Source organism: Seriola dumerili, unplaced genomic scaffold, assembly GCF_002260705.1.
Source record: "Seriola dumerili isolate Sdu_G_001 unplaced genomic scaffold, Sdu_1.0 BDQW01000435.1, whole genome shotgun sequence".
Lineage (NCBI taxonomy): Eukaryota > Metazoa > Chordata > Actinopteri > Carangiformes > Carangidae > Seriola > Seriola dumerili.
Genome location: NW_019174690.1, coordinates 273,447 through 411,615, shown reverse-complemented (window position 1 = coordinate 411,615; position 138,169 = coordinate 273,447). Strand labels below are relative to the sequence as shown.

Sequence of the window (138,169 nt, the reverse complement as noted above, 5' to 3'; positions counted from 1 at the left end):
ACCACATGATGAGAAACGAGTTTGAGACGTGTGTTTGATCTGTTCATTGATCCTCGATTGGATCTCATCATGTTTCTGATCTCGTATGTATTGATGTCTGGGATGAGGTCAGATACAAACCTGTGGATTTAACATCACTGAAGCTTCACCTGCAGCAGATCAGTGACAGGTAGTAACAGATGTTTCCTCTCCTGGGTTTGATGTTTCCAGATGTTTGTTTTCTGAACCTGAACTTCAGGTAGAAAAATTTCTACTTTTTTCCATTAAGTTTGTTCTGTGACTCTAAATACTACAATTCCCATGAGCCTCAGCAGCTGTTGCTAGGGGAGAGTCTGCAGCTCTCTGATTGGATCACTTTTACAGCTGTTCATATTTTTTTTGTTGGTTGTTTTTTTTTTACAAAAATGACTGTTACAGCATGAGCTCTTAGTTTTTGCCTTGCCCCCCTCACCTGTCACCTGTCGGTCTGCGGCCCTTTGCTCGGGGCGGGCCCGGCTCCTCCCGGTCTCTCCGGTCCTGTGGATCCTGGTCTGTGTGGGTCCTGACTGTGGTCTGTGTAAATAGAAGTGAACTGGTCTGTGTAGGTCTTCGTGGTGTCGTGTTGAGTTGAGACGTGAAGCTGACGGACGCTCGTCCTCAGTGGATTTTATTTTTTTATTCCTGTCTCTGATCGTGTTGCTGTGTCGTGTTTTTGAATAAAAACAACTGAATTCTGTTTCTTCTTCTTCTGTTGTTCATCAATTAACAGCAGCCATTTTGATTAGTTATTGATAATCAATCATTTGGTCTATAACTGTCACGTGTCCAAAACCCAGCGATTCAGTTACAGACAAAACATTTGATTCAGAATCAGTAACAGACACTTAATGATGATGTCATCGTGACATCATGATTTCAGGTGGGAAGATATCAGACACAGAAATGAATGGATTCAGAAACAGGAAGTAGAGAGACAGACAGTAGTTTCCTGTTTATCAATATAATAAAAAACAAAAATAAAAATCAGCTGATGTGAGAACTGAACAGGAAGTGGAACAGAAACTCAGGATCAGCTGATGTTTCTTACAGAGAAAATAATGAGGATCAGCTGATTTATTTTTAACAAAAACACTTCAATATAAATGTATTCGTTGTAGATTAATTTTCTTTCCATTTAAACCAAAGTAAATATAAATTATGTAAAATGACACAGTTTGATCAGTGTTTCCAGGTGCAGTTCCTGTGTGAACCACACGGTGGCGCTGCAGCTCAGCTGATGTTTGATTTTTCCTCTTTTCTTTCAAACCAAACTTGTCTTTTTTTTAAATTGTTGAATATGTGAAAGTTTTGTTTATTTGCAGTAATTTATTTAAATGTAGTTTGATCATATTTCAGAAGTTATTTATTAATTTGACTTTAAACATTTAGTTTTTTTTTAATCAAAAATGTTTTTTATCTTTTGGTTTTTATTTAGTTTGTGTGTAAACGTTTCCACATGTTACGAGATCATTTTTATTATTTTATTTTTATAATTTCTTTAACATTTTAGCAATAATCTCTGTTCTGACCTTTGACCCTGACGATGATGAAGCAGCTTCACTCTTAGGTCAACAGCTCAGAGATCATGTGACTCAGATATTTTATGCTTTAACGTCTGAGTTGAAGTGAATCTGGTAATTGATCAGTGTTTTGAGCTAATCAAACTGATTGATCACAGCTGAAGAGTTGCTGATGTGTTCTGTTCACATGTGATTCATCTCAGCTGTTAATCCAGGTCGTTTAATGATTAAGATTTAATTATTGTGATATTCAACTGAGAGCTGCCGACAAAAATCTGAAACTGAACCTGGTGAATCCCTCTGATCAGTGTGATCAGTGACCCATCAGTGTTATCAGTCTCAATGTCTCTGCTCAAACTCTGCTACAGTCAGCAACACATGTCGCTGATCTGTGCTGTAAATGTACTTTGTTTGTGTGTGTGTGTGTGTGTGTGTGTGTGTGTGTGTGTGTGTGTGTGTGAGAGAGTCAGCATGACACACACTCCTCACCAGCTGCTGTCATTAACACACATGTTCAGGAGGAGTGTGTGTGTGAGGTTTTCTTTTTTCCTTATATGGAAGTACAAGATTGTGAAGGGCGGGGCTTCACTCACACACTCACACAGACACACACACACACACACACACCCTACTGAGGACTAGAGTATTAAACCTCAGTACTGGGTAGTTCTGTAGAAACCCTCAGTGATCACTTTATTAGGAACACCTCACTAACACTGGTTGTTCACTCTGTTCCTAATACAGTGCTCAGTGTCGGTGAAGAGTAAATCACAGCTGCAGGATGAAGCCTCTCTTCTTCATGTAAATATTTTTGTTTTGATTTGACAAACAAATCAGCTGCAGACAAACAAACACAGCTCACTGACACAGGCGCTGAAGCTCCGCCCCCTCTACCTGTCCGTGTTGTGCTCTCTCTCTCTCTTCTCCTGTCCCTCTCTGCAGGTCTCTGGATCTGAGACGAGACCACCTACTGCCCCCTGATCCAGCTCATCACCTGCTGATACTGTTATTATTATTATTATTATCATTACTCCCACTCTCAGTAGTAGAATCTTTATTATTAGGGGTCCAAGTAGCAAAGAAAGTTTTTTTCTTTCTTTCTCTGCTAAAGTTGTTTGTACAGCAAAAACTCCTGGAGAAAAATTCATCAAAACTGTCAGATTGGTTGTAGATTCTACCCACTACTCAGGCACCAAAAATTAAACTAATTGTCTGATAGGTGGTGCTATAATAATGAAATATACGTTGGTGCAATTTTCTCATAACAACTTGAACTACTGCCAAAATTAATTAGTCATTTTGATCTCTGAAATCTTCTGCATCTTCTCTCTTCTGCTCTAAAAACACTTACTCTTTCAGCCATTTTCAAATGATTAAACGTAAACCCAAAACAAACTAGTGCAAGTTCATCTGATGCTCATGGAACTCTGTCTAAATCATCCACTGACAATGCTGATGACAAGTTATTTATCTTATTAATCTGTTTTGAAATAAACTTTTAAAGTAAAGTGTAGAGTAAACATGCAATTAAAGCATGTGGTATTTAAATGCTTGTGAGCTGCTTGGACCCAGATAACTGCTGCCAGCAGCTATAATTGTTATTGTTGTTGTTCTGTTGGAGGTTCTCTGTTTCCCGCCTCCTCAGGCTGCGTCCAGGTGGTTTCCGCAGAGACCTGTGTCCACAGTCCAACGCCTGGATTAGATGACGGCAGGTAAATCTCTCAGTGAACCAGAGACTGAAGCACAGTGACGACGTGTGTGCGTGTGCTTGTCTTAAAGTTTCATGTCTTTGGTAGGAACCAATGAGCTCAGAGCTGAGAGACACAGATGGGGGGACAGTGATGAGAGACGGACCGACTGAAAAGTAGCTGACTGCTCCTTTAACAGAGAAAGGTGAGTGTTTTGTCTGCAGGTGTGAACTGAAAGTGTTGTACACCTCAGCTAAGTGTCAGTTCAGGACTCCTGGTTGCCTAGTAACAACACACACACACACACACACACACACACACACACACACACACAGTGTCTAATTAATGCCTGGTTAATGAGACACTGATCCAGGTTCAGTTTGCAGGTTTTATTTTAGCACATGAACTGATCACCAGCTTCACATCACTACTGGACTACATCTCCCAGCATCCACTCTGGTTTAAGGCTACAGCAGCTGTTCAGTGCCACAGAGAAACAGGAAGACTGAGAATAAAACATTTAAAGAAGCAATCCACCATTTTAAGTCCGGACCGGATCGGTCGGCATCAACGAGACCAGAATCCACAGAACAGATCTGTGATCAGTGGAATAGAAACTCTTTATCTGTGATTTAAAGGAACAGTTCAACATGTAGAGAAAGACTCACATCTGGAGTCAGGGCATGGTTGGCTTATTTTAGCTTAGCCTAGCTTAGCTTAGCATAAAGACTGTACACAGGGGGAACAGTTGAAGAAGAACTCAATCGATCTTGTTTGTGGTTTTGGTCCAGTTCTACAGAGACAGCCGGTCTGGAGCAAGAACCAGACCTGACTCAGTCTGAGTCATTATCACTTTAGATTATTGGTAGAACCCTGCTGTCATGGCAACAACACTTTACTCTGATTGGCTGATTCATGAGCTTCAAGTGAGTTCATACACAGGAACATGATGTGTGAATACATTTAAGAGGTGGGGGGCGGGGTTAGGGGTCTTACACCTGTGCTCCCTCTGTGGTGGTTACAGGTGCTGGTCTGTGGTGGACTGGCTGCGCCTCCTGGACCTGGACATGGACCTGAGGCGGGTTCACACCTGACTGGGAGGAGTCACGCAATGTTGAACTGTTCCTTTAAGACCATGAAGAGTCACAGTCCAACACCTGGACCACAGGTAAATCTCTTCTTCTTCAAACTGCATCACAGCAACATCTGGAGAGGCTGAGAACATCTGTAGGACGTCTGTTGTACACTGTAAAAACATCAGTTACAAAAATACTGTGTGTGTGTGTGTGTGTGTGTCTCTCCTTCATCGACACAGAACAGGAACCAGTTCAGTACAAAAGTCTGGTTTAAAAAAATAAAAGTCTCCTCATTAAAGTCAGTGATTGTAACAAACATCAGTTCATCTCATCCACTCACAGTTTGATCCTCAGGTTTCACTGACTTCAGATCAGATCCTTCAGAACCAGATTCACCCAGAAACAGGAAACACAGCGAAACATGATCAGAGAACTGATGTAGGATCAATAATCAATGATGTTCATCCGTAAGAAGTGAAACCATGACGGTGACACTCGTTCATCAGGACCTGCTGTCACCTGTTCTCAGGTAGACTCGAGTCCAGACCTCAGTGTCTGACAAAACCTTCACACTCACAAAGAAGACCCGGACCCGGACCCAGGAGGACTGGTTCTGCAGGTTTGAGAAGGAAACAGCAGCTGTTTGAATTCATCAGCTCCAAAACCTCGTACCTGAACCAGGTCTGATCTCTGTGCTCAGACCAAAACCTGAATGAAGCCCAGCAGTTAATAGACCCGGCGAACCGGACTCTGCTGACATCACCAGCCTCTGTGCTGCTGGATGTTGTTGCTCAGCGACAGATTGTCACCTGCTGTAAACGAACTGTTGTGTGTGTTTGTATTTACAAACTGGATCTGAGCCTGAGTGGACCCGAGTAGCTGGACCCCCAACTGAACCAGACCTGGACCCAAACAAAACCCACAGACCAAAGGGGCTGGGATCAGAGGAGACCTGATGATGATGTCATCCACGGAGCTCAGATCACTGATGATGACATTGTCGTTTGTGGTTAAACAGAGTCTGAGAGAGACCTTCAAACCCCGCCTACTGTCACACCTCCAGACTGACAGATCCAGATCCAGATCCAGAATCTGAATCTGATCCAGAATCTGAATCTGATCCTGATCAGACAGAGTAAAGGAGGTTCACACGCTGTCAGTCGACCTGATGAGGGGTCTGATGGTCTCTGTGGATCCTGCTGATCACAAACCTGCACAACACCTTTACTCACCAGCTTTTTCCAGAGCGTTCAACCATATCTCACTGTCTTCTTCACTGAATCTTCCTCATGTGTCTTTAGGTAGAGTGCTGCTGTCAGATGCTAACAGGTGATGCTAACTGATGATGAGGAAGGCCTCCATGATCTTCCTCCAGATGGTTCTGGTTCTGGTCTGAGGTCCTGAAACTGAACCCCAGACCAGAAACCAGATGTCGAGGCACCAACCAGGTGAGGCACAAACAAAGCTGGAGTCAACTCATTAATAACAACTGAGCAGGAAGAAGAAGGCCATGAGATAGAGTCAAAAGATCTGGAAAAAGGTAGTAACTGAACTTAAAGGTTTGAATATTTAATCACATTTATTTATTCCCTAATACACACTGCACCCCCGCTCCTGACTCTTATCAGTTCAACTGATCACTTTTATGCCTTTTCAAAATAAGAGACCTGCCACAGTTTTATCCCAGGAATCATCAGCTGATTCAAGACGAACGTGACGTCGTGTACCGTCTCACACAGATCAGTCCTCCTTCATATGAACCTACATCAGTACCGTCAGGTGATCCTTCAGTCCAGCTGCATAAAACATCTGTACACTTCTCTACAGACACAACAACACAGAGATACTGTGAATGTTCCAGAAAAATAAAACGGATCCAGAGAAAAAGAACAGAAACAATCAAGTATTTAAAGATTTCATCCTCTGACTCTCCTTGGCACATTTTCATCCCTCTAATCAGAGACGTCAGAGTTTCTGAGAAGGAACCAAGTGTTTCCTTTGTGCAACTGAAAGAGACGCTACATGAGGGTCCTATAGGGGGCGGAGCTTCAGCTGAAGGTTCCTAGAGGGGCGTGGCTTTAGCTAAACTGGTCCTGGTCCTGGTTCCTCCTGAAAATCTAAACCTGCATTTTTCCAAATAATTTAAAAGTGGTTTGTCAAGTTCTCAGCAGCTTCATGTGAAGTCTGGGACCAGACCATGAACCAGGTCGTACCAGTGAGTCGGGACCTCCAGTCTACATCAGGCTCTTGTGGTCTGGGTTTAGTTTGGTGCTGTTGGAGGGGGTGAGGGAGGAGGAGGAGGAGTGCAGTTGTTGGTACAGCGCCCTTAGCTCCTTCACCTCCTCCAGCACCTCGCGGGCCTGACTCCAGGCCGCCGCCGCCTCCTTCAGGAGTCTCTCCACTTCACCTTGCGCCGCTTCAGCCGCCTCCTTCCGCTTCACCTTCCCCTTCTCCCCGTCAGCCTCCCGCTGCACCTCTGTCAGCAGCTGCTCTGTCTTCTCCAGCTTCTGGCTGATGAGCTCCTGCAGCTGGCTGATGGGGGTTGTGGCCCCGGGCGGTGTCGAGGCAGGAGAACGGGTCAGTGGCGCGTTCTTGTTCTTAGCAGCTTTAGTTTCTGAGTGTGACAAGATCTCGTCCATGGAGGCGCAGCGGTTTTTCTCCGCCGTCGTCAAACCTCTTCCTGGCTGAGGTGTTTGTCCAGGACCCGTTTTCTCCCACACCACCGCCACCTCACGAGGAAGGCTCTGGGATTTCCCAGAAGCCTCAGCGGCCCTGGTAGAAAGAGCACCATCAGTTTTGGACCTGGGACAGTCTGGACTGAGGTGGGACTTGTCCAGGTCGTCCCTAAAACCATTGCAGCTGTTGGCTCCCTGAGACAGAGCATCCTCCTCCTGGATCAGGTCCAGAGTCAGCATCCCGTCTGAGGAGGACGTCGAGGCCTGAACAGAGGAGGAGGAGGAGGAGGGGTCAGTGACATGACTAACAACACGTTCAGACATTTGTATGAAACATGAATTTATCCGTGCTTCAGTTCAGTTTATTTGGTTCTCATGAACAGCTGTTGACTCTCAACTGGCTCTGTTCTGGACTGGCTCTGTTCTGGACTGTTGTTATTCTGGCTGGCTCAATTATTGTCATGATCAGTTTATTATTTTCGTCTCATTTCAGTGGCTGGAGTCAGAGAATATTTTAATTGTTTCAGAATTTTTGATAATTAATGATAATTGATTATAAAACAGTTTAAGTAAATTATTTCTCTGTCAATCAACCTATCAATAAATTGATTAAACTAATGATCCCAGCTCTAGTTACCACTGGGCTCTTTAATTAGATGATTCGATATATGATCATTTTTATGCAGACGACACTATATAAATAAATCTGTATCATATGTCCACAGTTTGCTCGGTTGTCATGGAAACAACTCTCAACCAGGAGGACCAACGCTCCAGAAGAGAGTCAGTAAGTGGACCTTGAGTTGATGTTGTTTCTCTGGTTGAGCGTGAACCGGTGAGTGCTGAATCTACTGATGAAGACCATGTAATGTGGTTTTGCAAATATCTCAAATAAAATTTTGGACATTTTATGATGAAGGAGCTTCCCACCGAGGAAGAGGAAGAAGGAGGTGTTGGAGGAAGAGGAGGTGATGATAAAGAGGAGCATTATACTGACCACGGCCAGCAGATGGCCTCTGGTCGGCAGCCGGCGGTTGTGAGGAATCTTCACTCGATCTCGAGTCAGGTGAGACAGGTGAGAGTCTTCTACTGTCACCTGGAGCATCAGCACAAAGAAAACATGTTCACAACGTGACCTGTGAATGTTAAAGGGCCTGGGACTGACTGCTGAGTGACCTCCGACCTGACCCCTGATGACCTCTGACCTGATTCATCTGCAGTTCCTCTGACGTCCACCAGGTGCTGCTGGGATCAAACTCTGACTTCTTTCTACAGGTACAAAGTCAGTTCTGACAAATAATCTAAACTCATTTACTGTCTTTTCCCTGAGCTTTTAGCTGCATGACATGGTCTTCACCAGTTGTCATGGTGATTATGTCAGCTTGTTGTCAGGCTGTAGCTGCTGCTTCACCTACATATTAATACTGTTTGTTTGATGGTGCTGTCGACATGGAAAACACCACAACATCGATACGACATGAATGTAGCACAGGTTCATGAGAGGCTTCTTTCAGCCTGGAACACTGTGTGAGAGAGAGAGAAACATGATCGATCAGATTATTGATCGGAGTATTGACGGGTGGAAAAGGGGAAGGTTGTTGACTGAATGTTGTGTTAGCAGACGGCAGCCCGCACACACTGAAGTAAACACGACAACACCGCAGTAAGAGGAACTCACACGTTCTAAAAAACAGACATGTAGACAACTGCGACATAACCACGGGTGTTTCAAAACTACAGGAAGTTAGCTGTTGCAGTTTGTTAGCAGTGACAGACTAAAATAGTCTCCAACAAATCCTCTGTTTGTTCGATTAAGACAAACAGGAAGTCATAAAGGGTCGAGAGATGGACAAACACTTTGTGTTACATGAGATTTGTTGACAGTAGAAAACTGTAGAATAACACCTGATCCTTTAAACAGTCAGTCCTCAGACCTGCTGTAATAGACTAATGGATGCCACTTAGAGATGATGATGATGATGATGATGATGAAGATGAGTTTATGTACGTACATCATCCAGGATTCGGTTTTTGGCTCTGGTGATGGCAGCGTTCAGGACATTGATCCAGGACTCCTTCTCCTCCGGACTGACAGCCAGGAAGACCAGGTTAGGAACCTGCAACAAACACATACAGGTGAACCCTCAGCTACACCGCTGTTAGCTTATAGTTTAGCTTTAGCTTGTTGCTTTGTTTACACGTGTTAACTGCCAATAAGTAGTTTTTGTTTACGAGTTTGGTTATAACTTTCTGTCTTTTTGTTTCTTTGTGGTTATTAACAAGTATTTTTGCATGTTATCTAGATAGCTGTTAGCTTGTTTTAGCCTGTTGCTAACTTGTTTTTAGATTGTTTCTCTGTTATTCAGATGTTTAAGCTAATTTTTGATACCTTTTTTTACCTTGTTGTTTTACTGTTTTCATCTTTGAATCATACTTTCTATTGATTCTTAGTATTTAGCTTCTTTTGTTTTAGCTAGTTGTAGCTTATATTGTTTTTTTTGCTGTTGTTGCATGTGTTAGCTCGTGGTTAAGTTGTTATTTGATTGTTGTTAGCTTCTTTAAACATGCCAGCTCCTCGTTAGTTTGTTATAGCATGTTGTTAGATATTTGTAACACTCATTTATCTTGGTGTTAAGATTATTTGTTGTTAGCATCCAATAGTTTGTGTGGTAGTTGTTGACTGATGACACGTTTTTTCTAAAATAATTTCATATTTTTCTTCTCATTTATGACAAAAAAAAAAGGACAAAAAAACTCTTTATCACGTTTCAGGTTTTCACAGATGAACAGTGATTGGATAAAATTGCTGACATCACACATTAGAATACTGGATGACCTATCACAGCCCCCACCGACACTGCAGTTTCTGAAGCCTCAGTGGGAGACACATCACCAGATGGCCGAGAGAGAGTGTGTGCGTGTGTGTGTGTGTGTGTGTGTGTGTGTGTGTGTGTGTGTGTGTGTGTGTGTGTGTGTGTGTGTGGTGTGTGTGTTGGTGTGTGTGTGTGTGTGTGTGTGTGTGTGTGTGTGTGTGTGTGTGTCTTTGTGAGGACTAATCTGAGTTTTAGGTCGACCTTGAAAGGTTTGATTCAGGGTTAGGAAATGCATTATGTCATTGAAGGTCCTCATTAGGACAGAAAGACATTCTGTGTGTGTGTGTGTGTGTGTGTGTGTGTGTGTGTGTGTGTAAACTGCCACCCAGTCTGAAGGACACCCGATCCTCTCCCCCAGGGCATGCTGGGTATTTGAGGGATGGCCTGCAGATATCTATTGTATGTTAATGAAAATGTTTCATTCAGTTCAATGTTGGTCATGTTTTTGAGATAGACATGTGTACAGACAGACAGGTAGACAGACAGGTGTACCGTGTTGCCTGGCGAGCTGCAGCGCTGCAGTCTGAACTTGCTGTGGTTCTTCTTGCTGCGACTCTTGTTCTTGCGGATCTCCTCGCAGCGCTCGTAGTCCGATAGGTCCAGAACCTCGTCAGCCCGACCCAGCTCCTTCACCTGCACCACACACACAGGTAACACAGGTAAAGGGTCAGAGGTCAGCTCACCAGCAGGACAGGTGAGTCAGGTGTCCTGAGAGAGCGAGGAGGCGGAGCATCGTTGAGACATCTCCTGTGAATTTATGTTAATCTGACCTGAGCAGGAAAGCCCCGCCCACTTCCAGGTGAGTTCCTGTTCTTCTATGGATTCTGTCACTCAATGTGCCTTTCCGAAAATATCCATGTTCCTGAGCTTTCTGTCACTATCTAACACATTTCAACATTTAAACAATTCATTGTTTTCATTCAACAGCTCCAGCTCACTAAGACTCATGGGAGATGTAGTTAAAAATGCAACAATCAATGTTTTAATTCATTAAAGGGCAAGTTCAACATTTACATGAATCTTCTTCTTGTCAGATGAAGATGATGATGAAGATATTAGAGATGAAAAGTGATTAAAGAAGAAAAGTAGAACCAGCTCAAGGTTTTAGTTCTTCCTGCTCCTGGTTAGCTTAGCTTAGCATTAAGACTGGAAACATGGGGAAACCGCTAGCTTGTTTTTACACTTAAGATAAAACATGTTAATCAGTGACAGCCAGGCTAATGATTTCCCCCTGTCTCCAGTCTTTATGCTAAGCTAAGCTAAATGTATCCTGAGTGTTGAGACATGAGAACCTTCCTCCTCCTGCTGCAGGTTCTTTAAAGAAACAAACTAAATGTAAATCCAGTCAAATCCAGTAGAAGAACACTCGGACATGGAAACGTCCTTCAGTAGATTTAAATAGAAAAACAACATTCGGCTCATTTTCCTACTGATGCACGTTGATCCGAGTCTGGGACGGACATTCTGGTCCTGGGTCAGTGTGTACGGTGGCCCGGAGAGCTCAACTCACTGTGACTGAAGAACACAACATGCAAACAGACGAAACAATCGTGTCCCGGGTTCAAGGCGTCTGTGGATTTGTTTGTTGTTGTATTTGCAGCTCGTATCGTCAGAGATGTTTTCTGAATTTGTTTGTGTGTTTTTAGTCTCAGTGTTTTGAGCTGTCTGGGCCACCGTACTGTGTCCGTTCAAATACTGTGTGTAGATAGATACACACACACACACACACACACACACACACACACACACACACACACACACACGTAAACAGACACACAAACACACACACACGTAAACAGACAGACACACACACACACACACACACACACACACACACACACACACACACACACACACACACACAGTCTGTCCATTCAAGAAGAAGCTCAACTAAAAAGTTTTTAGTTTGGATTTAAAAGAACAGAGTTGGAGTGTGTGTGTGTGTGTGTGTGTGTGTGTTGTAGAAACAGGGGGTTTGGTTTCAACACATGTCATCTTCAGCTGTCTCTCTCTCTCTCTCTCTCTCTCTCTCTCAGGTTCTGGGCAGTCTCTGTGGACTTTCTGGATCGTGGTCTGGATTCTGGATTCTGGAGGTGTGTGACAGTGAGCGGTGGATCAGCTGGTTGTTCTGGTTCATGTTTCTAGGTCTGAGACACAGATAGGAAGACCAGCAGAGCTGACTGAGAACAGTCACACACACTGACCCAGATGATCCACCTGAAGATTCATCGACAGAAATCTGGAGTTTGCAGGTGAATGGCTCACACACACACACACACACACACACACACACACACACACACACACACACACACACACACAGCAGGTGTTGGTGTGTCTCCTGCAGCAGGTAAACCTCAGCTCATTAATCTCCATGGAAACACCATCCATTATTCACCAGCTTTAAACTGAGACTTCCTGGGAGAGAGGCCACGCCCACCACACAGTGAGGTCAGTCGCCGCCTCGGGCTGTTCCCTCCCCCTGCTGATGTCACTCTGCCTGCATCATCAGTCAGGCGATCAATAATCAATATTCAGTTCAGTCTCAGAGAAGCCTCTTACATAACGAGTCTGTGACCTCTGACCTTTGGACATCAGTCTAATCTGGATTTATCATGTGACTTTACCTGCACTGCTTATTATGGGCTGTAGAGACGTCTCCATGGTAACACACATGCAGACAGATGTATGTACATATCATCATCATGTGTGACACTGATGCTGCTAGAGGATTACTGAGGCTTAACATGGCACACACACACACACACACACACACACACACACACACACACACACACACACACATACTGGATTAGCAGCCTCAGCAGACGGAGGTTAAACTGTGTCTGGCTTCATGTTTCTGATTGGCTGGACCACCTGTCACTCATGTTACATCACCATGTGACACACACAACAGCTGACAGTAAGACAAGGGGATTTTAACCCTTTCACGTCGTGTTCTCATCAGGACCTGGATGGAAGGGGGAGGGGCCTCACTGACGGACTCTTCACGGTGCAGGAGCATCCGGACTGGCAGGTACAGAGAGTTTTTACCCACAAGCCACCTGGTTCCTGAACTACACACCCACAGTGATGAGACTGTCAACTGTTTTATTTATCATATGATTCTTTTATGTCAATACTTTTTATGTTGTTTACACATTTATATTTAAAATGACTATTTAAATACTGTTTTATTCACTTTCTCGTTCTTACTTTTTATTCAACATGTAACGTTGAATTTTCTCTGGGACCAAGAATTTAACAAACAACAAAAAACGAGCGTGACATCATCCGGACACGATGACAAACAAACTGTTGTCTGTGAACGCTCCACACAGATAAAACCCAGTGTTACCTGTGAGGTGATAAAGACGCAGTAGACACACCCGCAGTCCTTTAAGGTGTGTTCACTGACTGACTGAAAGTCTGTGGCTCATTATGGTTTTTATTGATAAAGGATTGTAAACTTTTGCAACTTCAAACAGTTCAGATCAATAAAATCTGTCTCCGTCTCTTCACCTGTCACAATCATACTTCATAGACAAACTCTTTAACACTGATGATGTCATTACCCAGGAAATGAGTCCGAAATTAACACTGATACAACACACACACATCTCCCTGTACTTGTGTCGACCCTCATTGACATAAAGCGCTCCCAGGCCCCAAACTCAGAACCAGAACCAGAACCAGAACCAGAACCAGAACCAGACCCTGCTTCTACCCGGAACCTTAAAACCAAATCTGAACTGTCAAACTGACGTGAGGTGGTGAGGACGGAGACAGTGTCCTCATGGTGAAGAAACGTCTCGGTTTAAAACTGAAGACAACACGAGCTGAAGAAACGAAACCTCGGCTTCGCCTTTAAAGAAACGAATGTTTGATCATGATGGACCAAAAAACTAGAGACAAAAGTGCCCTGAGACAATTCATCAACTAATCAGTTAATTAATGACACAATCAAAAATAAATAATAAACTAAAACTTCTGGTAAAGCCTGAAGAGGAAGAGACTTGAGAAACATCAAACTGTCGACTGTCAGGGGAAGTTTAATTCTGTCAGGAACAACAGACGTGGTCAAGGTGTGTGTGTGTGTGTGTGTGTGTGTGTGTGTGTGTGTGTGTGTGTGTGTGTGTGTGTGTGTGTGTGTGTGTGAGTGTGTGTGTGTGTGTGTGTGTGTGCATGCGTGCGTGTGTGAGTGTGAGTGTGTGAGTGTGTGTGTGTGTGTGTGTGTGTGTGTGTGTGTGTGTGTGTGGTTGTGTGTGTGTGTGGTTTCTCTGGTCTCACACAGAGTTTCTATTCCTGGTCGGCCAGGAAGTGAAGCTGGTGACGCTTCACACGAATCAAACCTTCGCAGAAACAGAAACCTGAGAGGACAAGGACTGAGACGAGTCCGTATTTGGAGTTGAGACAGTTTTCATAGATCTTCGATGGTCATGTGACGCTGAGGTCTGAGTGATGTCAGAGAGCAACTGAAGAAATGAAACAGATCACTTCTTGAAAAAATCTGGATGCTTCGTTTTCCTGCAGCTGAGACGCTCTGAGACGTTCTCTGATGTTCTGTAGTTGATTAAGGTTCTAACAGGATGTTCTGTTTAAGGTTCTAGTAGGAAGTTCTGCATTTGATAAAGGCTCTATCAGCATGTTCTGTGTTTGATAAAGGTTCTATCAGCATGCTGAGTGTTTGATAAAGGTTCTTTCAGCTTGTTCTGTGTTTGATAAAGGTTCTTTCAGTATGCTCTGTGTTTGATAAAGGTTCTATCAGCACGCTGAGTGTTTGATAAAGGTTCTTTCAGCTTGTTCTGTGTTTGATAAAGGTTCTTTCAGTATGTTCTGTATTTGATAAAGGTTCTATCAGCATGTTCTGTGTTTGATAAAGGTTCTTTCAGTATGTTCTGTATTTGATAAAGGTTCTATCAGCATGTTCTGTGTTTGATAAAGGTTCTTTCAGTATGCTCTGTGTTTGATAAAGGTTCTATCAGCACGCTGAGTGTTTGATATAGGTTCTTTCAGCTTGTTCTATGTCTGATAAAGGTTCTTCCAGCATGTTCTGTTTGATAAGGGTTCTTTTAGCTTGTTCTGTGTATGGAAAAGGTTCTATTAGCTTGTTCTATGTTTGATAAAGGTTCTTTCAGCATGTTCTGTGTTTGATAAAGGTTCTTTTAGCTTGCTCTTTGTTTGATAAAGGTTCTATCAGCTTGTTCTGTATTTGATAAAGGTTCAATCAGCTTGTTTTGTAGTTGATAAAGGTTCTATCAGCATGCTCTGTCTATGATAAAGGTTCTGTGAGGACGTTCCGTCCTGTGTTACAGCAGTGAAACCGGAGCTCTCTGTGTGTCTGCAGCTCGGACTGAAACTCGACTCCTGCAGAACGTCGACTGTAGAAAATCGAGGAGAAACTTTCTGTTTCAAGTCAGAACCAAAGCAACTACAGAACATCGAGGAACCCGACAGACACGACAGAGAACTCACTAGAACTCTGACAGTAGGGCTGCACAATAGGCAAAAGAAATCATCTCACATGATGTGGAGCATCACGTGACCACTCGTTACCATGGCGATAATTAAAGCTCTTAACGAGGTGTCAGCAGTCAGTTATCTGCTGCTGATCATCTCCAACAATAAATCAATAATCAGTCAGCTGACAGAGTGGCAGGTGTGAGTCACTTTTAGGCCCCGCCCCTCTGACTTACCTCTTTCTCACAGACGAACAGCTGATCTCCTCTCAGAACCACAAACCGGTTCTTCCAGATCTCTCTGAAGATCCCTTTCCCGCAGAACTTTCTGATCCAGCCCACTTTATCTGGCTGGAGGTTCTGCGACGCCGAGTCCTGTGGACCCTGAACAGGAAAAAGGAAACAGGAAGTAGAGTAAGGACAGGTGAAAAATGTAACCCTTTATTGAAACAGTCTGTAACAGCCGGTGCTTTCAGCTGCTCAGACTCTTGAGCTTCTTCTTCTTCTGTCTTTTTAGTTGAAACGTTTTATCTTCACCAAATTCTTTAGTTTTTTTTACTGAAGAGAAAAGTTTGATGTCAAACAATAATAATAATAATAATAACAATAATGAATTTCCCTTATATATACAAATGAATAAATATACATTGAATAATAAAAAATACTAAATATAAATAATAAATAAATATAAATTCAATGAAAATAAAACAAATACAACATAAAACATAAACATAAACAAACACATTAAACATTAAAAATGATAACAACTCAAAAATAAATCTAATAAAATAAAGTCTGTAAAATATTTTAAGTACTTGAACTTTTAACATGTGATTTATTATCTGTAGATGTTTGTCATCAGTTCCCCCGGAGGATCAATAAAGTTTGATCTTCAAACTGTTCAATAATATTTTACTGTTGTTTCAAAGCATCAGCTGATTGAACTAAACTCACTTTTTAATGTGAAGGAATAAAAACCGATTTAGTTCTAAATATCTGAAACATTTGATGTGACGCTTGTTTTTACACATGAAGCAGATTCTGATCAACAAACTTAAATATTAGAATCACAAACCAGATCAGCTGATACAGTTTGAACCCAATTTTATTGACAAGATCATTAATGACAATGTGAGAGTGAAGACGGCTCCTGCTGAGGAGATATTCCTCTATCCTGATCAAGTTGAGACGTGTGTTTGTTTTGTGTGTTGTTGTGTGTGTGTTGTTGTTGTGAGTCAGAGAGAAGAATAAAGCTCCTCACTCTCATTCACACTCAAACATTTGAGTCTTTTGTCATGGAGATTCATCACATTCCTGCAGCCTCAGCGTCTCCAGCCACCTGACCAACAACACGCTACACAACTACACAACCCTATACACAACTACACATCTACACAACTACACAACTCTGTACACGACTACACAGCCCTATACACAACTACACAACTCTGTACACAACTACACAACTACACAACTACACAACTCTGTACACAACTACACATCTGAGCTTGTCCTGAGTGTGAAACAGTGACGACAGAAAACTGTCAGTTTTTCTGATTTCAATCCTCATCAGTTTTATGAGTTTTTCTCATTTACATTCAGAGGTAAAAAAAAAAAATCTGTTTTTTTTCTGTAGAAAAATCAGTTTACTACACAACTACACAACTCTGTACACAACTACACATCTGAGCTTGTCCTGAGTGTGAAACAGTGACGACAGAAAACTGTCAGTTTTTCTGATTTCAATCCTCATCAGTTTTATGAGTTTTTCTCATTTACATTCAGAGGTAAAAAAAAAAAATCTGTTTTTTTTCTGTAGAAAAATCAGTTTAATGTCAAAACAGAAACTAAAAACACAAACCATCAAATACACAATAAACTGTGTCTGGCCTTCAGACAGGAGTCAAACAATACAACTGCAACTCCTACTCATTATTATTATTATTAATATTATTGTTGTTATTATTATTATTATCATCATCATTAGTAGTAGTAGTATTAATACTCAGCTCAAACTAAATTAGACTGTGACATGTTTTAAATTGAACGTTGTTAAGTCATTTATTTGTTTTATTATTTGTGATATAATCATATTTATTTACTGAGTGGTAACAGCGTCACAACCAGGTCACAACAGTACATTGAGCTAAACTTCAAACTTCAAGTATTATTTTGTATATTTTATCATATATTAAATCTTTAGATTTAAGTTTAGCTTTTTAATAAAATAATACAATTAGATTCAATTTTTTTTAAAGTGATTTCCTAAATGTTTTTATTTCATTTGAAATTCCTTCTGTTCCTGTGCTGCTGTTAAATGTTCAGACAAACAACATGAAACCGTGTTAACTCTTAAAAGGCTCTAATCCCTCTGTTCTCAGAGGTTTTCATCTGTTGTCTGATCGTGTTTGTGTTTGTTGTGTGAGTCCGTTTAACGGCTGTAACGTGAGTTCAGCTGCTCTCCCGGTAACGGAGTGAAACCGGATCTGCTCTGTTTTCTCTTCGGCTCTCAGGATGATTAGATCCTCGGTCAGATTCCCGCCATCTTCTCATCAATCATCTTTGTCCATAATATTTAATCTTTTTCTCACTTTAAACCGTTTAAATCATCAATAACGCTCTTATTCTGAAAAGCGGAAGTGGGGTCTTTAGCCAACTCGCTGCCGCTGTTGCCTTCAAAATAAAGGCGTAGAAGTAATCATAGAGGCTTTTGTTCCTCGAGCTTCGGTTTAACGTTAGAAAACCGACCGTCACGAGCCGCCGGTGGCCCGTGTCGGTTCCGTTAACACTCACCCGTTTCCCCGAGTTGTTCTTCTTCATGCTGGCGGCTGTCAGGCTGCCGGCGGCGGACCGGTGTCGGTACTTCACCCACTTTCACGGTAACTCCGTTATTTCTCCTGAGAGCGCGGCACAGCGGCGGGAGAAGAAGATAAAAGCGGGTTAAAGCGGTAAAAGTCCGGCGGGAGACCGGAGCCTCCGCCGTTCTTCAGCTGTTGATCCTCGGTCTGACTCCGCTCGTCGCCCCGCTGCTCTGTGCTGCTGTCGCCGGGCTCCGCTGCGCACTGACCGGCCAGGAGCCGCTGAGGGAGTCGGTGTCCGGTTACTCCTCCTCCCCCTCCTCCTCCTCCTCCTCCAGACTCCCCGCTGGCTCAGCGGCTCCTCGGTAGCCCCACAGCGTCCCCCACCGGCAGAAACCGACTGCAGCACACAGGGATGATGATGATGATGATGATGATGATGATGATGATGATGATGAATGATGCAGACTGTGTCCCTCATCAGCTGTCTGCTCAGAGTCCTGACCTCAGACCACCCTACGGGGGGGGGGGGGGGGTCAGGAACACACGGCAAAAGCACCAGCAATTAATTAAATGGTTATTGATTAACTAAAACGATTTTAGTTATTAACCGCTGAAGTCTGTTTAAAGTCAAACTGGTTCCATCTTATTATGATCATCATGTTCTTCACTGCTGATCAGTCAAAACCAGGTCCAGAGTCTGGGTCTGGGTCTGGGTCTCAGGGAGAACAAAGTCTTTTCTCTGAGAATTTAAACTAGAACATCTTGAGAGTCCTCTACGAGACCAGAACCTCAGGGTGGAGGATCAAGAGCCTGTTATATGATGGTACAGTATGAAGTGGACCTGCGGGGTTTGGACCCCCGGGCTGTTGTCCACTCCAACCAGTTGGTGATCCAGCTTTGCCATCCAACATGAGCCAGGCCTCATGACCAACATCAGGGCTGGACCAGGACCATCAGGTCTACGGGTCTGTTATGGTTCTGGAACAGACTGGTGTTGGTTTACAGCAGCAGGACCAGGGGGGTGGGGTGAGGTGGTGGGGTGTTGTCCTCGGTCTTCGAGTGGAGGATGAGGTGGATCAGTCTGGAGCTGGTCTGTGATCCTCAGCTCAGATCTGGATCAGTGTAATCCGGTTCAGTGTGGTCTGGATGTTGGCAGATGTTTTGAGGCTGAACTCTGATCTGGAGTCAGTTTCACTCAAACTGGGTCAGACTGAGAGAGAGAGGCTGATCTGGAGATTATCTACTGACACAACAACAACACAACATCTACTGACACGCTTCACTAAAGACACACAGCACGCTGTTTCCTGGACAGAACCACATGATCTGGTTCTGGTTCTGGTTCTGGTTCTGGACAGTGATCAGTTTCTAAACGTCTTTGAGGAGCTGAACATGTGAACGTCTCAGTGTAAATTAATGAACTGAAGTTTAAATGAAGCAGTTTGTCATAGAAATTCAGCTGGAGGTCAATAATCAATAATCATGAACTAATCAATAATAAACTAAAGAAATTAAATAAGTCTCTGTTGATTCTTTCCTGGAAACTTTGAGGAAACAAACCTGTAAATTAGATTCTAACATGAGCCGCTCCCTTTAGATCCAAGTGAATATTTATTGATCATTAATTTATTATGGGGAATTTATTCTTCACATCTTTATGTTGAATTGTGTGTTCACCTTGAGACAGATTTAACATCTGGGATTACCTGTTGGTCAAACACCTGTTTTACCTGCACATCATCATCCTCATCTTGTAATCTGATTTATAATCTGGTTATTAATTCCTCAATCAGTTCCCTTCATGTTTCCTCTCTGTGTTTTGATCCGTCTCGTCCTCGCAGTAAATGTGGCGTGGTGTTTTTCCTCAGGCCTGTGACACAGTGTCTGAGGAGGAACAAGGACTCATGAAACAGAAACATCTGTGGGCTCTCACAGAGTCAGGTCACATGACGCTCACCTTCGTTACCTTGATACAGTGACTCTGCTGCCACCTGCTGACTCATCAGCTCTATTTTCTTCATTAGTAACAGATGTCTGACACCTCACGACGTGGAGTCTAGTTAGCTGAGAGAGAGGAACAGTGAAAAACAGACACTTTTTAATCTATAAACAATTTAAAGGATTAATCAAATATCAGTGTTCTGTTGATTGATTAATCAGATAATTGTTTCAGCTCTATAAAGACTGAAGCTCCTGACATATTCCTACAGGGAGTGACAGCTGAGGTCACATCATTCATTCAGATGAAGGAGCTGTGTGGATGAAAACACGTTCACATCCTGCTGCTGTTCAGTCAGACTCGTCGACCTCACTACGGTCGACAGATGTAAGAATTATAAATATTTTATTGTAGGTGCACGAAAAGGTGAATGAAAATATGATCTGACATGAGAAAGATCTTCAACAATGTAAAATCATTCACAGTGTTTCCTGGTTGATTTTATTTAGTTTGTGGGACCAGGGGGGTCTGTGTGTGTGTGTGTGTGTGTGTGCGTGCGTGCGTGCGTGCGTGCGTGCGTGTGTGTGTGTGCGTGTGTGTGTGTGTAACAGCTGCAGAGAAATCTCCACGACGACTCTGCTGACTGTACAACAGCTGAAACACACACACACCTGTCTGCTGTGTGTACATAATATCACGAGCTAACAGCAGTTAGCCACCATGCTAACCACCTGTCAACAGAACCAGTGCAACCTCTGACATCTGACGGCCCATGTAACCTGTTGGTCTCTACGGTAACCGCTATGATCAGACTTTAAATTCCAACACACACACACACACACACACACACACACACACATACAGACTAGTGTTTGTGGTTTGTGGGGACCAGGTGTTTGTTTGATCACATGTGAAGACTCTTCTCATTGGTCGAACCAGACTGAACTAAACTAAACTTCAATTAAACCTGCAGTCTGACTGTTTTTAAGTGACTTGTGGGGACATTTCCAGTCTTCGATACTTGTGGGGACCACCACCCTCACACATCTTGATTTATAAAACAAACTGAGATACACTTCTGATGTCTGTCTTACTTTATATAGAATTAATCTAACTCTGGTTTGAGTCAATCACTTTTATTTAACTCACATTATTTAACAATCTCATCACAAGATCAACTTATTTCGTTTTTCTAAATCTAAAATCAAGAGAAAGATAAAAGGAAATGATAAAACAGGAAGGAAACACGTTGGTGTTTGAATTTTATTTTGAGAAAGCTGTATCTTCAAAATAAAAGAACATTCATTCCGACCTGCACACAGGTCAAAGGTCACAGTAAAACACTCTCCAGTCAGACACCATGTTCTCAGTCCAGTCACTCGATGACTCTATTTTCAATAACATCACTATGAATTTCTATTTTCTTTAAATAACAATAAATTTACCTTCACAGCTGTTTAATAAAGTTTTAGTTCCATGTTTTTATGGAAAATAAATTGACAGAAAAAACAAATTCTTCAAACAATAACACACAACTCTGACACACTCACTAATAATGATTTACTAATGCAAAGAAATAAAGCTGTATTGATTATTAATATTAATATTAGTGGTATTGCTCAGATCCTGAACTCTGTTGCAGGCTGCCTCTGATTGGCTCTCGTCGTTGTCAATCACAGTGAACATTTTACTGATGCTTGTTGTCGTCTCTTCTTCTGTCCGATCTGATGGGGGTGCTATCATCTGAAGATCCTTCCCTTCCTCTTTTTCTACTGCGCGCAGACATCGGGGTCAGAGGTCAGAGGTCAGCATGTGTCCTTTAATCCAACCAATCGGGAGCTCTCCTCCCACAGCTTCCTCGCCATCACATCATCCTGTCCCTCTGGCGCTACTTCCTTCTCTGCACAGTCACTGAAGACAAACACAAATAAACCCGTCTCTGTGACTTATGAGGACATCACATTGATGAATGAGTGAGTTATTTACACAAACAAATACACAAACATCCCTGCAGGTGTGCTTTTGTATTTCCAGTCTCCTCCCCCTAATGCCTACCTGAAGTATCGTCCAGACCGTTCCTCCAGACCCGGCGTCACGGCGCAGTAAACCGTGGTCTGGGAGCCCTGAGTGGGTGTTTTCATGAGCAGCAGGGAGGGGAGGCTCAGCAGCGCCCCCAGCAGGGGGAACCAGCCCTGAACATGACGACCCAGCTCGGTCCGGATCACACCCGGATGGAGACAGAACGACGACACTCCAGAACCTGAAGGACAAGGATGATCTGAGGTCAGTGTCAACTCACTGCAATGTATGTAAAAGTTCAATGTTTGAACAGTTATAATGGGAGAACCTGCTGAATTACTGTGAATTACTGTGAATTAATTCCTTTAGTGCAAAAATAGTCAAATTTTAAGTTATTCTATCTGATTGTGATGAGCAATGTTTCTGGTGTTTAGTGTTTGCGGGGACCTCTGAGTCGTCGGGCGAGTTCTCTGGAGAACAGGACGTTGGCCAGTTTGCTCTGTCGGTAGCTCTCCAGAGAACTGTACGTCCTCCTGCTGAAGAACAGGTCGTCGAGGTCAATACGACCTGAAGAAACAACGACAAATAACAACTGTAAAAACATTATTACAGATATTATAAACAAACATCAGAGGTCAGAGGTCGTACCCCCCCGGTGGGCGATGGACGACACATTGACCACTCGGCTGGGGGCGGAGCTTTTCAGCTTTGGCAGCAGCAGATTGGTCAGCAGGAAGTGACCCAGATGATTGACAGCAAGTTGAGTCTCAAAGCCGTCTTCTGTCAACCATTTTGGACACATCATCACGCCTACAGACAGGTGGAGACACAAAGACAGGTAAACAGCCAGGTGAACATACAGACAGGTGTAGAGACGGACAGGTGGACTCACCTGCATTGTTGATGAGAATGTCCAGTCTGTCTTCACTGTCCAGGAAGTCTTTAGCGAACTGTCTGACGGAGTAAACCGAAGCGAGGTCCAGGTGTCTGATCACCACGTTACCGTTTCCTGTTGTCCGTCGGATCTCCTCCGCCGCCCGCTCTGCCCGGGTCAGATCCCTGCACGCCATCACCACCCGGGCCCCTGGTCAACAAAAGAAACACACCTGGTCACCACACAGAACGACAAATCAAACACACCAGGTCACCTAGCAGATTGTTCCAGGGGTGCGATGGGTGCGTTTGATTCGACACACACAGTCAGTAGTAATCCCTGTAATCAGCTCAGATGGTTTCAGCCTCTGTGAGCGTTACAGTGACCTCTGACCTCTGTGTATGTGTGTGTGTGTGTGTGTGTGTGTGTTGAATGAGTCACATTAACAAAGCATTAGAAACAGAATCCAGTCTGTGACACTGTAAAAACAATCAACTGTGTTGAATGTGTCAAATGAAACTGTTGAAAGGTGAAAACTTAAACATGGAGGTGAAAAGAAAAACATCAACTAATAACTAGAAGCACTCAGAGGGTGCAGACCTCCACTCAGGTTCAAAGGTCAAACAACACACGCCAGATTGCAAAGAGAAAAACTAATTCTGAGTTAATGATCTGGATCTGCCCCTAAATGTAATAGGTTCTGCTCTGGCCCCTCCCCCATCCCTCCACCGAGTTTGGAGAGGGTTCAGGACTGTTTGAGTAATCCTGCACACACACACACACACACACACACACACACACACACACACACACACACACACACACACACACACACACACACACACACACATTCTCTGACCTCTGCGTGCCAGATCTCTGCTCGTCTCTTTGCCAATGCCGGTGTTCGCTCCAGTGATCAGAACCGTCTTTCCGTCCAGACGAACCGAACAACGACAAACTCCACCTGCAATCCACTTCCTCAACACCGCCACACCTGTGTACACACACACACACACACACACACACACACACACACACACACAACACAGGTGTTACCATAGCAACAACAGCAGGACATATTGTATGTAGTGAGTCTGGTTCTGTTGGGGATGTTCACGTCTACGTTGATGATGCTGTTAATTATCTCAAAGACTCACGTCCAGTCAAATTAACTTTTATTAAACCCTCAGATGTTTGACGTGGGAGTCAGTTTAAACTAATCTTTAACTAGAACACATGATCAGTAGAGAACAGACTTCCACAAGGACCAGTGTCAAACAACAAACACCAGACTTCAGAGGAAAAACCTCAAATTCATAGTAAACGATCTGGATCTGACCCAAACGGGTTCTTCTCTGGTTCACCACCCATCCCATTGGTTCAAATCAGAACCAACAGGTACCAGTGATTACATAACTTGTTTCAGACTAGTGGTGGAGGTGGAGTTTGATGTGTCTATTTCACAACATGCAGAACATTATTCTTTTAATTACCATCTGAGTTTCTGACACCGAACAAACATAGATTTTATAAACCTGTTTCACCTCCCAGTCAAAGATTTTAGAACAGCCCAGTTTTTCCAGCTGTTATTTAAATTTACATAATTCAGTGTCTCAGTGTTTTGTAGAATGATTGAATCTTGTTGTTGAACTAAACTGAATCTCAAGCTGCGTTTCAACAAAAAGTACCAGGAACTAAAAGTTCTAGGTACTTTTCTTCAGGAACTAAAAGGTTCCTGTGGCCCATTGTTGTCTGTGTTTCCACCACAGCCAAAAGTCCCAGGAAGATTATGTTAATCAGGACGATGACGTATGGAAAAGCAATGGATGTAAATGCATTACACCTCCAGTCCAGTAGGTGGCGGTAAGAAGAAGACAAAGGCTACAACAATGATGACGCCATAAAAGTGACGGACAGACCGGCATCATCGGTTGTGTGACACTACAGTCAGCCTGTTAACATAGAGGAGATTCAGCTTGTGCTGCTGTTGATTGTGCTTTATTGCATGAACCTTTGGAAAGTACTACCCCCTGACCAGGGACTTTTTGAGGGGTAGATCAATTACCCTGGAACTAAATTTAGACCCTGGTTCCTGCGGTCAAGAAGCGGATAGTTCCTCAAAAGGTTCCTGGTTCCTGGGGAAAGGTCCTGCGTTGGAAACACACCTTCTATGTCTGACTCCTGCAGCAGCTGAACTCTGTCCTCTCTACGACAGAAATCAGACACGTTCAGAAGTTCACACTCGTGTCACTTCCACCTTTGGTCCAGTTCATCCAGCTCCATATGGTTCAGGTCTGGAGACTGTGCTGGTCCTGACCGACCAGTCTGTCTGTCTCCCTCCACTCTGTCAGCAGGACACAGTCCTACTTCCTGCAGTACAGTGTTGTCATGGTGATAATCACAGGGTGTAGTGACACTGTTTGTCATCATCAGTTCACCAGTTTCTTCATCCTGATGATGTTTTCTGTTTTCTGTCACATCTACAGCCGAATTAAGATTATTATTTTTTTTACCACTTTGACCTGTTGAAGATTTTTCACTGAGCTGCTGAAACTTCAATAAAAACAGGAAACATGGGGCTGATGTAAAACTATAGACCGGCAGAATGTGAAGAATCAACCAGGTCCAACCGACCAATAAGAATCAAAGAGGCGGCGACGTCACTCATTCATTAAAGAGCCGAGTCAGCAGGAAGCAGGAATGTGGCGTTAATAACAATCCTCTGATAATCAGCTGCAGCAGCTTTAACTCTGTTTCATGTTTTCATGCTTCACACAGAGTTTGCAGATTTGGCTCATGTCTCATAATGATTACTGTTGAACTATATGTGTGTGTGTGCGTGTGTGTGTGCGCACATGTGACTTCAGTGTCATAAGCAGTGTGGGAACTTTGAGTTTCACTAGTTTTATCTGCACTCAGACCGTCGCAACAGCAGCTTCTTTTCTCTCCGTCTCAGTGTGAGGAGAACGTTAGAGGAATGTTTCAGGCTTGACTTCATCATGGAGCACCAACACAATCAGAACCAGGGATCCATGAGGTCCTGGGTTTACTCATATCAGTTGGTTTTACATCAATTGATAAATCAGATTTGTCAGGTTTGACGAGTCCTCTGTTCTCGTGCAGAGACTCTGTCAGAACCTGGTTTAAAGACCTGAACTGGTTCAGTTTTGATTATTTGTTGTAAAGTTTTCAGTGATGAACAAACAGTTTTCTTCAATAGTCGATTGATTGTTCAGTGAATTTAAAGAAAAGAAATGATGATAAATGATGCTCATCATTATATTCTGTATTATACTTTTAATTATTTTTGTAATCCGATTAATTTGCAATTTTACAGTTTGAAGCCCTTTGTAAATCTGTTTGGTGTTCACTGCTCTATAAATAAAGTTATTAATTATTATTAGAACTGTTTTAATCTAAAAGTAAAACAGAGGTGGATTGTAGATGAGCAGTTAGACAAAAGAGAATAAATCAATAATGTTTGACATTAATCTGAACATGAACAGACACTGCAGGAGGTTAAAGTATAAAAATAAAACTCTCCACAGACCGGAAGTTAATGAACATGAAGTAGAGGTGAGATCTTACAGATCAGAGTGAGTCCCAGCAGAGCTCCACATCTCAGCAGCAGGCCCCCCCGGCCCTCCTCCCCAGGCCCCGGCTCCATCTCTGGGTCCGACTCACTGCCGCTGCCCCCGGGCCACGGCAGCATCAGGAATCCTCCTGGACCCGCTGCTCTCATCCCTGCAGGTCCGAACAGACTGAGGAGAGACGGAGCCGAGCAGAGACGGAGGAGGCGGAGGTAGATTAACAGATTAGAGCAGATTATCCACCACAGAGCTGCTCTGGGATCAGTCAGAAACAGGAAGGATCACTGTCCACTGAAAACCAGGTATCTCCAACATGTTCTCCAGGACACAAGAAAGACTGTGTTTTAGATTGGTGACAAATCTATTGTATATATTTTTTTCTGAGGTTATAACTTCTGTAATAAGGTCGGATGAAAGGTCTGGTACTGACCCAGTCATTATAAAAACTAACAAGGTTTAGGTTTCAGCTAAAACTAAATCTGACACTAATAATTAAACGCCTTTTAACATGTAGTTAGTTTTAGATGTAAAATATATTATTAATATAAATAATATAATATGCAGTACAAATGGAAAAAAAGAGTAGTCTACAATACCCCCCCCCAAAAAAAAAAATTTCTTTTAAAATGAAAATAATTAATTAAATGAATAAAAATTAAGGAGTATAAGAGGGTTATCAAACTAGAAGTAAAAGTACATAAAAATTCTATTCAGTTACAGAACTTTGTTACTGTTTTTATTATTTTCCTATTAGCTGCAAGGTTAGTCGATTAATTGACCAGCTGATTGATTCAAATTAATGGACAACCATATCAATAATTGATTATTCATTTTAAATCTTTTTTTTTTTTTTTGAGTAAAATTCTGAATTCTCTGGTTTTAGTTTCTCTGAGGTGAATATTTTCAGTCTGCAGTCTGAATCTCTGGTTTTTGCTGCAACATATTAAAATCTAATAGTAGAAACGTGAATTAATAAAGTTCTGGTTTCACTCTGTTTTTTTCTTCACTTTAACGCGTTTTTCTTTGTTTTGTTTTTTTGTTCCAGCCTCCGCCTGTGACGTCAGATTCTGTAGCCCCGCCTCGCCACAAAACAACAAAAACAAAATGGCGTCCTGCCGTCAGACTGGTGCGTTGTTTTGGTGCATCTCGGTCTCCGTGTTGACTTGTTGTTGTGTTTGTTAGTTTGTCTGCGGTCGCTGTCGCCGTCAGTCCGGTTCACCGGAGTCACACCGGCCGCTACGGGACGTTTCACCGCCTCCAGCCTGAAAACCCGCAGCAAACCGCACTTCAGTTCCTCCAGAAAAATTTACACCGACCAATGAGAGGCAGCGCTGTAGAAAGGGGAAGTGACGTACAGCCGATGTGGGCCAATCCGCGGCTCTGACACGGAAAGCAGGCGGAAGTCCCGCCCCCGCCTCCCGTCGAACCGGAGCGCGCCTGGAGAAGAACAGTGAGAACCCGTCCGTGCTTCGCTGTCCCGCTCCGCCGCTCCAGCAGCAGGTAAGCTAGCCCCGGTCCGGCCCGGTCCGGTCCGGGTTAACACGCAGACGCGTCCCGAGTGCCTGGCAGGAAGGCTCAGGAAGCGCTCGGTGGTTGAAGCTAGCTGCTGGCGGAGGGGCGGTGCAGACTGGCAGTAAAACAAACGTACCGCGGTGCTCCGTGTGAGCGGCGGTGGGTTGAGCTGGGCTTAGTCCGGGTCCGTGTGTGCTGTGACCCGGGTCCAGCTGCTTCTGGTTTAACTGGTGTCTGTGAGTTTTCTTGACCCGCTCGGACTGGAAGTCTCCTCGCGCCGGGACAGAAACGCTTGACCCGGGTTTAAAGAAACAGAAAGCCCGAGGAGGAGCACCCCCTGCGGCTGCAGCCCGGAACTACACACCTGTCTGAGTCTGTTACACCTGTTTACTGCTGTTATCCAACTTTATACACAACAGCGAGGTTAACAAAACAACTGAGGAGAAACGAAGACGTCAGAGTTCATCCAGATATTTAATTCTAATTACGTTTGTGTTTGTTTTTCATGGCGATTCAGAAACGTGCTGTTTGTTTGTTTATTACAATATTACAAAGACGTTAAAATATTAAAAGTGTAACAGTTTAAAACACATGGTGACGTTCACACAGTGACAGGAGATGTGTTAAGGTGTTAATCATGGTTCAGACTGCATCATCACAACAAAGAGAATCTCCACATCAACATTCATGTGTTATAACAGCTGATGACTGGGAGTGAATCAGTCTGTCGGACTCTGATGTTTAAGTTTGAGGCTGGTCCTGGTCTCCTTCCTGGTCTCAGCTGTAAATGGAGATAAATACAGATAAATAATCCGTGATGTTGAATGAAAGAGGGCTAATTTAGTTTCCTTTAAAAAGCTGTGGACAGTAACGGCAGGTATAAGGCATGTGTGTTGCTGCTGCCACTTTACAAGTCAAGATTTCGGTGGAAATTTACATGAATGAATCACTTGTTATTTGTTTAATAATCTATCTATAGTCTATCCATTAGGTTGCATCAATTAAAAATTTTAATGATAATGAAACTACTAATTATAGTGGCGTTATGATAATTAAATATTCTATTCCAAATCATCCCGGCTGAACCAGCAGTAACCCTGGACCTGTGTCTATTGTTTCCATAGCAACATGGATACAGAGCTGTTTATGGAGTGTGAGGAGGAGGAGCTGGAGCCATGGCAACAGGTGGACGACAGCGTGGAGGAAGACGAGATGGACTTTGACAACTACAGCGAGCCAGGTGACACACACGCATGCGCGCGCACACACACACACACACACACACAACATCCTCTAAAATAATATCTGTCTCTCTCCAGTGGAAGATTCACCATCACCTCTTCCAGCTTTTGAGACTCCGCCCCCCAGGACTCCTCCATCCATCACACCTGCCCCAACAGGTGTGTGTGTGTGCGTGTGTGTGCGTGTGTGTGCGCGTGCGTGTGCGTGTGTGTGCGTGTGTGTGTGTGTGTGTGTGTGTCAGGTGTCCTGGACCATGATATTCAGGTACAGAGTCTCTACGCCTCTTCAGCTCAGGATCATTAATGTCTGTGTTCTTCTTCCTCAGCTTCACCTATTCACATCATCACCACCTCAGTGATGCTTCCTCCTCCTCCTCCTCCTCCCTCCATCACCTCCACCCCCTCCTCTGTCCCACGCCTCCACGCCACCCACTCCACACCTGTTGTCTCAGCCTCACTGATGACTCATGCCCAGCCCCTCATCCTGACACAGACGGCAGGTGGGACGTTTCTCCTCCCAGCAGCCCATGGGACAGGAAACACCCAACCCTTCCTCCTGACCACCCAGGTAAAGAAAACAAACACACCCTCAGTTAGTACCATCAGTAGTGGACAACACGACACGGCGAGTCTCTCTTCACTGTCTGTGATGTCACTGTGATGTCACATGTTTCCTGTACAGGGTTTCCCGATGCAGACGGTGATGAACCGCGGTACCCCCCTGCTCCTTAACCTGCAGCCGGGTCAGACGGTCCAGCCGTTGACCCTGATCCAGTGTAAGACACGCCCACTCCATCGGATAATAATCAGTAAGAAAATCTGATCTGATTATTGATCCCAGCTGATCATTGATGTTTCCTGTCCCCGCAGCCTCATCGTTGGGGCAGTTGGTACGGCCCAGTGTGGGTGTGTCCCCCGTGCTCCCTCAGGGCCAGGCTATCCAGACTAGACCAGGCCCAGACCCCTCGGGAGGCCCCGCCCAGCCTGGCTCCGCCTTCACCGCAATGCAGCTACCGGCCACGCTGACCATCCGCACCAGCACGCCGGGACCCGGTCAGTACACCAGACACACTGGGACAAGGGTCTGATCAGAATTGATAGCATTCATCAATTGATGTACTGATTCATTGATTGATCTTTTTTTTTTTCAGTTAACCTCCAGATGACCCAGGTGTGTGGGGCCAACTCCCTGAAGCTGGCAGGTTCTCCCGCCCTTCCCTCCGGCTCGGCTAATGGAGTCACCAGAGTCACGACGTTCAGCAGCAGCTTGAGTAGGTCAACTATCAATACTGGATCAATACTGAATCTATCATAATACTGGATCAATACTCATTCCATGGACTGTGGTTAGGAGCTGCTGGAAGAACTTTATTGTGAAGGAGCTACAGGAAGTGCTGAGTTTACCTGGTCCCCACCGTCACACTCAGCTGAGTCCATGCAGTGCGACCACATTAACCGTTTCTCTGTGTCACCCGGTCCCGCAGCTCCTGTTCCCGCCCCCTCTGTTGTCACAACGCCCAGCGTGACCGCAGGGCCACTTGCCGACCCCCCCAGGGTGGTGATGAGTGTGGAGGAGTTCTACTATGGGACGTTTGAAGGCGACCTGAGTCTGAGGAAGCCACACCCACTGGGAATCAAAACCACCACCTTTAACTGCCAGATCTGCTCACACCTGGCCGAGAACAACCTGAGGTGACACCCCTGAACATCTGAACACACCTAAGTATCTCAACGCACCTGAGCAAACCTGGACGGTCTGGGGGCAGGTGCAGTGGTGTCTGTGTTAACCTGTGTTTGTGTGTGTGCAGGTTGATGCAGCATATGCTCCAGCACTCAGAGCTGATTGGAGGAGGAGGTGGTGATGAGAGGAAGTGCTGCAGGTTCTGTTACAGACAGTTCTCGTCTCCGGCTCAGCTGCAGACCCACCAGGAGCAGGTGCATGGTTCCACCCTCTCCTCCAGTAAGAACCACACCTGGTCACACACCTGAAAAACAAACAACTGTGAATTTACCTGTCCTAATTTAGACCTGACATGGGACTTACCTGTCTTGACTTGATTTGGGTCTGGACTTGGTACCTGTTGGATTTGAGTTGAGGGGAAACACTGGACCTGATGTGGGACTTACCTGTGTCCCTCTGTCTCAGGTATGTGTCGTATATGTGAATGGGCGTTTGAGAACGAGCCGGCCTTCTTGAACCACATGAAGTCTAACCACAAACCAGGAGAGATGCCCTACATCTGCCAGGTAAGTCTGACCTCTGACCTCTGACCTGTGACCTCCCTCATGTTTGTCCTCAGTCCTCAGTGTTAACTCAGGTGTGATTTGCAGGTGTGTTCGTATCGCTCGTCCTTCTACTCAGACATCCTGCAGCACTTTGCCAGCTTCCACAGAGACTCTCGCTTCCTGCTGTGTGTCTTCTGTCTGAAGGTGACCAGAAACCCCACCAACTACCAGCAGCACCTGCTGAGACACCAGGTAACCACATCCACTCACCAGGTAACCTCATCCACACACAAGATCACCAGACCCACTCACCAGGTAACCACACCCAATCACCAGGTAACCACACCCACACACAAGATAACCACCCCCAATCACCAGGTAACCACACACAAGATACCCCCCCCCAATCACCAGGTAACCACACCTACACACAAGGTAACCACACCCACTCAACAGGTAACCACACCCACACCTGTGTGTTCCTGTGTGTGATGGACGTCGTCCTCTGTGTCTCAGATCAACCAGGCCTTCCACTGTAACAGGTGTCGTCTTCAGTTCGTCTTCCTCAAAGACAAGATGCAGCACAAACTGGAAAACCACCGCAGCTTCCGTCGACCTGCTCAGCTGGAAGGACTGCCGCCGGGGTCAAAGGTCAGCTCCTGACCCCCAGTCTGGTACTGTGATTTTAATTGTCTGTCAGCGTTCAGTCCTTAGTCCTGATCCCCGTGTCTCCAGGTGACCATCAGGACCTATGGGAAACTCAGGTCTCCGATGACATCAGCAGGGGGGCGGCTTCTCCAGACCCCTTCCTCTCTCGTCCAGCCAATCATCATCAAGACAGAGATACAGAAGTGTCCGATCCAGAGAAACCCCGCACTCTCCAAATCCCCCCGGTCCCCCACCAAGAGACCGGTCAGCCGCCGAGTCCACGTCAGCAGGTGAGTCCAGGTGTTCCCCTCTTCTCTCGGTGATTGGTCTGCTGCGGTCTGACTACATGTTGTAAGATAAGCAGAGCTGCACCCGTCTGAGACGTCCAATCAGACACAGGAGACTCTGTCACACGTTCATACGTGTTCCCGCTCGTCTCCTGCAGGACTTCACCGTACGACGGAGACCGCTTCGTGTGTTTGGAGTGTGGAACCGACGCCTCCGACTTCTCCGCCCACTACCCGACCCACGTCCACTGTCTGCTGTGTCCCTACAGCAGCTGCTGCTCCAGAGCCTACGCTGCTCACATGATCCAGTAAGAACAGTACTCACAGTACTGCAGTACTATAATACTCACAATACTGATATACTCACAGAACTATAATACTCACAGTACTGATATACTCACATTCCTATAATACTCACAGTACTATAATACACACAGTACTGTAATACTCACAATACTGCAATACTCACAGTACTCTAATACTCACAGTACTGATATACTCACAGTACTGTAATATTCACAGTACTCTAATACTTACAGTACTGATATACTCACAGTACTATAATACTCATAGTTCTGCAGTACTCACAGTACTGCAGTAATACTCACAGTACTATAATACTCACAATACTGCAGTACTCATAGTACTATAATACTCACAATACTGCAGTACTCACAGTAGGAGTCTGCTGATTGATCACTGTGATTAATTGTTGTTTTTCTTGTTGTGAATTTCAGTCACCACGTGCCGCGCTCCAAAGACAAAGTTCTTCCTCTACACAGACTTCCTCCTCCATGGTGAGACTCATTGATCACTTATTGATCTGATCAGGTTTGAAACTTGTTGTTTCTGCTGCTGCTGAATCAAACACTGAACAGACACCTGAGACCAGGTGACCAGCTGAGACACACAGGCTCATACAGAGTTAGAGAATTCATTCATGTGAGTGGAGTCTCTTCTTCTTCTTCTTCTTTGTTTTCTTCTTCCTCTTTTCTTCTCTTCTTCTTCTTTCTCCTCTTCTTCTTCCTCTTCTTCATCACAGCGTCACATGTTCTCTGAGGCTCGTCTGTGCTGCAGTGACTGAGTCTGACCTGCAGGTGTCGCTCAGTGATAACAGTTAGAGGAGGTGAACATGTTACAGGCACCTCTCTGTTTAACAGTGATGCTCATCATCTGTATTTTGTTTCCGCTCTGATTTTTATTCTGAAAGTCCTGACAGGAAGTTGTGATTCACTGAACTCTGTTATTTTCTTCATGTCACACATAGTTCCACCATGCAACAGAACCTTAAGAACTTCATGTCAGAACTTTTCAGAATAAAAGCTAATAAAGCATTGCTGCAAAAAAAAACAAAAAAACAACAAAAAACAGACTCTCTTGCGCTTTTATTTTCTAGGAAAAATCACTAAAGAGGAAGTGATTCTGCGGGTAACCTGCTGCTCAGACGGAGATCTATTTTAGCAAGATCTATTTATTTTAGATAAAAAAATCATATTATTAAAATAATCCGGCGAGAGAAACCACTGAGGACACTGACTGACTCTCTGATGCTTCTCTGAATTCAATGACCTGAGGAGGAGTTTATAACATATACCCAGTATATATAAAATACATATATATATATATATGATATGGTTTTTATAGAATACTCAGCAATAAAAATTAAAATACATGTGGAACATATTAACAAACAGGCATTTCTACAAAGTAAAATCCCAAAGTTGATCTGGGTGTGATGATGACCACAGAGACTGGGGTGAATAAATAATATATATATATGTGATAACGACGTCTCTGTCTGCTCCATCAGTGTTTTCCTGCTGCAGTGCTCTCACTGTGACTTCAGGCCTCAGACTGCTGATCAGATGGCTGCTCACCTGCTCAGCAACCCGGAGCACCACAGCGCCACCTGTCGCACCAGGAGTAAGACAACACACACACACACACACACACACACACACACAGGAGGAGACAGTGTATTTAGGGTGTGTTCATGTCACCTTTGTTATTTCAATGGTAGAAGAAACTTAATCTCTTAATTGATCATGGGAGTGTTTCAGGCATGACGTGCAATAAACCAATCAGAGTGCGATCTCCCATTCCTTTTTAAAAAGCAGGTATTTAAACAACGTAGACACTGGACGGGAAAATGACGACTGTCAAAGACACGTTCGTGTTGCTCTTTGCCCCCCGGGTGTGAGACAGAGCCCCAACACCGACACTTTATTTGACAGGTGTGTTCAGCTGAGTGAACGACTGTAATCCTTCTGGTCTCCCAGTGTTTCAGTCAGAGCTCAGAACACGTGAAGAGTCAAGTGAGTTTGAACAAAAATGTGGAAATGAACCTGAGCTGATCGAAGCGTCACATCAACAAGTCTGACTGATCAGAGTCTGAGTCACTTACCAGCAGCTGGTCACATGATCACTAATGGATTTAAATATTTCAGTTTGAAGGGGAAGTTTGTTTTGGCCTCTTCAGCCACAAAACCAGACCAGAACTTAAAGACCAGACCAGAACCTAAAGACCAGACCAGAACTTAAAGACCAGACCAGAACTTAAAGACCAGACCAGAACCTAAAGACCAGACTGGTGTGTTCTGTATTTCAGATCTGATCATATAAACTTTACAGTGATGTGTTTTACCTCATTATGACGTGATGAGAACATCAGATAATATTAAACTGCATCACCAGTGATTTGTTGATTCAGTCACGAGTCGACCTCCAGAAAATAAATGAGTGTTTACGTTGTGTTCTGGTCCCAGCGTCTCAAATGTTATGACTTATATAATTTTAAACTGTTTGTTGGACAAAATGAGACATTAGTTAAATCACCTCAGACTCTTTTTACAGACAAAACAATTAAGAAATCTTGCAGTGGCAAGTAGTGTTTTATTTCTTTTTATTTCGTTCTTTGTTTAAACCTGGATTGTTTCTGTCACCACCGTCGTTCTGAATCTGCATTCATCTTTACATATAATACAGTTTTAGTTTATCTGTGCAGCACTTTTCAAACCAGTGTTACAGGGTTTCAGAATCTAACTGATAAAGATGATTTAAAAGAAGAAGAAATAAACATGAAGGACAAAAGAGCGAGTCTCTGCAGAGCTGACAGACGCTGTGAAACATCCACAGATTCCAGTGAAGTGACGTCTCCTCAGATTCTCTCGCTGCTCGTGTAAATAAAAACTCAGCTGCTGCTGCTGAGGTTTTTTCTGCATCGTCCTCTTAAATCAAACGTCTCCCCGGGGAGGGCTAGAGGTTTCCTCAGAGCTGTTTCCCTCCTGTTGCTCCACAGCTCACACAGCGTCCCGCTCCGGCGCCACAAGGAGCCAAAGTAAATAAAACTGACCTGATTCTCCCTCCTCGACAGAGCCGAGGAAACGGAGGACATGTAAACAGCAGAGGGACGGTGTTGGAACAATGGGTTTATACATCAACATGTTTTCCAACGTGATTCCATCTTTGACTTCTAAAATTCAAGACTTTCAGGAGCACGAAGTCCAACATCTGTCTCCTGACTCTCAATCACTGTGAGTCTGAATCTCAGTGGTCCAGAGTCAGAGACAAAATGAACATGTGAAACATCTTTAAAAATGTCTGTCGTCAGTCCTTCAGCTTATTTCACTTCTCCACAGTTCCAATCAATCATCCGTTTATCAATACATCTGTAGATACCCCTCTGACCCTGGTTCTGGCCTAATCACATTTAGGACTGAATTACAAAACCTTTTATTTACTTTAAGGGCTGAACACAGTTTGGCTCCACCGTATCAGTGATCTCAGATACCGGTCCTTCAGCTCTCCTGGTTGTTTACTGCTTAAAGTGCAGGACTCGTGGTGACCCGGCTTCGTTGTGGTTCCTGGTGTGGTTCAGGACCCGGCTGCAGCAGCTGTTTACAAGGTCAAACTCACCAAGTTACAACGTCAGTGTTTGTTCAGTCTGAAGAGATTGTGACACCAACAGTCAGTGAAGTGACTCTTTTTCCGTCCTCTGCGAAGTAGAGCCAGAAATCCCAGTTCTGATGTTTCTAGAAATAATTATTAATTATTAGTTAATTAAACTTCTTAATCGAATGTTAACAAGAGTTATTTTCCCGCTTCTTTTCAGCCTACATTGAACCTGATATCCAGTTCTGCCAAGATGACGAACAACGTTCCCCAGAAGAGAAGGAGGCGGGTCAGAACAAGGACCTGCCTGATCCGTCCTGGAGGTCAGCGGAGGGTTGGAAACAGCCAGCAGAGAGCGACGGCACCATGTCCGCCATCATCCCGTTCATGCAGAGCAGCGGGCCTCGTCACTTCCTGTCCAAGAACAGCGACGCCATCGACTTCTTCAACCTGCTCTTCCCAACGGAGCTGGTGGAGCTGATCACCAACGAGACCAACGCCCACGCCAAGACCTGCCAGTTCCTGGGCTCCTGCCACCCGGACTGGGTCCCCGTCACCACTCACGAGATCAAAGGTTTCATCGGCCTGGTGGTTCTGATGGGGATCCAGAACCTGCCCGACCCGTCACACTACTGGTCCTGGAGTCACTACGACAACAGCTACACCTTCTACCGAGCCATGAGCTTCAAACGCTTCAAGCAGATTGCTGCCAACGTCCGCATGGGCAGTTTCACCACAGATGAGTTTCGCGGCACCAACAACCCCAGTGACTCGCTGCACATCTTCAGGCCGATGCTGGACATCGTGGGTGGAGCTATGTGGAACGCTTACCGGCCAAACTGCTGTCTGACCATTGACAGGGCGCTGCTGCCCAGCCTGGAGGAGGAGAGCTGCCAAACTAAAGGGAACCCAAAGACTCAGCCCCAGGTGTGGCTGCTCTGTGACTCTAAGTCAGGCTACTGCCATCGCTTCTTCATCCAGGTGGGGGAGCAGGTGGGCCAGGAGCCGGGCTTCACTGTGGTCCCAGAGCTGATGAAGGGTCTGGAGGACAAACACCACCAGCTCTACCTGGCCAGCTCGCTTACTTCTGTCCCGCTCATGCAGAAGCTTCTGGACCAGGGCATCTACGCCTCCAGCTCTTTCCCTCCACAAAACCCCATCCTGCCCAGACAGCTGTGGGAGGAGGGCCAGCTGGAGAAACCCGGGGACTTCCTGCAGAGGCAGTTTGGCCCCTTGATGGCCACCCGCTGGAGGGACACCAAGGAGATGGGCTGCCTGTCGACTAATGCGGCTCCGGGTGAAATGGACACTGTTTGGAGGAGGTCTCAGACCAAAGTGGGCGGCCTGGACCCCATCGACCGCCCCATGGCGTTCCGCCTCCTGCAGGAGAACATGCGAGGGGTGGACATCTGCAAACAGCTGCTGGCCTGTAACCCACTGGGAGGAATCCTTCAGGACCGACACTGGCGCAGCGTCTTCTGGTTTCTGGTCAACCTGAGCATCGTCAACGCCTTCATCGTGCTGCGGGAGAGTCGCAAAGAGAACCCACCTGCTTGGGTGCAAGACGGTCTCTTTACTCAGGTCAACTTCCGCAAGCGTCTGGGCAACCAGCTCGCTAAGTGCGCCCAGAAATATTTTGAGACCATGGAGATCGCCAGCTCCCGCGGGATGAGGGTGGAGGTGGCCGATGAACCGGTTAAACAAAGACACAGGATGGCAAAGATCAGCGCCATCTCCAAGAGGTGCAAGAACTGCAACATGAAGAGCATCCGCCATGAGAGCGTGTACGGCTGCATCACCTGTAAAGCCAACCTGTGTAAACAGCCGAGCTGCTTCTGGGAGTATCACGGCCTCTCACCTCTGAACAAAGGTCAGTATCTTATACTTTCAGAAGATCCTGATCAGAAGTTGATTTATCACTGTAAAACTTTATATAATTAAAGATGCATGTCTGATGTTTTTAACAGGACCAACAAAAGTCGGATTTCTCAAGGACAGAATAAGGTAATTCGCTAAATAAAATATGTTCAATTCTGCTTTTTTTTAGTCTTGAGTTTTAAAGGTTTGGCTCTAATGTTTTGAACGATTGATTGATTTTCATCTACTGTGTTGATTCTGTGGTTCTTTGTGCTGCAGTGGGGCGGTCGAGGTGGACGAGGTCGAGGACAACATGGATGAGGCGATGGCCCCCGTGGAGGACTTCTCTGACGACGAGAGGATGGACGATCTGGATGACATTGATGAAGGAAGTGAAGATCTTAAAGACGAATTTATCAAAGAAGTAAAACATCCAACGTCTCACCCGCCATCAACAACAAACAGCCACACTCAGCCGGTAGCCATCTTGCCCGCCTCTAAAGAGCGCGACGATTTCCTCACCGCCCGTCAGCTGAGGATCGCCCTGTTTGCTCTGTGTGACGGACTCCGCCAAGCCTCGAGGGTCTTTTCAACCGAGGCCCAGCTCATCCGGACGTGGCTGAAAGAGGCCAAGAGGCGTTTGAAACGAACTGAACCGGAACATCAGGTCCACGGCGAGGATCGCATGGTGGCCTGGGTGCTGTCCATGCGTGAGCAGCAGCTTCCAATCACAGAGAGCAACCTCTTCCACAAAGCCTCCACGCTGAAGAAGAAGGGAGGTTTCAGCGACTCCTTCCGGATCTCCTACGACTGGGCGGTGAGCTTCATGCTACAGCACCGGCTGGGTGTGCGGAGCATCGGCACGGCAGCCACACTGACTCGCACCCTGCCAGCCTCCCTGGAGGCCAAAGTCAAGTCTTTCAGGGAGTTTACCCAGAAGATCATCCAGGTTCACAAGCTGTCGGAGAACGCTGTGGCCGCGATGGACGAGCTGTGTCTTTTTGTGGATTTGAGGTTAGTTCAGGACAAGTGTCGCCGCTCAGAGGCCCTGGAGCTCACGGGGTCTTTACCTCTGGTCACTGTGTACCTGACAGTACTGGCAGACGGGACCATGCTGCCGTCTTTGGTGCTGGCTAACAGGCAGCTGGCAGAGAAAGTCCTGCCTCAGTTCATCCTGCTGGAGGCCGGACCAGAGAGTCTCTTAGTGGAAGAAGCCTTGGACCTCTGGACTAACAAGGTCTGGCTGCAGCACACGTCCGGTCTAACCCAGCCCAGTAAATCAATGCTGGTCTCAGACCGACACCGGGAACACATGGGAGATCAGTTCCTCACTTCCATCAGTGGGTCGGGCACCCTCCCAGCCGTGATTCCCGGAGGCTGCGCCTTCTGTCTTCAGCCTCTGGAGGTCTGTGTGAAGCCGGCTCTGCAGCGCTTCATTCTGTTGCGTTGGGCGAAGTTCACTGCCAGAAATCCGAAGGAGCTTGAGGAGACGTCACCCCACCGGCTCCAAGCAAACGTGGCCCAGCTGCTGGTTGACTGGGTGGTCGAGGCCCTGACGCACCTGAACAAAGTCCCCCAGCTTTGGAGGAAGTCTTTTAGGCTGTCGGGTCTTCTTCTTAACGAGGAGGTAGAGGAGGAGGAGGCGATGACAAGTGGGAAACCAGAGGAGATCCAGTTGGACCTCCTTAAAACCTTGTCGGAGGCCTTGCTGGGTGCTGAAGCTCTGGAAGCCTTTTCTCTTGATATGTTGGAGCTGGAAGACGAAGACGGCTCCAAGGAGGAACAAGAAGGAGGGCGAGGACAGGAGACATCAGAGGAGACACAGGAGGACAAAGAGGAGACAGAGAAGGAGGTGAAAGAAGACAAGAAGGAGACAGAAGAGAAAGGGAAGAAAACAGAGGAGGAAGGGAGGCAGGAGGACATGGAGCGGGACAAAAAAGATGACGTTAAGACAAGGGAAGAGGACAGCGAGGAGGAAGGAAAGGAGACAGAGGAGGACAATAAGGAGGCTAACAAGGAGAGACGAGAGACTAGGATCGTGATAGGAGAGGAAGTAGGGGACGAGTGGAAAATAAAGAGCAGGACAGAAGGTGTAGAGGCCGACGTAGAGGAGGACGGCAGGATGGACAAAAGCTGAAGAGACGGCGAAGACGTGGATTAAAGTCTGTAAAGGACCATTAGCTCCTGAGTCGTCCCTGAAGAGACTTTTGGGTTTACTGCCGGACTTTGTCTCATCTGAGATTTACTGGACCCTGAAAACCAAATGTGGGTGGTTAGGGGGGGACAACAAGCAGCAACCAGCCCAGCTGAGGGTGTCAATCAAAGAAAACCCGCCCATAAACGCACCTTTTCTTCCCGGTCCAGGTGGAGGGTGGATGTGATAATGTAGATATGATTATGTACCACAATCATGGACGTAGGTCAGACTGTGAAGCGAAAGCATGTGCCCCCTGGTGGACAGTAGAAGAAGCTGCATTAATGTGCTGACTGTGTTCTGGTTCAGCGCAGCAGCATCTAGTGGACACCAGAGGAACTGCAGCTCGACGCACCGACGCTGCGCCGGTCGTTGCTTGTTTGGGAAGTTAATCGTGTGTCACATTGACAGAAACCAGCAGACAGGAGTTGGTGTTGATTTTAAAGATGGAGGCAGAGACCACATGACGTGAAGTCAGCCCCTTGTCCTGATCCAGCCACTGACGGACTTTCAGGAGACGCCGGAGTCAACGGTTTGTCGTGTCATTGATCTTCACAGATGAACAAACTGGAGACGATCGTGTAGCTGGAGCCGGTCACTCTCAGCTGTAACTGTAGTTTTAAAGTTGTAGTTGTGTTGTTTTTTTTCCTGCCTTAATCTTCAAGTCAGGAGAACGTTAAAACCCCGCCTCCAGAGCAGCCAATCAGCGTCCTCGTTCATCCGTCTGACAGACACGTGTTTACACTTGCAGAGGGTTGTGGGAGGTTTCCCAGCATGCCCAGGGTGGTTGGGCTGAGAGTCTGTGATGGTAACAGACAAACATTCAAAGGTCTAGGATATGACTTTAGTTTTAAAGTCAGAAAATGATTCGTCAAATAAATCAGTGATTTGGAAAAAAAAAACGGAGACTGAGTTTGACGTTTTACACCTGCTGGGCCGTTTCTCTCCACCAGCAGTATAATATAATATAATAACAATTATAAGCAACACGTTGACAACATGTCGGACTGTCGGGAGACGAGTTCTTGAAGCTGATTGGCCGGTCTGGAGTTAGTCGGTGCTTCGGTGAGTGAATTCATTTAATAATGAAAACTTAAGTCATGTGACAAGAACTTGGACCTGAACTGACGATGATGATGATGATGATGATGAATGTCGGACCAGACAGGAAGCTGTTTTTATTTCTGTCCAGCTGATGATGATGATGATGATGAAGATGAAGATGTTTGATTTCTACATGTCTGATGCGGTTTGTCAGAAATAAAACACAAACCATCTGCAGGGTTGTTTTTATTGTTTGTTTTCGGGGGGGGGGGGTGTTAAACATCAATACTGTTTAATACATGAAACCTTATGGAGGGGAATAAAAACATAATTCAGATACTTGATGCTTTAATTAAAATAATTAGATGTGAATTTAATGTGACGACAGATTCTTTAATTTGAAATGATATGATGATATAAATCACATGATGATAAATATTCATGTTACATGAAGTAAATCACTGACCTGAGACCAGCTTGATGCAGAAACTGTAACGAGGAAACAAAACGTGTTTTAGTTTGAAAAGCTCATTTTCCACAGTAAAAGCATGACTTCTGAGACAGACGATCCGCTGAGTCTGATTCCTCCATCACATTATTCTCTTATTAAATCTGTTCATTATAATATTGATAATATAAAGAAATTATTATCATAGTTTATTAATATAATTGAATTTTTCATGAGGCTGATGACACCCTCATTCAGTTTTTTATTCTTATTTTCCCTCGACTTCTGGAGGTTAAACCAATCACAACAGCAGAGCATCAGCTGTTTCACACACCTGTAATGTTAGACGTGGATTCTTTAATATAAACATGATATTCACACGTCTCTTCTACATTTTCCTGTTTTCCTATTAAACATAAAACTGAAACAAACAGGAAAAAAACCAACAACTCTACATCCTTCATCATCTGTCAGTACCACCCTCCACCCCCCCACCCCCCCCCGTATACAAGTACTATCTAAATATTAAAAATTTATAATAATTATAATACTGTTAATTAACATATAAACAAAGAATAAAGGAATAATAGTAATAATAGTGTAGTAATAACAATAATAAAATAAAATGTGTTTATCTCACAGTGAACAACTTCCTTTTTGTTCTTTTTTACTCGTGTAAATCCAAGACAAACGGCTTTTATCACCCCCCCCCACACCCCCACACACACACACACACACGCACTTTATGATTCTGATGGACTTTGTATTGTTTTGTTTCCCTACACACACTGAGTTGTCAGGTTGTCACATAAATTTAATTTCACACGCTTTAAACTCCAGCTCTGTGTGTGTGTGTGTGTGTGTGTGTGTGTGTGTGTGTGTGTGTGTGTGTGTGTGTGTGTGTGATCCCTTCAGTGACAGTCCATTAAAATCAGCTCTTCAGATCAAACAACAGAACCACATTCACATTTAACACCATCTTTAGACTGAGGAGTGAGACTCTGTCTGGGCCTCACGGGGTTAACAGTCAGGTTGTACGACCAGCGTGAGAGGCCCACATCTCCTCTCTGATTGGCTGGTGTGAAAACTTCTAAACTCCACCCTCCTGGTTTTTCACAGGATCTGGTCTGAGGGAACCCAGACCGGCTAACAGCAGGACCTGAAGGAGCTGATCAGACCAGCTGCTCAGACATGGGTGAGTTCATTTTTATTTCTTATCTTTAATCATCCCTCCATCACCTGTCACTCATTCATTCACTCATTCATTCACTCATTCCTTCACTCACTTGTTCACCTGCAGCTCCTCTTTGTCTCAGCTGTTTAAACCTCATGTTTTTCCATGGGGTCTGGTTGGAGCAGAGCTGCAGCTCCTGACCTTTGCTCTGTTTCCTGTCATCAGCTCAGAGTGTGAGGAGGGAAACTAAAGGTTCAGTCCGACAGTTTGTCCAGGTGTCTGAGCTTTAAACAGAGTCACTTACACTTTGAAAAAGCACAAACACGAAAGAAACAAGCTCCAGATCCAGAAATGAATAAAAATTAATAAACTGCGATACTCCTTAATTTAGCTCCAGGTTTTGTGGAATTACAGGCGACATGTGATTGGCTGACAGAGTGATGGGGGAGGAGTCAAAAGATTAAACATTTTAACTTTTTACAGATGAGAAATTCTCCAGGTGATAAAGAGGAAACGCAGCAGGTTCGAATCAGGATCAGGTGTTTATTCAGGTTAAAGGGACATGAGTGTGTGTGTGTGTGTGTGTGTGTGTGTGTGTGTGTGTGTGTGTGTGTGTGTGTGTGTTTTATCATTATTATTTTCTCATATTTTACCACACAGAGCAGCAGGATGAAGTATGTTTGTAGTCCACCTGAAGTTAGCTTCACCCTGGTTCCCTCCACAAACAGCCAATAGGATTTCTCCGTTGTCTTTTGGATTATTAGAGAAAATAACAACAGTTTCTGATCCTGAGGTTTAGTTCAGCTTCACTAATGAACATCACTGTTTGATGTTTGAAGCCTCATTACAATCAGAAGTAAAAAGCTAATGTTGGACTATAAACCAACTACACCAGGGTCACATGACGTCAACGTCTCCACCACTAAAGTTCAGCTGGTAGTTTGATTCCTCTCTGACCTCTTCTAAAAAACTGTTTCCTCTGACAGAGTTAGTAATAAAGTATGAACACGAGGCTGTAAAGGTGGACTGGTGAGTTAAAGAGGCTGTAAAAGTGGACTGGTGAGTTAATGAGGCTGTAAAGGGGGACTGGTGAGTTAACAAGGCTGTAAAGGTGGACTGGTGAGTTAACGAGGTTGTAAAGGTGGACCGGTCAGTTAACGAGGCTGTAAAGGTGGACTGGTGAGTTAACGAGTCTGTAAAGGTGGACTGGTGAGTTCACGGGGCTCTAAAGGTGGACTGGTGAGTAGATCGGTGTTTAGCGTTCCAAACAACCTCTGTAGTCTCATTCAGACACTCGTTAGCAACCGAGACGTAAAAGCTTGAGGAATCAGGACTGGAGTATTTACTGATGTGTTTTGTAAAACGTGAAAATGTCTTGAGCTTGTGTAAATCTCTCAAAAACCGATCAGCAGTCATCTGAAGTGACTTTAATCCCGACGTGTCGAGGCAGAACGAGGATTAGAACCTGAGTCGTTAATAACACTGGAACTGGAGCTCAGCCAAACAGAAGCTGTCACATTCAAACTGTCGAGACTCAAAAACAGACAGATGTTCTCACTTTTCCTGTCGTGATGAACTCGATCTGACGGCTGGAATTACCCGAAGCTGAGTTCGACATGCGATGGAGGAATCGCAGCTTTGGCGTCTGTGTGGTTGAGGACCTAAAGGAGAGCAGTGGTCAGACCCCCCCCACCCGACTGCTGAGGTGATAAACTGAGCATGTGTCGGGAATCTGACTGTTGCTGAAAAATAGCAAAACTTAACAAAGTGTGTGTTTTTCATGACGGAGGCGACGCCCTCTCTGACCCTGTGACCTCCCCGTGTGCGGGGACGTTTCCCTCCATGTTTGTTCTGAGTCATGAAGGAGAGAAACTTTTCCTCCTCTCATGATGTCGCTCCAGTTAAACATGGACAGATTTCGAGCTGACATCTGATTCAGAAAGTTTCTATTCCAATGTTGTGAAATATTGTTTTATTTCTACATGACTGTTTTGTTAGTTCACAGTCTCAAATCCCCCCCCCCCCCCCCCCCCCCCCCCCCCCCCCCCAAATGTGTCACGATGTCAACTTGAAGTTCAGTTTGATAAAAAGCAGCTGATGATAAAAAAAACTTTCATTCCTGTAAAACAAGATATTTGAATAAATGCAGCAGCTGATCTCTTCCTGTTGGGGGGAGGGGCTAACCGCACATGTGCAGAATGTCATCACTCTGATTGGAGGCCGCAGCGGCCACCGTAGATCTGTAGTTTCCTGGAAAGTAGTTTATATATAATAAAAATTTCTGAGACAGGAAGTGAGTTTTACTGCAGCTTTATTATCTGATCTGAACTGATGAAGGTTAAAGTTCAGATAAACCTGAACTCAGGTTTAAACTGGAAACGTTCTGTGTTCAAATCATTTACTCTGGTTTGATTTTAACTTCCTTTACTGGACAGTCAGTGTGTGTGTGTGTGTGTGTGTGTGTGTGTGTGAGATTTTACACTTTATTAATTCAACTGATCGATCATCAGAATTGTTTCTTAATTGTCTTTTAGATTAATTGATAAATTGCTGCAGCTGAAACTGAAAATCAGGAATGTGACAATTTAAAGCTGCAGAAAAACAGAGGCCTGTCCCTTTAAATCTGAAGGCAGAGAGAGAGAGAGAGTGTGTGTGTGTGTGTGTGTGTGTGTGTGTGTGTATTATATAATGCTGTGTTCACAGTGGAGGGGACATTAGTTCACATGGATCCTCAGTAGAGAGCAGAGCTGCTGAAGCTTTTTGTCCATCATTTGTTTCCTTAGTCCAAACTCAGGTTCAGGTCCGGCTCACATGATCGACCACGTGTCTTATCAGGAATAACCAATCAGACATATAGATTGACCCGACACCTGCCGCGTTGAACATGCAGTTTTTTCACTGGTTTGTTTTTCTGTAGAATTCATATTTAAATAGATTAATCTACAGAGAACTGATCAACAGGCTGATTTATAATCAATCAATACACAGACACACACACACAAACACACACACACTGACACACTGACACACACACACACACACACTAACACACACTCACACACACACACACATACACACACTGACACACACTGACACACACACATATAATCACTTTATCTTCACACTAAAGTCAAGTTTCACTCTGAGGTCCATGAAATCTGAAGGAGGCTGTGACAGGAAGTGACAAGAGGACACAGACAGACAGACAGACAGACAGACAGGAGGACAGACAGACAGACAGGAGGACACAGACAGACAGGAGGACACAGACACACAGACAGACAGACAGACAGGAGGACACAGTGTGTGTAATTATTCGAGGGGGGGGTTGTTGTTGTTTGTCAGCTGCTGTGCTGTTGTATCTCAGGTGCGTGTCAGTCAGAGCCTCCTCCCTCCCCCTCCTCCTCTGGGTTTCACTGATAATTGAATCACTAATAAAACACCTGTCGAGTTGTGATGAGGTGAGGTGAGGACAGAGACGAGGAGCTGCTGATCCAACTCAGACCACATCGTCCGGCCGCGCGGACACGTCAGCTGTGAGCTGAGGGATTCTGGGAGTTTGAGGACCGAAGCGTGACCTGTGTGGACCCGATGTCTCTGACCTGTTGTTGTGTTTTCTCAGCCAGCTGCTCAGGATGTGGACCGGGATACCGCAGCCCGCTGGACGCCATGAAGGGTGAGACAACTGTCTTTGTTCATGTTATCAGTCATTGTCCAGACCTCCTTCCTGAGACCCCGTGTTCCTCTGAGGCCACACCCACGACCACCATCAGCCTCATCTGACCTCTGATTAATAAAATCAGCAGTGACGGTCTGTGCTATTCCTACAGATACAGCGACTGTGTGTTCATATGAGTTCATGTTTCATCACCATGAACACACACACGTCCTGATGTGGTCTGATCTGCTGCGGGAAGAAAGAATGATGGTCTTGAACAAGAACCAGAACCAGAACCAGATCCTGTTCCTGCTACAGTCCTGTTCTGCAACAGTCTCAGTTTAAAGCTCTATGTTTCTTCTTCTTCTGTGTTTTATTTGAAGTGTTGATCCATCAGAAGATATAAAAACCATCTCAGTGTAGTTTTACATCTCCTCTCTCAGGCTTCTCTCTGGAGCTCTAGTAACAACAGGTCAGTCAGCCAATCAGAAGAGAGGAGGCTCTGAGCCTCTCTTCTGATTGGCTGACTGTTTTCTGAGTGATCCAATAAAAATAAAGCAGATTTCAGGTAAAAACCAAATCCTGTAAAGGTTTGGATGGTGGGTCCAGAGAACCCACTCTTGGTGGGACGTGTCGCGTCGCCGAACTGCATTGTGGTTCTGTTGCTTCGCTTTTCTTGTGGTACAAGTTCAGAAAGATTAAACTCTTCAGCGTCAGCCAATCAAATCACGTTTATTCAGAAGTCCTGAGACCACGTGGTGGGTTCAGGTCCAGAGGTTTTTTATGAACCAGGACACAAACTGAAGCCTGAGGGAGTTGTAGTTCCCTTTAGCATTGGTTGACAGCTAGCATAGCACATTAGCAACCACTGCTACTAAATCAGCATCCATGACGACTCTCAAACGTTAAGCCAGCGTGTACATGTGAGTGCTCTGTGAGACCTGATGGATTCATGGTCATTCAGGTCTTTCAGCTCTGAGTTCAGTTTACTGTGTTTGTGGTTGGAGGTCCTCGGGAGGAGATCGTCTACCTGCCCTGCGTCTACCGCAACACCGACATCCTGAAACCCGACTACCTGGCCACCGTCGATGTCGACCCAAAGTCTGCCACCTACTGCCAGGTAGACCCGGTCATCCTGCTCCTGATGACTGTCTGAACCGTGCTGGGTCCAGTACTACACCTTCTTCTTCTGCTGCAGTTTGTTGTTTTAAAGTCTGAACCAGTGCAGCTCATACTGAACTCTTCATCAGCTTCTTCATCAGCTTCCCCCCGCTGCTGGATCGGCTGTCATTTCTTCACCCTCCTCCTCCTCCTCCTCCTCCTCTTCTTCTTCTTCTTGCTTCAGGTTGTTGTTTCTTTCTCCTCTGAAAACTCTTCAACCTTCAGACTGACTCTTAACTTTCTAAACTAGCCGCTGAAGTAAAATTTAAACCTCTCCCTCTAGTTTGACCTGAGATGACCTTTGACCTCTGCCCTCTCAGGTGATCCACCGGCTGCCGATGCCGAACCTTCGTGACGAGCTGCATCACACCGGCTGGAACGCCTGCAGCAGCTGCTTCGGAGACGCCTCCAAGAAGAGGAACCGTCTGATTCTGCCGTCGCTCGTCTCATCCAGAGTCTACGTGGTGGACGTCGGCACGAATCCCAGAGCGCCGCAGATTCACAAGGTATGAACGACCTGCGGGCAGTTCAGCCAATCAGAACTGATCGTGTTTTGACCTGTGTGAGGTTGAAGTTCTTTGTTATTGATTATTGACAGTGTTATTTATCAGCTCAGGCTGTTTTGTTCTTTATATACAAAATCTACTTCCTGTCCGTCCAGAGTCAAACTCGTGACGTGACCATCAGTCATCAGGCTGTAATCAGCTGTCAGTCCTCACTGGTTTCACTGGTTTCACTGGTCAGTTGTTTAAATTCTCTATGAAAGTAAAATCTATAATCACCTGGACAGCAGCGGCTCACCTGAGATAAACCTGAAGTTTCAAACAGTTCTGATGATTCTGAAGAGAAGAGTAACGACCCGCCTCCTCTGAGGCGTTTAAAGACATTTGGACAAACACAATCTGTCACCATGTTCTCTGACCCGGTCCAGGATCAGAGTCTGGACTCTCAGTAAACCTGAAGCTCGTTTCTGTGGAGGCTGTTTGTTCATCCAGATTCACTTGAGACTGAAACCTGTTGGCACTAACCAAACCTGGATCATCACCTGCCCCGAGGCCCCGGGTCCTCAGGGGCCTGAGAGCTCCACGTTCACTGTGGACCAATTACTTTCTGCTAATTTGATTAATTGCAGATTTGTTTGGTAGCACCAGTGAATCACAACATGAACCAGAGGACAAGCTGCATTGGGGGGGGGGGACACCACAGCTGGTATCTGTCCTGAGGCCCCATAAAGGGTTGACTGGGTCCTGACCATGACGTCTGAAAACAGTAGGAGGAGGAGGAGGAGGAGGAGGGGGAGGAGGTTCATCCTCAGTTCAGGCTGCAGGATAAACTCTGTCCCAGCTGCTCTTTAGAAAACTTAAAATATTTTAAAGACATTTGACTTGATGTTGAATCATTTAATCACCAGCCCTCCTCAGAGACCTCACTGAACCACTGAAGGGTTTATAAACAACAGAGAGGATTCTGGGACAGCTGAGTGAGTCAGCACCTCCCAGTCTGAGGTCGTGGTGCTCTGCTGGAAACCAGTGGATTGACTCACTTTACCGTCTGCCTTTTCTTTTGACTCAGTATAAACATAGTTTAACTAAAAGTGAAAGTCTAGATGAGTCATGTTCTGGTGTCCATTATCATCATCATCATCATCATCAGTGTGAGCTCTACCTGTGACTGTGACAGGTGTGACCTTTACATGTGTTTGGCTCATTCAGCAGCCTCAGTGTTGAGGTGTGTGTGGTGATGATCAGTGTGAGTCTCAGTACAGACCACCGCCAGTGTCTCCCTCTCTGCTGCCTCCTGACACAGCTGCAATAACTCACACTGCGCCAGAGAACAAATCTTATACAATAACAAGACGAGCAACGAGCTGTGGTTCAGGATTGTTTCAGACTCTGACTGTAGTGGTTCAGAGGGAGCAGTGGATCTCTGCTCCAGGTCTCGGCTGCGGTCCAGGTCTGTGGTTTGTGACTAAAAGAATGAGAACCACACAGTTGATATCAGTTTCCTTGGCAGGAGGTCTGAACTCGGCCTCAGAGGAGGATCAGTAAAGATTTCTGCCAGTAAAATAACACTCACAAGGCGCTGGTTACTTCCTGAGCCCCCGACGATACAGTTACAGTAAATTACATTTATGCCATGGAAAAAATGACCTGAAGAAACTTTGACCAAGTGGATCAAAGTGGATCCGTCTCCCAAACTCCACAAAGTTCTTACATTTTGAAAAACTGTGTACGGCAGAGGAAAGTAAAGTATCACTCCCTGTTGTGTGATATGTAATTTAAACTGCTGCCCCAAAATAAAGACTTAAAAAGACTCAAGTCAGTAAAGCGGGGTCTTAGGTTCTGATCCAAGTCAGTGTCCAGTCAGTACCACAGGGTTCTAGCTTGGATGCTTTTATTGTGAAGCAGTTTGTGTCTTTTGTTTTGAAAAGTTCTCTGTTTTCCGTGGTGGAAATGAAACGTTCCAGTTGTGTTCATGTTGTGGTTTGTTGTCTTCAGATGGTCGAACCTGTGGATCTGTACTGGAAGTGTAACCTGGCGAACCCTCACACTTCTCACTGTCTGGGCAACGGTCAGATCATGATCAGCTGTTTGGGAGACCCGTCTGGTAACGGCAAAGGTGAGACCTCCGGCGGACTGGCTCCTAAATCCTCCTCATGTAGACAGGAAGCTGAGCTTAAACACCTCACAGTAAAGGAGTGAAAGGAACCAGCTCTGAACCACAAACCTCTGTTGATTGTTGTCGTGGCGACCTCTAGTGGACAGTCTCAGTGTTACACCTGCTGTCGTCCTCTCAGGTGGTTTCATTCTGCTGGACGGTGAGACGTTCGAGGTGGTCGGTAACTGGGAGCACACCGGCGACGCGGTGCCCTTTGGGTATGACTTCTGGTACCAACCTCGGCACAACGTGATGATCAGCACTGAATGGGGGGCGCCAAAAGCTCTGGCTGACGGTTTTAATCCAGCCCACGTCATGGAGGGTGAGTCAGGAGGAAAACCTCCGTCTCCTTTAGCTGTGATGTCACAGACATGTCATCCAGGCGCCGTCATCCCTGACATTCCGGATCATCGGTCCTGATCCGGAGTTCTGTAAGGATCCTCACTACAATCAGCACCACAGGATTTTAGGTTCCCTTTAGACTCCAGTCAGTACTTGAGGTTCTAGTTCCCTGTTGGTCTCTGGTCAGTAACACAAGGCTGATTGGTTCTGAACCCAGTAACACTCAAGGTTCCAGACTCTGATCCCAGTAAGTCTTTACAGTACTGCAAGGTTCAAGGGTCCGACTCCACTAAGACTCCTTCAGTACATCAGGGCCAAGTCTCCTGTGAGGGTTCAAGGTTCATGTTTCAGTAATCCTCCAGACTGGGTTCTATATCCAGGACTCCAGATAGGACCCAGGACTTAAAGTTCCTATTCCATTAGGACAGTGGTGCAGAGAGACAAACCAGTTGTTTATTTTATGACTAAAGCATGACAGTTTCAGCATTTCATCTACACACCCCAAGGTTTTATTTCAGACATGGAGGCAATTTGCCTCTGACCTCTGGTGACATTGAGAGGTCCAGTTTTTACCCCATTTCCTCCGTTATAAACATGTGTATCTTTGTTCTGATAAAGAAGCTTATTTGCTGCAAAGACCGTGTAACAACATAATTTTTCTTAGAGAAAACTTCCAGGTGTTAACGCAGCTATAGCTTGTTAGAAACATTGACATCTTCTGCTGTTTGTTCTACTGAATCACATGACTAGCTAGCACATTAGCGAAACACTCTAATCAGAAGCTAACATGGTAGTTTTGTTTGCACCACACTCGTTACTCCAGGAGGCTCCGCCCTGTCCCAGAGGTCACATGTCTCCACGTCTGAAAATAAACTTCCTGGTTTATAGAAACATGGAGAAAGTTTCATACTTTAGTCATAAAATGCTCAATAACCTTCATATAACAGCTAATCATCATCATCATCATCATCATCATCATCATCATCATCATCATCATCATCATCATCATCATCATCAACATTCAGTCAGTCAATCAGTCTCCTGTGAGTGACACAGGGTTCTAGGTTCTGGTGGTGGTCTGGTTCTGGTCAGTGATACAGGGATGAAGATGTTTCCTCTCAGCTCTAGAAATGACAGAACCTTCTCATCATTCTTGGCGTCCCAGGTCACTACGGCAGCGCCCTCCATGTTTGGGACTGGACCACCCACAGGAGGCTGCAGACGCTCGACCTGGGTGAAGAGGGAGCTATTCCTCTGGAGGTCCGGTTCCTCCACGACCCCGACGCCACCGAGGGCTACGTGGGCTGTGCTCTGCCCTCAACTGTCTTCAGGTTCTACAAAACACCGGTTAGTACCACAGGATTGTAGATCGCAGTGAGACTCCAGTCAGAACCTTAGGGTTCTAGGTTCTGGTCCCCATCAGGTTTTAAGCAGATTTAACCCTGATTCACCTGAACCGACGATCACAGTAGAACCCTGTTAAAACACTGTGATACATGAACAGTTCCAGAACCAGCTCCAGAGAATGGGCTGCAGCCAAGTCTAAGTCCAGGTCCGGTCTGATCCATGTGCCTGGTTTTGTTTTTGATCAGAAAGGTGACTGGGCTGCAGAGAAGGTGATCAGTGTTCCCAGTAAGAAGGTGGAGGGATGGATGCTGCCTGAGATGCCAGGTGAGTCTGTCTCACCTGTTACCTGTCTGTCTGACCTGTTCCCTGTCTGTCTGACCTGTCACCTGTCTGACCTGTTACCTGTCACCTGTCTGTCTTTGCAGGACTGATCACAGACATCCTGATATCACTGGACGACCGTTTCCTCTACTTCAGTAATTGGCTGCACGGGGACGTCAGACAGTATGACATCACAGACAGGAAGAAGCCCCGTTTGGTCGGCCAGGTGTGATGATGTAAAACCTGTCCAGTGATGAAGGTGAACAGGTAAAATCCTCAGAGTGAGACAGCTGACTCACCTGTCTGTCTGTTCCAGGTGTTTCTGGGAGGAAGTATCGTCAGTGATGGACCAGTCAAAGTCCTGGAGGACCCTGAGAACCAGCCACAGCCCCCCCCACGCATCATCAAGGTAACACAGACAGGAAGCAGAGAGACAGGTGAGGTTGGACCTGTCTGTCTGTCCAACACCCTGTCTAATGTCCTCTACTGGGGTTTATCATTTATTCATTCATCTTTCTGATTGATTGTCCCTGTCCACCCGTCCGTCTCTCACCTGTCTGTCTCTCACCCGTCTGTCTCTCACCTGTCTGTCTCTCACCCGTCTGTGTCTCACCTGTCTGTCTCTCACCCGTCTGTCTCTCACCTGTCTGTTTCTCAGGGGAGGCGTGTCTATGGAGGTCCTCAGATGTTGCAGTTGAGTTTGGACGGTCGGAGACTTTATCTGACGACGTCTCTGTTCAGCAGCTGGGACAAACAGTTCTACCCTGACATGGTCAAGTACGTACAGTACTGACACTGCTGCAGTACTACTGTAATATACTGCAGTACTACTGTAACACTACTGCAGTACTACTGCAGTACTGCTCAATAATACATCTTAATGTTCATTAATTTATTGCTTAAGTAGCCCAATAACATTCCATTAAAAACACCTTGATGACATCACAACAGTACTAAATGGTTTAAGGTAAAAAGTTGAGGGCTCAGTTTCATGGATGGACACTGTCTCATTAGATACTGTAATGTTTGTGTCCACATACTTTTGGCCACATGGCGACCCTTGTGACGAGCTTCATCCTCTCTCCTCTCTGTTCAGGGAGGGGTCGGTGATGATGCAGATCGATGTGAACTCTGTCAGCGGAGGTCTGTCCCTGAACAAGAACTTCCTGGTGGATTTCGGTAAGGAACCCGACGGTCCGGTTCTGGCCCACGAGCTGAGATACCCGGGAGGAGACTGTACGTCTGATATCTGGGTGTAACTGGATCAGACAGGATATTAATAACTCCGTTAACACAGGGAGAGGTTTTTCTCTTTAATGGTCCCATCAAGAAAAAACTATGAAAAAATATTTTTACTAATAGGAATCGTTTGTTTTTAACTCTGAGCCTTAATGAACAGTCCAGACGTCACTTCACAGTAAAAGTTCATTTTCTCATTTCTGTGAAATAAATCATCAAATCAACTTTAATTTGACTTTTCAATGTAACAACAAAACTTAATGGTCACATGTAAAAGTACAAACAGACGCTTTAACATCTGACAGGTATTAAAGTACAATAAACAACAATTAACAAATATTACAATCACTAAAGAATGATAACAAGAGCAGCAACAATAACAATCTTGCAGTTTAATTAATCGCAGAAATAAGACAAAAATCACCCATAATGCAACGGTAGGAGTGTGTGCTGGTGAAATAAAAAAAATTTAAAAAACAGATTATAAAAACATCTAATATCAACATTTCACATAATAATAACAATAATAATAATAATAATAATAATGAGATAAAGAAAAGGAGAAAGTAAATAAATCAAAATTAATTTCCAGCAAAACTTTAATGACACTTCAGTCAAATTTAAACCCAAGAAATAAAAAATATTTTACATTAAACAATCATGAAATATTCTTTAGACAAATAAACAAAAAGATTGTATTGATTGTATTGGTCAGATCACACTGATCAATACTGTAAGTGAACTCTGATTATTCCCAAGATCAGCTGTTTGATCCTGGATTCACCTGATGACTGGATTCACAGTTTGTAACCAGGAAACTTTGACATAATCATGTTCTGTAGGGACTCATTAATATTCAGTGTCATATATTACAGCAGGTGAATATTCATGAGACTTTCTCCTTCACGTCAGCTTTGTTTTCTGTGTCAGTGAAATTAAACTCACCTTTTTGACCTCACCTGGTGTCACCTGGTCACTTCTGTTTCCTGCAGCGCCTCCTGCTGTTCAAACTGTAAACACACGATGTTTCAATAAAGTTCAGTGTCTGATTTAATAATAATTTCTTATTATTTAGTCTCTTTTGTTTCCAGTGACAGACTCAGCAGGTGTTTGGTTCAGTCCTGACTGAGTCTGTGACGTCAGTCTGTGATGTCCAGGTGTGATTTGGCGCCATGCTTAAACTCTTCAGTGCATGATTGTTGTGGTTTTACTGGATGAATTTAAACTACACTGTCTGCATGAACCGCTCCAATATGGCGACGGCACAGCGATACCTCTCCGGTGCAGCAGGTGGCGGTAAAAACAACTGAGTCAAACCGGAAGCAGCGGCAGAAGAAGAAAGGAAAGCCGCCCCCTGCTGTCTGTTAGCAGCGGCTGAGATGAGGAGAGAGAATCAATGGAGAAGAACTGGACATAAAACATCTCTTCAGAGCCACTAAACCGTCACCAGGTAAAACCGACTCACCTGGACACTCTGTGACACGACACTGTACCTGAAAAGCTGACCGGTTAATGTGCCGGACACAGCGTTAGCTTAGCATAAAGCTTTGGAAACAGCTGAGCGGACTTAGCAACAGTTGGCCTGATACATGTCGGGTAATGCTAATGCTAACAGTATTCGTGTTAAAAACAGCAGCGGACCGTTGCTTTAGCATGTAGCTAGTCAGCTGGTGTGTGTTCAGTTTGTGTTGGAAGCTAACGGTGCTAATGTTTAGTTAACGGGTTAACGGTAACTGCGTCTTAACCAGCAGCTCGACAACTAACAACCTGAGTGAGCCGACGTCAACACCGCAGCTGTCGGTTAGCTGTCGGTAAGATGCTAACGGCTGTACCGGAGCTGTTGAAAAGTTTAATTTCTCCTGTTTGAGTTAGCCTTGTGCTAAGCTAACGGTAGGCTAAGCTCACCGACTAGAGGATTTAAACTTTTAAGGTTTTGTTCTGGACTCTGGTGGATCAACACCGACACAGACTGAGACGCGTTCACGGACTCGGATCAAAACAACACGAGTCCAGACTGAAAGAAACCAGTAGAAGATCAGATGATTATCAATGAGGGAAATTAAATCTGAAACTTTATCAATGTTCTGAGTCTCAGCAGATTTTTGTTTCACGTTTATGGAGACAAATAATGGATCAATCATTTACTCTGATGTTATGTTTTAGATCAATAGATAAGTGAATCTCTGAGGAGGAAGGACAGTTACAGTAAAACACTCATCAATCATCAGTGACGTGAAGAATAATAGAATATGTCAGATTATGTACAGATTTAAAGTGTAAGTATCAGCCACAGTAAACAGTGTGACAGCAGCTCTGTTGTAGACTGCACAGTGTTCAGCACCTGAGGGGTTAATAAGATAAAGACAGAATAATGAAGGAATGTGGGATGAAGAGGATAGAGAGATACAAACCCTGTAAAGATGTGTGTCAGTATGACAGTCCAGTCAAAACTACTGGTCCTGGTCCTGGTCCTGGTGCTGGTTGATTCAAACTATGGTCATGGGGAGGAATTATACTTAATATAATTAAAAAATACACTTATGTGATGGTGATATAGCTAAACGGGTCTTAGACAAAAGGCAATTAATGTGTAAACAGTTAGTGGACTAGTTAACTCCAGGTTAACCCGTTCAGATTCTCATAGACTCTACAGTTGTTGAAGATGAACTGAGATGTTTGACTGTCCATCAATGTCTGAATCATGTGATCATCAAACATAGTGACCCAGACAGTCTGCCCCACCCCCCCACTCCCCCATTGGGGGATTGTAATCTGCTGAGTGAGATTACAGCCTGACACACATCAGACACACACACACACACACACACACACACAGATGATAAACAGCTGCTGTCAGTGTTTCTCTGCGGAGCTTCACTGTCTCTAAACATCACACTCATCACATTAGATGTTACTAATATCATCACTGATGACTGGGCAGTCATCTGCAGTGATCAGCTGATCACATCAATGATGTCATTCAACAGTTTGATCACAAAAATATCATCAGTTTTTAATTACCTGAATCACATTAACCCCCCCCCCCAACCCACCTGACCTTTGACCTTTTTTTTGTGTGTGTGTTTCAGTGGAGGAGGGGCGGAGCTTCCCAGCGGCCATGATGGAGGACACAGAGCTGGAGCTTTCCCCCGCCCCCTCTGATCAGAACAGCCCTTCCCCCTCCCTATCCATCTCCTCCTCCCCCTCCCTGTCCCTCCCCTCCACCCCCTCCTCGTCCTGTGGCCCCCCCCAGGCGGTCACCCCCCCTCTGGGTGTGATCAGTGAGGGAGTGGCGGAGCTCAGCCTGGTGATCGATGCGGAGGTGGCTCAACGGGCGTGTCAGGAGGTGCTGCAGAAGGTGAAGCTGCAGCAGGTGGAGGGTGATGTCCCTGACGAACAGAACGGAGCGGAGCCTGACCCCCCCGCACCCTCCGTACCCCCCACACCCCCCGCAGCTCTGACTGTGAAACCAATGAAGATCCGTGAGGAGCATGTCGACCCCGAGGGCCCGGCGCCTGGCTCGGTGAAGAGCGCACGGCGGCGGCAGAGACACAATCCCTCCAAACAGTCGTGGCTGCTCCGCCTATTTGAGTCTAAGCTGTTTGACGTTTCCATGGCGATCTCCTACCTGCACAACTCCAAGGAGCCTGGGGTCCAGGCCTACATCGGGAACCGGCTCTTCAGCTTCCCCCACGAGGAGGTGGACTTCTACCTGCCCCAGCTCCTCAACATGTACATCCACATGGACGAGGACGTCGGGGACGCCATCAAGCCATACGTGGTGGGTGTGGCCCGGACACGGGGGCAGGGCTTAACCTCATGTTATCCAACATGAGTCCAGCTTCCAATGTGTTCATTCAGACTCCTTTAATATCTTTGTTATTTAACCCTGTGTGTCGTCTGCAGGTTCACCGCTGCAGACAGAGCATCTCCTTCAGTCTGACGTGTGCTTGGCTGCTGGGAGCTTACTCCTCTGACATGCACATCTCCACGCAGCGTCACTCTCGAGGAACCAAACTGAGGAAACTCATCCTGTCTGATGAACTCAAACCTGCAGGGCCGCGAGCTCGCAGGGACCCCCTGACTCTGACGCCTTTCTGTCCCATTACGTCCCCCACCGCTGGCCCCGGGCCCCTGGGAGGAGACCACGGCCTGTCGCCCTCCAAACGAACACATCAGCGCTCCAAATCAGACGCCACAGTCAGCATCAGCCTGAGCAGCAACCTGAAGAGAACAGCCAGTAACCCGAAGGTGGAGAGCAGTCAGGACGAGGTAACACAACCAGGACCAGGATGTTTGTGTGCTGGACTCAGGTTCTGGTTCCGGAGTCCAGAAGTCAAGTGTTTCTGATGCAGTTATTTTGATGGTAGATAATAAAAGAGTCGTGAGGTTGAATAAACAGCTGGGACCTCTGCTGCATGTCGTTGCCTCAGGTATTTAGAGTCAGCTGCTCAGAGGGATTTTATCACCTCACACAGACACAAGCGGAGAGATAATTAATAATCAGTTGTTTCCTAAATAGTTTTTAAAAGGTGGAAAATTTGAGATAAATGACTCAGTCACACCTTTTTATTTGTATGAAAGTTATTAACTTCTAATACTAGAAATCATTAGTTTAAGAACCTTCAGTGTATAACAACTCAGTGTCATTAAGTTTAATGTGGTCTCTGTGGTGGGTTCACAGGCACTAGGAGAAATCAGAACTCTTGAGAATTTATTTAGTTTTTGTTATTAACACAAATGAACAGACTTGAATCAAACTGATCTTATTTCTCCATGTGAGTCTGATCCACGTCACTCTAACCCCCCCGCTGTTTTAACCCCTGACCTCTGACCTCCAGGACAGCAGCTCCAGCTTGGACAGTCTGGAGTTTGAGACTGGTCCCGTAAGTTCACCAGCTTCCTCCCTCCGGGGTGCATTGTGGGAAATGAAGTCTGTGGGTTCTGGTTGTAGGTCTGGTTCTGGTTGAGTGTGAGGTGACGTCCCTGTGACTGAACGTCACCCTGTAATTCTCAGTTCTTGTGTTGGATCCAATCAGCTGTCTGGAGGTTATGGGTGAATCAGTGAGGACACAAACTGATCTGTGAACAGTCTCCTCTGATTGACTCTGATTGACTCTGTGTGTGTGTGTGGTGTGTGGTGTGTGGTGTGTGGTGTGTGTGGTGTGTGGTGTGTGGTGTGTGTGTGTGTGTGTGTGTGTGTGTGTGTGTGTGTGTGTCGGGTTTGATGCTGCAGTTGGTCCTCAGACTTCACCGCTCAGATAAAACATGTAAACGTCTGTCTGTCCCAGGTCAAAGGTCACATGTCCACAAACACAGGCAGCATCAAAACCCTGACTACAAACCAACCAATCAGAATAATTGTTGCTAATTGTTACAGCGTCTTTCTTCTTCTTCTTTTGTTCTTCTTCTGTGTCTCTGCCTTAGAGACTGGGGACAAACTGAAAACTGCAGGTTGATTTTTATTGGCTGTGGAGGGAAACGTATCAGTGTACAAACCTGACACACAAACATCGACCTTCACCTGTTCAGGTGTCTCTGTCCCAGATGACACCAGCAGAGACTAACCCCCCTTCTCTCTCTCTCTACCCCCCCTCCCACCTCCAGCCGGTACGGCTCGCTCCTCAGAGGGAGTTCATAAAGTCTCTGATGGGGATCGGGAAGCGTTTGGCGACGCTGCCGACCAAAGAGCAGAAGACGCAGCGGCTGATCTCGGAGCTGTCGCTGCTCAACCACAAACTGCCGGCTCGAGTCTGGCTGCCCACCGCCGCCTTCGACCACCACGTGGTCCGAGTGCCGCACACACAGGCCGTGGTGTTAAACTCCAAAGACAAGGTGAGAGACACACACACACACACACACATGCATTCGTCTTTCCCAACCTGTGAGGACCGAGCGCCTCGTCCCTGAACCGTCAGTCCAGAAACTGCGATGGTTGAAACATCCTTTAATCTGAAGTTAAGTCTTAGTGGTAAAAACAGAGTTACGTCTAAGAAGTATTGAACGTTTTTGTTTGTTGAGTTTGAATAAAGAAGATTCTGAAATGTTAAAATAAGGGACAGAGGAACATGTCAGGTCTCCACCATGATCAGTGTTAATGAGACGCGTTTAAATCATCAGTGTCAGAGTGAAGAAGGTTTTTTTTTTTTTGCGATTCTTTTAGTGGATAGTTGAGAACATTTCACCAGTTACAGAAACACAGTCGTTCTGTCACAGAGAAGTAGAAGTGAACAGCATGACCAAGAAGCCTTCTTTTCTCAACATTAGAATTTCCCAGAACTATTTTACAATATGAAGAAGGGATGTGTATTTAACCCTTGTGTGCATTAACACAACCTCCCAGACAGACGACCAGGGTTTGATCAGCTGTTCACTGTCTCCACCTCCTCTGTGACCCCTCAGGCTCCGTACCTGATCTACGTGGAGGTTCTGGAGTGCGAGAACTTTGAGACGTCCAGCGTTCCGATCCGGATCCCAGAGAACCGGATCAGGAGCACGCGTTCTGTGGAGAACCTGCCGGACTGCGGCATGACGCCGGAGCAGAGGGCCGGCAGCTTCTCCATGGTCCCCAACTACGACAACGACGACGAGGCGTGGTCTGTGGACGACATCGGAGAGCTGCAGGTGGAGGTGAGACGACGCCCAGGTGTGCTCAGACACGACGTGATGTCAGCGTTCTCAGTTTACGTTAAACAGGTTGTAGGTGGAGTCAGGGTCAGTGGAGGTGAAACAGCTGATGTTCAGAGCAGAGTCAGGAATCACCTGGAATGAGTTTCCACAGAGTCGAGGAGGAAACATCGATCAACAGTTAAAAACATCAGCTGAGACGCATTAAGACACGAGACAGACCGAACATGAAGAGGACGTCAGCACAGATCACACATCAGCTGTTCAGGTTTCAGATGACAGTGTCACATGAGATGCAGTAACACACGACTCATAGTGTCACACATACAGGCTGGTAGATGCTGAGTCTGTCCCTCTGTCCCTCCTCCAGCTCCCAGAGATCCACACCAACAGCTGTGACAACATCAGCCAGTTCTCAGTGGACAGCATCACCAGCCTGGAGAGTAAAGAGCCTGTGTTCATCGCTGCCGGAGACATCAGGTCTGTACATATACTGTGTGTGTGTGTGTGTGTGTGTGTGTGTGTGTGTGTGTGTGTGTTAATGTGTGTTTTCTGTATTTGTGTCTCATGTTTCAGGCGTCGTCTGTCAGAGCAGCTGGCTCAGGCCCCCACCACCTTTAAACGGGACCCCGAGGACCCATCGGCCGTGGCCCTGAAGGAGCCCTGGGAGGAGAAGGTCCGGTAGGTGATGCTGCCTTCAGGGACACTTCCTCAGCATGAAAATCTGAGCGTCTGTGATGAAGAATCCACTGATAATTCCCATTGACCTGGAACACACCACAGACCTCATGTTCCTAAATGTTTCTGTGGGTGATAAACACCCTCCATGTTGTTTACCTGTCGGTCTGACTAGTCTGTGTTTCCTGTAGGAGGATCAGAGAAGGATCTCCTTACGGTCACCTTCCTAACTGGAGACTTCTGTCCGTCATTGTTAAATGTGGAGACGACCTGAGACAGGAGCTGCTCGCCTTCCAGGTGCTACAGCAGCTCAAGGTAAGGCTGTGACATCATAAAATCACATGATCGAAACGCAATGACGACCACTGACTCACCTGCCCCACCCTACACCCCCCACCCCCCTGCAGTCTATCTGGGAGCAGGAGCGTGTCCCACTCTGGATTAAGCCCTATAAGATCCTGGTGTTGTCGTCGGACAGCGGGATGATCGAGCCCGTGGTCAACGCTGTGTCGCTCCATCAGGTGAAGAAGCAGAGCCAGCTGTCTCTGCTCGACTACTTCCTGCAGGAACACGGAGCGCCGACCACCGAGGCCTTCCTGTCTGCTCAGAGGAACTTCGTCCAGAGCTGCGCCGGATACAGCCTCATCTGCTACCTGCTGCAGGTCAAAGACAGGTGAGGTCACCTGTTCCTCCCAGCAGGTTTTCAGTGTCTGTAATGGTGTTTTTAACCTAATGAATGCCTTCTAACGTTGTGACCCCTCCTCCTCTGTCCTCTCAGACACAACGGGAACATCCTATTGGACGCTGAAGGTCACATCATCCACATCGACTTCGGCTTCATCCTCTCCAGCTCACCCAAAAACCTCGGCTTTGAAACGTCCGCCTTCAAACTCACCACAGAGTTCGTAGATGTGAGTTTCTTGTGGTCGCTGGTTATTAGCTTTAACTTCACGTTAGCACGCGAGATGTTCCCAACAACATCTTCCTGTTGGTCAGAACTGAGCTCGGTTTAATCAGGATCACAGTGTCTGCAGGTGAACGCTGTCATGTTGGTTTGCTGAGCGTGGCTAACGTTAGCAGAGCTAGCAGCAGTAGCCTTCTCACCGTGCAGGTTAACATGGTTGTATGACAGTTTATTGTGACGCAGCTACAGACGACTGTGTCTTCTTCTCTGGATGTTGGTGTTAGTGTGAAACATATTTACTGGAACTCAGAGGAAGTGTCTCTTTAGAAGAACTGTGTCTTTGTCTCTTTGAGGTGATGGGGGGTCCAGACGGAGACATGTTTAACTACTACAAGATGCTGATGCTTCAGGGTCTGATAGCAGCCAGGAAACACATGGACCGGGTGCTGCAGATAGTGGAGATCATGCAACAAGGTACACACACACACACACACACACACACACACACACACACACACACACACACACACACACACTCTCCTGACAACACTGTCTGCTTTCTACATGACTGTCCTGACCCCCCCCCAGGTTCTCAGCTGCCCTGTTTCCACGGCTCCAGCACCATGCGAGGTCTGAAGGAGCGGTTCCACATGAGTCTGACGGAGGAGCAGCTGCAGCTGCTGATCGATCAGCTGGTGGACGGATCAATGAGATCACTCACTACCAAACTGTACGACGGCTTCCAGTACCTCACCAACGGCATCATGTGACCAGCCCTGTGTGTGTGTTGGTGTGTTTGTGTGGGTGGTGTGTAGTGTGTGTGTGTGTGTGTGTGTGTGTGTGTGTGTGTGTGTGTGTGTGTGTGTGTGTGTGTGTGTGTGTGTGTGTGTGTGTGTGTGTGTGTGAGAGCAGCAGAACAAATGCAGACTGTCTACAGACTGATGAACCTCCAGGTTTTATAACTCGACTGCAGAGACCATGAGCCTCCCTCTGTTCGTCGTCTTTATTTTATTCTTATTCCACTTTCTTCTTCTCTGTCAGTTGAATCTTTTTGTTGTTCGTCTTTTCTGTTTTGAAGAATCGTTTGGTTTCAGCGCTCTTCCTCCTCTTCCTCTTCCTCCTCCTATTCTTCTTTTTCCATATTTGGGCAGATGTCCCTCATTGGTCGGACTCGTAACCAATCAGAGAGCAGCCCAGTTTTAGATTTAAATGTGAACACTCAGCAGGTGGACAGTTTTTACAGGTAGAAGGACTGTCGGTCTTCAGACTGCTGCCGCGGCGCCACCGAGCAGCAGGAAGTGAACCGCAGCCGGTCTGAATCTGACGGAGGAACAAAAACCACACGGACTCTTTAAAGGACCATGCCGCTATTTTTCATGTTTTAGCCCTTTAACTGCAGATTGTGTAAACCTGTTAAATCCCATTAAAACAAACAGTGTCGACCTGCAGCTGCAGTCAGCCTCATTCCATCAAACACCTCCTTCAGTTTCACCTCAGACTTCATTTACAACCTGTCAGCCAATAGCAGAGCTGCAACGATCAGTGGAGTCATCAACAGGTGAATCAACAGGTGAATCGTCTGATTGTTTGTGGCCTGTCAGGTGTGAGGGGACGTCACCTCGAGCTGGACAGTGATCATTTATTCTAAACCTTTTTCTTACAGACTAAATAATAATAAGTCATGCGTGCGGAGGACGGTGGGCGTGGTTCAGTCAAACTGCCGTTCAGAGAATCAGTGACAGAAGAAGATGAGAGAAGGTCTGAAGAAATAAAGGTTTTGTGGCAGGAAAATGTTTTTTAGCTTCCAGGTCTGGATCTGAGGAGATCTGGATCAGGATTCAGTGTTTCTGAGTGTGAGGAGAAGTGAGTTTAAAGCTTTCAGCATCCTCAGACTGAACCTGAGACCAGGACCGGAGCCACCTGACACCAGGTGAGGTGACCTGCAGTGAGTGTACAGGAAGTTACTGAAGCTTAAAACCAGTTGGATCGTTTCACACACAGACCTGAGTTAATGATAAACATGGCTGTGACTCAGACTGACCTTCACACTGAGGGAGGAGTCAGACTCCTCAGGTGACAGGTGAAACAGGAAACAGGTGTGTCACTCAAACTCCCATCATGCACTCTGAACTCCTCAACAGTAACAGGTTCTGAATCTGAATCTGACCTGAAACACGTCTTTGTTCTGACAGAGTCTTTGATGGATCTGATGGATCAGGTGGATCTGATCGATCAGGTGGATCTGGGTGTTCCAGTCTGTCGTTTTTTTGTCTGTTAAACTCAGGATCAGCTCTTCATCCTGAAGAAGCGATGAAGAGGAGTAACTCTTCTTCACCAGACAGAAAATATTTCACTGAAGTTTTAAAGAGACGTAAAGAAACTCAGACGTAGTTGTTGTTGTTTACAGTCCGAGGTGCTGTCACATTTCACTTTGAACAGAGGTCAAAGGTCACAGACATTTCAAACTAAATTTATCTTCAGGTTCATCAAACTGCACAAACTGAACTGACGTGAATAAAGGTGTTCTCAAATAGGAAGTCAGTTTCCACAGCCCCCCCACACACACACACACACACCCCATCAGTTCTTGTGTATCTGAGTAACATCTGTACATTTATATTTTAATAAAGTTTTTACTTTAAAACAACATGAAAACATAATTCTGACACGTGAAGTAAAGTTTTTATGAACAGGTGTTTTAAAAGTAAAAACCTGCTGTGATCCTGTGTCTCACACCAGGGGGCAGCAGAGCTTCAGCTGCTCCTCACTTCATTACCCAGAGTTCCAGTTGCAGGCAGAGGAGGTGGGGCTTTACCTGCCCACACCTGCAGAGAGTTGAGTGGCTGAAGACAGAAGGAAGAAAAACAGACAAGAAAGACAGTGAGAGGAAAATGTTCAGATCTACAGAATCAGTCTGAGTCCACTGAACTGAACCCGTCTGATCCGGACTCCACTGATCCCGGTTCAGAGTGAGTTCACCTGGATCCACCTGAGACCAACACTCAAGATTTCTCAACATTTCCCTGAAGCAGGAAGTCAGGGCGAGAGGAGCAGACATGGTGAGTTCACTCAGTCTGACTTCAAACTTTCCAACTAAAAACTGATCCTGATCCTGGTCCTGATCCTGGTCCTGATCCTGGTCCTGGTCCTGGTCCTGGTCCTGGTCCTGGATCAGATCTGTGCTGCTGTTTGTTTAAATTTAATCACAAAGTTTTTAATCAGAAACAAGAAAAAAAGTCTGAGGAAAAACCAATAAAAGATAAAATTCTTGTTCCTGTAGAAAAGAAAGAATCAGCTGATAAATTATTAGAAATAAATTCATCAAATATAAAATAAAAACTAAATGAAATGTGTGAATTAAAAAATAGAAAAATATATAATTGAATGAATGAAAAAATTCTGAATAAAATAAATAAATCAGACACAGCTGGATTTTTTTAAAACAGACATTTTCCCTCCTGTTACCATGGAAACACGCCAGTTTGACCTCTGTCAGATGTTCATCCTGTGGCCCCGGCGCCCTGAGAGGGGAGTACGGAAAGTGATGAATAATTGAAATTTTAAATCATCAGTCTGTGTAGAAACACTGTTCACACCTGAGCACAGGTTGGGGTGTTACACAGGGGGGCCCCAGATCACCAGGGGCCCCACAACCTCCAGGCTGACTGCAGGTCAGTGTGTCCTGCGCTTCACCTGCTGCATCCTCTTAATGAAGCTGTGTTTATTTAATCTTCTGGAGTGGGGGGGCCACAGGGGCCACACTACACCCTGTTACTCCAGGGGCCTGAAGAGGTGGGGCGTCCTCCTGTCTGACTGTTTTCTTGGTCGCCTGTTGCCGGTGGTGTCGTCCCGTCTTCAGTTTAACGTCACATAAGAGAAAAGCAGAGGTCGCCCCTCCCCCACACACGATCGATCAGTAATCAGCTGTTTGTTTTGTGTTGATCAGTTAATAGATTCATTATTTATTGATCATCTGCAACTTCAAACTGTGAATGTTCCTGTTTCTTCTGAGTAAAAAAAGTCTGCAGCACACACACACACACACACACACACACACCCCCACCCTGTGGCGTGCAGCGTCCTGCAGCTTGGTGTGTCAAGGGGAACGTGTCTGGGCGTCGCCACTCACTCATCCTCAACATGATCCCACAAGACAGAGGAATGCTGGAAATTCAGGAGGGGGGGGGCAGCAGTCCAACCAAACACCACATCTGATAAAACACACACACACACACACACACAGTGAAGTGTTGACCTCCAGCTGTTTCTTCCTCCTGCTGAACAAACACTGACTGTAACTGTTAGACCAGGTCTGACTCTGTCCCCCCTCCTCCTCCCCCTTCTCCTCCCCTAGGGCAGTAAGGAGCGATACCATTGGCAGGCTCAGAATGTGAAGGTGAGCGGCGTGGACGACATGGTGCTGCTGTCCAAGATCAGCGAGGACGCCATCACAGACAACCTGAAGAAGAGATACATGGACGACTACATCTTTGTATCCTCCTGTATCCTCTCACAGAATGAGGGGGGTCCGTCACAGACCTGGTTCTAGACTCAGACCTGGTTCTAGACTCAGACCTGGTTCTAGACTCAGACCTGGTTCTAGACTCAGACCTGGTTCTAAACTCAGACCTGGTTCTAGACTCAGACCTGGTTCTAGACTCAGACCTGGTTCTAAACTCAGACCTGGTTCTAGACCCACATAATGATGAGGGGGGTCAGTCAGAGACCTGGTTCTGGACTCACAGTTCATGGAGTTCATTCACCTCAGACCCAAACTTAAAGTAGGGTTTTCAGCTTTAATATAGTCCTGGTCCTAGTTGCTCAAGTCCTGCTGGTTCTGGTTCTGAGTCTTGTTGTTTCCTTGACCGGCGTCTGTCAGACTTACATCGGTGCAGTTCTGATCTCTGTGAATCCGTTTAAACAGCTTCCATATTTCACAGAGAGAGAGGTGGAGCTGTACCAGGGGGCGGTAAGAGAGACGCACAACATTAACACAACGTTAATACACAACATTAACACAACGTTAACACACAACATTAACACATTAACACACGTTAACACAACGTTAACACACAACATTAACACATTAACACACGCTAACACAACATTAACACCCCCCTCCCTCCACAGGCCCAGTATGAGAACCCCCCTCACATCTACGCGCTGGCTGACAACATGTACAGGAACATGATGATTGACAGCGAGAACCAGTGTGTCATCATCAGGTAGGCGGGGTTTAAACTGTTTACCTGTGAATTTACCAGGTCCAGCAGACAGGTGTGAGACACGATAAATAAACATGAGTCTTTAAAGAGAAGTGTGTTTACATTTACTGCCGTTTGATCATTAAGAAAAGTGAATTATACTGTATAATATTTACTTCTTCCTTCTTTTAATTCTCTTTGAGTCTTTGTTGTTTGAGTCTTTGTTGTTTGAATCTTTGTTGTTTGAATCTTTGTCGTCTCAGTGGTGAGAGCGGAGCTGGAAAAACAGTCGCAGCCAAATACATCATGAGCTACGTGTCCAAAGTGTCCGGAGGAGGAGACAAAGTACAGGTCAGTACACAGAGTACATAGAGTACACGGAGTACTGCTGATGGTACTGGTAATTATGGGTCCTGATTCACTGGATCAGTACCAGTCTGTTATTACTACAGTTATTACTTCTGTTACCATGGTTACTGCTGCTGATGACCACGTGTCTGTGTGTGCAGCATGTTAAAGACATCATCCTGCAGTCCAACCCTCTGCTGGAGGCCTTCGGCAACGCCAAGACCGTCCGCAACAACAACTCCAGCAGATTTGTGAGTATAAATGTATAAATGTATAAATATAAATACAGATTTAATAATTACACAAACAGACCTGACTCACAGACGTGTCTCTCCCGTCAGGGGAAATACTTTGAGATCCAGTTCAGTCGAGGAGGAGCTCCTGATGGAGGGAAAATCTCCAACTTTCTGTTGGAGAAAAGTCGAGTCGTGTCACAGAATCCTGAAGAGAGAAACTTCCACATTTACTACCAGGTACTGCAACATGTACTACAACATGTACTACCAGGTACTGCAACATGTACTAGCAGGTACTGGAGGAGGACTGGAACATGCAGCAGTTTGAGGGTTACTTAACAGTCCCTATGAAGATACAGTTAAAAAAGTCAAACCTGCGACAAATACTATTTACATCATTTATCTAATTTATATAATTTACATCTGAGCCTGAAATGTAGTTTTCTGTAGTTTCTGTCCTGACTGGTTCAGAATCTGTTTCAGAGGAACTGAGTCTGAACGATAAGTGTCCTCCCCCTGGTGTCTTTGTGACCTCTGTGTGACCTTTGTCCTCAGCTGTTGGGGGGTGCAACTGCGGAGCAGAGGGAGAACCTCGGGGTCACGACCCCTGACTACTACAACTACCTCAACCAATCAGGAACCTACACAGTGGAAGACGTCAACGACAAGAAGGAGTTCTCTGATACTATGGTCTGTACCTGTCTCTCCGTCCACCTACCTGTCTGTTCACCTGTCTGTCTGTTAAACTGTCCGTCTGTCTGTCTCTCAGGGGGCGATGTCCGTCGTGGGTCTGTCTGTGGAGGATCAGGACTCGGTTCTTCAGCTGGTGGCAGGAATTCTTCACCTGGGAAACATCAGCTTCAGAGAAGAGAACAACTACGCTGTGGTGGAGAGTCAGGACTGTAAGACCCCGACACACAGGACACTATGAGCTGGACTCAGGGTCAGGTGTTCTTAAAACCCACACACCTGGACCACATGTTGGTCTGGTGAGGATGTCACTATCTCTGATGTCCCTCCAGAATAAAACAGAGGCTGCAGAACTTCATAGAGAATCCTCCTGTTTTTAAGTTTCCTTCTGTGTCACAGTAAAACATCATGATACACTGCAGACAGGAAGTGATCGCAGCTGATTCGGCAGCTGTTACTGGGACAGTCTGACTACATGTGAACGGATACAGGATAAAAATAAAAGCCTCTAGTTGTAGCCACAGAGTCCAACAGTCACAAACAGGAGTTGAATCAGTATTAATAATAAATTTTCATGTTGTGTTTTTGACATTAATGAGGCTCAAACTGTCTCAACATGGTCCTTATATTATAACACTGACTCTGGACATTCACACACCGTACTGTACTACAGATAACCTGTGAGGATAGTTCTAGGTTCTCGGTTCTGTCTCGTGGATCCACTATGTTTTACAAACCAGCACAGATTTTCCTGCTGACGACAGACGTCTGTTGTTTTACCAGGAAGTTGGAGTGTGGAGGATGTGGAGTAGCTGATGCTCAAACTGTCTCTGTCTCCCTCAGTCCTGGCCTTCCCGTCCTACCTGTTGGGGATCCCTCAGGACAGTCTCTGCAGTAAACTGACCAGCAGGATCATGGACAGTAAGTGGGGCGGGAAGACCGAGTCCATCTCCGTCACCCTGAACACGGAGCAGGCCTGTTTCACCAGAGACGCCCTGTCCAAAGCTCTCTACACCCGACTCTTCGACTTCCTCGTCGACGTCAGTTCACCTCCACTCTGCTCCGTTCACGTCTCATTTCATCTTTGATTCGTCTTTTATTCTACGACTTATTTCCTCTGTGTGTGTGTGTGTGTGTGTGTGTGTGTGTGTGTGTGTGTCAGTGTGTAAATAAAGCCATGCAGAAGGACCAGGAGGAGCTCACCATTGGAGTCCTCGACATCTACGGCTTCGAGATCTTCCAGGTATTAACAGCTTTGTGGTTCCATACTGTTGTTCACCTCCAGCTCCCTAGAGTCTCAATCTGAACCTTTTAAGCTATGTGATTGGATGTTTCCTGCTGTGATGCATCTTGGGAATTGTAGTTAACATTCCCCCTGAAAAGTTTCTCTCTTTAGAGATTCCCTGTCGCACATGTTGATCATTTAATTTGATGAAACTGAATGAAGTCTGAGAAGACTCCTCACTGCTGTAGAGACACATTTGATTATTGTGTTGGATTGACACTTTGATTGACATATTGATTGATTGTATCTGATTATTTGTTGAGAGACTTCTGCTTCTTTCTTTCAGCAAAACGGCTTCGAACAGTTCTGCATCAACTTTGTCAACGAGAAGCTGCAGCAGATTTTTATCGAACTCACACTGAAGGCAGAACAGGTGACTTATGACATCATCACATCATCACTTAACATCATCAGGTTCCACCTTCTTTCAGAGTGTGTTTGTTGTTTATTGTTTATTGGTTATAGATTTCCTCCCTGTCTCTTCTCTCTGATGGTGAAACTGAAGCCGACTCTCTGACTCTGTTTTCTGTGTCTGCAGGAGGAATACGTTCAGGAGGGGATCAAGTGGACGCCCATCGAGTATTTCAACAATAAGGTGGTCTGTGACCTCATCGAGTCCAAGCTGGTGAGTCAGCCAATCAGAGAGCAGGACTCAGATTTGATGAAAACAGTCGAGTCTCATCTGAAACCATCCAGACTGTTTGTCGAGCAGCTGTGGTGGCGAATATTGAAACTGTGTAAAGTTCACAACACTTTGAATCTATGGGAACTATGGTAACCATGGTAACAGTGTTTTACTTTGTGATTTATTTTCATTTCTGTTATTCCTTGAGGACTAACTGCTGAGACTGAGTCAGTGTTTAACTGAGTCTATCATTCAGTGTTCGTTCTCACTCTGTGTGAATGAAACTTTACGTGTGACATCTTCAGCAGCTGACTGTGATGGTGACAGAGAGTGATTTAACCCTCTGTCCCTCTGATTATCTCCCAGAATCCTCCTGGGGTCATGAGTATCCTGGACGATGTTTGTGCTACGATGCACGCTAAAGGTGAAGGAGCAGATCAGACTCTGCTGCAGAAGCTTCAGGGACAGATCGGATCACACGAGCACTTCAGCAGCTGGAACAGAGGATTCATCGTCCACCACTACGCCGGGAAGGTACTCAGTACACCTGTATACCTGTTCACCTGTCTGTGAGACAGACATTAACTGTCCTCCTGTCTGTCTACCTGTCCAGGTGTCATATGATGTCAGCGGTTTCTGTGAGAGGAACAGAGATGTGTTGTTTAACGACATCATTGAGCTGATGCAGAGCAGCGAATTGTGAGTACGAGAATTAAACCATCACTGTGAGGACATTTCTGTCTTATGAGGACATTTCTATGTATTCATTCAACCGTGTGTGTGTGTGTGTGTGTGTGTGTGTGTGTGTGTGTGTGTGTGTGTGTGTGTGCGCACATATGACAACCTCATGATGACCTCATGTCTATGTTGTGTTTGTGGTCAGTCCGTTCATCAGAGCTCTGTTCCCTGAGAACCTGGAGGCAGAGAAGAGAGGGCGTCCGTCCACTGCCAGCAGCAAGATCAAGGTGAGAGACTGACTGAAGCCGAGCCGGTTCTTGGTCCCCAACACTGTTGTAAGGTACAACAGGTAACAATGCCAACAGGTAAACCTGCCCCCCCCTCTCTTTTTAGAAACAAGCCAACAGTCTGGTCCAGACCCTCATGAAGTGCACCCCTCACTACATCCGCTGCATCAAACCCAACGAAACCAAACGTCCTCGGGACTGGGAGGAGAACCGGGTCCGACACCAGGTGGAGTACCTGGGCCTCCGAGAGAACATCAGAGTCCGCCGGGCCGGATACGCCTACAGACGGGTCTTCAACAAGTTCCTGCAGAGGTCAGAGGTCGAATGTGAGAACACCCTGTACACTGCGCTGCTGCGTCAAACACGCTGATGGTCTCGATCATGTGCTGCAGGTACGCCATCCTGACCAAAGAGACCTGGCCTCGGTGGAGAGGCGAGGAGCGTCAGGGAGTGCTGCACCTCCTCAACTCTGTGCACATGGACCAGGACCAGTTCCAGCTGGGCAAGGCCAAAGTCTTCATCAAAGCTCCAGAGTCGGTACGAAACACTAACACACAGGAAGGGTTTTGTCTCGTCTTTAAGTTTCAAAGTAAAGTTCCTTCAGTGTTCCTGAACCAGAACCTCAAAACTCTCCTGGGTCAGACCGACGTGTCCCGGTCTTGAGCTTGAAATGTGCGTCTCTGTCTTGATTTTTGTCGTGTCCATCTTGTTTTCCTCCCTGTAGCTCTTCCTGCTGGAGGAGATGAGGGAGAGGAAGTACAACGGTTATGCTCGGGTCATCCAGAAGGCGTGGCGCAAACACATCGCCGTCCGCAAGTACGTGAAGATGAGGGAGGAAGGTAAGGCCGCCGTCCATACGTGTCGATAAGGAAGCGCCTCATCTGGCTTGTGTTTGGACGTTGTCTTCCTCTTCACTAAGTGACAAGTGGTTTTCTTCCAGCGTCGGACGTCCTGCTGAACAAGAAGGAGCGCCGCAGAAACAGCATCAACAGGAACTTTGTGGGCGACTACATCGGGACAGATAACCACCCGGAGATCAGACAGTTCGTCGGCCGCCGAGAGCGGATCGACTTCGCCGACGTCGTGGTGAAATACGACCGAAGATTCAGGGTAAGAACTCAGAGACCACGTTTCACCAGAGTCAACGTGGTTTTGGAAGACACCACCTGACTGAACTCTCTCTGGGTCTGGTTCTGTTGTCACGCAGACGGTGAAACGAGACCTCATCCTGACCCCCAAGTTCCTGTACCTGATTGGTCGAGAGAAGGTGAAACAGGGTCCAGATAAAGGTCAGATCCAGGAGGTTCTCAAGAGGAAGATCGAGCTCAACAAGATCCAGTCTGTTTCCCTGAGGTACCCCACCAGAACCAGAACTAAGACTGGAACAAGAACTAGAACCAGAATTAGAACTATGGTCTGGATGAAGTCCAGGATTAGAACAAGGATCTGAACTAGAACTAGTGCCAGAATCAGAACCACAAATAGATCTAGAAAATGGAAACGGATCATCACCAGAGAACTAAAACTAGAACCATTAGTAGTAAGTAGAACCAGGACTGTGACTAAATCTAGAACCAGGGCCAGAATTAAAACTGGAACCAGAACCCAAAGTAGAAGTAGAACTAAGACCAGAACCAGAACTAGAAGTACAACAGTTTCATCTTGTCTGTCTCTCTCTCTCTCTCTGTCTGACTCTCTGACCTGTCTCTCTCTCTCTCTGACCTGTCTGTCTCTCAGCACCCTGCAGGACGACTTCTTCATCGTCCATGAGGAGGAGTACGACAGCGTCCTTCAGAGCGTCTTTAAGACAGAGTTCCTCAGTCTCCTGGTGAAACGATATCAGGACAAAACTCAGAAGAAGCTTCCTCTCAAATTCAACAACCTGTCAGTGCCACATGATACAAAATCACACGTGTCATTTCCTTCATGTGATGTTGCATGTTCGTCTGTTGTTGACTGAATAAGTTTAAGTCAGAACCTCCCTGACCCTCTGTCTGTCTCCAGTCTGGAGTTCAAGGTGAAGAAGGGGGGATGGGGTCCGTTCAGCTCTGCAGGATCCAGGCAGATCCAGTTCCAAGTGGGTCAAGGGGATGAGGTGGTTCTGAAGCCCAGTGGGAAGGTCCTGCAGGTGTCCATTGGACCGGGTCTGCCCAAGAACTCACGTAAGTTCTGACTTGATTCTGTCACCATCGCAACTTCCGGTGTGCTCCGCCTCACTTCCTGTCGGTTTGATTCGTAGGGCCAACGAGGAGGGACAACCGAAAGAGCCGCTACATGGGCAACCAGGCTCCGCCCAGCAACCAGTACCACTCAGGTACCATTGAAAGAAACCTCGTCAGGACGTCAGCTGCTGCTCTGAAGGCTGGTTTGAGATGTTGTTTTTTGTTTCCTCAGCTCCACAGTCCAGAGGGGGCGGAGCTCCCAGAGGAGGCCCCACCTCCTCCAGAAGCTCCATGCTGAGGCAGCAGTCCAGTATGGAGCAGCCCAGTCTGCCCCGCATCCAGGGCCAACGTCGCCCCGACAACCGGCCCTCCCAACACCACAACATGGGCTTCATGGACGTCCCCGAGCAGGGCGCTGCAGGGTGAGGCCGCTGGGAGGATCTGTGTCTTGGTTCTACACACTGTTGTAAATACACAGTAATTTAATCCCTGCATGTCGCCTGCAGGCTGCAGCGGCGGCGGTCAAAGGAGGTGAAGCCCCTCCCCGGAGCAGGTCGACCCAAACCGGCCCCCAGACCGAAGCCTCGGTCTCCTCAGTGCAGAGCTCTGTACGCCTACGACGCCCAGGACACTGACGAGCTGAGCTTCAATGCTGATGATGTCATCGAGATACTCACTGAAGGTACTACTGCTACTACTACTGATACTACTACTGTTACTGCTAGTACTACTACTGTTACTGCTACTACTGTTACTGCTGTTGCTACTGTTACTACTAGTACTACTACTACTACTGATACTACTACTGTTACTACTAGTACTACAACTGTTACTGCTGTTGCTACTGTTACTACTAGTACTGCTACTCCTTCTGCTACTGATACTTTTACTACTAGTACTACTAATGTTAGTGCTGTAATACTACTAGTATTGCTGCTGTGAATGTTCATATGTCCCTCGTCCTCAGCTCATCTCTGTGTCCTCAGATCCGTCTGGTTGGTGGTTCGGCCGGTTGCGGGGCAGAGAGGGGATGTTCCCTGGAAACTACGTGGAGAAGATCTAGACCTCGTCTCCAGGGGTCAGAGGTCACTGACCTGCTGCTGCAGCTAGGATCAGAGGTCACTGGAGCTTTCAACATATAGGAGGTTATAACGCAACAGGAAACAGCTGATTACTTCATTCATAAACAAAACACATATGTTTCAGTGAGAGTCACAGCTGTTGGACATTGTCCCCAGAGGTCAAAGGTCAGGGTCAGGTGTTCTCACCTGCCGACTCTGGGACTGTGTCCCCGTAACGCTGTGTACTGTCAGGTTAAATGTCCCCATGTGACTCCAGTCTCTGATCATCTCTGAGCAGTAGTAGTTCGATCAAATTCTACATCAGTGTTACCATGGAAACATGTCAAGAATATCAGTGTAAAGTCCCGTCACCGCCCCCTACAGGCTCAAGTGGTCATGACAGGACACTGTATGAATGTGTTGAACAACATCCTAATGATTTACATTTTCTGCTGACATGATAAAAGGTGTTTTACTGTCTGCAGGTGAAGACTAAACATCACTAAAAAATATTCAAATATAAACTTTTATTCTTCTGAATGTCACTCCTGAAAAATTAAAAATTGTCAAGTTTTACCTTTTGATTGAAAACCAAAATAAAAAGTGAATATATAAATGATTAAACAATTTTTACATTTAAATAATTTTCTGTATCTGTTTTACTGTGTAGGTTTATTTCTCCAGAGTACAAACACAGGTCAGATGAGATGTTCAGAGTCCGACTGTTTTATGAGATTTCTGTTGTCGGTGTTTTATAGATGTTTGTATGAACTGAACATGAATGTTGCATTAGCTCAGAGGATCATCCAGCTGACCCTGGAACAGCCAATAAACTGACATTTCAGTACCAACCTGTCTGAATACCTGAGTGACAAAAAGAACAAGGTAAAAAAGAATGTTGATCCAGAGTTTTATCAGCCCATGAGGTCAGAGAACTAAATCGATTAATTGATAGATAGAAAATTAATCCACTGCGGTTTTAATAACATTTTTAATTTGTCATAAAAATAACACATTTATTGTGATTTCAAATGAGACGCACACACAGAAGGAATATGGGGAACTACATTACCCAGAGTTCTATTTCTCCAGAGGGTTTTGCTGCCTTCAAATGCTGATGTAAATGTGGAATTTTTTTTACATTTGAGTACGTGGTCCATTATACAGCAGACGACCCATCTATCAGTGTTTTTAGGAAGTAAAACTGTTTATTGTTGCGACTGGAGGAAATAAAATATGAGATTGAGAGATTAAAGTTGTAATACCTCAGAAAAAAGTTCTAATTTGAGTAAACATTTTAAGAATAAGGCTGCTTCCCTTGCTGAGTTGATGAATGAATAAACAACTTAGACAATTGTGACTTTATTTTCAAAATATTACTACTTTTAACATAGTATTCATCGATAGTCTTAGAATCTAGTAAAATAAAATTGTTTTCAAAAATGGGATTGTTTTCTCATAAAATTAGGCATTAAATTTTTGAATTGAATTTGTTTTCAAAATTGAACTGTATCACTAAAACTGCTGTTTTGGAAACACATCAAATCTTATTGTTTTTTTTTTCTCAAAATACAGTTTTCTCTTTGCCACTTCGTTCTCAAAAGTTTCACTTTATTCTTGAAATATTCATTTCCCCTAAATTATAACAATATTATAATTGTCATTATAAAGTTTTTAAAATCTTAATCATCTTATTTTTTCTTTTTGGTACACCAACAAAAACCGCTGCAGTGAACACTTGTATTTCCGAGGTTTAAACATGAACGTGAAGGCGCCATGACCTTTTACCCGCCACATTGCCGACAGTCAGTCATATGGTCAGGTTGACGGTAACGTGTGTGACTAAAAGCCCGCTGGCACCGTTTACCGGATCCGTTCCCCGGTTAGAGGAGCAGCTAGCGGGTTAGCTAGCGGTCAGAGCGGGAGTGTTAGCTGCTAACAGCTAACAAAAGATGGAGGAGTTTCTGTCGAGCTGCCGCCACGCCGCGCAGGTAAGACACACACACACACACACACACACACACACACACACACACACACACACACACACACACAAACACACACCGTTACTCATCATTAGCCTGTTAGCTCTATTATTTTTTCAACTTGGGCTGTTTCATTATAGTGAACGGCTTCCGGTCAGTTACACCTTTCAGAATAAACTTCCGGTCATTATAACAAGTCAATAACATAGTAAATGAAAACATACACTTAGACATTTATTCATGTTTATTATAACACAGTGAAATACAGGACAAAGTTACGAATGTACAGAGAAAGTAAACACAGCTGAACGAAAAAAAAATGTGTGTGTGTGTTAGGTAACAAACTTAAGAACGAGCTCATGTACAGAAACATAAATGTTTTCTTGTAGAGACGGATCAGTTTCAGTGTGTGGATGTTGTGTTGTGGTTGGAGCTCTTCTGTGGTGCTTCATAATTAACTCATGAACAATCACTTATTAACAAAAACTGCATCAACGTTCACAGTAAATGGAGTTTACCTCGCACTAAGCTTCTCAGGAGAAGTTTTAATAGTGAACATAACTGCACCTCATGTAAAGATCACATGTTTGGTGACGGTCAGTCTCCCTCTGCACTGTTGGACAGAGACAGTGTTGTCTTTGTCTTTGGTTTCTGAACAATCAACAGGAGAATTTATTACATGTTGAAAACTTAGAGTTATGAGGGAAAACCGCAAGAAAATACCTTTATTTACATTTTCTCACTTCACTAACAATATTTAATGGTTATATAATGTAATTTTATTCAGTTTAATTTAGTTTTATCTGTCTGTTTGTCTCTGAGTTATCGTTATAGACTTGCTGACATGGTATATTACAATGTTTAAAAAGAAAACAAAAATCTGAGCGGTGTGTCCTGGTCTTCTTCCCCCAGGCGAACACAGACCAGCCTGGACCACAGTTCCATGTTGTTCTGGGGAACGAGTCCTGTGATGTGGACTCCATGGTGTCCGCGCTGGCCTTCGCCTACTTCCTGTCCAAGGTGAGACCTGGGGTCATTGAACTCAGAGACACCTGGAATCACTTGTTTGTATTGTGTAAAAGCTTCAGATGATGAGTCTGTAATAGAAGCCAATAGAAAACACTTCCTGTTGTTTTTGTCAACATTAAAAGTAAAAGCCAGGAAGACTTTTAATGTGAAGGTTCTGGAGGAAGTGTTGAGTTTGATTCAGTCAGAGTGAAGTCCTGTCATGACTGTGCTGTTGAAGTGAGGAGTGAGAGTGAATGAGGACGACAGGTGAACTCTCAGGTAGATAAACACCCCGTTTAGGACCTGGAGGTGAAGCTGTGACATCACAACCACCGTCACTACACACGTCAGAGGGAATCAATCAATAATTAATGTGTAGAGCTGATAATCAAACAGACTGTTAACAGAAATAATGGATCCAATCAGTCAATCACTCACATTCATTTTATAAATGATGCTGTAAAAATAAACAGGATCATTCTTAATGATGCTGTTGTCTCTCTCTCTCTGTCTCTCTCTGTCTCTCTCTCTCTGTCTCTCTCTCTCTTTCTCTGTCTCTCTCTCTGTCTCTCTCTCTCTTTCTCTGTCTCTGTCTCTCTTCTCTGCATCTCGAAAGAGCAGCTAGCAGAAAGAGCAATTTAGCTGTCTTCTCTGTTTCTCACTGTCTCTCCTCTAGACTCTTTGCTCTGTTCTCTCTCTCTCTCTGTCTCTCTCTCTTTCTCTCTCTCTCTCTTTCTCTGTCTCTCTCTCTCTCTCTCTCTCTCTCTCTCTCTCAGACTGAGCTCAGTGACGTGCTCGCTCTCCCTCTGTTGAACATCCATCAGTCCGACTTGCTGCTGCGCTCAGACAACCTGTTCCTGCTGCGACAGACCGGTCTGTCTCCAGACCTCCTGCTCTTCAGAGACCAGCTGGACCTGCGAGCCCTGCAGAGAGCCGGCCGCCTGCGGCTGACGCTGGTCGACCACAACGTCCTGGCCAGGTACAAACACCTGACAGGTAGAGACTAACACATGACAGGTGAACTTTAACACCTGACGGGTATGAATGCTAACCTGCACAGGTAGTCTTATCCATGTATACCTCAGGCTGGTTCCTCAGGTAGGTGTCGGGTGGATGAGCACACCTGTCTCTCTCTCCTGCAGTGCAGACAGTGACCTGGAGGGGGCGGTGGTGGAGGTGATCGACCATCACCTGTTGGAGAGAGAGCCCTCTCCCTCCTGTCCTGTTACCGTGGAGACAGTGGGATCCTGCGCCACCTTGGTAACAGAACGCATCGTCCAGAAAGCTCCGCAGATCCTGGACCAGCAGCTCGCTCAGCTGCTCTACGGTAAACAGCTGCTGCTGCTGTCAGAGACTGACGACCGATCAGTGTGTGTAACTGTGTGTAACTCTCTGTGTGTGTGTGTGTGTGTGTGTGCAGCGGCGGTGGTGTTAGACTGTGTGAACATGGCTCCTGCAGCAGGGAAGGTGACTCCTAAAGACAGTCAGTACGCTGCTGCGCTGGAGACTCGTTTCCCCGCTCTGCCACCGAGGGGCGCTCTCTTCCAGGCGCTGCAGAACGCCAAGTTTGACGTGTCAGGTGAGTTTCAGAGTCACCTGTACCTGAGGACAAGTGTCAGTCTGCACAGGTAGGACAGGACGGAAACAACAAGAGTGAAAGAGACGAGAAGCTGAGAGCAGAACGTTAAGGAGATGTGGAGTAGTATTTATCACACGCAGTATTTTAAAGTATTTATCGCAGTATTTTTCCTCAGGTCTGAACACTGAACAGATGTTGTTGAAGGACATGAAAGCTGTTTCAGGAAGTTTGAATCTCGCCGTCTCTGTTCTCTACATCACACTAGAGGTCAGTCAATACACACTGTACTGCATACTGTACTACATGGTACTACATAGTTCCATGGTCTGAGCCGGTGGTACCTGCTTCCTGTCCACCTGTCACAATCAGCAGTGACCTCTGACCTCAGCTCAACTGCAGTGACGTGAGTCTGACAGCAGGTGGAGACAGAGCTGCAGCCTACCTCCTCTTAAGATTAGGTCTAAAGGCATTCTGGGTAGTGTAGCGCACTGACTGTGTGTGTGCGTGCGTGCGTGTGTGTGTCAGGAGTTCCTGCAGAGGGCGCAGTTGGAGGCGGAGCTCTCAGGTTTCTGTCAGAAGTTTGGATATGATTTGCTGCTGATGATGACCATCTCCTTCACTGAGAGCAAAGAGCCAATCAGAGAGCTCGCTGTGTTCAGCCACAGCTCCACCTGCAGGGAACAGGTACACACTGATACTACACATCCTCTTTAGTTTGTACTCAGTGATGTTGTTTGTGTTTGAGTTACCATGACAACAACAGTCTAGGTGTCCTCCCTCCGCAGGTGAGCCAGTACCTGGAGCAGGCCCGTAACCCCGCCCTCAACCTCTGTCCAATCAGCAGCCCCCATCCTCACGTCACAGCCTATCAGCAAGGTAAGCTGCAGGTCTGATCCAGGTCTTAGATTGTGATTGATGCAGGAAATGAAAATAACGCTGTGTTTGATGAACTCTGTTCTGTAGGAAACGTGTTGGCGTCTCGCAAGAAGGTCCTCCCCATTGTTAAAGACTTCCTGAAGGAGCAGGAAGGAGACGGTCGCCTGGGAGACGTGGAGGAGGAGGAGGAGTCTGGGGTCCCTCCGACCCCAATGAACAGTCTGGTGGAGGGCTGTCCTCTGGACGAAGGTCTGCCTCACATCAGCGCCCAGGACCTGGTGGAGAAGGTCAGCAAGATGGCTGACAGAGGAGGGAACTGACCTCTGACCTGTCACCTGTCACCTGTGAGGAGTCATCAGATCTGAGGATGATGAAGGTCCCACAGAGACACAGAGAGGACAGAAGAAGAAGAGTGAGTGAGTTTGTCTCTGAGACACAGAAAGTTTGTTTTTCAATCACAAGTTGATTTATGTTTCGAACATGGACGACGTCAACAGAACCAACAGAACCCACAGAACCTGTCTGAGGTTTGTGTCCATGTGTCACTTTTAGAATGATGTCACTTGTTGCTGTGGAATATAAAGAGTTAAACATGTTGTTCCTGTTTCCTGATCAAATACAGAAAAACATGTTTCAGAATGAAAGTGTTTGATTTTACAGACGTTAAAACCTGGAAAATAAAAACAATTAAAAACCTCGTCACAGAACGTGTTTGGATCAGAAGTAATAACGTGTTCCTCTCGTGTCTCAGTCAGAACCATTCACACCAAACCCAGTCGCTTTCTGAACATAAACAGACATGAAGGAGACGCTGCAGTGGTTGTGTAGAGCAGAGTTGGTCACATGACAGTTAATAATCACATGATCATGTCATGACAAAAATGACAAAAATAAAAACAGCTTCAACGTTCAAACCGCAGACGATAAACATGAGTGACTGTTTGTAGAAAGACGAGACGATCCAAGTGAAATTTCCCCTCCTTCCCTTTCGTTTAATAAAGGTTTTTACAAACTTATGATGATGTCACTCGTCTGTCGCTCTGTCTGTCTCTCTGTCTGTCTGTCTGTCTCTCTGTCTGTCTGTCTGTGTCACACTCTGCTGAAAGTGGTTTCCTGCCAGGAGTGGGTGGTGGTGTCCCTCCACCTGTCCCTGTCCCTCCACCTGTCTCTGTCCTTCCACCTGTCCCTGTCTCTGTCCGTCCACCTGTCCCTGTCTCTGTCCGTCCACCTGTCCCTGTGTGTGAAGTGACGTGATGGTCTGATCTCAACGTGTCAGAAACTGCTTTAATTTCACAATGTTAAAAGTTCTTTTGAAACTCAACACTTTCTGCGGAAGTTTCACAATAAGATGAAGGGCAGGAGGTCTTTACTGTGAACCATGGAAAGGCTTTTATTGTGAAACAGGGAGGAAGCGATGAGTTTGCAGAAACAGGAAATTGCAGAAATAAAGTGACTAATGTGAAAACATTTCCTTTGTTTTCCTCTGGCTTTTATTTTGTTTAAGTTTCTTACCTCAGAAAATGTTTTAATCTGATCCTAAAATTAAGTTTAATATTTTGACTTCACAGTTCTGAGATGTTAAAAAAGATATTAACATGAGATCATGACGTGTCTCCTCCTGATTTACCTCCTGTCTCCTCCTCCTGATTTACCTGTGTCTCCTCCTCCTGGTTTACCTCCTGTCTCCTTCTGATTTACCTCCTGTCTCCTCCTCCTGATTTACCTGTGTCTCCTCCTCCTGATTTACCTCCTGTCTCCTCCTCCTGATTTACCTGTCTCCTCCTCCTGATTTACCTCCTGTCTCCTCCTCCTGATTTACCTGTGTCTTGTGATAAAACATGATAAACTGTTGTCTCAGCAGCAGCAGCAGGCACTAGGTCCCTGAGGACTCCCATAACTTCCTCATGCTTTGAAAAGCCCTGGCAGGTGATTGGCTGACATTAATGAAGTCAGAGGGAAGCTGATCAGCCACCTCACCTGTCTGCACAGAGCAGGTGAGCATCGACCAATCAAACAGCGGCTCAGCTGTGAAATGCAGCAGAACCTGTCGGGCAGAGCGAGAGAGAGAGGGCGAGCGAGTCCCATAGAGTCAGAGTGGGAACTCCCTCAGAGAGAGAGAGAGGAAGCTGTGACATTGACACATACACACTCACACACACTCACACACATTCACACACAGCGGCGTCCAGCAGGTCATACATGTCGGTCAGAACAGGCTGTGACATCACTGTGACATCATGAGTGGACACACTGACGGGCACGCAGAAGACAGGTACGTTAATATTTAAAACTCAAACACTAAGATCCTGTGTGTGTGTGTGTGTGTGTGTGTGTTTCCTGTACCAGCATAAAGAGGAAGTTTGGTGAAGTTGTATTTTCGATACTGGCATTCTTTCTTCCAGGTGGTCAGTGAAGGGGTCGCTGTGGTGCATTTGCTGTCCTCACAGTGTTTTGGTTTTGTTTTGTTTATTAGCAGGAAGTGATGTCAGCATACTCCAGCTGACTTCCTTACTGCTTCCTGTCTCTTGGTTCAGTCCGGTCCAGGTTCAGACCCACATCAGACCTGGTCTCTGTTCTGTCTCTTGGATCCAGATCAGGTTTCTGAGACAGGAAGTCTCTGTGACATGGACAGTCACATGATGCAGAGTCAGACACATCGTCTGTTTTATTCCACTCAATCCTCTTCTCTTGTCTAAACCTGGTGCCTACGTTACCCACAATGCACCTGGGTTTGAGATGTGTTATGCTAGTAGGTGCTAATATGTCCTGTGCCTGCGGCAGAAATAAGATCTGGTGAGTTCACTGCCCATGGACAATTTATCAGACTCCACACAGCTGCCTCTGCAGACACTGATGACATGCAGTCATACCCCAACACCTGGAAACACCTGGAAACACCTGGGAACAGTTCAGCACTAAGTCTTCCTGGAACAGCCTCAAACAATCTATGAACCTCGTAAAGAACCCAGAGCCCCTCTTAACCCCAGGAATCTGCTCGAGCTCTCCTGGAGCCTCCTTATGAAACCACCTTAAGAACTCCTCAGAAATCCTGGAACCTCCTCAAGAACCCCTGCGCCCCCTTGAAGCTCTCCTGGACCCTTCTCAAGACTTGTGGATCCTCTTCAAGTACATCTGAAACTGTCTAAACAAACCCTGAGCCTGTCTCCAGAGTCTTGGAACCCCCTTAAGAACTCCTGGAACCTCCTCTGGAAACCTCGCAGGACTCTCCTTAGGAAACCATGAGCGTCACTCAGTCACACCTCGAGCCTCCTCTTCAAGAAGAATGAGAACAACCTGAAGACCTGCTCAACCCCTTCCACCTGGACCGCCTCAAGCACACCTCAGGCACTCTTTAAAGAATCCTAGAACCTCCTTAAGCCCTGAACCCCTCTCTAGAACCCAGGAACCTGCTGGACAGGTAAGGACACCTGAGAGAGGCCTCTCAGAACTCCCTGGATGTTTCAGTTCTGTTTTTTCCCTGTCTGACCCTGAAGGCAGCACATTGGAAACATGACCCCCCCCACCCCCACGTCCCACTTTCTGTTCCACATCTGATCTCCTTCGCTTGTGACCTAAGCAAACACACAGGTACACGGGTGTGGCTAACTGAGTGGGTGTGTCAGATAGCGTCTCAGCTCTGCTTCAGTAACAACAAACAGAGGAACAATACAGCCCCGCCCCCTCACCTGCTCAGGTGTGTCTCTGTGGACAGTCAGAATCAGAGTAGTCAGGCAGGTTTGATCTGATTCAGATTTTACTGGAACATCGAGCTCCTCACTGGATCAACTGCATGCCACACCGAGTCTACTTCCCACACCTGACAGGTGAGAACACCTGACCGCACAACGTCTCTTCAACAGGAAAACCAGGAGCTTAAAACGACAGAAAAGAGTCAGGTGTGTGTGTGTGTGTGTGTGTCTTCAGTTTTCTTGTGAGCTTCACTAATGTGGTTCTTGCATCACTCTGTGTCCAGACCTTAATTTCAGTCTGTACTGAGTCCAGGTCTGGGTCCAACACTAAGGTTATTTGTTATTTTTAATGGTGGTTGAGAAGGAGGAAGGGGGGGGCACAGAGCTGAAGGGGGGCAAAGATACTGCATGATGTGAATTAGACCTGAACCACATGTTGATCTGATTCAGTGTGACATCACTTCCTGATGATGTCACCATCTCTGATGTCCCTCCACAATGAAACAGTCATAAAGTTCCAGTCCGGTCCGGACACAGTTAGATCCAGTCCAGTCCGGTCACAGTCCGATCCAGTCCAGTTACCATCAAATCCAGTCCGGTCAAAGTCTGATCCAGTCCGGTCAAAGTCTGATCCAGTCCAGTAAGAGATCCAGTCCGGACACAGTAAGATCCAGTCCAGGTCACAGAGCTGCAGCAGCTTAACAGCTTCATATTACGGTTGATGACAGAGTGAAGGTGAAGACAGATCTGAGGTCAGTGAGTCCAGAACCAGTTCAGACCAGACTCCGTGTTTGGGTGTTTTTTCTTTGGTTTGTCTGAACACGAGTAGCAAATATTTGGACCCGACACACCTCCACCTGTCTGTTGGGTTTGGAGACAGTTCGTCCAATCAGAAAACCCGTCAGTGAGAGGGTGGAGTCTGACATCATCACATTTAAAGGACTTTGTTCAACTGTCAGTTTGTGAAGGAGGAAAATGTTCCAGTCCTGACTGTCCTTGAACTCACCGTCCTGTCTGCACTCTTACATCTGACTGATGACATCACGACTTGAATGATTTTCTTCATATCTGCTTCTTTGTTGTCAGTTGTTGTTGTTGTTGGTTTGACTTATGTCTCTTTTGTCCCTGCAGGGCTCCTGTAGGGGCCTCGGACCCCCCAAACATCCAGGACATGGAGCTGAGGGAGGAGTGGCAGGACGACGGCTTCCCCAGGTCTGTGCATTGATGTTTGACCTTTGACCTCTCAGAGACGCCAGACCTCTGGTTTTAACCACATTTACAGAACCTGATGACTGACTGACTTTTCTCCTGTGATCAACATGGTGTACGGTCTATCACATTTTCAAAATAAAAGAAAATTCATTCTCTGACTAAAAGCTGCTTCACAGTAAGAGTCCTTCATAGAAATGTAGTGGAGTAAAGGGCAGAAGTTTACAGAATAATACTCAGGTCAATGTACTTAGTTACTGTCATCTTCATCATCATCATCCTCATCACTTCGTCATCTTCATCATCATCATCATCATCATCAAACAGCAGCTCAGGTTTAAACCAACAGGCTCTGTTTCTGTAGCTGGAGGCTTTGAACAGTGAAACCAGAGCTCCTGTTCGCTGTTACAGACACTGATGATGATGATGATGATGATGGAGCCTCCATCTGCTGGTTTGTAAACTCGCAGCAGCTTTGATTGACAGGAGATATGACTATATTTTGTTTTAATCTCTTTATTTCATTTTCCTGCTCACGGCGGTCCAGACCTCTCCCAGAGGATTGTGGGAGTCCAGAGGAGGCAGCGAGCCCATCAGGAGGTGAGCAGCGACCAGGTGACCACGACACTTTGATTAATCTCCTCTTCATGGTTTCAGTATTAAATAATGATATTTTGTATTAAATATTACATTATTGTTTATTGTCTCATCATTCTGCTTCTCTTGCCATGACCCCTCCTCTCTTAGCTCCGCCCACCAGCCTCGCCCTATCAGGTACAGTTGGGGGTGGGGTTAAGAAGCGCCTGGTGGCCCCTTCTCTCAGCCTGACGCTGAGCGGCAGAGACCAGAGCAATGATGGTTTCTCTGCCGCCGCCCTGTCAGCGACGCCGGACGACACACCATCACTGGACATCAACCTGGAGGCGCTGGAGACGCCATCAGACAGTGAGACAGGAACTCTGCCGGACAGCACGCATGAGCTGGAGTGGGACGGTGAGACTCATCTTGTGGTCATTCTTGTCTAAACAACCAGAGTTTGTTTGGCTGCACTGGAAACCAGTTCACCAGCTGCTCCAACACTGATTACTGCACTAACTCCTGACCTTTGAACTCTCTCTGACAGATGACCTCCCCCGGATGGGGAGGGACAGGACTGTGGGCGTGGTCAGAAACCCTGCGGAGCCATCTGAGGGTCTAATGGGAGTGGACCAGGTGGACAGCAGGGGGCGCCGCTGGAGGCGGTTCTGTATCTCGGGACAGGAATACCAGGTCAACATGAGTGTCCTGGAGCCGTACCTGCAGGTCCTGTCACACGGAGGTCAGAGGTCAAATATACTACTCACCTGAAACTGACAGCGAGGTCAGGAGGGACAGTCCCCCCTCCCACCCCCCTACAGGCAGAGAGCAGTAACTACAGGAACAGTGTGACATCATCCAGAAATAAAACAATTTACAATGTGTTTTCTTTCCTTTAGTTCAAAGGAATCTAACGCACCTGTTCTGCTCTGTCTGTGTTTTAATATCAAAATCAATAAAACGATTAAACCTGAGACAGCAGCGACTGATGCTATGCTAAGCTAATTAGCTTCAACAAGCTTTGGTTTCAATGACCAACTCAGTTACTCAGATGTCAGATCAATAAGTCGGTTCAGTTCTACTTTGACTGTCAGTTGATATAAGTGTGTGTCAGCCGACACCTGTAACACACCTGTAACATGTGTGTTTAACTGTGACTCTTCTCTGCGTCTCTCTGGTTGTCAGGTTACTACGGAGACGGGATGAATGCCATCATCCTGTTCACTTCCTGTTACCTGCCGGAGAACACGGTGGAGGACTACGAGTACGTCATGGACAACCTGTTCAGGTGAGACCCGAGGTCACACTGGTGGTCTGGCTGCTGAGACACAGACTGAACAAGGACCAGAACTCTCAGGACACGGCGGATGATGATGAAGAGAGTTTGAGTGGAGCTGAAGACTCCAGTCAGATGTGTTTGACGATGTTGTTGAACTGATGAACACCTGGACACAGGTGTGACACAGTGTTGTTTGTGGACCTGCAGGTACATTGTGGGGACTCTGGACCTGATGGTCTCTGAGAACTACGTGCTGGTCTACCTGTGTGCCATGGCTCCCAGAAACAAACTGCCGGCCATCAAATGGCTCCACCAGTGCTACACCTCCATCGACAGGAGGTACGACGGGTTCACTCACCAGGACAGCTCTGAGGGGCGGAGCTATCACGGTGTTTCCTGAGTCTGACGTTTGTGTCGTTTCTTTAAACGTGTGAAACTTCAGAAGAAACTAAACATTTTATATCATGTTAAAGAAATAAGGAAATAAGGTTGTTTCCATGACGACAGAGGTGTAACTCGTTGTGTGTCTCCAGGCTGAAGAAGGACCTCAAGGGGCTGCTGGTGGTCCATCCTGCCTGGTACATCAAGGCTCTCATCACTGTGGTCAAACCTTTCATCAGGTCAGCAACACACATCTACCTGTTCATCTGGGTAACCATAACAACAGTCCATTACAGTTAAAGTGCAGGTAGCTGTGCTGCAGCTGATGGACAGGTGAACCTGAAGAGTTAAACTGACCACAAACCGATGACTGACGATTGATGACTAACTCTGTGGGACTCACAGTGACCGTGCTTCACAAGCTCTCTGACTTCCTGTTGCTGACCTCTGACCTCTGACCTGTGTCCACAGTGAGAAGTTCAGCAGGAAGATTCGGTTTGTCCAGAGTCTCCATCAGCTCTCTGAGTTCATCCCCACAGACAGACTGCAGATCCCAGACACCATACGCCAGTAAGACCCTGACCTCTACTGGACTCTACTGTGGTTCTACTGTCTCTGTTCTACTGTCGGGTTCTACTCTGTTAAATTACTGATGGACCCTGTTGGACCTGTCTCTCTCTCTGAGTCGATCCTCCTCCATTTCCTCTTCCTGGACTGAACTGGTCCTGATCCAAGAGGCCTCTTCAGTCCTGACTGACAGACCCAGGTATCGAACCTGTGAGGGGTCGTCATCGTTGACGACCCCTCACAGGTTCGATACCTTAGTGAGTCAGGACTGAGGGAACGTTTCCTGTTTGATGGTAACTCTCTGATCGTCCCGCAGGTTCGACGAGAAGCTGAACAGATGACGATGACGGACTCTGACGTCGACAAACTGGATGGATCCTAAAGGTCAAAGATCAGCAGCCTCTCAGCCTGCTGACCTCTGACCTACTGCCTGTACAGAAGACACACAGAGACTCTGGGTTTATTTATTCTGTCTTTGAACTGGGGGGGTAAGTTAAACTGTCTGTGGCTCTTAACTGTAAAACTCAGGTTCAAGTGTAAACACAACCAGCTGATTCACACCTGCTGGAAGTATTACAGGTGTGACTCAGGTGTGACCCTGTGAGTGTATAAAAGTGGACTGACTGTATTTTCCTTTCATCTTCACCTCTGTGTTTGTTGGAGGTTTTTCTGTTTCAGCATCAGCAGTGAACAGCTGTTTCACCTGCTCCATCATCCTCCTGTAATAAAAGCATCGATCAAACTTTTTGAACAAAATTTTTCTCAGATTGTCTGTTTGTGTTTTTCTGTTCTTCATCACCAAAGTGACCATCATCATCATCATCATCATCATCATCATCATCATCATCATCATCATCATCATCATCATCATCATCACACCTTGTTCTTTAGTCTATAAAGAGTCTATTCATTCATCAGACTGAGACCATGTAGTGTGTTTCTGTCTCGGTCTGCTGGTGAAGAAATCTATTGATCTAATTCTCTGTTATTATATTCTGTTTATCATTATTATTATTATTATTATTATTGTTATTATTATTCATGACATAAATAGTTTTTAATAGTTTATAATATTTCATGTTATCATTTAAAAAGTCCTCTTTCAGGACTTCAGGGACTCGGGTCACTGTAACACCAGATCTGATCCTGTCCGGTCAGCTCCTCCTCGGTCCAGCAGGGGGCGGTCTGCTCCCACAGCTGGGTCTAACACTGAGGTCCCAGGACCTGCTCAGGTGCCTCAGGTGGAGTTTCATTTACTCTGTGACTCATGTTTCAGAGCTGCTGCATCATTTCAACTGAATGAATCAGACCCCATTTCACTGAACAGTCAAGATCCACTTACTAGTTTGATCCAGAACTCTCAACTCTGAGTAAAGAATGGACTGATGAACAAACTGCAGTAGGTGATGAAGCCTGTCTGGAGCCTGTGGTTCCAACAGTTCCTCAGGTTCAGAGACAGGAAGTCTGATGTCAGCTGGTCAGCTAACAGACAGGAAGCCAGGGAGTAGCTTACTGATGTTGGCATGTCCTGATTAACAACCTTTACTTTCACTCCACTGTCTCTGCTGCTTTCATTCTCAGCTGTTGTTAACAAGTCTGTGGACAGGACCAGGAGCAGGGGCCAAGACCAGGAGCCAGGACCCAGGGGCCAGGACCGGGGGCAGGACCAGGGGGCCGGAGGGTCAAATTGTTCACATTTGTTGTTGTGAATCTAAGGGCCACACAGAGACTTCTTCTCTGATTGACTGCTTGTTGTTGTTGTTGTTGTTTGTGTGTTGAGACAGTGGATCCAGGTCTATTCTGTCTCTGATGACCCTCCTGTTCAAATCCTGTCTCTTATTTATGGCCCGCCAGCTACAGGCCCCGCCCCCTCCGCGGCACTAACTGTCCACGCGTCTTCTCCGCGCTCTTATTGGCAACATTTGACCAACCATCGCCGGCTGACCAATCAGAGAGCTCCATTCGCCGGCGGTGCTGCGCGTCCACACTCTGAGCACGTGCTGCCCGGTGAGCCTGTAAGGAGACACCGGGAGACCCGCTGCTGCCCCCCCTCCGGTATAAAACTGACCGCAGACTGTTTACTGACACAGAAACAGAGAGCAGAGTTCTCACTCATTGATCTGACTTCATTCAATTCATCTTCGTTATCTTTGATTCATCTTTTATCTGATTTTACTAAACACAACTTTTACTTTAATCTTATCTCATCATTAATATTCCCGCCACCTGCCGTCACCGTTAGAGTATCGGTCCATCATGGTGCTGTCCTCGGTCAACAAGATGAAAGTCTTCCAGCTGGTCTTCTCGGACCCCGGCAGGTCCTTCTACAGCAGCGGGGACAAACTGTCCTGCTCCGTGCAGCTGGAGGCGGCTCACTCCTGCAGAGTGACCGGCCTCACTGTCACCGCCGCCGGCTGCGCCCACGTGGACCACCGCGGCGGGAAGAACCGGAGGAGCCGCAGCCAAGAGGTGGAGTACCTGAAGTATGAGGAGGAGCTGAGGCTGGAGGAGCAGCTGAGCAGAGGTAAAGAGCTGGTCCTCAGAGACAGTTAGTATGTTTATAATAACATGTTAATGTGTTTATAATAACATCATCTCACTGCACTGATCAAATAGACAAAATCACTGATAGTTATAATTAACAATATAAAGTTTAAAAACAGTAATCATCCTCCGGTGATTACATCATCATTATAATATATAATAAATAAATAATAATGCTGTGATGTCATTGATCAGATGTTAAATTAATCTGATAATATGTTTTAATGTGTATTATTTAATATTAACGTGTTGTATGATACTGAAGTAGAACTGATGGAGTGAGTGAGTGTGTGTGTGTGTGTGTGTGTGTGTGTGTGTGTGTGTGTGTGTGTGTGTGTGTGGAGTTGAACCTCTGCCTCATGAACCACCTCCACCTGTTTGTCCTCAGACTCTGATGGCTGCTTCCTGCTGCAGCCTGGTAAAACCTACAGCTTCCAGTTCGGCTTCGAGCTGCCGGCCCCAGGGTGAGACTGATCAACTCATCTGATAATCAATAATGTTATTGATCACAGCAGCTGATCTGTCCTGACACGTCCTCTGCTCTCTCCTCAGGCGTCTGGTGTCGTCCTATAAAGGAAAGTTTGGTTACGTGCGATACTACACCCGGGCGGTACTGGACAGGCCTACCCAGCATGCTTTGCAGTGTGAGAGGGAGTTTGAGGTGGAGGAGCCGCTGGACATCAACCGACCCGACCTGCTGGTATGAAAACTCTCTGTGATCCAGCGCCGCTGTAGCTCTGAACAGTCAATCGATGAATCAATGAATCCATGAACTGATAAACAAAAGAATATTAAAATATCTCTAAGGAGCACTTACTGATGCCTGAAACCTCACACACACCTCACACACCTCTGACCAGGTGACTCTGTCCCCCTCCAGGCTCCGGCCGCCGCCGCCAAACAGAAGAAGGTTACCTGTCTGTTCATACCTGACGGCCAGGTGTCCATCAGTGCTAAGATTGACAGGAAGGGATTCTGTGAGGGAGAGGAAATAAATATAAATGCCAAGTTCGAGAACACGTGTTCACGTATCGTGGTGCCGAAGGCCGCAATCATTGCCAAGCACACATACCTCGCCGACGGACGCAGCAAGGTGACGCACAGACAGAGGACGAATCTCAAAACAAAATGTCTCCAGGGTCTTCAAGAGATCAGGAGGTCTCTGGTCTCTGGTCTCTGGTCTCTGATCTCTGTGTGATTCTGTTCAGGTCTTGCGTCAGAAACTGTCGGCGGTTCGGGGAAATCATATCATCTCTGGGATGTGCGACATGTGGCAGGGGAAGAGCATCAGGGTCCCCAAACTGAAGCCGTCGCTGCTGGGCTGTGACATCATCAAGGTGGACTACGCCCTTATGGTGAGTCATGGTCGATGACATCATAACTCTGTCAGAAAAGACCAATAGAAAACCTGCCTGAACTCCACATGAATAAATCCATGTTCATAGAGGGATCAGAGGAACTTTAGAGTAAAGAGGTGAAGAAGAGATTAGACTTGAACCAGATCCAGATGAGATGATGAAAAGAGATGAGATTAGATTAATTAAAATGAGAGTCCTCAACCTTAACCCCCCCCCCCACAGATCTACCTGCACATCCCAGGCAGTGAGAAGCTGGTCCTGGAGCTGCCTCTGGTCATTGGTACGATCCCATTCAGCGGCGTCGGCAGCAGAACCAGCAGCATGAGCAGCCAGGCCGGGTCCCTGGGCAGCCAGGCCGGATCCCTGAGCAGCTGGTCCTCCTTCCCCTCCGCCCCCCCGAGCTACAGTAACATCCACAGGGACCTGAGAGTGGACGGGCCCCGCACCCCGCTGCTCCAAGACTACGACGGTGGGGAGGACGAGGAGGACGATGACGGGGGACTCTTCATGAGAGCACCTGAACTGCACTACCCCCCTCCCCCCGCCTACAGCGAGGTGAGACAACGACCTGAGGATCTGATTGGTTTAATCTCTTCTTCAGTGGTGTCAATCAGAGAGAAAAACATGAGATGAGATGAGACTAAATAAAAAGATGATCGGAGGCTCTTAATCAGGATCGTCTAATCTTCTACAGAAGAAACGACATAAAACGACGTTAATGAGAGAAGATCGATACAATAAGATTAGAAAGAATGAGATAAAACAAAATGAGTTCAGATTAAAAGACATTAGATGAGATTACTGAGATGAAAATGGTGAGAAATGGAACGGGATAAAATGAAATGAGATAAAACAATAAAGGATAAGATTTGAGGAGAAAGTCAGATCATATCAGATGACCTAAAAATAAAATTACATAAAATGTCAGATAAAATAAACTGATAACATGAGACGAGGTGAGATAGGATGGGATGAGATATTTCATATATATATATACTATTATATTATCAGGGATCATTTTAACCCTTGGATAGGATGACAAAATGAGATGAGACCAGGTGATAGAAATGATAGATGAGATTAGATAAGTTTAATTAATAAGATGAAATAAAAAATAAAACGAGATGATTAGATGAGATTAAATGAGATGAGATGAGGTTGTTCGGTGTCGTCCACCCTCCTAATCATCTTGTGTCTGGTTGTCTTCAGGTGGATCAGGACGCCGTTAACCCTCCTCAGGTTGTTCAGGTGTTCTGAGGACATCCTGACGAGGACCAGGAGACGAGTACGACGTCCTGTTAAGACCATCCATGGTCTCGTCCCCTCACAGTTTCCTGATGGGACTCTGAGCTTGGCGCTCACGTGACTCGTTATCTGACCTGTCTGTTATTCCCCGTCGGTTCAAGACTGAAGCGTGGAGCTTGGTGATGACGATGACTCAGCAGTTTTCTGTCAGTGACTCAGATGTTTTCTGTCAGTGACGCAGATGTTTCTGTTTTGTTGTGTAGGTAAACTCAGAGGAAAAGTTTTGTTGTGAAAAGTGTTTTTGATATTTGCTGTCTCTCAGTCCAGTGTTCGGATTGGTTGTTTTGTACGACTAGAGTTAAAGAAAGTTTTATACATTTTGTAAATAAAAGCAGATGTTTATTTTTTTTACTCAGAGAATAAATCCATTTTCCAACTGTCCCTCCTGATCCCAGCGTGTTTCACCACAACAAATAAAACCTAATGTACTCTTCAAGTACAGATGACGGTAAACAACAACAAGCACAACAAAATCACCATCAAGTCTTACTGTATAAGGTGGTTGATGCGTTCATGGCCTCAGGTAGAAAATCAGTCATACAGCCATCGTTACATGTGCAGTTCAGCTCTCAGTGATCATACAGAAAGAGTAAGCACTATCTGAGAAGGGACGTGGGCCTCTGTGCAGTCATCAGCTAACTCAGTCTCTAGGGCTTATCACTCGAGGAGGTCCGCGAGGGGAGAGTGGAAACATGAGATGGGGGGGTCCCTCTTGTAAGACAACCCCCGTCCTGGAACTGAAACAGAAAGACCACGAGAGTTATTTAAAGCTAAATTAAAGCTAAAGCTATTACACTTTCTGTATAATCACTGAGAGCTGAACTGCACATGTAACGACAGCTGTATGACTGATTTTCTACGTGGGTCCATGAACACATCATCACCACTCACAGTTAATACGAGCTAATACGTCAGTAATGAGAATCTCATACTTTAACAGTGACAGGAGCCATTCTGCATAATGACAACTTTTACTGTAAACAAGGACCTTCTGTTGGTCAGCACTGTGACCTGTAACACAATATTTTTATAGTGTTGTCACTACATTTACCTGAGGACAGGTGTGATTACCTGTCACACTGCTGGACTTCAGTAAACTCAGGTTTGACCCGAGTGTTTCCTCCAGCACCGTAAAATCATCATCAACACTGGAACACTGTATGTACCTGACTGTGTTTATGTAATTGTCATGATCCGTGTGGCGCTGTCAGTGAGCGTGATGGTGGAAGTGGGATAAAGGTCAGAGGAGTCTGGTCTTTGTTTTGACAGATGCACAGAGACACATTTAGACTCAGTGTCTCTGGATCAGGTCTTGTCTCTGCTCAGTGAATCTGTCTCCGTCTCATTTCTGTAAAACACTTTTAGACAGAAAAAAATGTGAAGTCACAACATTTTTGAAAAGATAGTTTTGAGTGAGGACGTTGTCTGTGAAGGAGAACACTTATAAAGACACTTAATGACACTTTTCAAAAGGAACTAAAGTTTTTAGAAAGAAAACTTTTTTGAATCAGATTCAGTCTCTAATGCTGCCTTCAGGGACCTCGGGGTCTGCTCCATCTACTAACTCAGTCATTCAGCCTGATGCTCCTTCTCAGCCACTGTCCCGCTCTTTGTTCCAGAACCTGTTGAGGACGCATCTCTTCAGAGAGACCTCCTCTCCTCACACCTCTGACAGCCTCACCTGTCTAACCAGTTCTGACTGTGAACTTCAGGTGAGTAAATGTAAATGTTTCCATCCTCCATTATCATTCATTCATTCATTTTCTACCGCTTATCCTCCTAGTAGGGTCGCGGGGAGGGCTGGAGCCTATCCCAGGCATCCTTTCGGGCGAGAAGGCGGGGTACACCCTGGACAGGTCGCCAGTCCATCGCAGATGTAAATGTAAATATGTAAATTTAACAAATAATGAAACCTTTAAAAATAACACTGTTTTTACCAACTGAAACGTCTTCAGGGGTTTAGACCTGGTTTAAAGCTCAGGTCAGTCCTGAAGGTTTGTGGGTGTGTGTGTGAGTGTGTGTATATGTGAGTGTGTGTGTGTGTGTGGGTGTGTGCGCGTGCATGTGTGTGTGTTGTATGAGCAGCGTAATCGGACTCTGTTGTTTACTGCGACTGCAACAGCTGTTCACATCAGAATCTCCTCGTGTGACCTCTGACCTCTGACAACAACACATCAACACACTGTAGCTGCACAGAGACTCACACATACAGCACATATCACACATCTACTTTCAGTTTGGCCTAATCTTAGTAACACGTGTAAACAGACCTGGACCCTGGACCAGAACCACATCCTGCAGATCTGCTCTCATCGTGTTACATTTGGCCTCGATACGTCTCGGCCTCGAACGTCTCCTCTGCTTTCTCTTTTTTTTTGGAGCTGCAGTCCTCCACCTGCAGGACCAGCAGCCCGGCATCACTCTCATTGGTCGGCAGGGTATCCCATGCTGCGTGTGATTGGTTGATGCCCGGAGATCACTCGTTCAGAGAGTGCTCGGGCATCTGAGTCAGCGCTGCCGCCCAGATTCCTCTTTCTGTTTCCACATTTAGAAGCACTGAGCTAACGCTAACGAATGAAACTGGGTCCTGCTGCAGCTCAGCGCTCATGTTAACCAGCCACTGTGAACACACAACCAGCCAATCACAGCGGAGCACATAATTAACAAGCCAAAGCTTAACGAGTGTGGTGTGCTCGTTAAAATTGAATTGATAATCTCAGTTTATTTCATTCAGGACTCAAGTTCTCACGACAGGAAATAAGCTTCATAGAATGAGTTTCCAAATTAAGAGTTTAAAGATAGAGGTGAAATTTGAGCTGACCTCAGATCAGAGAGGACTTCCTAGAAGAACATGAGACAGGCAGAGGGACAGAGGGACAGAGACACAGACTCAGAGACTGTTGCTATGGTTACCCCCCTCCTCAGCTCTGGCAAACCAGTCATTGCTGAATGACATAAAGCACATCACTACTGGAGCTCCAGCACAAGAAAGTCTCCACAAACACCAGGTTTCTGAAGTTTCTGGTTTTATTCTATGACATAAAACACGTCAGTAAATACCCCATTCCTGATTCTTGAAGCTTTTATATTCTCTGTTGCTATCAAGCATCTGAATGAGAATACAGAGGTTTTAGGGGACGTTAAATGTCATTATGTTGAACATGAAAATCGATCTACTCACCAGTCCACCTTTAGAGTCTCGTTAAACTCAGCAGTCCACCTTTAGAGCCTCTCTGTGTGTTTATACAAACTGTCACTAACTCTGTCAGAGGAAGAACTTATGTAGAACAGGTCAGACAGGAATCAAACTACAAGCTGAAGTTTAGTGGTGTTGATGTTGACGTCATGTGACCCTGGTGTAGTTGGTTTATAGTCTAACATTAACTTTTTACTTCTCATTGTAATGAGGCTCCAAACATCAAACAGTGATGTTCATTAGTGAAGATGATCCTGCTGAACTAAACCTCAGGATCAGAAACTGTTGTTATTTTCTCTAATAATCCAAAACACAATGGAGAAATCCTATTGGCTGTTTGTGGAGGGAACCAGGGTGAAGCTAACTTCAGGTGGACTACAAACATACTTCATCCTGCTGCAGTCTATAATCCTGGTAATGACACAGTTAACTGTAACATGAACCATTAGAGAATCTGCTCTCTCTCTGATTGGTCAGAACCCTCTAATCTACCCGGAGACACCTCTGTACAGGTTTGTGATTGGTAGTGGTTGTAATTTTCAACAAAGAAAGAGAAAGTAAAGAAGCGGAGCAAATCAACAGGAAGCAGGTTGATCAGGTTGGACAGATTCCTGATCATCGATCAATATGTTTGTCATCCGGCTGATGATTGTCTCTCTGTTCGTCCATCAGGTGATGAGTTCAGGTACCAAACTCCTGCTGTAAACTGCTGTTTCTGTCTTGAGTGTTACACTGATAGTGAAAATGGTTCTGACACAGCAGCTGCTCTTATTAGTCAATCAGTCTGATCACAGATCAATGACCAACTGTTTATCTGTCAGCTGACTCAGACCTGATAATAAACCTGGGCTGTTTATCAGACCCTGTGGACCACTTCATTACTGCTCTGCAGGAGCTAACTGAGGGACCACAGGGTCTTTCAAAGGAGGGAAGTCTGCTGCTGAGACCTTTGTGTGTCTCTGAGCTTTTTTAACATTATTCACGTTTCCCATGATGCTTTGTTCCTCCCAGGTTCAGGACGACACTCCCTGTGGGCGCTGGCCTCCTACATCTCAGGGACGACCCCGTTTCCAGAGTTCTCTGTGGTCCTGATGTTGGACGACGTCCAGGTGGGTTACTATGACTCAGAGCTGGACCGAGTGACGAGGGTCGGCGGGGCAGGTGAGGAGGGGGCGGAGCTGGGCCTGGGCCAGGAGGCAGTGTCCGTGTTGCGGGAAATGTTCTCCAACATGGGTAGGAGGCTGACGCTGGTCAAACATCGCTTCAACCTGACGGCGGGAGTCCACGTCCAGCAGAGAGTGACGGGCTGCGAGGTGCTGGAGGACGGACAGCCGGCGCTCATCATGTTCAGGGACGGGTCCAACGGGCAGGACGCCGACAGCCTCATGTACAACATGACACACTTCACATACGCCGGCAGGGAGGGCGGGGAGATCCAGTGGGACGCTGTGAAGAAGACGTACTTCCAGATGCTCTATTCAAATATCTACCTGCCCTTCTGTGTCTGGACTCTCAGGACCCTCCTCGACAGGGAAAAGCACCTGGTGATGCGTCGGGTCCGACCTCGAGTCCGCCTCATAACTAAACAGGTAGTGGGCGGGGCTCAGGTCACCTGTCTGGCCACAGACTTCTACCCTCGCCACATTAACCTGACGCTGCTGCGGGACAGCCGGCCCGTGGACGAGGACGAGCTGACCGGCGGCTCAGTGCTGCCCAACGGTAACGGCCTCTACCAGGTGAGGAAGACGCTGACGGTCGGCGACGAGGAGCTGCGGAGAAAACACAACTACACCTGCACCACCTCTCACCTGAGCCTGGACAACCGGCTGGAGGTGAGCTGGAGGGCCGAGTTCTCCCGCTCTTACAGGGTTCACATCATCTCTGCTCCTGTCGGCCTGATGGTCGCTGTCCTCCTGCTGCTGGTGCTGCTGTGGAGGAGGAGGAGGAGGAGGAGGTCAGAGGGCGTCGCCATGGAGACACAGGAGTAGCCAGAGGAGCCTGAGCTCTAAATGAAGAAAGTGATTCAGACACAGAAACAATACACACCAGGTGTGTGCAACCTGCAGCCAGGGAGAACCAACAGTCTGCAGGGTTACACCTGAGCAGGTGATGTCACCTGTGGAGTCTTTATGGATGAAGACCCGTGAAAGATGTACCCATACCTGATATTCATACTTAATAGTTATTTTAACTACTTCCCTTTAGTTTCATGTGTAATCTGCATCATATCTTTATGAAGTGTTTTCTTTGTCAAGTCTTTCAATCTGAACTACTCAGTGAGTACAGCTGGAAGATAAATGCAGTACAGTAGAAGTATACAGTAACCAGTAAAGTACCTCCAAACTGAACCTGTAGTAACCTGTAGTACTTGAAGTAATTGTACTCAGTTTTCAGGACTGGACTGTGTGGTAAAGATACTGTCTCAACTAATGGGATCAATAATGATTTAAAAAGGGAAAGTGTTTTTCATCACCACGTCATAAAGCCATTATATAATACCTTTAATGATGCTGTGTGAGTATTGTCCTCCTCTGGACCAAACAGCCCCCTGTCACTCTCGACCTGCCCACCAGGTGTCCTCAAACTGATTCTCAATCACCTTAGCTGCACCCTCACACACCTGTAACAGAGTCTAATATGCAGCAGTAGTATGTGGATTAAAATTACACAAAACCTGTATTACTAGTTGTGACGTGTGACCTTGACCTATCTATCTATCTATCTATCTATCTATCTAACTATCTATCTATCTAACTAACTAAATTACCTGCTGTCAGTCAGTGACGTCACGTGGCGACCTTTGACCTGAGGTCATCCATGACGTGCTCTAACCTTTAACAGAGCTGCCATCGTGACGCGGGACGTTGCAGACAGACACTCGGCGGGAGAAACGTTGGGACTCCAGCTGCCGGTGAGTGTGTTTACAGCGGTTTATGTGCGCGTTGTATTGCTGTACCTCTAAGTGGGCATGCGCGCCTAAGCAGCCGTTAGCCGTTAGCCGTTAGCCGCCAGCTAATGACAGTTGTGTTGCGAGGGGAAAACGGAACAGGTTTTGACCGGCGACATTTGTTGTTAACGGTGAACTGTATTTCTGTATTTCAATCGTCTTAGGAAATGTCATTTTACTGTCAAGTAGCGTTAATGCTAGAATCTTTGCTGTTCTTAGTATTTTTTTGCAACTAATCAGTGACAAGACAATCTGCTTCCTCTTTACACTGCCTCGCGCTTTCCCAGTGTACGTGGTTGCGTTTTTAGGTGTGATAGTTTGGACAGTGATCGTTTCCGTTTTAAAATGAAAACGAAGTAGAGTCGACACAGCCTTACTATCATCTTGTGGACATGTTGGTTTGGCTTCATGATCACAGACAACAAAGTGATATGGACCATAAAATGGACCATGGGTGAGACTTCTACTAGGTGTTCAGGAAGCCCAACAAGCTGGGCAAGCTCCTCATCCTTGTTCCTGCAACAGTTGAACGTGACAGTGGCAGCAGTGCAAGGAATATGGGACAATGGGTGAAACTCAGTTGGGTATTAGCTGGAATCTGCCCCATCCACACCGTGACTCACGTGACCCTAATGACTCACATAATGAAGAAGTTATCTCAAGGCAGTTTTCATACAGAGCAAGTCAATGTCTCACATGTGACCTCCAAGACTCTCAAGGTGTAATGAACCAGCTTGACTTAAAAGCCTGGGACTCCCAACTAGTCATTTACAACCGAAGAGGCCTTTTGGATGAGAATTGAAACTGAATTAAAAACACAAGTCCAGTTGCTGTTGTACAGCTCTGAAAGATACCATGACCTGGAAGTCTGACAGTCTTCACAGACAGCCTAGATGTAAAACATTAACATTGTACATGTTATTTGTTTACATCAGTGATTGGCAACTGGCAGCCCGTTGGCCAAAACTGGCCAAGCCGAACAGATTCACAAAAGAAGAACAAGAAACAGTGAAAATCTTTCAGGAGATCTTAGGAGATAATGCAAAAAAGTACACTGTGGCCTTGTTCACCCATGGAGACGACCTGAAGGAGGACGGAGTCTCCATAGAGACATTCATTAGTCAGAATCAGCTTCGCCGTGACTTCATCAGTCAGTGTGATGGAGGTTACCATGCTGCTGAAGAACTGCAGCGTCCAGTACCAAGTGTTCAACAACAAAAACATGGAGGACAGGGATCAGGTCAAAGGGCTGTTTGACAAAATAGATTCAGTCTCTGAGGGAGGACGTTTGTTTTATAAGACAAGACCTTGGTTATTGAATCTAATGATCAGAGCCGGAAGGATGATTTACCACAGTTACTGTTGGTTATTTAACACCATCTGTAACTTATTCAGATGGTTACTGAGACACATGAGAAATATCAATGTACAGAGGTCAATATTTTTTCTCTTCTGTTGAAGTCAGATCATGTCAACCTGAACAGACCCCCCCACCATTTTGAATTCACCACTCTTACAAATTTGATCAGTTCATTATTTCACATTAATATATATAAAGGCTGGGGACATATTGAGGGGCTATTGCTCTAACCTGAAAAATAGGCAACCTGCTAAATGTAAGGGCCTAACAGCCATCACCATGTACCTGAATGATGTAAAGTATGCTCATTTAACCAATCACAAATCAGTTTTAAATGTATCAATTGTTTTAAACTTGAAGAGATTAATAAAAATCTAAATATTGCACACAGCCAGTCAAGTTCTTCTAAACTAGAGTTCAGATGATGGAGCTGTCTCTGAAAGAAACTTTCTAAAAATACTAAAATACAAAAAAAAAAGCCTTAAAATGTAGTGGAGCAAGTAACTGACAACAGGCAAAGGACAAAAGTTCATTTCAGGCAAGCAGCGTTCACTGTCTCTTAGCTTTTTGCAGACAACTGGACTCGCTTGAGGTTCTTTAAGAAGTTTCACCTCTAATCCGAAAGGCTTCTTCAGTCCAGATGCCTTCGTAAAGTTCTAAGAGATACATGATTACAGTCACCACTTCGTAGTATTTTGTGTAAGTAAATTTATTATTTAACAATACAAGGCAGGCTTAAATGAATGGAATGAGTAGACTGACTACTGAATGAGTGACTCAGTATCACAGTCAGTTGAAAAATGTAATCATGTGATTGTTGGCAGCTTTGAATTGGACTGAATCAACCAATCCTTTAAGCTATTGCGTTGTTTTATATTTCCAGACACCATCCGGTGTCTGTGACAGCTCCGTGGAGCATCCTGGTTTTCATGTGTGAGGCAGAGTCTCTACAGGTTGATGGGGTTGGGAAACATCATGTACTGTAGGTATTTAGAGGAGAGTTGTATCTCTGACTTTAATCATGTTGTGTGAAAGTTTCTATTGACAACAACAATAAATGAAAACATCATCATGAACATTTCTAAACTCTTATAAACCAGATGATTCACATTCAAGAGTAAATTCACCAAAGTCATGTTTTAACATTTAATAGAAATGATTCTCTACAACATATGAAAACATCTTCCACAAATGCAGCATCTTAAGAGATTCTTTTATCGATTGATTGATTGATCAGCTGCTGTGTTTAATTACCAGTCTGTTTATTGTCTCCTGGATCTGAATGTGGTTTTCTTCTGTGGGTCAAACTCTCACAGCTGCGCCACCTGCAGGCCACTTCAGTCCTCTACAGTCTGGATCAGTTCATACATCAAGTCTTTATAAACCTGTTTAACTCCTCGTGTAGCTGCCGTTTATTTGTCCAACAGCCAAACAGAACAAGTTCAGAACAATAAAACTCTGGTACAAAAGGTTAAAAACTTGTCAGCAGAGCACAGGTACATCAGTGCAGGTTCAACGCCACCACAGGAAACAGACTCCACCTTTACTATAAAAGTCTTTAAAACCAAATGTCAAACAGCTGCTGGACGGTTCGTCTGCGGGGACCGTGAACACAGACCACCTGGTCTCACCTGCAGTAAACAGTTATTAAACACTGCATAATAAAAAAGAGAGGGAGTGCGCGTGTCTCAGTAAATAGCCTCGTCCATGTTGTCGTCACTGTCTCCTCCAAACTCCTCTCCGTTATCGAAGTACGACATTATGTAGTCCGTCTCCTGCAGACGAGGAGCAGGGACAGAAAACACTAAATCCAACAGGCTGAAGATCAATAACTCTAACAATAATCTTGAGAGAATCTTAATTATTTTACACTGATTAATTAAACACTAATATTATTGTTTTGTTTTTTTCTCACCTCCTCAAACTCTTCTTCATCATACTCCTCCTCTCCCTCAGCCTCCTCTTCCTCCTGTTTCTTCTTCTCTTCTCCCTCCTCTTCATCTGAACTCTGCTGCTCCTCCTTCTTCTCCAGAGTCTGACGCAATTAAGGTGGAAATGATTGTTAAGGTGGAACAGCAGCTGAAACTTTGACCTAGTTATTTATGTATAATATGATATAATATAATTCATGCTTCTTCACCTCCAGATTGAGCAGAACTTCCTCTTTCTCTTTGACTTGTTTCTTCTTCAGACCAGGCTGAACTCTGTCAGAGCGACTGACCGCCACCGAGACGCCTGAGGAGACAGAGACAGTCAGTCATCATTCATCCATTCATTAGTCATTCATCCATCAGGAGAACATCTGTCTATCTGACCATCAAAACAGCTGTGACAGAGAAAATCAAAACCAGAGTCAGACATGAATAGTTCGTCTCCGTCTTCCCAGCATGCAGCTGTACACCAACATGAGACGTTAATATGTGGTTGAATGGAGGTTGTGACGTCAGGTGACCAAAAGGACAACGACTAACGCCAATGTCACTTGGACGACAGCTGACTGACATTTTGTTGGTTTTAACTCAATCAGGAACCGAAACCAGCGTCTTCGAAACGTCTCACGACGTGTTGACACATAAAATACTGACGTTCTGATCGTGAGCAAAACCCGACGTCTGATAAACGTCACAGTGTTAACTCGCTAATGGACTTTTATTTCCAACCAAAATGTGACGTGTCTCTGGTGCTGGGTTGACACGTGTTGGTGAACGATGGAACAGGTCCAGGACCTTAGTCTTCTGTGTCTGATGACGTCAGACATGTTGGATTTCTATCAATATATTCATCAATATATCGGAAAAACAGAACAGCTGAGAGGAAACGATTTAACATAAATCTTTATTTTTATCCAGATTATGAAAACAACAATTTAAACATGTAGTACTGCAGCACTGACCCAGAGTGTATTTAGAGTACTGCTTGTGTTTATAATACTGCATGTATTTAGAGTACTATGTGTCTTTACAGTACTGTGTCTGTATTTACAGTACTGTGTGTACTGACCGTCTCTGCGAGGTTTCCTGACGTGGACTCGGAGCTCTCTGGGGAATCTCTTCCAGTCTGAAACCACAACAGAACATCAGAGAGCAGTTCATGGTAAACACACTACTACTGATACACACTGTAGGTACACACTACTACTACTGATACACACTGTAGGTACACACAACTACTACTGATACGCACTGATACAAATGAAGCAGAAAAAGTAAAAACAGTAAAAACACAAAGTAAAAACTGATTAAAACCAGCGAAGAACAAGTTACAAAGAGTCAAATACTAAAAAGAACAATTCATACATGTTTGTTATATATGAAATGTATTAATATTAAACAGTAGAAGAACATCTTTTATTTTGAAGCAACAGATCAGACTCTGACAGACTGCAGCTGAGTTTCTCTTCCAGATGTTTTTCTTCCAGATGTTCCTGCAGCTGGAACCAGTATTTTCTAAATCGTCCTGATGCTGCAGCTGCTTCTCCTCCGTCTGAACTGACCCTCAGCTCCTGATCGTCATGACGACATTTAGTGTGATTCTCTTCCTGGAGGACAGAGTCATGATGGAGTCGTCCGGCGCTCAGAGACCGAACAGCTGCACTGACTGTCCCTGTTAAAGGTGTGTATTAATCGGAGTGATGTCTCACCTGGAGTCCAGTCCAGCAGACCGTCCGTCTGCTCGTTGCTGTGATACTTATCAGAGTACCTCTCCACATCTGGACAGGAAACACAGATAAGACCTTCACAATAAAACTAATGTTCAGGAGATTATTGCTGATGTTTATTGATCAGCTGATCCAGGACCTGCTGTCAGCTGATTGTTGTTTACATTTCATACATCATGTTTATTTATGCCTCAGTGAAAGGCAAAGTATTGATTATCGATGTGATGTGTAGTTCTGTGTGTGTGAGTCTGTGAGCTTTTCTTTCTGTCTTTGTGAGGACCAGTTCTAGTTTAAACCAGCGTCATGAGAAGTCCAGTGTGAGGGTTCAGACCTGGTTTTAAGGTTCAGATTAGAATCAGGTTTAGGTTCGGGTCGGGAACTAGAGAAAACATTATTCCAGCTGAAGGCCCTCACAAGTACAGAAAGTAGAGAGTGTGTGTGCTGTGACCTCTGACCTTTGTGTGCAGCAGCTGGTTGGATGAAGCAGGGCAGACTCTTCATGGCTCCTCTGAACTCCTGTTTGAGAGCTAACAGATACTCCGCCTCCTCCCCAACTGCCAGGGGGAGGGGCTTCTGCTCCATCACCTGGAAAACAACACACACAGTCAACTGCAAGTCCCAGAATGCACTGCTGTCAGAAACATCCAATCATCTAATGACATGTAACACTGCTGGATCCATCAGTATTTAAAGCCCTGTTCTTTATGCTGTATCACATTCAGACTGTCCCATTAACAGCAGCTGATCAGCTGTGATCAGCTGTGATCTGCTGATCAGCTGTCTGCAGTGTATCATGATGTTCAGACAACTCTCACTGGATCACAATGATACTGAAGGAAACTTAAAATCAGGAGGATTCTCTAAGAAGTTCTGCAGCCTCTGTTTCTCTGGAGCTTTACTGTGGAGGGACATCAGAGATGATGACATCATCAGGAAGAGAGGTCACTGAACCAGATCAATATGTGGTTCAGGTCTGACTAATTCAGGACTCTGAGGAGAGTTACAGGTTGCTCTGTGTTTACATGAGACCAACAGGTTAAATATCCAGAACAGTTCTGTGAGGAGGTTCAGGTCTGAAGGCGGTCTGGACTCTGGGGGGTCTGGACTCGGGGGGTCTGGACTCTGGGGGGTCTGGACTCTGAGGGTCTTACAGGGAAGGCAGGTGTCGGCTGCTGCATGGATGGAGGTAAACTGTCTCCTCTGCTGATGCCGACAGCATCCACACTGAAACTCATCGTCCTCCGACCTCGACCACGACCCGCCATCACTGCTGCTCCTCAGACCAGACCAGATCAGACCGGGACAGAATGGATCAGACCGGTTGGAGGTGAGTCTGGATCCTGACAGAACCAAAACAATAGAATAAAACTTTATTGTCCAACAGAGGTGAACATAATCTTCAGCACAAGAACATGAAACCTCAGCAGTACACACACACACACACACACACACACACAGTGGTTTCCTGTTTAACTTTAATCTTCATGAATCTGAAAAACTGAAAACAAACTCCTGCTCAGACATCACACACCTCAGTTATTGATCTTCAGTTTATTGTTTATTGATTTCACCTTTTGTTACAATCAGAATCAGCTTTAAAATAAATAAATAATCCAATATATTCTATTCTATATTCCATATTATGTTAAACTGACTCGGAACAAACTGGTGGTTTCAACTGAAGCAGAGAATCTGGGGTCACGGTACGTAACCAGCGTTACATCTACTGACGCTGCTAACAGCTGTTAGCATCGTTAGCTGTATTAGTATCGTTAGCTGCTGTATTAGCAGCAGTGCAGTTAGCATGTTTACCGGCCGCGTGTCACCTTCAGTCTGTGCTTTCCTGCTGATAATCGTGGTTCATCTCCTCATCAGACGGACACTGAGTTATCTGCTCAGCGGAGCATCCTGCAGACAATACAACATCTTTGTTTACATCCACCTCCGCGCCATCTTCTTCTTCTTCTTCTTCTTCCTCTTCCTCCTCCTCCTCCTCTTCTTCGTCTTCTTCTTCTGTAATGATTAGTTTCTACCCGCCACCGCCACCTGCTGTTCAGAGAGGCTGTTACACACTGTTCTTTAACTGACTGTTGACCGTCAACATGACGCAGAGCTGAGAACATTGATCAGTCCGTTGATCAATGAATGTATTGATAGGAAATCGGTTGGTGAGAACTTTGATAACTGATGAAGTCAAGTTAATAAAAAAACAAATATTTCTTAAATGAGAAGATTTGTTGATTTTATTTTAATATTTTTTTTATTATACTGACGTCATTGTGATGTGTCAGTTTTAAATGTGATGACATTTCTCACTATTTTCTGAATTTACAAACCAGATAATCAATCAGTTAATCAATAAAATAATTGAACAATTGATTCATGTTGAAATAATCTCTGGAGTTCTTCCACCAGACGTCATGTAAAACATTCATCATTTTACATTTTCAGACCATCCTCCTTCTTCCATCCTTCATCCCTTCATCCCTTCATCCCTTCATTTCTTTATTTTCTTTCTTTCTTTCTTTCTTTCTTTCTTTCTTTCTTTCTTTCTTTCTTTCTTTCTTTCTTTCTTCAGTTCTTGTCCACATCATCCCTCCATCCTTTCATCCTTCTTTCATTTCCTTCACTCTTCCTCTCTAATTTTTATTCCTTCGCTCCATCCTTCTCTCTTTCTTTTCCTCATCCATCTTTTCATCCTTTGCTTAATTTCTTCTCTCTTTCCTACTCCTGTCATTTCCTTGTCCTTTCATTATATTTTCACATTTCAGCTTCCTTCCTTCCTTCCTTCCTTCCTTCCTCTCTTCTCTGTCCTTCCTTTCTCCCTTCTTTCTTTCCTTCCTTCCTTCCTTCCTTCCTTCCTCTCATTATGGTCCTCAGCTCCACGTTGACCTCAGCAGTGACCTCCTCCCTCCCCCCTCCTCACTTCACCTCAGGGCCCCCCTCAGTCCCTGTGGGTCCTCAGGCCCTGCCCCTCCTCCTCAGGCCCCACCCCTGCCGTCCATCAGTGTGGGGTCAGTTTGAATCAGGTCTTCAGGAGGCTCAGCAGGATCTCTGAGCTCTGATGTGTCTCTGCCTTCGTCCTCACAGAGTTCATATCTAACAGGGTTTAAATCAAGAAGAAGAGAAAAGAGAAAAAAGAAGAGGTTCAGTTATTTTTATTTTGACGTTTCCTGTCTGAGCTGCTGGACCTTTGTGTTTCTGATGATCTGGATTTAAACTGAAGTGAAACATGAAGATGACGAGCAGCTGGACGACCATGATGATGATGATGCTGCTGCTGCTGTGCTGCTCAGGTCTGATATATTTATTATTGTTATGATTTTATTATGAAGGAGCAGGTTCAGGTCTCACCTGAGAGGTGACATCATACTTCACAGCTGAACTCAGGTCAGATTCAAATAATGTCAGTAACACAGAGTCTGTTTTCAGTCGGTGTAGAATTCAGATGTTTTAATGTTTGTTAAAGATGAAGAGGTTGATCAGCTGCTTGTTATTGATCTGCTTTAATCTTCTACATGTGTCTGAGTTTAGTTTCATTTAGTTTATTGATTTAGTTCAGTTTGAAGAAAAAACTAAAATATTTAATGATTGAAACAGAATCATTTTCTTTATTCAGCTTTTCAATGTTTTAGACTCTGATCATAATAATAATAATAATTAATAATGTTGATCATGTTTATAATAATACTAATAGTTTTAATAGTAAAATGTGTCTGAAGAAGCAGACACAGAAAGTCACACACACTCCATATTCATCAGCCTCATTTTCATACAGCAGACAGACGGTCTGTGTGTGTGTGTGTGTGTGTGTGTGTGTGTGTGTGTGTGTGTGTGTGTGTGTTGTGTGTGTGGTGTGTGTGTGTGTCTGTGCTCTGCGTGTGTGTGCTCTGCTCTTGAACTTGATGAAAACCCACTTCATTTGTTTGTTTGTTTGTCCTCAAGTCTGTTTGAGGCTTCAGACTGAGGTCAGCATCAGTGCTGTTGCTATGGTTACCTGCAGGTTAATACACCTGGTTTCTCTGATGAAGAGCAGAGAGCAGGATCCTGATGCAGGATCAGAGTCTTTCAGGTTCTTTTCTGCTCATTTCTGTGTGTCATCATGACTGAAGGTCACAGCCAAAAGCATTCTGGGAGCTGAAATCACTCATCAGTGTAGAGGAACTGATTATTTTGATTATTGATCATTTATAATTATTAGTTTGGTTTATGAACAGAGTCAGAGTCAGAGCCTGTTACTACAGGAAGTGATTCATTGTTTCAGAAACCTTTAAACTTAAAAGACTTTGAAGATGTCTGAGCTGAAGTGAACATGACAGATTCTGATGGTTAATTAGCTGGATCCAATTAAACAAAAGCAGCTGTGTGTGTGTGTGTGTGTGTGTTTTCTGATGAAGGATTTACTGCTGTTTGTTGTCACTGGTCTGTGGGGGGGTGCTCTGTGTTCGGGTGGGGGGTGGGTGCTGCCATGGGACCACGTTCACGGTCAGTGTCGGGCGTGCGACAATACGCCACAGAGAGAGAGGGAGGGCTGCTGAACCTGAACTGAGACTCTCATGACCTTTAGGGGCTGAGGGGGGATTTTAGGGATTTGGAGGGCAGGTCAGGGTGAGGAGGGGGGTGAGGAGGGGGGGTGGACTGTCTGCTCCAGTGTTTTAAATCAACCCATCCCCCTTTTATATATAATGAGGACCCAGATGGGAGGCGTGTGGTTTAATCCTGAACCTGCAGTCTGAGGCGGTTCTCACAGCAAACAGTGATTCATCGTCAGCTGATCAGACGGACTCTGAGACATGAACTCTGTCCTCGAGTCCTTGTGTCCTTGAGTCCTTGTGTCCTTGTGTCCTCAGGTCTCTACAGATTCAAACAGTCCCAACAGTTTCCTAGAAACAGTTAAAATCATCAGCATCTGAATCAGATTCAGTGAGTTCACACAGACAGACAGAGGCGTCCTGTACACCTGCACAAGGCTGCCAGTCCGGGTTCGGGTCCAGGTGTACCTGCAGGTACGGGTTTTCAGCCTGTTTCTACATGAGAACAGTCAGAGAACTGTAATCAGCTGCACTGATTCCATTCAGCCCTGAGTCCTGTCTGCAGGCCACCCTGTCAGACCCACTTCCTCCAGCAGAACCAGGACTGGGTCCCAGTTAGACCAGTGTGAGCAGATTCAGTGAATTCAGGAAAATGGACTGAGACGTTTCCTGCTGAGAAAATCTTTTTTAATCCAGTCAGGACAGTTGCAGACTGGATCCGACCAGGTTCAGTTCACTTCAGGTTCCTTAGTATTGATGAGGCTGATTCTGGCTGAATGTCGGCACACTCGGCTGAGGTCTGGCACCAGAGAATAAACTGTGTCTTGGCTCTGACAGAGAGTTTTACCTCCAACAGGGAGGTCGTGTTTTCACACATCTTGTCTGTTTGTCTGTTTGTCTGTTTGTTTGTTTGTTTGTTTGTTTGTTTGTTTGTTTGTTTGTTTGTTTGTTAGCAGGATCACACAAAAAGTCCTGAACCGATTTGCACCGAACCTATATCCAAATATATCATCTACTATGATATATTTTGGATATAGATATATATAGATATATAGAAGTCTGGTGCATGTTGTGACACTGGGCTGGCGGAGCTCTGGGTTCTCTAAGTGCTTCTCTACATCTGCAGTTGTTGGTTCAGTTTTGTACTGAGAAGCAGTTGCGGCCCAGTGTCGGCCCCCGGAGTCAGACTGTAGTCAGATGGTTCTGGTCTCTGGTTCATCCCAAGTCACTGAACATGTTGGTTTTGGCTTCCTGGGAAGTTTTTTGGAAAACCAGTTCTGTATCAGGAGAATGACGTGATCCAGATGTGGTCCTGATGTCTCGGATATTTTGTCCTCCTGTAAAAATAATCAGAGTTTATTTGACTGTGGCTCAGTGTCAGAGCTGGTGACTGAGGCTCCACGTGACCGGGCTTTGGTCCACGTCTGGGTCAGTTCAGACTTCGGTGGTTTCGGACTGAATCAGACCAGCGTTAGTTTGGATGGTTCTGGAGGTGAAGGTCTGTGACGATTCATCTGCAGATGAATTAAGTTTATTTCTTTCTCTCGATGCTCACAGAAGAAGTCTCAGTCCTCCGTTGTCAGAATCTGGATCAGAGCTGAAAACCAGCTTCAAAATAAGTTTATGTTTTGAGCTGAGTGAGAACTGGTTCAAGAACTTTATGGTTCAGAGTCCTTTGTTCCTACAGAGGTGAACTTGGACTTGAACTTGGACTTGAACTTGGACTTGGACTTGGACTTGGACTTGGACTTGGACTTGAAACTGAGCTGAACAGATAAAGGGACAGATGAGCAGCTTCATCACAACAGAACAAAACATCAGAGTGAAACCGGAGCAGCTGCAGAGTGAGGGGTCTGGTGTTTGGTGGTTTTGGTGTTTTTAGGGATTTGGGGGGGGGGGGGTCTGTTGTGTCTGGATTCAGACTTTTGTTGTCATTATTGTTGTCATTCATACTAAAGAAGGTTGAGGGTCTGGGGGAGGTTTTTGGGGGATCTGGGGGTTCAGACGTCACGGGGAGTCCTGCTGCCGTCCGTCGTCTGATTTTCTCCTCCCACAGCATCCTCTCAAAGACCAGCTGGGACCAGAACAAGATGGAGGGCAGGGGTGGGGGGTGGGAGTCGGCTGTGACATCGTCGTCTGAATGATGTGATCGGGGGAGGAGGGGGTGAGAGGGTGGGGGAGCCTGGGAAAGTCACCTCGACCAAGTTCAAGTTGAAAAGAGGAGGACGATGCGTTCACTGACCAGAGAGACGTCTCAGTGTCTCAGTGTGTTAACGTCCTAAAGCTTTTATTTTGACAGGATGTTGAATCTGGACTAAACCTTAAACATTGTTTCATGGTCTCTCACAAAACCCTGATCAGGTGTGACTGAACTTACTTTTTTAAACTAACTTTATTTCTAACACATGGAGGATAAATCCTCCTTTAACCACAGAAACAAACAGGACTGAAATGTTGAAATAAGAAAACATGAAGGAAAATACAAACAGAGAAAGTTGAGTCTGTGAAATAATAAATAAAGATCAGAATTAATGATATTCAGACAGAAGTTTATAGTTTCCTGACATTTCTGTACATTTGTGAAATGGAGAAAGTTCATGTTTATGTCTTTACACACAAGGAGGAGATTTAGTGAAACATCATTAATATATAGACTATAGTATTTATTGATGGCGATGATATTAAATTTAAATTCATCAGCTTGTTCTTCATGATGACTCCTGACTGATTTAAAGAGAATAAATCTATATTTATGGATCTGAGTTTCTACATTTATGTGGCTCTGCTGTGGTTTTAAATGCTGCTGCAGCAAGGAATTGTGGGACAGCATGTCTCCTTTCCTTCAGTAAAGGAAGCTCCAGTGTTTCCTAAAGGAGATGAGAGAGGAAGCAGTGAAGCTCCTTTCCTCATGAAGCTGCTCAGAGACTAAAGATCATTTCTCTCAGTCTGAAGCTTCAGGAGAGAAACACACTTCGACTCTTCTGCTCTCTAAAGTTTATTATTATATTTTATCAATCATGTTTTCATGAATGATCCCGTCAGCTCCACCACAGACTCTCAGAGGTCAGAGGTCACCTGAACCTGACACACACCCCCCCACCCCCCTCGCCCCGTCTGTTTGCAGACTCATTCAGTCTGAGTGTGAGGGGGTGGGGCTCTTTAACAGAGCTGTCAGTCAGCTGCTTCTTTGCTGCTCTCCCATGATGCTTTGCTGTCCCTCCTCTTTGTGGTATGTCCTGAGGCTCAGTCAGACTGGGAGACCAGTTCAGCTCCCAGTTCACGATCCAGTACCAGACTCAGTCCTCAGGGATCGTGTTCTTATGTTCTGAAGAAACCTCGTATCTCCATTGATTAAAGACAATACATCATTGATCAGATCTGATCTGATCTGTTGTTTTCTTGTTTCTAATCAACAGTGAAGTGATAATGTGTGTTATTGATTATCACCATCATCATCATCATCACCTCCATCATCATCATCATCATCACCATCCTCTCAGTGAGTATTTCCTGTTTCTTCATCTCAGACACATTTTCACATTTCAACATATGATGATGATTAAAAACAACGACAACAACAACAACAGCAACAACAACAACAACAACACAGAGGAAGAAAGGCAGCAAAAGAACCGGGTCCAATAATAAAGCCAGAAATAAGGAACCATAGCTGACTTAGCTCAGGTTCTGGTCCAGGTTCTGGTCCAGCTCCTTTAAATGTTTGATCTGATATTTAATCAATAATCTAAAGTCAATCAGGCGTTTGCACTTCCTGAACCTCCACATCTCAAACTGCTCCTCCCTCACCTGTCTCCTCCTCTCAGGTGTGGGCGGAGCCTCAGAGCTGGCCTTCCTCAAAGAGCCCAGTGATGTCATTGCGGTGAGGGACCGCCCGCTGATGCTGGACTGTCAGGTAGAGGGGGAGGGGCCCATCTCCATCACCTGGAGGCGGAACGGCATTCCCGTGGCGACCGGTGTCAAGGCGACGGTGCTTGGTAACGGCACGCTGCTCATCAGAAACTTCTCCAAGAGACGAGAAAGCAACGAGACGGACGCAGGAGAATATGACTGCGCCGCCCAGAACCGCTACGGCATGTTGATCAGCCGCAAGGCCCGAGTCCAGCTCGCCTGTGAGTGTCGACATCCTGCAGCTGCTAAACAAACACAAACATAAACAAACAAACAAACACAAACAAACAAACATAAAAATAGAGCATCATGTATTGACCAGTCTCTCCCCCTCTCCTCCCTCTCCCCCCTAGCCCTTCCTAAATTCCTGTCTCACCCAGAGTCTGTTGCTGTGGATGAAGGGGGCGTGGCCAGACTCACCTGTCAGGTAAATGGAATCCCAGAGGCCAATATCACCTGGCAGAGAGACCGACAGCACCTGAGCACAGAGGACCCCAGGTATGTCACTGTCAGGTGTAAGAAGTCAATGTTTACATAGTGACTCAAGGACCACTTACTACACTTTTCTCCTCTGGAGTTTTAACCACAACTCATGGTCTTCATCAGAGGATGGAGATGGATCTGTTGACATCACGTGACCTAAATATGGAACTTCAGTCACATGATAACAGGCACTTGCATACTTAATAAGGTTGTGTTGATGAAGACCATGAGAAATGGTTGAAAGCTCTGGAATAGCCAGTAAACAGACCCTGACTATAATGTGAATTTAACGTGTATCTCTGTGTCGTTCAGGTACACTCTGCTTCCTAACGGCGTCCTGCAGATCACCGGCGTTCGGCGAACAGACGGCGGTTTGTTCCGCTGCGTCGCCTCAAATATCGCTAACACTCGATACAGCCACGAGGCCCAGCTGTCCGTCACCGGTAAGACCAAACCTGGGGCAAAGAGACCCGCAGAGCTTCAGGTCTCTGTCTCAGTGTTGTTGATGTTCTCTGGTTTCTGTGGGTCCAGTTGCAGGATCCAGGATCTACCAGGAGCCCGCCATCCTGTCCGGTCCTCAGAACCTCACCATCAACATCCACCAGACCGCCATCTTGGAGTGCATCGCCACAGGAAATCCTCGCCCCATCGTGTCCTGGAGTCGCCTCGGTAATGACTCCACCATAAACCTCCATCACCTGTACCGCTCACCTGTACCGCTCACCTGTACTGATCACCTTTCTGTCTCTGTCCCTCAGACGGACGGTCCATCGGGGTCGAGGGGATCCAGGTTCTGGGAACAGGGAACCTGATGATCTCTGATGCGACTCTGCAGCATTCAGGAGTTTATGTGTGTTCAGCAAACAGACCAGGAAGCAGGTCCAGGAGGACGGCACTGGGACGACTCGTAGTACAAGGTGACCACACTCATACACAACAACAACAACAACAACAACAACAACAACAACAACAACAACAATAACAACAACACAACAACAACAAAAACAACAACAACAACAACAACAACATCACAGGACGTGTCTCAGGTCTGTGACCTCACTGTGTGAACAGTCAGCGTTCTGTTTTCAGACTGTTTGCTGAACTTGAACTCGAGTGTCGTGTGTGTGTGTGTGTGTGTGTGTGTGTGTGTGTGTGTGTGTGTGTGTGTGTGTGTGTGTGTGTGTGTGTCTCTGCTCATGAATGTCAAGTTCAGCTCAGCTGCTGCTGCTGTCTGACTCTTCACCCCCGACCTCTGACCTGTGGCCTCTGACCCTCTCTGTAAATCAGATGTGTGTGTGTGGTTGTTGGGGGATGGGTGGGGGGGTGTTCAGCTTCTGTCAGGACAAAGAAACAAAGAAAACTGGACACAGCCACAATGAAAAAACAACAACAACAACAACAACAACAACAACGTCAGGGTTGAGTCGCCTCTGACTGTGGCTCTGATACTTTTTCTTTTATATTATTTTCTTGGGAACCAAGAACCTTTAGAACCTTTACATACATTTAGGAACATTTATAAACCTTTAGAGACGTTTATAAACATTAAGGAACCTTTATAAATATTTAGGAGCACATACAGATATTTAGGAACATTTTGGAACCTTTGATCACATTTACAAACACTGAAGAACCTTTAGAACCTTCAGAAGCAAGAACAAAGCTTTAGACAACATTTACCTTCAGTGTTCAGCTCAGACAGATCAGCAGCACCTCTCACCTCTGACCTCTGACCTCCATCACAGGAGACAGGAGGGAGCGATGCATACAGAGATGAGGAGGTGGAGGAGGAGGTCAGGATGTGTTCAGGTTTAATCTCAGACCTGCAGACTGGGCTCAGACCCCTCCCCCCCTCCCCCCCTCCCCCCTCTCCTCCTCCTCGTTTCCTCACCTCCACCTTCATCATCAGTTCACCTTCATCTGTTTCTCTTTGTTCACTTTTCTTCCATCATTCCTTCCTTCTGTTTGCTTTCTATCTCCTCCTCTGTTTCTTCCTCACACTTCCTCACATCTACTCCTCCCCCTCCTCCTCCTCCATCATCCACCTCTCACTTTCTCACAACTCACACAGACTAAAACCATAGAAGAAGAAAAATAAATGTTAGTTTCAATCAGTGAAACATGAAGACCTTCCTCCTCCTTCTCCTCCTCCTCCTCAAGTTCAGGCTATTCTTTCTTCTGAGGGACCAGGACCAGAACCAGAACCAGGACCAGAACCAGGACTGACCTGACTCCTCCCCCTCAAATCATTTTGTTCAGACTGGATGTTTTCATTGATTAATTATCAGAATTCTATCAGTTCATTTTCTGATCCATTGATTCATCGGCTCCTATTTTCAGTAACAAACACTGGGTGCGTTTGTTTCGTCTGCTGCTCGGCCCAGCTGCAGCTCAGTGTGTTAGGGAGGGGTCAGAGGTTAGGGGTCACACAGGCTCATTGTATGTTTGTGTGTGTGTGTGTGTGTGTGTGTTTCCCAGACTCAGAGCTTCATTAGAATATGGATTAGCATGTGAAGAGTCCCACTTCACAATGAGGACTTTATTCAGACTGAGACTCCGTCTGTCACACAGACACGAGTCACCGATGATATTAACAACAGTGAAACTGACGGTGAATAAAACCATGTGAAGTCGTTTAAATGTTTCAGTTCAACAGAATAAAGTCACAGATAGTTTTAATCAGTCCGTGATTTTCATCTAAACAGTTTCATTCAAATATCAAATCTTAAATTTTATTAGAAACTTTATTCTTCACATGTTGAATCTCTGGAGCCATCAGCTTTCATCGTCGTCATCTTCCTCCTCACTGAGTGAAACTGCTTCACACATGAACAACTGACGAGTGTGTGTGTGTGTGTGTGTGTGTGTGTGTTTTGCTCTTGAACTTGATGTGTTGAAGTAGCTGAAGCTACAGAGTGTGTGAAAGGTGAAAGGTCGTCTCTCTTCACAAATCAACTTTATTTCTCTATTAATGAACCCCCCCACCCTTCTTGAATTGATAAATGGCTCCTATTCACCCCCTCCCTCACTCTCTCTCCCCCCTCTGACCTCTGACCCCCCCCTCTTTAACATTTAGAGGGGTAGGGGCGGGGCTTCAGGGGGTTATTTGAGGTGACAGAGACCACATATGTATATGTGGTCTCTGTCACCGTGGAGACGGACTGGGTGGAGGCGAGACAGCACCTGTCTGTCTGACGGAGGACAGAGGGGGGGTCAGAGGTCAAAGTGGAGTTTAGGCACAAAAATGAGTTCAAGTTCATGTTCACACGTTTGAGTTTTCATGAGTAGATGAATTCAAATAAATGTTCAGATAAACATGTAAACAAAGATGTGATATGAACATATATATATACATATATATATGTGAAACTTAATGTATAACAGATGTATAAATATATATGAACATGTAAACATAGATATTTATATATATATATATAACCTTATCAATATTATATCAATGGAATAATTTTGTTTTCAGTTTAATTGTGTTTCATTTTCATTGTGATATCTTTGGAAGAGATTGACTACAAAAGTTTTGAGAAGATATACACTATCTGTCAAGAATAAATCACATTGTCACAATCATTTCATGGAAAGAGGTAAAAAATATTTAATTCCAACTTTATGACCAACAGTATATATAAAACTTAATATATATATAACATATAACCATATAAATACATAAATATATAAACATGTAAACATAGATCTGATATGAACATGTAAATCTATAAATATGTATAAATATGAATAGTAAACATGTAACATACATGTGCAGATGAGATAATAAATGTCTGCTGATTAATACAGGGTGAGATTCTTAAAGTCAACAGTGTCACTGTGAAGGAAAATTTAAATAGAGTTTGTTTGAACGAAGTGTTTAATATCATCCGTAGGACTATGTAAATATCAGAGGCCAAAGTTTTTACTGCTGCTGGAAGATTAAATTTCAAAAACATCAGATATTTTCTATTGACACTGAAACAGTGAGATCAGCTGTTAGTTTGTCTTCTGTCATTAAAGTTATAATGAGATTCTAATCAGATTCAGTTGAGTCACAGTGAAGTTACTGTGTGTGTGTGTGTGTGTGTGTGTGTGTGTGTGTGTGTGTGTGTGTGTGTGTGTGTGTGTGAACCTCTGCTGCTGTCTGCTGGTCTACTGACAGTACTACAGTTATTACAGCTGCTTCTATCATTGGTGGAAAGTAACCAAACATGTGATGGAGTACTGAGGTATCACTGTGAGGCAGTTACTTACTTATGTATGAGAAAAGCTACAGAACTACAAACTAAAAAATATGAAGTAATGTTATATAAAGTATTTGAATTTAGCTCCACCTCACTGTTGATCAAAAATAATGACTAAATAATATAATAATATAAAACTAATCTGTCAGAGGCCATTCTGCCGCCATGACACTTTGATCCATGTGAGACGACGCAAATACAAACAAATATTCACAAATAAGAAGCTGAAAACAGAAAAGAAAACAATGTTTAATCAATAATCAAAACTGTTCCTGGTTCATTTTGTATCAATTGATTGAATTCAGCTCTGATTCTCAAGAACGGCACAGAACAAATATGGAGGAGCAGGTTTTTGAGCTGTAGCGCCTCACAGAGGTCAGAGGTCAAACTGAGGGAATAACGAGTGAAAACAGTCAGAACGAAAGAACAAACTGTTTCTTAATGAAACCATGTGTTTCATAATTCAGGGTCACATGTTTCCTCATGATGACACACCGCTGTATATATCAATACTTTGTCTGCGTCTGTCTTTGTGCAGCTCCTCCAGAGTTCGTGCAGTGGCCTCAGTCTGTCTCCAGACCAGCAGGGGGCAGCGCTGTCTTCAGCTGCACTGCGTCCGGCGTCCCTGAACCTCACCTCATCTGGCTGAAGAACGGCAAACTGCTGACGCCCAGCGGCAACGTCAAACTCACCAACGGAAACACGTAAGAACTTAAAGGCAGAGAGGATTTCTGAACCTGGTTCTTTTTATTGTTTCTTCAACCACTGAAAGTCACATGGTCGAGCAGCAACTCCTGTGTTCTGCAGAGTGAAATGAACAGCTGTTTCTTCTTAAACCAAAAGGATCTTATACTTACTAAATGTCTCTTTGTCTCCCCCTGCAGTACGCTCGCCATCACCCGGATCACGCCCGAGGACGAAGCCATCTATCAGTGCATTGCCGAAAACAGCGCCGGCACAAACCAGGCCAGCGCTCGTCTCGCCATCAGCCAGGGGCCCGAGCTGCCCGAGGCCCCCGTCGGCCTCCAGGCCACGCCCCTCAGCTCCAGCAGCCTGCAGCTGACCTGGGAACAGCCCACAGAGCACGTCAGTCAGCAGATCATTGGATATGTGCTGCACATACGACGACTGGGGGGTGAGAGACTGAGATTACACTGAATGAGATTAAACAAAATCAGATTAGAGGAGAAGAGTCAAAGAGATTACACTGAACAAAAATGAGAAGAAGTGGGATTAGACCAAACAGGACGAGATGAGACTAGATTAAATAAAACCAAATGAGACAAAATGAGATTATCAGAGATGGTGTAACATTACTGAAGATAAAACGAGATTAAATGAATCTGAGAGATTAGATTAGATTAGATTAGATTAGATTAGATTAGATTAGATTAGATTAGATTAGATTAGATTAGATTAGATTAGACTGGACAAAGTGAGTTTATCAAAGACAAGGTCTGATGAGATTAAAGATGATGAAACAGGATTAGATAAAACGAGGCAAGATTAGTGATGACAAGACAACTCAAGATGAGACAAGATATTAGACAAAAGACAGATTAGCAGGATGAGAGAGATTAGACAAAATAAAATGTGGAGCGAGATGAGGTTTAAACCAGATTAGACCAGAGGTGATGAGATTAGATAAACCAAAACAAACAAATGGGATTAGACAAAAGAAGATATGATATTATCTGAGATGAGACAGAATTAAAGAAATTAGATTAGATGAGACAAGATTAAACAAGATAACATGAAATGAGATGAAATAAGATTAATTAGATGAGACAAGGTGATATTAGATTATTGCATTAATATTGGGTGAGACACAAAACACTCTTTTGAGACATCACAAAATCAGATTAGATGAGATGAGACGGGATGAGACAGTGACAAGAAACTAGACTCTTAATGAGATGAGCTGAGATTAAATCAGACAAATGAGATTTACACCAATCACAGAGTGACTGATGCTTGTTTGTGATTGGCTGGAGAGAAAAGTTGGTTCTTTGCACGGTAGGTCACTGCACTGATCGATAAAATACAACCAAGACTGTGACCTTTAACCTTTAACCTGTGACCTGCGTGTCCTCAGAGCCGGACAGTGCAGAGCTGCAGGAGGCCGTCAGTAAAACGACCTTCAGACACGAGTTCAACAACCTGGAAGCAGCCACCACCTACTCCATCTACCTGAAAGCCTACTCTGCTCTGGGAGGCAGCCAGCAGTCCGACACCATCACCGCCACCACGCTGGGAGGAGGTACGGCGTCCGGTCACGTGAAAAGTCATATTCTTCAGGTTTTAGAAAAGATGTCCAAACACATCTGGTCACATATAAAAGACTTCAAAATAAAAGTTTAGTGAAGGAAAAGAAGGATGTTTAAATTTGGTTGAAAATAGAAGATGTTGGGATGACTTCTTCAGGCCGGTGAAACACACCGACAGTAACCAGTCTGTCTCTGTCTCCGTCCCACAGTTCCCAGTTCTCCCAGCTTCTTCACTAAAGTCCTGAACCAGACGGCCATGCAGGTTTACTGGGAGCTGCCCAGTAAGCCGGGGAAGCTGGAGGGCTTTAGACTGGAGTACCGCGGGGTTTCCAGCCCAGATGTCCAGGGGCAGGAGACCTTCCCAGGACACATCAACACCCACACCATCTCCCACCTGGGTCAGTGCAGTTAAAGGGACAGTACAACATTTCAATGGGAACATCCCCCCTGCTGTCGATCTTTGTGCTAAGCTAGGCTAACACTTTCCCTCTGCTTCCAGTCTTTGTGCTAAGCTAACCCTTCCTGTAATGATATGTAAAGAACAGATACTAAATACAGTGGTGTAATAGTTCATTATAAACCAGTTATTACATGTTTGTGTATTGATTATAGATTATCTGATTTTGAAATCTGAAACTGAAGTTATCCTGTAAAATCTTTCAGAATAAGAGCGTGGTGTTTCAGTGTGACTCTGTTTCCTTCCTGCAGAACCAGCTGCAGTCTACGAGATCCAGCTGGTGGCGTTCAACGGGAACGGAGACAGTCCGTCCAATCGCCGCCTGGTGTCTCTGGCAGAGGGAGGAAACACTGCACCAGGTAGGACCTCTGACCTCTGACCTCTGACCCCTCCACTGAAACCAGTGGAACCAGTCTGATGTGTTATCTCTGTGTCCCTCAGCTGGTTCGAGCTGTAACTGTGACCAGTCTGACGGTTCAATGTCCACTCTGCTGGTCGGTGTTCACAGCGGCCTCGCCTGCATCCTCTGCTGTTTGCTCTTCATCCTGCTGGGATACAGACGCAGGTAAGACCTTCATCATCATCATCATCATCATCATCATAGTCGTCGTCATCATCGTTATCATCATCATCATCGTCATCATCGTCATCGTCATCATCATCATCATCATCATCATCATCATCATCATAATCCTCACTTTGCTCTGTGTTCAGTTTGTTCTGCAGGAAGGCAGCGAGCTGGGAGGCTCCGCCCACCCTCAATGGTGTCAGAGGTCTCAAAGGTCACACATCTGAGAACATTGAGCTCAGCCAGGTAACACTCTCTCTCACACACACACACACACACACACACACACACACACACACACACACACATACACACACACACACACACACACTGCGGTGACACAGCTGATTCTAACACCTCTCTTGATTATGACCCGTCACCTGCTTCCATTCACCCTGGTTTCCATGGCGACCTACATTATTCCTGCTGCTGTTGAACCTGTTGTACTTTGGTCGACTGTCATCATCTCTTTAGTCTTCACCTCTGTTGTCACTGACGTGCACTGTTACCATGGATACAGGTGTTGTTTACCTGTTGTATAGCAGACTGTACCAGCTGACAGTGTTACAGCAGCTCCTGTTCTGTCATGGTTCAGCTTCAGACCAGCACAGTCATTATTATTGTTGTTTAACAGTTCACCTGTCTGCTCCGCCCACAGAGATGTGACTCCACCCCTCCTCCAGTGATGGTCATGGTTGAACCCGCTCCACCCGTCAGACCCGGCACAGGCACTGGATAAAACACCATAAATGCTACTACCCCCACCTCCCTCCTCCTCCTCCTCCTCCTCCTCTGAACTCCAGCCTGGCGTCTCCTCCTCTCCTCCTGACAGCCTTACAGCCACTTCAGCCTTTATGAATGAGTGAGATTAGATGATTGAGATGAAGATGATGATGATGAATCTGATACCACAGGGACCAGTCCAGACTGAAACCAAAGCTGCATCCTGATTGGATCTTAAAGACAAACCACCGGTCACATGACTGCGGCTGGTTTCCGTGTGGTATCAGGTTCTGGTGTCGCCGCTGTGGCGTCCCGGACGGTCGCTGTTAAAACCAAAACCTTTTTCTTCAGTTTGGGTCATTTTGAGTTTGTCACCATCGGTGCCGAGTTTCCTGAGACGATGAGGCCTTCTGCCGGTCTGACCAGAACCGGGTCCTCAGAGGATCACTGTGGTTTATTTGACCCCCCCCACCCCGAGTAGGTAGTGGGTCGAACCTCTGAGGCCCAGAGCCAAATGTTTGTCTGGTCGGCCGGCGTCTGCTCTGCTTTAGCCTTTTAGTGTTTGTTTGTCTCACAGAGTTCACCTCAGGTCAGGATGTAGAGGAGGCCCACAGTCAGCTGGTTGTTCTCCTCCCTCCCTCCCCCCCTCCCTCTCTCCCTCCCCCGGCTCCTCCACCAAACTCTGCACCTCCAAAGAGAGCTACCTTGGGCTCGACACCAAACGCCTGGACCGCAGGCGACCGTTAGCCTCCTGCTGCTGGTCAAGCTAACCTACCTCAAACCAAAAGGCTCCTCCAGAGCCACTTTACCATTCTCTACCTGTTTTGTACCAATGCCGACGTCCTGCCCCCGACCGTCACCGAGAAACCCTGGAACTCTGAATGTTGCTCGTCTGAACCCCCTCCCTCCCGTCCATGGTCGTCCTCCTCAGGGAGAAGCTCTCAGCTCTTTGACTTGTCCTGACACTTCCTGTCTGACTCCAACAGCTTCCTCCAGTGCTGCGTCAAGGGCCCAAAAAGCTTTTCCAACTTAGTCCAGATACCTGTCTGTCCTCCACAGCAGAGTTACCTCCATAAGATCCACTTTCATCATGGCCATGTTGTAGCTCATTAAGTCCAGGACCTGATCCACATCCACGGACCCTTTGGTTTTCTGACGTCCTGTATTCAGGGCTGTGCAACTTCCCTGCTGGTTGAACCTACAGAGTCTGGGTCCTGAAGCTCACTGGAGATGCTGGAGAATGACCTTTGACCTGAGCTGCAGAGGAGATGTAACTGACAGAAGTCTGTGCGTCACTGCTGGTCGTCATGGAGACGCCTCCTCCTCTGCAGACGTCTCACCTCCACCTGAGAGGAAACGACGAGGACTTGAGTCGACACACAGGTGGACCAGGAAAGTCTGGACTCTGACGTCTCCGCTCTTTTCTGTTCCTAGTTTTAATGAACGCTTTGATGTTTTATTTTTGCGGAGTTAGCCAGTTCCTGTCACCTGCCTGCAGGTGTGTTCAGCCTCGTCAGCCATGTTTGAATTATCCTCATGACCTGTTGTTTTATAACGTCTGACATGAATTGCTGATCTTTAGACACGAGCTGAACGACGTCCAAAGACAAAAACAGTTTCCACCAGTTTCTTTTCTGTTTGTTCTCACTTCCTGTTCCGCAGGTGAAGAACAAACTTTCACTTCCTGTCCCGCAGGTGAAGAACAAACTCAACCAAAAGAAGCTTTTTATATTTCAGATGAACACTGTGGAAGAAGAAGTGAATTTATATTTTCATATATTGTAACAGGAAGATTAACGAGTCATAAACCAAATGAGTGAATGATGTGAACACGTTGACCAAAAGCTCCGTAATTCTTCTGATTCGTTACCTCAGAGCCACAGTCTGTGTTCAGTTTGTGGTTGAATGTCTTTACAGCTTCTGTCTCTGCTTCTGACACTGACCCCGAGACCCCGAGACCCTGAGGACTCTGAGTCCTTCAGATATTTCCTGTTGAAACCTATGAAACCTTTTAATATTTAGTCCCACTGAGTTAAAATGAGTCCAGCTGATCTGCAGGACGGAGGACCTGATTAAACAGCTTGCATCAGTCTCCGGTGGATCACAGTATAGAAACAAATTTTACTTCCATCGTCTGAGTCCAGACTTTGTCACCAGAACGCCAACGAGTCAAGTTGCATCAAGTTTATTCGAGTTCTGTTGAGTCCTGCTGTCCTCAGGGTCAATGGTCAAAGGTCACTGTCAGGTGGGAGCTCCTCGCTGCCTTCCTCTCCGCTCTGTAATGAGCCGAGTGATTTAAAAATATAAAAGCAGAACAAACTAAATGTTTTTATAAAGTTGTTGATGATTTTGTTCTATTTCAAGAACTTTCTTCTTTCAGTTCGTATTTTTCCGTTGCTGCCGTTCGGTGGTGAAGAGGAAATTCTGCCAAAATGAAAACCTGTAAAGAAGACCATTTTAATTTTTTATTATTATTGCTAATAATATTATAATTATTACCATTTACCCCCCCCCCAGTTCGCTTTCTGTTTTGTTGACTTTTCCCGATTCTTTTTGTTGGTAGTTGAATGATGTGAAAATGTTTCTAGAAGATGAGAAAAGTTGTGTTTCCAGCTGAAGGTAGAGAACGTTTTACAGTGGACAAAGCCATGGTTAATAATAAGCCATACATGTGATACCTGAGCCATATGTTACGCAGCTGTTCAGAGTTATTTTATATAAAAACCTGATGATTTTATCCTGTTGTTGGTTTAAACTCAAACTACCTCCAGCTGTCGACGCGCTGTAGAAACTAAAACTAAATGTAGAGATGTAGTGAACCAAGGCTAGAACCAATGAGAAGAGTGATGCTTTAATGTTACTGATTTCTTTTCTCTCAAAACATTTTATTTTAAATAATGTGTCGTAAATTTTCCCCAAAGCTTTAAACTGCTTTTAAAAAGAACAGAACAGATGGAGGACGACAGAGAAAAACAGATTCACACCTCTGTCCTTCTGCTGACACCAAATACTTACATTTAGGAAAAAGATTTTTAATTAAGTTTGGTCGCTACCATCTTTAACGTGCTGAGCTTCGCGCTGTGTGTTGGGATGAACCTGTAGTCTCTGAGCTTCACCACCTGTCTGTTCGTCTGATGAGTCGACACATGAAACCAAATAAAAATAAAGTAGAAAACAGAGTCTGCTGCTCGTTTATTCTGTCGAACTGAACTCTCTCTCTTTACGATCGAACACTGAATGTTTGTCCAGACAACAGCTGATCAGTGTTTTATCCTCCGCTCGTCATCTCATTAGTTTGTCTTTCAAAGAACTGATGATTCAGCTCGTTATCACTTCATCTGCATTAATTCATGATAATTGGTTGATTGATCAGCTGACGTGTTTTAAGTTCTTATTTCCTCAGCTGTCGGTCTGGTCTGTCTTTGAACTTCTGCCTCTCATCCCGTCCAGCACCTGTGTCCTCACTCCTTCATTCTGATTCTTTTATTTGTCTAAAAACACAAACACGAGTAAATAAACTGGTCTCAGATCAGAAACCAGATCATGATGTAATGTTTTTAGTTTCATTATTTCACTTGATCATTAATCTCCATCTGATGTGAGTTTATAAACAATGATGATCGTTGGCAGAAATGTCTCGTTAGTCATCAGTCATCTGAGTGAGTGAGTGAGTGAGTGAGTGAGTGACTGAATGACTGAGTGAGTGAGTGAATAACTGAGTAATTGTCTAACTTAGTGAGTGAGTGAGTGACTGACTGAGTGAATGTGTGAGTGAGTGACTGAGTGAATTACTGAATGACTGTCAGAGTGACCGACTGAATAACTGAGTGAATGAATTACTGAGTGACTGAGTGAATTACTGAGTAACTGAATGACTGACTCAGTGAGTGACTAAGTGAGTTAGTGACTGACTGAAACCAGCTGACACTAGGCTTGATGATGATAGGACGAGATGATGTCATGAATGATGTCATGAATATGATAATTAATGTATTATGTCATCTAGTTCATTACGTCCTCAATCACTGATCACAATCACACACACAGTCCAGACAGGCTCCTGGTTTGGACCTGGTCTGGTTAGTTTCAGAGGTCAGATGAACTCAGAGAAAGAGATTTTCTTCTTCAGTTCAGAGACACGGATGAAGAACAGACTTTACTGAGTCGGTTTAAACACGACCGACAAACTCCTCAAGTTTTAAACTGACACAAGAAAAATCACATCAAACTAAAACCTGTTAAACTTTAACTTTAATTAAACTGAACTCAGATCACAAAGTTTCACATCTTCATTTGTGTGGATTGGTCAGTGTCTGCGTAGTCCTGGCCTCTGATTGGTCAGTGTCAGTCTCCTGCCGGCTTTCTGGGGGCCGGGTCCGACTCCTGCTCCCCGCTGTGAGGATCCTGTCTGGCGGACAGTCGGTCCAGAGATCGTGGCGAGGCGTCAGCGCCGGTCGTAGTCCGGCGGCAGCAGGCAGCGAGGTCGGCCCTGAAGGACGGAGTGTAGAAACCATAGATGACGGGGTCACAGCAGGTGTTCAAGTTCCCGAACACAAAGAGGGCGTGGTGAACGTACTCAGGTGTGACACGCAGCATGTCGGGCTGGAACCAGTACCAGATCCCCAGCAGGTAGTACGGAGTCCAGCACACCACGAAGGACAGCACGATGACCACCGTCATCTTCAGAGTCTTCATCCGAGCCTTCGGGATGATGTCAGTGCCGCTGCGACGCAGGTACGACTCACCTGCTGAGAGAGGGAGGAACTACCTCAGTGATCTGGACAGGTGTGCAGGTATCCAGGTGTTGTACAGGTGTGTCACAGGTGTTTGTTACCTTTTTCCCTCTGGTGTTGCTGGTGGATGTGCACCAGTATCCGACTGTAGCAGCAGCTCATCACCAGCAGGGGGACGACGTACAGCGTGGTGAAGTGGAACATGTTGTAAACCGTCTCCTGCCAGCGGCGCCTGAAGCTGCCGTGAGTCGCACACTGAGTGAAATCTACGCCCTCCACCCTGATCGCCCTGAAGATGAAGAGCTGGACACAGACGGAGACAGGTGAGACAGAGACAGTCCCACTGCTACCTGAGGACAGGTGAGGTTTGGCCTCAGTCAGTCTGAGGGGACGATGGTTTCAGCAGCTGTTGTTACAATCAGTTACTAACACGACAAATCCTGATGTCACGCAGTGATCAGACATGAAGCTGAAGACCAGTGGTGTGTCACATGGTCACATGGTCACATACTCCAAACTGCAGTGAGAAGGTGTTTGATGTTCAGGTGTGATGAGGTGAGCAGATATTCACTGTATTAAAACATCCGTTCTCCAGCTGAACCAAACCAAACTAAACCTACCCAAACTGGACTGAACCGAACCAAAGAGGACTCTGACGTGAAGTGGACTCTAATGATCAGAGTCCACTTCACGTCAGGGTTTTGTGTAGTCAAACTAGCTCAGTCAAACTGACGTCTGTTTGTTTCAGCTGTTTTCCAGCTTGTAGCTTCTTAGCGTTACTAGCATTCCTTATAGAAACCAAGGGGAGCAGTTAGCCCGAGCTAACAGCAGGAGGTTTTGCACATTTAATCTCTCCATCAGAAACCACAACATTCCTGCAGGGATTAATGTTCAGGTTTGACTGAGGGTTTACTGCAGGAGCTGCTGTGAACTGAGAACCTTCACCTGGACCAGAGGAACCTGCAGCTGGACTGTAAACAGTAGTTATGATCATCTGGTCATCAACTGTTCTTCATCACGCCATCCTCAGGTTAACCTGACTCCGCCCCTCACTGCGAACCCAGCTCATCTGATAAATATTAATGTTAGAGGCGGAGTGACGATGAAACAGTCAGTCTGTTCACAGCATCTGAGGAAACCAGACAGATTCTTCTTCTTCTCAACATGTGCCCACACACAACCAATCACAGCAGAGAGTTTACCTGCAGCCAATCAGAGCTCAGATTCTGGAGCTGTTACTTGTGTTAAATGTGATACTGTCAGAAAGCTGCTCTGTGATTGGTCCGAGAGGAGACTCAGGTGAAACAACCTGTGGTGACTTTTTTGTCACCCCATGTCCACATGTGGTGATGTGTCACCTGTGCTGACGTGTTACCTATGCTGATGTGTTACCTGTGCTGCCATGTTACCTGTGCATACGTGTTACCTGTGCTGATATCTACCTGTGGTGACGCCAGCAGCACGCTGAGGCTCCAGGCCAGCAGCAGCATGCGTCGGTTCCTGCAGTGCGCGCTCAGAGCGTCCAGTGGGTGCAGGATGGCGTGCTGTCGGTCGAGGCTGATGACGACGAGGATGAAGGCAGAGGCGTGCATGGCGAACAGCTTGAGGAAACAGAGCAGCTTACAGAGCGCGTCTCCTCCATACCACTGCACTGTCACGTTCCACACAGCGTCCAGAGGCATCACCACAAACGTCATCATCAGGTCGGCCGACGCCAGGCTCAGCATCAGCGGTCGCAAGTGAGATGCCAGCCGACGGCCACGCCCACGCCACACGCTGGCCAATAGGGCCAGGTTACTGCAGGCCGCGAACAGGAAGAGGACCAAGGTGGCTCCAACACGGAACTGAGCAGCACGGGTGAAACTGGGAGCCTCCCAGTCTGTGAGAGGAGGGTACTGGGAGGTGTTGGGAAGGGGCAGGGCTGCGGAGCTGGTGGGTGGAGCCAGTGATGACAACCTCAGGATGGACCAGTTACCTGACATCCTGCAGAGAAGGAGAGGGAGGAGGTCAGGTGAGATTCCAGACTGGGGTTTGATTATAGGACAGTTGATTCTGATTATTAATTCAATGGTTCCCAACCTTTTCCAACTCAAGGACACTTCCCCCACCCACATCTGACCCTGTAACAATATGGAGGCCCAATAATGACTCCTTACAGCATTTTTATTTTAATGATATTGATCAAACATTGGCTTATAACAGTGATAGTCATTAATAGTTACCAGTTAATAATTATTTTCACTAAAATTATACATGCAAATTGTTCAAATTGTTGTTAAATTGTTTTGCAAATTATTTCACGGTCCACTTGCAATACATTCACGGCCCATCAGTGGGCCCTGGCCCACGGGTTGGGAACCACTGTGCTAATTGTTCATCATTCGTTCTGCAGAGACTTCCTCCCTGAACCTTTTAAAATGACTTTAACTGTTCAGTTCAGCTGTAACTTCAGGTCTTTGTCACCTGGTCGACAAACACCATATCTGAACATATTGTCAAGTTTTTAAAAGTGTCCTGCAGTGATGTCCATCACACACACACACACACACACACGTCAACAAATCAAACACTGAACATTTACAAATATGAGTACCCAGTGTGTGACTCCCCCAGCACTGTTCAGTGTTTGTGGAGTTTCAAGGCGAAATTAAACAAATCAATAGAATCAACGTTTGTGTTTATGCAGACGACACCCTGGTTTCCCTCCCACTGAGTCTTCCTGCAGGTCCACAGAATAAACCAGTGACTGAACACTGCTGTTTCCATGAGTCTGGATTCTGAGTAAGACTTTACCCTCAATACAAAATGTACCAGTGGGATTAAAAAGATCCAGTTTGTGTAACAGGTGAATGTGTTGTAGGTTGATCGTAGGTGTGTAACGCTCACAGAGACGTCAGTCGTCCTCACTGCTGAGGGACTGTGGTGTTTTGCTGTAATAGAGAACAGTAGCGTCTCAGGTGTCCTCACTGAGAGACGCTGTTGTCAGGTCACGACCTGGTTACAGCTTCAGCATCTCACATTGTAAAATCATCATCTATCTACAACATCTACTTGTCCTCTGACCCCTCAGATTTATCTTGTGACCCCCTGAGAGGTCCTAGTCCTCAGGTTGAGAACCACACCAGCAGACACAGAGATAGTTAACAGGATCTGCAGGTTTCTGTTTGACTGAAGCAGAATCACCTGCTGCACTCTGATTGGACGCCTACTGTCTATCTACCTGCTAACAGTCCATCAGCTCTTATTGTGACGGAGACTTCCTGTCCGTCTCTTCTGATTAAAGATCACAGATAAGAGTCTCGTTAAAGCACAAACACTCTGTGGAGAACCTGAGGGGTTACCATGGTAACTGATTCACATCGACCAATGAGGAGTCAGCTGACAGTGACTCAGACCAGGACCTGAACTGTTTCACCTGTTCAGGTTTTAAATCAGACCTTGCCACAGAGTTCTTCAACATCATCATCGTCAGTTATTATTATCCTCAGCAGGATATAAAGTGAAGAATCAGTAACTGTAACGCAGTGATCTCACATCCTCAAAGTATTTCTACACTGTGGTGTTAGTATTAGAACTTCAAAGTAAAAGACCCGAGTACTTCCTCCACTGAACATATAGTTTCTTTCTGTATCATCCTGTCACATTGTTATATAATATTATATAGTTATATTCATTCATCTACTGAATACAACAAAACACCATCCATATTAATATTGATGTGATATTGATGATTCTGAAATTAACACACACACATTCACACACACACTGAGCCTGCTGCCAAAAATAACTGCAGATGCATTGTGCTGTAACCTGACCTGTGTGTGTGTGTGTGTGTGTGTTCATGATGTCACCTTGGTAACCTCCACCTCTTTCTCTGCAGATCAGAAACCTACAAGGCTGCAGGCCCCTCCTCTTGCATCTGATTGGCTGGAGCAAGGAAAACTAATTAAACTGATGTCGAATCCTAACCTCTAGCTAACCTCCTGCTAACTTTGTGCTAACCTCCTGCTAACCTTGAGCTAAACTCTTGCTAGCCTCCTGCTAACCTTCTGCTAACCTCCAGATAACCTCCTGCTAGCCTCCTGCTAACCTTGAGTTAACTGTTCCTGTACTAACATGAACCCTACCAGACCAGATCCAGGTCTCTGCAGCACTGAGACTCTGGACTAAACCTTGTCTTTACGTCGCTCTGATTAAAATCCCCGACCAGATTCATTCACATGTTGAGTTTAAACTCAACACTTCATTGACTGAGAGGCTGAATTCCTTTACAAAATTCACCTTATATAGAGGGACAGGTAAATCCTGAACCTGCACTGACACAGACGGACACTGACATCACAGGAAGACGTGAAACAAAATGTCAGACTGTTCCTTTAACCTGGACGAAGCCTGTCCTCACCAACCGAGCAGCAACCATCCTACAAGAACCTCACATTGGGACTGTATTTGTGCTAAGCTAAACTAGCTTTTCCCCTTTGTGCTAAGCTAAGCTAACCAGCTGCTGGCTGTAGATTCAAACTTTCATCGTTCACGTTTTGACATCAGTGAAAAGTATTGTAATGTTGTGACGTCACAGTGACCAGGACTGAACACTGATCCTGGTTCAAGACCAGGAGGCATTTGACTTAGTTTCCATCGTTCTTGTTCAGGGATTAGAGATTAAAGTTGTTGTCATGCAGAGCAGTCCCTTAGTGTTAACGCTCAGAGTGAAACAAAACATATTTATATTATTTATTTATGTCGTTTTTATACAGTTATTATATTTAATAATCCGCTTCCTCACAGATGATTTCAACCTGTTTCCTGTAGAATCTAAACACAGTCATTGACAGGCTTTTATTGTGAAAGGATAAGTGTTTTTACCTGAATCTTTTCTCCTCCTCAGGTCAGACTCTTCTGTTCTCCTCTGCTCCTCATATTCTCCCCTCACTGCAACACAACAGCAGCACACACAGAGAGAACCCAGAAGAACCTGCAGAACCCAGATCAGTTCAGGGTCCTGTCCACAGCCGCAGCAGCTCTGATCTGAAACACTGAGCAGACTGAAGACGACTGCAGCAGGAGGAGGAGCTCTGTGTGTGTGTGTGTGTGTGTGTGTGTGGAGCTGCTTCATCAGCAGAATCAGCCTGTGATGAATTAAACATCAGTCTGAGTGTTTCTACTGAAAACATCTGGATCCACAGCAGGAAGTTTAAATCTGCTGAGTTGTTGAACAGGTGTGTTGTTGTACAGTTCTGTTGTTGTACAGGTGTGTTGCCGGCATCTCACTCCTCAGGTAAACAAAGCTTCAGTGTTGTCATGATTTTATTTCACAGATCTATCAGTCCTTTATTGATAGACTTTTGTGACTCTATCTCCACAGTTCATTCGGTTGTACACAGGTACCGACTGATTGATTGATTGATGGATAGATCCTTTAGGTTTAGGTTCATTTAAACAATATAACAAAACTGAAACACAAGGGTTCAAACTGCTATAAATACATGCTGTACATTCATTAATCATAAGCACATGATCGTCATCACACCTGGACGTACAGGTGTGCACAGTATCAGTCTCTGCAGGTCTCTGTGAAGTGGATTGGACCTTTACTGAGATGACCGGGTTTCCATGGAAACCACAGACCAGTCCCAGCGATCATAAATATGTAATCAATAGACGATGAAGGACATGATCAGCTGCAGGTGAGTGCAGATCCAAACTGATGTGGACTTCCTCTCTGACTCTACATCAGGGCACAGAACCGAGACCTCCACCTGCCCACAGGGGGAGTCGCCTCTCTGACGTCACCTGGACTGGTGGGTACGGCCTCGGTCTCCCGGACCAATGAGGTTTCACTGCAAGAAAACAACGGCCAATCAGTTTTAGTGATGTCTTTTATTTGAATACAGTTTGTTGTGATTTGATTGACAGGTGAGTTACCTGTCAGTGTGAGGGTTCTCTCTGTCCGACCACAGCTCACTGTGCTGCAGCTGGTCTGACTGGTACGAACTGGAAACAGAGACAAATGTTCATGTTCACCTGCAGATCAGATTTATTGATCACTGATCAATATGTTCTTGATAAAAAATGAAATAAACGACAAACTTCAGAGACTTGACATTTTACTGTATTACCTGTACGGTGCAGGTGCCATGTATTCAGGTACTTCAGTGTCTCTGCCCTCTGCTGACCCACAATGCTCTGCTGCTTCCTGTCTACCTGTGGCCTCTGCTCCTGCTTGCATACTGATGGTTAGTGTTTGATCCAATACAAGAATAATATGTTGTTACCACGGCAACACCGCTTGTTGTTCTTTTGAAACTCACCTGGCTCCTTCCCCCGCTGCTCATCTTGCTGCTGGTTGGCTGCCCTGCGTGGACTCTGTGTGATGTCAGACTTCCTGTGAGGAAGGTGAAGACACAGAGATGTGTGAAACCACCAAGAGGTGTGAATGTTGTTGGTGACTGGAGACAAAGTGAGAGCTGATTGGCTGCTACCTAACACATTGTTCGACAGGTGAGCTGTGTGGGTGTGGCCTGGCTGGGCGTGGTCCTCGTGGACGTGGTCTCTGCATTGTAAAAACAGTCAGAGGGCAATAAAGACGTGGTCACATGTGATGTGGTATTGTGATTGGTCGGAGGTGTGATGTGGTGTTGTGGTCATGTGACCAGACCTGCAGGCCAATGCTCAGACTCTGCTGCAGTGTTGCAGTCAGTCGCTCCACCAGACGATCGCCAACACGACCAGAACCGTCCTGAAAACAAAACATAAACAACATTTAGAAACATCACGTCTTTTATATCTGACAGGTGAAAGAACAGGAAGTGTTCTGTGATTGGTTTGTGATGTTGGTGATGTAACCTGTTGGTTTGTTTACAGCCTGTCTGGTGGTCTGATGCTCCTTCTTATTAGTTCTTCTGACTGACAGAAATGATGGACACTGTGAACAGGTGAGGGAGAACATGCAGGTGTGTTGTTACCTGGCAGTGAGACAGAGCACTCAGAGCCTGTTTGTAGAGCTGAACAGCTTTCTGCTGCTTCCTCTGCTTCAGGTAACACTCCGCTAACGACTCACACACCTGAGCCTGAGCCAGGTGGTCTTCTGCAGACAAACAGACAGGTAGAGGCAGGTATGATCTCATAAACATTACTGAACGGTCACTGTTGTTACCTGATGTTACCTGTGTCTCTGAATCCCTGCAGAGCGTGGATGAAGCTCTCTGCTGCCTCCTCTTCATCACCCAGCTGACTGCAGGCAAACGCCAGGTTACTGAAGCACCGAGCCTGGTCACCTCGGCAACCTAGAGAGCCTGCGCGCGCACACACACACACGCACGCACGCACGCACACACACACACACACACACACGTATATCATCACTTCATAGTATGAATGTATGAACTTATAAACATTACACTTTTTATAATTGTTGAAGGTTGATTGACAGGTGTGACAGGTGTGTGTCAGACCATAGAGTCCAGCGGCCTGCCTGTGGTAGCCCACAGCAGGTGTGAACTGTCCAACAGAGTTCAGAGCAGCTCCCAGGTTGTGCAGCACCTTGGCCAGCAGGGGGGGCCACTGAGCCGCAGGACCCAGAGCCTGCTGGAAACACTGCACCGCCTCTTCGAAACACCTGAGCCAGCAGTAAGACACGCCCACGGACAGGTAAAGCTCACCTGGACCACAGCGGGAGGTAGACAGATTAACCAATCAATCAATTAATGAATCGGTCAGATGATCTGTTTCATAAAGGTGATTACCCAGAGTCCTTGGGTCGGTGATGCTGTCTGTCAAACTCAGACACTTTGTCAGCACGCCGATAATGTCATCATGGCTGAACTGATCTGATTGAATCATGTAATTTCCCGCCTCTTTCAAAGCAGCAGCTGCAGAATCCAACATGGCTGCCACTCTGTAACTCTCTGCTGCTCGCAGGAAACCCTGAACTGCCAGAGACCAGTCCTACAACACACACACACCTGTCACCTGACACATCTGTCACCTGACACACCTATTCCAGCTCTGGTTCAGGTTCTGGTCCAGGTCCTGGTTCTGACCTGTGTTCTGCTGTAGCAGCGGCTCATCTCCATGCAGGCGTCTCCCTCGCTGCCTCCGTCTCCCTGCGATCTGTACAGCTGAGCAGCCTGCAGGAAGTGGGCGGCGGCCTCTTGACTCTGTCCTAGTGCATTGTGGGCCAGTGCGAGGTTGAACTGGAGGTCTGGGAGCCGGTCGGCCTTCGGACCGGGGTGAGCCCGCTGCAGGAAGTCCAGACCTTTCTGAGGTCTCCCCACCTCCACATAGGCTGCTCCCAGGTTAAAGGAACAGGCTCGGAGGACCCGGGAGTCCTGCAGCTGAGGGGAGCAGAGCATGATGGGAAATGTAGTAGATACAGCAACAAGGGTTTTATGACTTTTATGACTTATGTCATATGACATGTTTGTGACCTCTGACCACAGCGCCTCACCTGTTCTGCAGCCTTCAGGGCGTCTCTAAAGCAGCTCAGAGCGTCTCCTGTCCGTCCCTCCTGCAGAGCTCGATGACCAGCAGACGTTAACTCCTCGATGTCCACCGTCTGAACCTCTGACACCGCTGAGGCCTTCGTCCTCACCTTCTGCTCCTTCCTCTTCCTCTTCACTTTTACCTCCTTCTCACCTGCTGTGGACGCATCAGACGCCATGATGGATGTGAGAGAGACTCACCTGGACTGAGGAGACAGAAACACACAAACCTCCTCTTAAAGAACAGCCAATATTCAATCAATCAACAAATCTGATCAATTTAATCATTTTACTTGAATCAAAAGATTTAAATTGAATATGGAGTGAAGTTAAATTGTATTTTATTTCATTAAAAGTGAAAATGAAACAGGACGAGCAGCTGTTTTCAGTGTTTAAATGTTTTTACCGGATTAATTACAAAACTTAAATATTTTATGTTTATTTTGGAGGAGACACAGTCACTTTGTTTCAAACTGATTTATTTTGGAAAACCTTCTGTAGATGTGTTTTTGTCAGTTGGAGGAAGGTAAATCTAAAACTGACACTGCCCTCTGCTGGACACACGGACACATGGACACACGGCCCTCTGTGTGATGGTTTCAGCAACATCAGAGACACAGTCTTTGTTCGTGCTGAGGTTGACTAATAACAGAGTCTCATTTAAAACCTGTTTCACATTCACTCTGACAGATATGAGTGAAGAGCAGCAGGGATGATAATAATATAATTATAATATAAATAGAATAATGATATTATTAATTAATCATTAAACACTGGTCCTGGAGAAGCAGCAGAAAAATGAATGGATGGATGAATCAGTTAATATTTTATAACTAACACGACTGTCTGCAGGCCAGAGAAAGATCTATGACTTTGTAAATGACGTCAGTGTTTTTCAAAACGTCTCAGGACCTGGACTGTGGAAAGGGAAGATACAGGAACTGATCTGGTCTCTGGGGGGGCTTTCTCTTCATCTTGGTGTTTGATTTGTTGTTCTGATGGTTTCTGTTTGATTTTTATGTGACTGATGCCACTGACCTGAAGACCAGACTCCTGGCTCACAACATACAATTATATTAAATTACATATGAAATTGTTTGTCAGTCAGATCTGGTCCTCTCCACCACCTCTACTCTGTTACAGTACATTACATTACCAACAATGTACAGCTTCTTTTCTATTAATTAGATCTATATTTAATAGTATTCTTTATTTAGACTGTTTAGTTACTGTTTATTATTCAGCCTTTAACTGAATCGTTTTTTATTTATATATTGATATATATATCGCGGATAAATGAACAGCTGTCACTGACACTGTTATTACAGCTGTACACACGTCAGCTGCTACTGCTAATGTTCCCCCTGACAGGTACTGACACTGCTCACCTGAAGCCAACAGGTAACACGAGCACTCACAGTCCGCAGGTGAAGATTAAGCTCGTCCATCCTGAGCGGGAAAATGTTCACAAGTTAAACTTCAGCTGTCACTAATAAACCGATACGATCTGCGGAGAAGCAGCTAACAAATACCTCCACCTGCTAATGCAGTTTGACTCGGTTTCTATGGTAATACAGAACAGACGGTGGGGAGTAATTAAAACAATAAAGTTTAACTGTGTAATAAGTAATTAAAGGTAAGGACGTGTAATATCTAATGAGATTTTTAAAATGTTCTTTTAAAGTAAAGTTTTCGTGGGCGTTTGTTTTACTTTAGACAGGAAACTACACGGACCACAATCCAATGCGAAAAGGTTCCAGCCAATCGGAAGAGCGCTTGACCGGCTGACCAATCAGAGAGCCGCGGGAGCTTTCAAACTTCGGACAGGAAGCAGCTCGCGGACAGCAGGGGACGGTTTGAGGCTTCAAACCGAGACTCGAGATTATTCTTCACCGGCAGATTTTAAGAGAGAGAGTTTCGGTCACCGAGAGGATTAAAACCGAGTTTAACCAAAGGACGCGAAAACACGGAGCTAATAGCTAACGGCTAACGGCTAACATGGCCGATTCAGCTTCACAGAACCGCTGTGAGTTTCTTTAAACCTTGAGCCTCCCTCCTCTGTTAATTCATGTGTTTGTTTACATGTTTTATTCACGTCTTTGTTTACATGTTTATTCACGAGTTTATTCGTGTGTGTGTTTACGAGTTTATTCACATGGTTCAAGAATGAAACATGTCTTACTCGTGTCATAAACCTTACACATGAAGCTGCCGGTTTCATCCGTGAACTGTTCAGAGAAACTTTCACAGCAAGTTCAGTTTGTTTTATTTGTGGAGAAACAGATTTTGAAGTATTCATGATCCAGATGATTATGTGATCCAGATTATTATCTGATCCAGATGATTATGTGATCCAGATTATTATCTTCTCCAGATTCTTATCTGATCTCAGCACCATAAATATGTCTGAGAAACCGACCGAAGTGTTGAAAAATGTTCTATCTGACATGTTGAGGAAAGTAATCCTCTGTAACTGGATCAGAACCAACATTTGTCCTATCCCTCCACCCAGTCTGGGTCAAAGCGGTTCAGTACTTTGTGTGTAATCCCGGACTGAACCTGATCTCCATGGTAACAAACCTCTGACTGTAACATTCCTCTGATGATTGTTAATTTATTGACATGTTTCACGTTTGTTTGTCTATTTTTCCTTTTTAATAAAGTTTTACACATTTTATTCCTGGATGTTTGATTCATATTACATCAGATCCATTATTTTGATTACTGATTAGTGTTATGATTATTTTTGACACCGATTGTTTTGTGTGTGTTCTAAGGAGATGACTTCATGTTGTTTTATTGGAGCAGTTCCATGACACGTGTGTGTGTGTTAACAGAGTGTGTCTCTGTGTGTGCAGATGAGCGTCTGACAGCAGAGCAGATGGATGAGCAGAGGATCCAGAACGTGGCCTACCAGTACCTGTGCAGGTTGGAGGAGGCCAAGAGGTGAGCGGGATTTAGTTTGAGTCTGTCCTGGTCATGGTGGACTGGAATATCATCAAACATCCTCCTGACTCTGATGTGATCCAGCTGTTGTCATGGATACGTCTTTGTGTTTCCATCACCGTGATGACAGACAGGCCTTGATGGAGGCAGCTTTCTAACATCAAACACGACACACTTCTTTGTTTCCTGCTCAGGTGGATGGAGGCGTGTCTGGGGGAGGAGCTTCCTTCTCCCACGGAGCTGGAGGAGGCGCTGAGGAACGGAGTCGTTCTCGCTAAACTGGGTCATCGATTTGCTCCCAACGTCGTCCCCCTGAAGAAGATCTACGACCCCGAGCAGCACCGATACCAGGTCACACAGACACACAGACATACAACACCACATGACATGACATGTGACTCTATCAATACTCAGCTGTGTCAATAATCAGTAATCAGTAGTCTCGAGTCAATAATCAATACTCAGCTGTATCAATAATCACTAATCAGCTATGTCTTGATGTCAATCAATAATCAGCTTTGTCGCCATGTGTCATTAATCAATAATCAGCTGTGTCTCCATGTGTCTATAATCAATAATCAGCTGTGTGTCCATGTTTTCAGGCTGTGGGTCTTCAGTTCCGTCACACCGACAACATCAACCACTGGAGGAACGCCATGACGACCTTAGGACTGCCGACGGTTAGTGAACAGAGCGATTGATCAGATGATCGGTTTGAGTTCGGAATGATCAGCTGTTG

The 138,169-nt window shown here is 45.5% G+C and overlaps 14 protein-coding genes across 22 annotated transcripts in view; 10 read left to right on the top strand and 4 right to left on the bottom strand.

Moving 5' to 3' along the window:
* LOC111234074 (acidic leucine-rich nuclear phosphoprotein 32 family member E-like) overlaps window positions 1-715 on the top strand; it is a 5,485-nt gene extending 4,770 nt beyond the window's left edge. For all 3 annotated transcript variants that reach the window (XM_022761989.1, XM_022761987.1, XM_022761988.1), the window contains one exon: window positions 1-715. This exon is cut by the window's left edge and continues 361 nt beyond it. The gene's annotated coding sequence lies outside the window, so the exon portion shown is untranslated.
* A 4,711-nt stretch (window positions 716-5,426) lies between these two features.
* Window positions 5,427-18,361, bottom strand: LOC111234072 (pleckstrin homology domain-containing family O member 1-like). 2 transcript variants are annotated; one of them, XM_022761984.1, is made up of 6 exons: window positions 18,103-18,361; window positions 15,547-15,693; window positions 10,343-10,483; window positions 8,990-9,094; window positions 7,975-8,073; window positions 5,427-7,241 (listed from the first exon to the last, which is right to left on the bottom strand). In XM_022761984.1, the coding sequence occupies exons 1-6, from the start codon at window positions 18,127-18,129 to the stop codon at window positions 6,537-6,539; spliced, it is 1,224 nt and encodes a 407-aa protein (XP_022617705.1). In that variant the 5' UTR covers window positions 18,130-18,361; the 3' UTR covers window positions 5,427-6,536. The 2 variants fall into 2 exon arrangements, with proteins under 2 accessions (XP_022617705.1, XP_022617706.1); XM_022761985.1 differs by lacking the exon at window positions 7,975-8,073.
* A 2,979-nt stretch (window positions 18,362-21,340) lies between these two features.
* LOC111234073 (retinol dehydrogenase 13-like) lies at window positions 21,341-27,123 on the bottom strand. The gene is made up of 7 exons (XM_022761986.1): window positions 26,531-27,123; window positions 23,802-23,936; window positions 22,961-23,152; window positions 22,717-22,878; window positions 22,516-22,635; window positions 22,105-22,309; window positions 21,341-21,960 (listed from the first exon to the last, which is right to left on the bottom strand). Exons 1-7 carry the CDS (start codon window positions 26,682-26,684, stop codon window positions 21,855-21,857), a joined length of 1,074 nt encoding a protein of 357 aa, XP_022617707.1. The 5' UTR covers window positions 26,685-27,123; the 3' UTR covers window positions 21,341-21,854.
* A 15,892-nt stretch (window positions 27,124-43,015) lies between these two features.
* On the top strand, window positions 43,016-54,738 carry selenbp1 (selenium binding protein 1). 2 transcript variants are annotated; one of them, XM_022761982.1, is made up of 12 exons: window positions 43,016-43,075; window positions 46,677-46,730; window positions 47,720-47,832; window positions 48,194-48,379; window positions 50,372-50,492; window positions 50,671-50,853; window positions 52,039-52,220; window positions 52,466-52,544; window positions 52,646-52,767; window positions 52,858-52,950; window positions 53,200-53,318; window positions 53,638-54,738. In XM_022761982.1, the coding sequence occupies exons 1-12, from the start codon at window positions 43,072-43,074 to the stop codon at window positions 53,798-53,800; spliced, it is 1,419 nt and encodes a 472-aa protein (XP_022617703.1). In that variant the 5' UTR covers window positions 43,016-43,071; the 3' UTR covers window positions 53,801-54,738. The 2 variants fall into 2 exon arrangements, with proteins under 2 accessions (XP_022617703.1, XP_022617704.1); XM_022761983.1 differs by lacking the exons at window positions 46,677-46,730; window positions 47,720-47,832 and having other exon boundaries at window positions 43,017-43,075.
* Window positions 54,739-55,072: 334 nt separating this feature from the next.
* Window positions 55,073-62,790, top strand: LOC111234069 (phosphatidylinositol 4-kinase beta-like). The gene is made up of 12 exons (XM_022761981.1): window positions 55,073-55,230; window positions 56,870-57,561; window positions 57,687-58,052; window positions 59,388-59,615; window positions 60,183-60,410; window positions 60,778-60,887; window positions 60,984-61,088; window positions 61,277-61,400; window positions 61,493-61,758; window positions 61,864-61,996; window positions 62,343-62,463; window positions 62,578-62,790. The coding sequence occupies exons 2-12, from the start codon at window positions 56,899-56,901 to the stop codon at window positions 62,757-62,759; spliced, it is 2,526 nt and encodes an 841-aa protein (XP_022617702.1). The 5' UTR covers window positions 55,073-55,230; window positions 56,870-56,898; the 3' UTR covers window positions 62,760-62,790.
* Window positions 62,791-64,819: 2,029 nt separating this feature from the next.
* On the top strand, window positions 64,820-75,389 carry LOC111234119 (unconventional myosin-Ie-like). The gene is made up of 27 exons (XM_022762049.1): window positions 64,820-65,048; window positions 66,344-66,481; window positions 66,869-66,958; window positions 67,120-67,214; window positions 67,457-67,544; window positions 67,703-67,792; window positions 67,883-68,014; window positions 68,333-68,467; window positions 68,547-68,679; window positions 69,311-69,507; window positions 69,630-69,710; window positions 70,039-70,125; window positions 70,291-70,377; window positions 70,744-70,911; window positions 70,991-71,076; window positions 71,261-71,342; window positions 71,449-71,654; window positions 71,735-71,879; window positions 72,067-72,181; window positions 72,283-72,452; window positions 72,550-72,695; window positions 73,080-73,226; window positions 73,347-73,504; window positions 73,582-73,656; window positions 73,737-73,926; window positions 74,011-74,186; window positions 74,491-75,389. The coding sequence occupies exons 1-27, from the start codon at window positions 65,046-65,048 to the stop codon at window positions 74,565-74,567; spliced, it is 3,297 nt and encodes a 1,098-aa protein (XP_022617770.1). The 5' UTR covers window positions 64,820-65,045; the 3' UTR covers window positions 74,568-75,389.
* A 971-nt stretch (window positions 75,390-76,360) lies between these two features.
* LOC111234105 (exopolyphosphatase PRUNE1-like) lies at window positions 76,361-81,029 on the top strand. The gene is made up of 9 exons (XM_022762028.1): window positions 76,361-76,556; window positions 77,463-77,570; window positions 78,335-78,537; window positions 78,701-78,885; window positions 78,979-79,137; window positions 79,313-79,404; window positions 79,663-79,821; window positions 79,923-80,013; window positions 80,101-81,029. Exons 1-9 carry the CDS (start codon window positions 76,518-76,520, stop codon window positions 80,331-80,333), a joined length of 1,269 nt encoding a protein of 422 aa, XP_022617749.1. The 5' UTR covers window positions 76,361-76,517; the 3' UTR covers window positions 80,334-81,029.
* An 893-nt stretch (window positions 81,030-81,922) lies between these two features.
* On the top strand, window positions 81,923-88,448 carry LOC111234112 (bcl-2/adenovirus E1B 19 kDa-interacting protein 2-like protein). Of its 4 annotated transcripts, none has more exons than XM_022762041.1 (10): window positions 81,923-82,007; window positions 84,834-84,914; window positions 85,459-85,526; window positions 85,659-85,904; window positions 86,035-86,229; window positions 86,673-86,775; window positions 86,974-87,105; window positions 87,300-87,386; window positions 87,619-87,717; window positions 88,031-88,448. In XM_022762041.1, the coding sequence occupies exons 2-10, from the start codon at window positions 84,874-84,876 to the stop codon at window positions 88,053-88,055; spliced, it is 996 nt and encodes a 331-aa protein (XP_022617762.1). In that variant the 5' UTR covers window positions 81,923-82,007; window positions 84,834-84,873; the 3' UTR covers window positions 88,056-88,448. The 4 variants fall into 4 exon arrangements, with proteins under 4 accessions (XP_022617762.1, XP_022617759.1, XP_022617758.1 ...); XM_022762038.1 differs by lacking the exon at window positions 81,923-82,007 and adding an exon at window positions 82,064-82,285 and having other exon boundaries at window positions 85,459-85,511; XM_022762037.1 differs by lacking the exon at window positions 81,923-82,007 and adding an exon at window positions 82,065-82,285.
* A 1,378-nt stretch (window positions 88,449-89,826) lies between these two features.
* LOC111234118 (thioredoxin-interacting protein-like) lies at window positions 89,827-93,201 on the top strand. The gene is made up of 7 exons (XM_022762048.1): window positions 89,827-90,238; window positions 90,647-90,722; window positions 90,811-90,958; window positions 91,139-91,351; window positions 91,467-91,613; window positions 91,839-92,171; window positions 92,826-93,201. Exons 1-7 carry the CDS (start codon window positions 89,971-89,973, stop codon window positions 92,871-92,873), a joined length of 1,233 nt encoding a protein of 410 aa, XP_022617769.1. The 5' UTR covers window positions 89,827-89,970; the 3' UTR covers window positions 92,874-93,201.
* A 3,482-nt stretch (window positions 93,202-96,683) lies between these two features.
* On the top strand, window positions 96,684-98,794 carry LOC111234079 (hereditary hemochromatosis protein homolog). The gene is made up of 2 exons (XM_022761996.1): window positions 96,684-96,802; window positions 97,129-98,794. The coding sequence occupies exons 1-2, from the start codon at window positions 96,745-96,747 to the stop codon at window positions 98,103-98,105; spliced, it is 1,035 nt and encodes a 344-aa protein (XP_022617717.1). The 5' UTR covers window positions 96,684-96,744; the 3' UTR covers window positions 98,106-98,794.
* A 2,341-nt stretch (window positions 98,795-101,135) lies between these two features.
* On the bottom strand, window positions 101,136-106,071 carry polr3gl (RNA polymerase III subunit G like). Of its 2 annotated transcripts, none has more exons than XM_022761998.1 (8): window positions 105,895-106,071; window positions 105,234-105,422; window positions 104,538-104,667; window positions 104,065-104,133; window positions 103,425-103,481; window positions 102,565-102,659; window positions 102,340-102,459; window positions 101,136-102,199 (listed from the first exon to the last, which is right to left on the bottom strand). In XM_022761998.1, exons 2-8 carry the CDS (start codon window positions 105,345-105,347, stop codon window positions 102,113-102,115), a joined length of 672 nt encoding a protein of 223 aa, XP_022617719.1. In that variant the 5' UTR covers window positions 105,348-105,422; window positions 105,895-106,071; the 3' UTR covers window positions 101,136-102,112. The 2 variants fall into 2 exon arrangements, with proteins under 2 accessions (XP_022617719.1, XP_022617718.1); XM_022761997.1 differs by having other exon boundaries at window positions 105,909-106,071.
* A 1,270-nt stretch (window positions 106,072-107,341) lies between these two features.
* On the top strand, window positions 107,342-121,284 carry LOC111234092 (immunoglobulin superfamily DCC subclass member 3-like). Its single transcript, XM_022762010.1, has 14 exons — window positions 107,342-107,378; window positions 112,439-112,744; window positions 112,877-113,021; window positions 113,319-113,449; window positions 113,538-113,675; window positions 113,765-113,923; window positions 117,792-117,957; window positions 118,138-118,388; window positions 119,349-119,513; window positions 119,730-119,918; window positions 120,229-120,336; window positions 120,419-120,542; window positions 120,692-120,791; window positions 121,204-121,284. The coding sequence occupies exons 1-14, from the start codon at window positions 107,342-107,344 to the stop codon at window positions 121,282-121,284; spliced, it is 2,100 nt and encodes a 699-aa protein (XP_022617731.1).
* A 4,328-nt stretch (window positions 121,285-125,612) lies between these two features.
* LOC111234088 (gonadotropin-releasing hormone II receptor-like) lies at window positions 125,613-127,983 on the bottom strand. Its single transcript, XM_022762004.1, has 3 exons — window positions 127,444-127,983; window positions 126,103-126,304; window positions 125,613-126,016 (listed from the first exon to the last, which is right to left on the bottom strand). Exons 1-3 carry the CDS (start codon window positions 127,981-127,983, stop codon window positions 125,613-125,615), a joined length of 1,146 nt encoding a protein of 381 aa, XP_022617725.1.
* Window positions 127,984-136,332: 8,349 nt separating this feature from the next.
* The window catches only part of LOC111234089 (ras GTPase-activating-like protein IQGAP3), a 15,191-nt gene continuing 13,354 nt past the window's right edge, over window positions 136,333-138,169 (top strand). The window contains exons 1-4 of the mRNA XM_022762005.1: window positions 136,333-136,510; window positions 137,343-137,430; window positions 137,625-137,781; window positions 138,033-138,110. Coding sequence (XP_022617726.1) covers window positions 136,483-136,510; window positions 137,343-137,430; window positions 137,625-137,781; window positions 138,033-138,110 — 351 coding nt within the window. The 5' untranslated portion in view covers window positions 136,333-136,482. The remainder of the gene's footprint in view (window positions 136,511-137,342; window positions 137,431-137,624; window positions 137,782-138,032; window positions 138,111-138,169) is intronic.

Bases quoted from the DNA above. Each gene is read 5' to 3' on its own strand.
- LOC111234092 (XM_022762010.1), top strand. From the start codon at position 107,342: ATGATGATGATGATGCTGCTGCTGCTGTGCTGCTCAG. The intron at 120,337-120,418 runs GTAGGACCTCTG...TGTGTCCCTCAG, and splicing joins GGGAGGAAACACTGCACCAG to CTGGTTCGAGCTGTAACTGT. The intron at 120,543-120,691 runs GTAAGACCTTCA...CTCTGTGTTCAG, and splicing joins CTGCTGGGATACAGACGCAG to TTTGTTCTGCAGGAAGGCAG.
- LOC111234073 (XM_022761986.1), bottom strand. From the start codon at position 26,684: ATGAGAGCAGCGGGTCCAGGAGGATTCCTGATGCTGCCGTGGCCCGGG. The intron at 22,879-22,960 runs GTGAGTCCACCT...ACCTGTCTGTAG, and splicing joins CATTCTCATCAACAATGCAG to GCGTGATGATGTGTCCAAAA. The intron at 22,310-22,515 runs GTCCCCGCAAAC...CTTGTCCTTCAG, and splicing joins ACTCGCCCGACGACTCAGAG to GTTCTGGAGTGTCGTCGTTC.
- LOC111234119 (XM_022762049.1), top strand. The intron at 71,077-71,260 runs GTGAGTACGAGA...GTTTGTGGTCAG, and splicing joins CTGATGCAGAGCAGCGAATT to TCCGTTCATCAGAGCTCTGT. The intron at 73,227-73,346 runs GTCAGTGCCACA...GTCTGTCTCCAG, and splicing joins CCTCTCAAATTCAACAACCT to TCTGGAGTTCAAGGTGAAGA.
- LOC111234072 (XM_022761984.1), bottom strand. From the start codon at position 18,129: ATGAAGAAGAACAACTCGGGGAAACGG. The intron at 10,484-15,546 runs GTAAGTCAGAGG...TGTGTGGTGCAG, and splicing joins TGTTCGTCTGTGAGAAAGAG to GTGAAGGAGCTGGGTCGGGC. The intron at 8,074-8,989 runs GTACGTACATAA...CTGATGCTCCAG, and splicing joins AAAACCGAATCCTGGATGAT to GTGACAGTAGAAGACTCTCA.
- LOC111234118 (XM_022762048.1), top strand. From the start codon at position 89,971: ATGGTGCTGTCCTCGGTCAACAAGATGAAAGTCTTCCAGCTGGTCTTC. The intron at 91,614-91,838 runs GTGAGTCATGGT...CCCCCCCCACAG, and splicing joins AGGTGGACTACGCCCTTATG to ATCTACCTGCACATCCCAGG. The intron at 92,172-92,825 runs GTGAGACAACGA...GGTTGTCTTCAG, and splicing joins CTCCCCCCGCCTACAGCGAG to GTGGATCAGGACGCCGTTAA.
- LOC111234079 (XM_022761996.1), top strand. From the start codon at position 96,745: ATGTTTGTCATCCGGCTGATGATTGTCTCTCTGTTCGTCCATCAGGTG. The intron at 96,803-97,128 runs GTACCAAACTCC...TGTTCCTCCCAG, and splicing joins CCATCAGGTGATGAGTTCAG to GTTCAGGACGACACTCCCTG.
- LOC111234105 (XM_022762028.1), top strand. From the start codon at position 76,518: ATGGAGGAGTTTCTGTCGAGCTGCCGCCACGCCGCGCAG. The intron at 77,571-78,334 runs GTGAGACCTGGG...TCTCTCTCTCAG, and splicing joins TCGCCTACTTCCTGTCCAAG to ACTGAGCTCAGTGACGTGCT. The intron at 78,886-78,978 runs GTAAACAGCTGC...GTGTGTGTGCAG, and splicing joins GCTCGCTCAGCTGCTCTACG to CGGCGGTGGTGTTAGACTGT.
- polr3gl (XM_022761998.1), bottom strand. From the start codon at position 105,347: ATGGCGGGTCGTGGTCGAGGTCGGAGGACGATGAGTTTCAGTGTGGAT. The intron at 104,668-105,233 runs GTAAGACCCTCA...GTTGTTTTCCAG, and splicing joins AGCCGACACCTGCCTTCCCT to GTGATGGAGCAGAAGCCCCT. The intron at 102,660-103,424 runs GTCAGTACACAC...CTGTCTCCTCAG, and splicing joins CAGGAAACCTCGCAGAGACG to GCGTCTCGGTGGCGGTCAGT.
- LOC111234112 (XM_022762037.1), top strand. From the start codon at position 82,251: ATGAGTGGACACACTGACGGGCACGCAGAAGACAG. The intron at 86,230-86,672 runs GTCAGAGGTCAA...TCTGGTTGTCAG, and splicing joins GCAGGTCCTGTCACACGGAG to GTTACTACGGAGACGGGATG. The intron at 87,387-87,618 runs GTCAGCAACACA...CTGTGTCCACAG, and splicing joins GTGGTCAAACCTTTCATCAG to TGAGAAGTTCAGCAGGAAGA.
- LOC111234088 (XM_022762004.1), bottom strand. From the start codon at position 127,983: ATGTCAGGTAACTGGTCCATCCTGAGGTTGTCATCACTGGCTCCACCC. The intron at 126,305-127,443 runs GTAGATATCAGC...GTCTGTGTCCAG, and splicing joins TGCTGCTGGCGTCACCACAG to CTCTTCATCTTCAGGGCGAT. The intron at 126,017-126,102 runs GTAACAAACACC...TCCCTCTCTCAG, and splicing joins GCAACACCAGAGGGAAAAAG to CAGGTGAGTCGTACCTGCGT.
- selenbp1 (XM_022761982.1), top strand. The intron at 48,380-50,371 runs GTATGAACGACC...TGTTGTCTTCAG, and splicing joins GAGCGCCGCAGATTCACAAG to ATGGTCGAACCTGTGGATCT. The intron at 52,768-52,857 runs GTGTGATGATGT...TGTCTGTTCCAG, and splicing joins AGCCCCGTTTGGTCGGCCAG to GTGTTTCTGGGAGGAAGTAT.
- LOC111234069 (XM_022761981.1), top strand. From the start codon at position 56,899: ATGATGGAGGACACAGAGCTGGAGCTTTCCCCCGCCCCCTCTGATCAG. The intron at 60,411-60,777 runs GTGAGACGACGC...TCCCTCCTCCAG, and splicing joins TCGGAGAGCTGCAGGTGGAG to CTCCCAGAGATCCACACCAA. The intron at 62,464-62,577 runs GTACACACACAC...ACCCCCCCCCAG, and splicing joins AGTGGAGATCATGCAACAAG to GTTCTCAGCTGCCCTGTTTC.